A 132,406-nucleotide genomic window follows, 5' to 3' on the forward strand; every position below is an offset into this window, starting at 1 on the left:
AGGAGACTGTTGAAAACTACAGCTCATTTCTATGATCAGAATAAGCCTATGCTCATCAGTCAATAGCAGGTTTGAATGCTCTGCTTCCTTGTTAGAGTTCTCACTTTCTAAATTTTATCTAGGAAATTCCTCACTAGATTGTCCTTCCATTATTTTATAAAGACTGTTTTGAGTATTTTATCCACCACTTTTAATTACTTTCAGCAGAGGAGTTGATCCATATAGCCTGGCCTGCCACTCTCAAAAATGAGAAAGTTCTGCCCTCTCTTATGTGTTTTTTGTTTTCCCCTAAGATTTTTGCCTTTCTTTGCTATTTCACGTAGGTTCTTGGGAAGAATCTCCCCTTAAATCTTGGATGAGAAATATGACAATAGAGAAAGACAATTCACTTTCAAGATATCAAAATACTATTAATATAACAGAAAAACAAAAGAAGTATTAATATTAGCCATCTATTTTTACGTAGGGAATTATCTCAAAGCTAAGCATCTTAACACACGGTATCTTACGGTTTCTGTGGTCAGGAATCTGAGCACAGCTTAGGTTGGTCCTTGGCTTATGGTATCTCACTAGGCTGAAATCAAGATGTTGACTCAGGGTCTTCATCCTCCTCTGAAGGCTCTACTGGGGAATGACCCACTTCTAAGTTCATTCATTGGCTTTTGGCAACACGCAGTTCCTCATAGGGTATTGGAATGAGAGCCTCAGTTCCTTTCTAGCTGTTGGCAGGGGCTTCCCTCAGTTCCTTACCTCATGAGTCTCTCAAAAGTGGCAGCTCACAATATAGCCACTTACTTTATTAATAGATGAAAATCAGAGAGGCAATAGAGTTTGCTAGCAAGGCAGAAGTCACACAGTTCTTTGTAATCTAATATTGGAAATGACATTCCATCACTTTTGCCATATACCATTAGTTATAAGTAAGTCACTAAGTTCAGCCCATACTTTTGGGGAGGAGGCTACACAAAGACATGAGTATCAGGAAGTGGAGATCATTGGGCGATATTTTAGGAGGCTGACAATCCCACAAAAATAATTTCTGAATTTCCATCTGTATCTCAGCATTCAATAGCTATGTACCTATTTCAGCACATTGGCAGAAGCAAAACAATAGCAAAATGTTTACAGCACGTATCATGCGTGAAATACTTCCACTCTCAAAGCACATTCATTTGGCTATTTCTTCAGTAGGTTCATCAAATAAACCACTTTCTTTCAAGCAACTCTCAGTTATCAGTACGTCCTGCTGGGTGGGTATTGTCATCTGCAGAGTACAGTGTCAACTTTTTGTTTAAGTATTGCTTTGAACATGGAAGAGCTGCTTTGTCATCCTGTTTACAAACCTCATAGGAATGCAATTCCAAGGTCTCTTGTATGTCATGAGTTTGATTTTGACTGAAGAATGATGAAAGTGTGGCCCAACCACATTTCTGCTTATGGACAGCAATTCTATTACCTGATACTGAGCTCTAATTATTCCCGGACACACAATTAAAGGTGTGAACAAATAATAATATACTTCTAATTTCTATTTCACTCATAGCCTTTGCCATTTTTGTTCTATTATCAACAACTGATTTTTTCATGACATACATTCCATAAATTATATGCACTATGTTGTTAACGACGTGTAAGACCAAGAAATATCTCCACCAACGAATAGAAGTGTAGTGAAATTCATCATATATCAGGTAGAAAACATCTGATTGTTTCTCTATGTCCAAATGTTCAATGTATAAGATACAAAAGTAGTACATAAAATAATTTCGTGCACAGCTTAATATAACTTGGAACTTTTCAAAACATGTTTTCTAGAAAGAACTTTAAAGAATCATAGTCTTTGCAAATTTTGAAAATCCATCTTCTACTTCAAAAAATGGTTGACAGTGTTATGCAATCAATTTTACAGCTTTAAGATGTTAGCTTCACTAACTCAAAACTATAAAGAATCTTTTTAAAGTATGCTTATAAAATCTGTTGTTTTGAAGTTTGATTAGTGAGAACAAAATGTGTTTGGGGAATCTCATTTCCAACGCTTTTCTATTTTTTTTTTTTCATGCTCTTTGCACCCATTATGATGTCTGGATCAAAGATGATTTAGCACAGAAGTTGTTACACACGATTTTAGAGAGTTTCATTTCCACTTCAAGAAATTTAAGTAAGCAAAATTGTCGATCTTTTTGAAATTCATCTTCACAAATGTGAACAATTTTCAGATAACACTTTTTCTAAAAAGACACACAGCCTAAATGTAACTAACTAACTAAAAAACATCAAATACAGTCATTAAAGATTATTTTCGTTAATAATATGAATGGTAGAATACCAAACAATTCTACAAGGGAGGCTGCCTATCCCAAAAATGATCTCTGGATTTCCATGGAATCTAATCTTTGCTGTTCTGACTCATGTTATTATTGATATTTTTATAATCATTTGCCAGTTCCAAGAGGAGACAATATTCTTTCTAATGGCATTTAACTAAAGCACCCTTAATCTTCATACCAACGCTCAGTCTATTTCCTGAGTTGTATAATTATGCGGAAGTTCTCAGTAATTGTTTTTGGACCTGAAAGGCATGGTGTAATGGATGGAGTGCCCCCAGGACTGAAGCACTGGCTGATCCCAGCTGCTGTGAGTGTTGATTGCTGACAGCTGGCAGTCCAGTCTTCCCTGGTAAGGACTGCCTTCAGAGCAAGGGAGCTGCCTCACCCAAAGTCACAGCCCCTTCCTGGGTCAGCTCACATCCAAGGACTGCTCTATTAAATCAGCATTGTTTATGCTGGAGGCCATGAGCCTGTTTATGCTGGAGGCCATGAGCCTGAGGTTTTCTCCATACTTTGAGTTCCTACCTCATAAACAGCAACCTAACTCAGTAAGTAAACAAACCGAAATGTAACTTAGTAGTATACTTTTTGTAACAAATAGCAACGTTTCAGCCCATCACAAACAGCCTAGCTTCAACCAATCACAGGCAGCTAACTGATCATATTCATGCCCAAATAAGGCAAATGCCTAGCTGTAGCCAATCAGATGATTTCTCTACTTCGCTTCTGTGTCCAGCTTATACAAACTCACTGCTCTTTTGGTTCTGAGTGTTGCCCTACTCATGAATTGTTCTCTACTCAAATAAACTGTGTTTGATTTGTCTGAAGGTTTTATTTCAATAGGTCAGTGAGTGGTATAAAGGCCCAGTCCCCTTTCCCCAGTTCAGGACATCTCTTTGGAGCCATCTAGCTGCAAAGCTTCCTGTAGGATTGGCTGGGGCTTCCGTTATGACTGCATAGTAGTTCACCTTCTCCCATCGCCTAATCCTACTTCCTTCACTCCCCTACAAGGGTGAATCCTGAGAGCAGGAAATTAATAGGGGTGCTCTCAGGATTCACACTTGTGGGGGAGTTCTAACCTCTGTTTCAGAGTCAGTTTCCTGAATAATCATCTGTACCTTATAGGCTTTCACAATCACCATTATTTATTTCAGCCTCTTACTCCTGTAATCATATAATTACACACACATGTATACTTTGATAAAAATTTAACTTGGAACACACACAAGATTTTCACTCCAAGCTACATTAGAATGCTTAAATTTGAAAATGACTATTAAGATTTTTAACATTAGGAACATGATTTGTTCATATTTCCAATGTTATTGCACTAGTTAGATAGGCTGGTAACCCAATCCATCACGTATTCATCATGACTACACAAGTTCAGGGATGCCAGAAATGAACTTCAAATTGGCACTCAATGGTTCAACCTCCGAAAGACTGAGATGAGATCAAAGTCAAATAGAAAAATTTGAACAAAGATTGAGGCTGAAGCTGAATTTGAATGCAACCCAACTATGTGCATGTTTGTGTGTGTATGTATGTTTACTTAAGCATGAAGTCAAGAATGGCAAGACACACAGATAAACATGGATACTACATTGGTTTTCTAGGACTGTTGTAATAAAGTATTATAAACCAAGCATCTTAAAACAACAGAAATTATCCAGGCACGGTGTCTCATGCCTGTAATCCCAGCACTTTGAGAGACTGAGGGCAGGCAGACCACTTGAGGTCAGGCGTTTGAGACCAGCCTAGCCAACATGGTGAGATCCTGTCTCTTCTAAAAATACAAAAATTAGCCGGCTGTGGTGGCAGGTGACTGTAGTCCCAGCTACTTGGGAGGTTGAGGCAGAATTGCTTGACCCCAGGAGGTGGAGACAGCAGTGAGCCAAGATCATGCCACTGCACTCTAGCCTGGGTGACAGAGGGAGACTCCATCTCAAAACAAACAAACAAGCAAAAACAGAAATGTATTCTCTCACAGATGTGGAGGCTAGAAGCTGGAAATGAAGGTATCAGCAGGACCATGCTTCCTCTGTAGGCCCCTTGGTTTCTTGTTCTAGCTTCTGGTGGTTGCCAGCCATCCTTGGTGTTTTTTGGCTTGAAGACGCATAACTTGAATCTCTCCCTCCATCATTACATGGTCTTCTTCCCAAGTATTTTCTCTGCATCTTCAAGTACCTCTCTCCTTATCAGATTAGCAGTCATTGGATTTAGGCCCACCCTAATCCAGTATGCCCTCATTTTAACTTGATTACATCTGTAAAGGCCCTCAAAGAAGGTCACATTCACAGGTACTGAGGATTTGAATTTTAACATATATATTTGGTGGAGGGGACACAATTTAACTCACAACAGATATAACATATATCTTTGGGAGGAGAAGCACCTGGTGAATGGGTAGGAAGGGAGAGGTCAATCAAGGTAAGCAAAGAAAAAAGAAATGAGGATGGGAAAGAATGCAGTAAAAATATCTTCATAAGGATAAACTGCTCTGTTAATATAAAATTCTGTGCATGTGTATGAAGAAATTAGAATAAAGAGCTAGCTCTGTATTAATTTGTAGGCATAACATTCAATAATTCTTTTATATGGCTTATTGTGTGTCAGGCACTGTTTTAAGCACTTTCTATACATTAACTCCTTTAATCCTTATGTCTCAATCCATGATATAGATACTATTATTATTACACCCATTTTACTGATGATAAAACTGAGACATAGAGAGACATAGATAGTAAAGTGGTTGAGCCAGCATTCAAACCTGGGCAGTCTGGCTTCAGAATCTGTGCTCTTAATCACCTTGGTATATGTAGTATGACTCTGTTCTTCAGAAACTAAAACAATATATGTGTGTACAAATGCATATGTATACATTTATATTTTAGAAGACATAAAATTAAAGTATAAAGATCAAAAATAAAATCTTGGATTCTAATCAGCCCTGTCAGGGCTCACAGATGAATGAATGATAAATATTCTGGTTGGCCTATTTTGTGTCATATACCCAGATGCCCAGACTAAGTTTTTTTAGGGGGAGAAGGACGGGCATTAGTGCTCGGACATTCTTGTCAGAGTCACATGGAGTGGGTTACTTAAAGGAAAGAGAGGATCTATTACCAGAGGTAGAAGGAGATGGCAGCTGATGGACTTGCAAAAACTATAACTAGTCCTGTCTCCTTGAACTTCAGTGTAACCTTCCCTACCTTTTGCTTAGATGTAAACCAGAGCAGCTGAAGGTCCTTCACTCATCAAACAAAAATGCAAAGAGAAAGGCTATAGGGAACCCCCCCAGCAAAACATCACACTCATTATCCCATGCCCTTTGTTCAGAAAATAATTAATTGTGGAAATGACATCTGTTGCCTCCCCACTTCCCCCCACCCAGACCCAACAAAAATGAGGACCCTGTCTCTACTTCCTACAAGTCCACCAGGGGCAGGTTACCATTTGGGGTTATTTAATGGTGTGATGGGAGAATATGCTGCATTTAGTTCAGGGGCATCCAATCTTTCAGCTTCCCTGGGCCACTTTGGAAGAAGAATTGTCTTGGGCTGCACACAAACTACATTAACACTAATGATAGCTGACGAGCTTAAAAAAATTCCAAAAATCCCCAAAAACCTCAATGTTTTAAGAATGTTTATGAATGTGTGTTGGGCCACATTCAAAGCCATCCTGGGCCACATGAGGCCCATGGGCTGCAGGTTGGACCAGTTTGATTTAGATCATCTCGTGATTTTAGGCTCTGCCAGTGTGGGGATTACCCCACCTGTAGGGATTATGTGGTGCTCTAGGATTATCTTGGGTTTGGGGTTGATCCCCCCACATGGAAGGATTCTCTGGTGGTGCTATCGGATTATCTTGGTTTTAGGGTTGATCCCTCACATGGAAGGATTCTCTGCTACTTTGATGTTCCTCATGACCTGGTGCCGCCTGTTCTACAGTATCAACGTGTGAGTCCTTGACTCAGACCTAGTTCAAGGTAGGTTAAGGTGTCTTCCTGTCTACCAGTTCCTGTTTCAGGAACTTGGGATGACCTTGTGAAGGGTAGGAAGTTTCTATTTTCCTTTAGAGTGCTGTTCCAAGAGGTAATAATAGTGGAACTTGAGTTTCAGCAGTTGATGAGAATGGTGGCCCCTGTGTCTAAGAAGTATGAGAATTACAATATTGGGTAGCAGAGACTGACAAGGATGGTGATGTAGGTTGAGCATCCCTTATCCAAAATACTTGAGACAGAAAGTGTTTCAGGTTTGACTTTTTATTTTGTATTCTGGAATATTTTCATATACATAAAATCAGAGATTTGGGGGATGAGACCCAAGTCCAAACACAAAATTCATTTGTTTTCATTTCATTTATATATGCCTTCTACACATAGCCTGAAGACAATTTTATACAATATTTTTGTGCATGAAATGAAGTTTTTTGTTTGTTTGAAGACAGGGTCTCACTCTGTCAACCAGGCTGGACAGTGGCACCGTCACAGCTCACTGCAGCCTTGACTTCCTGGGCTCAAGCAATCCTCCCACCTCAGCCTCCCTAGTAGCTGGGAAAAGAGACATGCATCACCATGCTCCACTAAGTTTTAAATTTTTTATTGTAGAGATGGGAATCCCACTATGTTGCCCAGGCTGGTCTCAAATTCCTGGGCTCAAGTGATCCTCCTGCTTCAGCCTCCCAAAGGGCTGGATTACAGGCATGAGCCACTGTGCCCAGCCCCATGAAACAAGGTTTTGACTGCAATCTATCACATGAGATCAAGTGATGGATTGAAATGTTTCACTTCTGGCATCATGTCGGTGCTCAAAAAGTTTTTGATTTTGGAGCATTTCCTATTCGAGATTTTTGGATTAGGTATGCTCAACCTATACTTGTGTACCAATGTCTGATGGGAACGGTGGCCCCCTGTCTCAGGGACAGGGAGTGAAGGGAATAATGGATCCTGAGTTCTGGATATTTGTAGGAATTGCAGTAGCTGAGTCTTATGTGCTGAGAGATTTGGAGTCCTGTATTTCAGAGAATAGAGGAACCAGTGGTCCCTGTGACTTGCTAACTGATGAGAACAGAACAGAGGCCTTATGTTTCAGGAACTAATGGGAATTATGGTCACTGTTCCTGGGGACTTAAGCAAGTCCCAGCCTAATCCACAAGCCATTTATTATTCACTCATCTCTTCATTCATTCACTTAGCAAACATTTTCCTGAGCCCCTACTCTGAGCCATGCCTGGGTGGAGTGATATTGAGGACACAGAGATGACTCAGACCTAGACTGTGCCCTCAGTAAATTCCCAAAGACAGACCCAGATGTAGAAAATCACAACACAACAGGTTCAGGGCCAGGACAAGGACTGTGATGCGGTTACTGTCCTTATCTGTCTACAGGGCATCCAAGGTGAATGCAGAGTGACAGTAACTCCAGATCCCAAGTGAAAGTGAGGGGTCTGACAAAGGGTCCTTCTTAATCATACATGAATTTGTGTGCATGACGTTTAAATGTACCCAGTGTCAATCCTTAGAAACAGCATCTTTTCCCAGAGCCAGCCCACCCCAAAGAAGGAGCCAGAGAGGCCTGGGTTTGAATCTCTAGCTCTATCACATACTTTGTGAGCTTGGGCAACTCCCTACTCAGAACCACATCTTATTCAGTATTCCATCCTTACAACTGGGATAATAATAGTTTCTAATAATAAGGTTTCTGTGTAATCAATGATATAATGTATAACAAATACTCATTCCAGGAACTGGCTCCCAGTAGTCATTCAATAAAGGGTATCTGTTGTCATTATTATTATCCCATTGTTAGTAATTATCAACAAAATTTAAAGGATCTAGAAGTAAGCATTTATCGAATATCTGGGTTTAGAGGCTTAAAAGCATTGGACAAAATCACCTTAAAAATCAGCAAATTTGGGCCAGGTGCGGTGGCTCAGCCAAGGCAGAAGGATCACTTGAGGTCAGAAGTTCAAGACCAGTCCAGCCAACATGGCAAGACCCCATCTCTACAAAATATACAAAAATTAGCCAGGCCTGATGGCGCATGCCTGTAGTTCCAGCTACTTGGGAGGCTGACGTGGGAGAATGGTTTGAAGCTGGGAGGCAGAGGTTGCAGTGATCTGAGATAATGCCATTGCACTCCAGCCTGGACAATCTGTCTCAAAAATAAATAAACAAATAAGCAAATTTGAATATGCATAAACATTAGTTTCTTGACATAAAAAAACCTTCCAATCTCCCAATTAACTGAATACACTAGGAATAAATAGATGAATACAATGGAATATTATATTGCTATTAAAATGAACGAGGAGGTTCTATAAGCCTAGATATGGGAAGATCTTTGGATTTCATGTAAAAAAAAAAAATGTACAGAATACTGTGATCCTATCTGGGGACAGAAAACAGGAGGATGGTATATATGTGCATAGATGTATAAAATTCCTCTGGAAGGATACATGAGAAATTAGTGAATATATGCTATCTCCAGAGAGAACTGGGTGGCTGGAGGATAGGGAGAGGGGGAGGTGCACTGTTGAAAGCCCAGCACCATGCATCCTGAATGTTTTCCCTAAATGTCCCTGGCTCTTAATGTCCACTAAGTTCTCAGCTGCCCACAGCATCTCTCTACCCTCTTCTTCCTCCTGGTTCCCCATTGGAAGCAACTCCTGCCCCATCCGTTCCTGGGCCAGACTCAGGGAGTTGCTTTCCTACCTGCTTCCCGCCCACAGGTTCCTGTTCTCTGCCCCCATTGCCCAGCAGTCTCCAGCCATCTCCAGCTCCTCACATTCCTGCTCCACCCCTTCCTCTCTCCCCAGGTCTTAGCCGGCAAACTGCAGGGAGAGGGCCTCCTCCCCAGCCTCCACCAGTCTCTCCCCCTCCAGTCCACACAGCCTCAGCGGGGTCTGACATTCAGATATAACCCTGTCCCCGCCCCTTGCTCACAACCTTCCAGGACTCCCTGTCACCCTCAGAAGGCTAAGTTCCCAGCCTGGCCTGAAACTCCCTAAGAATCTGACCCCACCCGCTCGTCCCAGCCTCATCTCCTGTGCTCCTTGGCTCATGGCTTCGGAGGCTCTAGTCAGACTTAAGGGCTTTGTTGTCCTCCCAGCACCTCCTTGGTTTTGTGCCTTGGGCCTTTGCTTCAGCTGTGCCCTCTGCCTGGAAGGGCCTTAGTGGAGGTCATGCCACAACCACGCCTTCTCTGGAGGTCCTCTCTGCCGTCTCCAGCTGCCAGGATTCCTCCCGCTCTAGGCTCTCACAGCCTCTGGCCTCTCCCTGTGTCATACCCTGATCACCCGGAATTGGGACTGTCTGCGGCTGGCTCTGTCTCTTCCATCAGACTGTGAGCTCCATCTGCAAGGGCAGATTCAGGTCTGATTCACCTTTGAGTCCCCAGTGGGTGGGGGTGGGGGGGTGGAGAGACCAAAGCTGGTGGGGGGGAAGCTGGGAGAGCAGGAAGGGGGAGAGAGAGAAGGGCAGACCCTGACTGGTTGGGGGAGAGAGGGGAGGAGAAAGCGAGAGAGAGGAAGAACAGAGACACAGAGACAGGGAGGGAGGGAGAGAAACAGAGAAAAGGGAAGAATAAATGGGAGACACAGAAGCCCCACAGGCAGAGAAAGAGGATGGAGACCGGGAGAAGGCGAAAGGAAGGACAGATGTGCAGAGACATAAGGGAGGACAGACGGAAAGAGACAGAGAGGTAGCAAAAGCAACCAAGAATGACAGGAGCAGAGAGGAGGAGGGAAAGAGGGCGAGAGAGAGAGAGAGAGAGAGAGAGAGAGAGAGAGAGGAGGGAGGGAGAGAGGGAGCGAGAGAGCGAGAGAGCACGCACAGAGCGAGGAGGAGGAGGCGCAGGAGAGAAGAGGGAGGGAGGCCAGCGAGGGACAGGACAGGGCGGAGAGGCGGAGGGGACCTAGGGAAGCCGGGGAGGAGCGAGACTGGCCGAGGGAGGAGGGCGGGCGAGGCGGGAGCGCCGGCCGCCGCCGCCTCCCGGCCTCTTTTGTCCCTTCCCTCCTCTGCGTCAGGCTCCCCTGGCCCGGCCTCCCCCTCCCGCTCCCTCCTCCGCCCCGCTCCTCCTCCCCGGGGCTGGATGGAATTTTTTCCCCTGGACCTGGGCCAGCTCCGGGGCAGGGGGGAAGCCAGGCCGGACTGGGCTGGGCGGTGGGGAGGGGCCGGGGCGGGGGGCCCCCTGGGGAGGGGGCTGGTCCCACGGCCGCGCCGCCGGCGGGGTCTGGGGAGGGGGAGCCCCGGGCCGCAGAGCCGGGGAGGAGGCGCCGGCCGGAGGGAGTCGGGGAGAAGGGAAGGAGGATGGTGGGGACGGCGGGAGGAAGGGGAGAGGCCGCCGGGCGGCGAAGGCGGGGAGAGGATGGAGAGCGCTCGGCGGCGTTGGGGCCCGGCCTACGGGCCCGGGGCGGCGGAGAAGACCCTTCCCTGCGACGCGGGAGCCGCGGGAGCCGTGAGTCTGCGGAAAGGGAGGTTGGGGGGCTGGGGCCTGGACTCCTGGGTCCCTGAGGGAGGAGCACCCGGAGGCCTGGATTTCTGGGTTCTTGGAGGAGGAGTTGGGGGTGGGGGGGTGGGGTGGCTGGGAGCTCAGACTCCAGAATCCTTGAAGGAGGGGGCTGGGACCTGAATTCCGGGGTCCAGAAGCTGGAGAAAGCTGAGGACACCTAGATTCAAGAGGGAGGACAGAGATGGGGGCTGGGGCTGGTAGGATCCTGGCTGGAGGAGACTAGGGGCGAGCTGCCCGAGCCCTCGGGGGAGGTGGAGGAAGACTGTCTGACTTTGGAGTGCCTGCGGCAGCGGAAGAGTTAACGTCTGGCCGGAGGGGAGGGGGAGGGGCAGGGATGGGGCTGCGGGGCTTTGAGGGGTCAAGGGTGAGCCGTGCCAGTGGGAGGGGGCCGAGGAGGAGGGGGAGGTTGTCTGGGCTGCCAGACAGGCCAGGGTCAGCGGCGGGGGCAGGGGATGTCTGGAGGAGGAGAGGCCCAGCATCCATGCTCCCTCGGGGACCCGGGATTCCAGTCCCAGCCCCCTCCTCCCTCAGACCTGGGAGTACACCACCCAGTCCCCCACCCATTCCCCCACCCATTCCAAAATCCGAGCCCCCAGCCCCCTTTTTTCCAGGATCCAGGAGTCTGAGCCTTAGTCTGTTCTCTCAGACCAGGGAATCCACACTCCAGCCCCTAACTCCTTCAAAACCCCAGAGTTCAGAACCTCAGCCCCTCTTCCCAAGGAGCGCGGCCCCCAACCCTCTGCTCCTCTAGAACCCAAGCGTCCAGGCGCCGGCATCTTTCTCCCTTTGAAGCCTGCAGTTCTGGGGATCCCCAGGCCCCTCCTCCCCCGGAACCCAGGAGTCCCCACCTCCTCTTTAGCCCCAGCTGGAGTCCAGCCCTCCAGGGGTTAAGGGGGCGGGGCCAACTGGTTACCATGGTGCCAGACTGTTTGGGTCTGCTCTCTGACCCTTGGGGGCTCCCCAGGGTCCGCAGAGAGGGGGAGGGGGACCTAAGCCTGGGGGAAGTCCAGAGCCTACCCCTTCCCCAAAGCCGGCCTGTGGGCCCAGGGAGTTCGCGTTTCCACCAATGCCTTGTCCAGTGACCTTGAACAAGTCCTAACCCGTCTCTCTCCGCCTCAGTTTCCCCAAGGAAACACTGGTTGACCGGTTGGGAAGATGCTTAGGTCCCGGGAATCTTTGAGATTCTCGGCTTCCCCTCTCCCCTCACCCCCCTCCTCAGGCCCCAGGCAGCCCCGGGGCATGCTGGGAACCCAGGCCTGGGCTCCGGGCCAGGTTGGTGGGGGGGGCGGGGGCAGCCTCCTCCCTTCCCCTTCCTCCCCACCTTGGCCTGACTCTCGCCCCCGCCTGAGGGTCTGGGAGGTTGGGAAGGAGGGAAGGGGGAAGAGAGGTGGGACCATAGACCCGTCTCCGGCCCCCCGCCTCCCCCTTTCCTTCTCCGCCCCTTTCCCGCCTCTCCTCCCCCTCCTCAGCAGGTCGCTACCCCAGCCCTGGGCCCCTTCTCAAACCACCCCCACCCCACCCCCAGCTCCAGACCTGGCTGGAGCTGCGAGGGGGAGGGAGAGAGAGAAGGAGAAAGAGAGAGAAGGGAGGGAGACCCAAAGAGAGAAGGGGGAGGGGAGGAAAGAGAGAGACCTAAGAGGGAGGGAAGGAGAGAGAGAGGGAGAGAAAGGGAGAGAGATAGAGACTGAGAGAGAGCAGGAAGGAGGGAGGTGAGGGATGGAGAGAGGGAAGGGGTGGAAGGAGAGGAAGTGAGGAAAGACATCTGAAAAAAGGGGGTGGAGAAGGGTGAGAGACGAGAGAGAGACAGAGACTGAGAGGGCCAGAGAGAATGAGAGAGACAAAGAGAGGGAAGGGAGAGAAGGGGAGGATGAAAGACAGAAGGTAGACGAAAAGAAGGGGAAAGGGGGAGAGAGGGAAGAAAACAGGAGCGGGGAGAGGAGAGAGGCGATGGGGAGAGAGAGAAGCCAGCGCAGAGCCAGGGAGGGATGTCCTGATGCAGGAGGAGGCTAGGAACCAGGGAAGGTGGAAAGAAAGAGGGAGAGAGAAAAAAGGCAGGGCCAGAGAGACCTGGACTGCGAGGAAGGAACGGGAAGGTGCGGCTGGAGCAGGAGCAGCTAGAACCGGACAGTCCAGGAGGAGGGACTGGGCACGGGAGAGACCCCAGCTGGAGGGGCTCTGAGCCCAGGGGTGGGGAGGGTGGATGCTGGGTCCACCGCCCACCTCTCGCAGGCCGACTTTGGGAGCCTCTTCCCCTCTCTGAGGCTCAGCCCCCTCACCTGCCAAATGGGGATGCTAAAGGCACCTGGCTGTCTGGACTGGGAGGTGTCAGAGGACTGGTGCTCTGGGCCTGGTATGGGGTTAGCGCTGGGAGATTGTGGCTGTCATTATAAATGACCCAAAGAAGAGAGGAGAGAGGAAAGAAAGTACCCAGGGAGGCTTTGACGGTTGGCTAGCCCCTGGCCTCCTGGCCCTGGGCACGGAGTCTCTGCAGACTGACAGGAGGGTGGGTAGGAAGCAGGTGTGCCCAAAGGGCCAAATTCCAAGACAGATGAGGTTCTCTCCCAGCCGGCACCCAGGAAGCCAGGTTTTCTATCAGGCCATGCCTTCCCCAGGAGGCCTGCCTGGCCCAAGGGAGGAGAGACTGGGGGCGGGGACTCCTGGATCTCTGGGGAGAAGGGGGCTTTGGATCTGGACTCATGAGTCTGAGGGAGGAAGGGGCTGAGTACTTGGATTCCAGAAACATTTGGGGAGAAAAGGGCCAGGGGCCTGGATTCCTGGATCTCTGGTGAGGACCCTGGTGAGGACTCTGGTCTCTGGTAAGGGCTTGGACTACTGGGTTCTTTAGGGAGGAGAGGGATGAGGGCCTTGACTCCAGGGTCCCTGATGAGGAAGGGGCTGAGGGCCTGGACTCCTGGGTTCCTTGGGGAGGAGGGGCCGGGGGCCCGGACTCCTGGGTCCTGGCACCCACCCGTAGAACCGACCTTGCGGGGCCTTCGCCGCACACAAGCTCGTGTCTGTGGGTCCGTGTCGGGGGCTCACCATCGCGGCTGGGGCCTCCCCGGCCCTCCCCCCCACTCCCTGGTCCTCCTGGTCCCTGTCTGTCTGTCTGTCGGGTCTGTCCGCCTGCCGCGCCCCCCGGGCTGAGGTAGGAGGTTGTATAGTTGAGGAGGACACCCAAGGAGATCACTATACGGCCTCCTAGCTTTCCCCAGGCTGCGCCCTGCACGGGACGGGGCCCGGCAGGGACCCCCAGCCCCACTCGGGGACCGTTAGCCCCACTGGGCTGCCCCAGGGACCCTGGGAGGAGGAGCCAGGCTCTTTTCTGTCCTTGTCGCTGCATCCCCTCCTTCCCCTGAAATCTGTTTTCCTTCCCTGTCTGTCTCCGTCTCCGCTGTGTCTCTGTGACTTCTGCGTCTCTTTCACAGTGGATCCTCCGACTCCCTTTTATTCTGGCTTTCTAGGTCTCTGCCCCTCCCGATATCTCTCCGTGTCTCTGTTTCTGTCTTTTTTGGTCTTTCTGTCTCTGGTTCTCGGAATGTCTCTGTACCCATCTCTATCTCTGACCCCCACCCCAGGGCCTACCCGGGCCACCGCGTATCATATTGCCAGTCTCTGGGTCCCTGAGACCCTTTAACCTGTGAGGACATCCAGGGTCACAGGTGAGGTTCTTGGGAGCCTGGCGTCTGGCCCAACCGCACACCTGGGGAATTGCTGGCCTGACCTCTGACCCCTGACTTCTCATACGCTTCCTCCAGAGCATGACATTTGACCCCCAACTGAAACCTGACTTCTGACCCTAGACCACTGGCCCTTCCCCCACCCTGTGGTGACTTCATAAACGTTACTAGCTTCTCCCCTGGCCTTGAGACCCACACGATGGCCCTGCTGGCCCTGGCCAGTGCCGTCCTGTCTGCCCTGCTGGTCCTGGCTGTCTTCAGGGTGCCCGCCTGGGCCTGTCTCCTCTGCTTCACAACCTACTCTGAGCGCCTCCGCATCTGTCAGATGTTTGTTGGCATGCGGGGCCCCAAGCTCGAAGAGTGTGAGGAGGCCTTCACGGCCGCCTTCCGGGCTCTCTCTGACACCGAAATCAGTGAGGAGACCATCATCAGTGTCCTGGGGAAGGTGCAGAGGGAGGAACCAGAGAGGCCCAGAGGGTCAGGCTGAGGGACAGGCAGAGAGAAATAGTCAGAGGAGAAAGGCTCAAAGACCATGAGAATAACAGAGATTTAGGGACAGAGAGACACAGACAGTGGAAGACAGCAGGGCAGAGACTCAGAGGGGAGGATGGAGAGTCAGAGGGGAGGATGGAGACTCGGGAAAATGGAGAGTCAGAGAGGGGAAGATGGACACTCGGGAGGATGGAGAGTCACAGAGAGAGGGGAGGATGGATACTCAGAGAGGGGACTATGAAGAGATAGACAGGAGAGGATGGAGATTGGAGAGGGAACAGATACCCAGAGAGGGGAGGATGGAGACTCAGAGAAGGATGGAGACCCAGAAAGGGGAGGATAGAGATGAGGCAGAGACTAGGGAAGCAGGGTAGAGACTGGTCGGGGGCAGAGACTCAGGGAAGATGGAGACTCACAGAGAGGGGACGATAGAGACTTGGGAAGGACTCAGGAAGCATAGCGACTGTGGGGCAGAGAGTCAAGAGAGGGAAGGATACAGACTTGGGAGGGCAGAGACTCAGAGAGAGAATGTTCCCATTAGGGACATGGTGGTGTGGGGAGCTGCCTCCCCCAGCCCCTGCCCCCTCCCTCACCGCCAGACTATGATGAGAGAAGCCACCTGCATGACGCCTTCACCCAGATGACCCATGCCCTGCAGGAGCTGGCTGCTGCCCAGGGTGAGTGTGTGCGGATGGGGAGATGGGAGATGTGGACTTGGAGCCCCCAAGAAATGGGTATGTGTGAGGGCCCGAGGAGTCTCAGGGACGTTTAGGAGGCAGCTAGATACCCAGGTGCAGAGGAAGGAGGCCCCCAGAGTTGGGCAGTGATCTGGGAGGGGAAAGCTGGGAAGCCATTGAGCTCAGCTGCTTGTCCAAGCAAAGGCTGAAGGTAGCTCTAAGAGCCAGGGGCTGAAGGTGGTGAGGGGGAAGGGACGCTGCGGAAACTGTCTAGAGCTGGGAGGCCAGATGAGGTCCGGTAGGCATAAGTTCTGCCATGGCTGCATGGCTCACAATCTTAACTGCCTATGAAGTTCTGGGTGGGTCACTGCCCCTCTCCTGGCCTCAACTTACCCATCTGTAGAGTGGGACAATCTTCTTGCCTCCTAGGATGGCCACGGAGCTCAACAGCCGGGGAGGGCGGGGGGAAATTGGGGTGCCTGATGAGCCTGACCTTGGGGAAGGCATCTTCCTCTAGGATAGAACACACACACACTCGCGCGCACACACACACACACTCGCACACACACACACACTCGCACACACACACTCGCGCACACACACACACTCGCACACACACACATTTCTTATAAAATGATTCCACATTTTTGAGATGTGAGGCAATTAGAGGGCAGGAAAACAGGAACAGCAGAGTGGATCGCTCAGGTGACAGCAGCTAAGAGATGAGGTGTGACTGTCCTGGTGAGACAGGCACACGTGACAGCCTTGAGGTGTGTGGCCGTGCGAAGAGACCTCAGGACGGGGGGCCACACGTGGCCGATGGGCAGTAATCATGCCAGGTCACCATGGCCATGATCCCCACAGCGTGCCAGACCCTGGAACTGTGGAGGCTCAGAGTTGCAGGAGTTACAGAGCCCTGCGCTGTAGAATAAACCGGCTTCCTCTTAGATCCAGGAGCTCAGGGCTTATTCCCACACCCACAGTCGCTCCTTTTGCTTCCTGCTTTGCCCTCCAAGCGCCTTGTCAAAGATCCCGTAAGAGGGAAGATTCCCATCCACCCAGGGGGCATCCAGGGCCAGCCTGGAGAAGGTCTCAGCAGTGGCTCCCCCACCTCCACCCTAAAGGGAGATCTGAGGCCCTCAAGCTCTCCATCTGGGGTGTGCAGTATTCCAGGAAATGCGCTTTCTCCCTACTTAGCCTGCCTAGTCACAGAAGCTTTTAAAAAGATCAGGAACCTTTGGATCTGGGAGTGGAAGCCGCCTGTGGGGCCGCATGTGGGACGAACTTGGAGGGGAGAGAGAAGAGGCTGGGTGAGGGTCCAGGCCAGAGCGGAGGCCTGAGTGGGGGCTGGGGCTGTGAAGGTGGAGAAGAAGGCCCAGGGCCAGAGTTAGGTCTGCTGGGCTGTTTGGGGAAGCCTAAAGAACAGCGTCTGAGACAGGCCCTGCTCCGTGCCTGTTGGGTGGTGGGTCATCACTGAAGTAAGGAGCCTGAGAGAAAGAGCCAGGGGCAGAGGATGAGCTGGGTTAGAATGTAGTGACTTCGAGGAGTCTCAGGGACGTTTAGGAGGCAGCTAGATACCCAGGTGCAGAGTTCAGCAGAAAAAGTCAGAGTTTTGAGTCTCTTTCTTCAGGGCACTGGGGAGCTGCAGCAGGAGTGTGAACAGCGGAGAAGTAGGGGCAGCTCTGGGTGTAGAAAGAACCCTCTGGGGTCGTGTGGAAGATGGCCCAGAGGGAGAGTCTGGAGGCCGGGAGAAGCTGGTGCAATACGTTCAATGATATTTACTGAATGTGCCGGGAACAACCCTGGGAACACAGCTGTGAACAGAACTGCAAACCACCCGTCCTCGGGTTGCTTATATTGGGGCGAAGTCTGGGGAGACAGACAACAAACATAATAAAATATCTTAGTATCTTAGTATGTCAGTTGGTGATCCCTGCTGTGGAGGAAAACAGAGAAGGGGAAGAGAAAGGGGGGATAGTTTTCTTTTTTAAAATTTAATTTAATTACTTATTTATTTATTTGAGACAGAGTCTCACTCTGTCGCCCAGGCTGGACTGCAGTGGTGCGGTCTCGGCTCACTGCAAGCTCCGCCTTCCAGGTTCACGCCATTCTCCTGCCTCAGCCTCCCAAGTAGCTATCCTCATAGACAGGTGGTCCTCAAGGCCCAGCATACATCAGAATCCCCTGGGAGCTTATTTAAAATGCAGATTTCTGGACCCCACCACCTCTGACCAGCAGGTCCAAGATAGGGCCCAGAAATGGACATTTCTGTCAAGATCCCAGGCAATGCTCATGATGCGGCTCCGGGAACACTCTGAGAATTGCTGTTGTAGGCCCTTGGAATGACTTTTGTTTTTTGCTCTTGAAATGGGGGAGCTATTGGAGGACTTTACACAGAGAGACAGGATCTGACCTGGGATTTAACAAGATCTCTCTGGCAGCTATGTGGGTGCTGGACAAAGGCAGGAATTCCGACTTCCAGTGAGAAGCCTGCCCGTGGTGGCTTGGACCAGTCACAGTGGTCCGGGGGGCTCAGATGAGGTCTGAGCAGAGGGGGGTGGGCATAAGGATTTGACCGTGTGCCAGGCCTGCCCATGCATGTTAGAGGCTGTGTTTGCCATACACAGAGTCATTCATATTAAGTATCTTCCTAAAGGATATCCTCTACCGGCCCTGTGAGGCTGGGTTTTATAGTCCTGCTTATCAGATGGGAACGCTGGGGCTCTTCTGGACAAGAACAGTAGACCTGGGATATATTTGGAGATAGACTGGACCAGATGTAGGTGGGTGAGGGCAATGGAAAGAATCAAGGATGACTTTTGCGTCTCCTCCAGAGGGAGGAGCAGGGAGATGGAGGAGCTGACGTAGGCTGACTGCCTCTCGGTGATCCCAGGTTATCTTATTTGTATATATATATACATAAACCATGGAGTAGATGACCTGGTACAGACTGGATGCAGTATTAGGTGTGGAGATTATGCATGCAGCGATTAGGTATGGAGGCTCTGTAGCCTGACCACCAGGGTCAAACGTAGCCATGTGACTTTGCACCACTTCTGTAATCTCCCCACGCCTCCGTTTCCCCATCTCAAACTTGTAGATGGCAATCCTAAGTTTGCCAGCCTTCTCTAACACTCACCATGTGCCAGGAGCCATTCTACATGCTTAGCGATACCATCTCATACAATCCTTAAACGATGCCCTGAAAGAGTGGGGATGAGGAAGCTTTCATGGTTGTATGGCATCTCATCCTCCCCGAACCCTGTGATACAGACAGTGCTGTCATCCCCATTTGATGAATGAGGAGACTGAGGATCAGGAAGGTGAAGTCACTTGGCCAAGGTCACATGGGGAGGAGGGCTTGTGATTGATACTCAGATCTGAGACAGGTGTGCTCAAGATGGAAGCGCCAGGACTCAGACCCCAGATGATCTGAACCAGGGTCAGAGCTCCTGACGATATGCAGCTCCTCTGGGGGAGACTTTACAACACCCACCCATGCCTCTTTGTGGCCTGCTTGCTATAACCCAGGCCGTTTGGAACATTTCACTCCATTCATATTCCCCTGGTGGGTTATAAGCCCAACCCACCACCATGACTTACTTGGTATATCCCACATTCACCCTGCCCATGAGTCCTTTGATTTGGCCCATAGAAATTCTTTGGATGACTCCTGCAACATCCTGGCATCTCATTTGTGCACCCCAGTCTGACCACATGCTCCTGATCATCCTGCCGTATTGAGACCACACTCCTGCTCTGTGGCCAAGGAGAGACCACTAGGTCCTCATCTGAAACTCACTTCTCGGCATCAGTGCTTCCTCCCTCCAAGTGTATATCCAATGATCGTCATTTCAGCCACTCTCTTGCCAATATCCTCAGTTCCCTCCCTTTTTGTATGGCTTTAATTACAGAGGACGCTTTCCCCTGTCCTTGCAATGGGTTAAGCCCATAGGAAGTTTATCTCTCCTATATAAAGTAAGTCTTGAGGTAGGCACTTAAGGGTAGTATGGCACCTCCATTTCTTGGGGATCCAAGCTCCTTGAAGGCTTAATATCCCAGGGAATAGCCCTTGTCCTCATGGTCCTGTGTGGCTGCTAGAGCTCCAACCATCGAAACAAATTTTCAGGCAGCAGGATGGATGAGGGGAACAATAAGATGGCACCACCTTCTCTCTGTTTTTTAGAGACAGAGTCTTGCTGTATTGCCCAGGCTGGAGTACAGTGGTGCGATCATAGCTCACTACAGCCTCGAACTCCTGGGTTCAACCATCCACCCACTTCAGCTTCCTGAGTAGCTAAGACTACAGACACATGCCATCACACTTGGCTAATCTATAAAAATTTGTTTAGAGATGGTGTCTTGATATGTTGCCCAGGCTTATCTTGAACTCTTGGCCTCAAGTGATCCTGTCACCTCAGCCTCCAGAGTAGCTGGGATTCCAGGTGCGGTACTACCTCCCTTTTAAGGCCACCTCCTGTGACTCACATATAACACATCCATTTATATTCTATGGCTATAGCTTGGTCACATGACCACAACTGCAAGGCAGGCTGGGAGATGAAGCCTTTTATCTGTGTTCTGTGGATATCGATATACAGATATTTGGAGGCAATGGACAATTCCTGGGTATTGCTTTGCTAGGACCACTGTAACAAAGTACCGTAGACTGGGTGACTCGAACAACAGAAGTTTCTGCCTTCCGGAAGTCTGAGATCAAGGTTTTGGTGTCAGCAGGGTTGGTTTCTTCTAAGGCCTCTCTCTTTGGCTTGTAGATGCTTTCTTCATATGTCCCTGTGTGCATCTCTGTGTCCTAATTTCCTCTTCTCATAAGGATACCAATCATACAGCATTACGGCCCACCCTAATGACCTCATTTTGACTTAATCACCTCGTTAAGAACCAAGTACAGTCACATTCTGAGGTACTGAGAGTTAGGACTTCAACATACAAATTTGCTTGGGGGGGGGGGCACAATTTAGCCTATAAAACCCTGCCACATTTCTGATTTCCACAAACCACCACGAGATCAAGTCAGCTGTCTACTTTTTCTTATTCCACTGGAACAAGCCACAAACCCATACAGTTTGGATTTGGAGACCACTGCAGTGGTCAAAACACAAGGCCAGGCATGGTGGCCCATACCTGTAATCCCAGCACTTTGGGAGGCTGAGGTGGGCAGATCACTTGAGGTCAGGAGTTTGAGACCAGCCTGGCCAACGTGCTGAAACTCCATCTGTACTAAAAATACAAAAATTAGTTGGGCATGGTGGTGGGTGCCTGTAATTCTAGCTACTGGGGAGGCTGAGGCAGGAGAATCGCTTGAACCTGGGAGGTGGAAGTTGCAGTGAGCCAAGATCACGCCACAGTACCCCAGCCTGGGCAAAGAGCGAAACTCTATCTCAAAACAAAAACACCTAGAAAGACAAGGAAGATAAAAGAGTAAAAGATGGGTAAATACAGAAGTGAATAGAGGATGGGGACCGTGGAAGTGGCCAGTGTGTGCCCCATTTCAAGGGAATGGCTGCTACTCATCTCCAGCTATTCGCTGCCTTATGGAAATACGATCTTTGTGTTACAGCTCTTCGAACTTTGTAAAAAGATGCCAAATGTTTTATGTGACATTCCAAATTTTATATGTTGGCAACTGGTTCATTTTCTTTTAAACACTTTCCAGGCCAAATATAACACATCCCAGGGATGGATTTGGGCCATAGGCCACCAGTTGGGGTCTCTAGTTTGAGTTGGATCCTGGAATTCATTGTACAAATACTAACTGAGCACTTTTAAGACTCAGGGTCCTCTCCAGGATTCAGAGGACACAGCGCTACAGAAGAACGTGTTTATTTACTTACGAGACAGACATACGTGATCATCATCTATATATAAATATATGTAATTGCAGACGGATGAGAGCTAGGAATGAAATGATTGCAATGAGAGACAAAAACAAGGAACTTGGTTAGATCTGTGGTGATGGAAGGATGATTAGGAGAAGGAAAAATGTGTTAAAAACCGAAGCCAGCATGTGCAAAGGCCCTGAGGTGCTAGAGAATGTGGTTGTTTTCATATGAAAGGAAATGAGGCCGGGCATGGTGGATCATACCTGTAACCCCAACACTTTGGGAGGCTGAGGTGGGTGGATCACTTGAGGTCAGGAGTTCGAGACCAGCCTGTCCAACATGGTGAAACTCCATCTCTACTAAAAACACAAGTATTAGCCAGGCGTGGTGGCGCATTCCTGCAGTCCCTGCTACTCGGGAGGCTAGGGCAGGAGAATCATTTGAACTCAGGAGGCGGAGGTTGCAGTGAGCCGAGATCACGCCACTGCACTCCAGCCTGGGTGACACTGAGACATTGTCTCAAAAAAATAAAATAAAGGAAATGAAAGGTGGGCAGTAGGGATGGGACAGGGAGGGAGGGGGAACTAGGCCAAACCACGTAAGACCTAATAGGCCTTGTGGAGGAATTTTATCTCTATCCTCCCCTTCTCCCCGCAACAAAGCCACAAGCAGGTGTCCAGGAGGGCTTCCATCCTGGAGAGATTCAGGAGGCAGAAGAAAGGAGACTTAGGGACTTGTTAGCCTTCAAGTACACAAGGCGAGAGATAAGAAGAGGAGCAGAGGATATGGTAATAAGAGAGGGGTGAAGAGGGGCCGGGGAAGGGCAGATACCTGACAGCACGTCCTGTGAGCTAGGGCTGGCATGGGAAGGGCAGATACCTGACAGCACGTCCTGTGAGCTAGGGCTGGCATAGCCCTAGCCAGGCTAGATCAGAATGCAGGACCAAGGACCAAGCCCTAGGCGAAGGGCTTTACTACACAGGCCGTCCTCCCCTCCACTCTCCAGGATCCTTTGAGGTTGCCTTCCCTGATGCTGCAGAGAAAATGAAGAAGGTCATTACACAGCTTAAAGAAGGTAAAATACACTCCATCTCTCCTCTCCCAGACACAATTAGAAAACCCCACTTTTGGCCGGGCACGTTGGCTCACGCCTGTAATCCCAGCACTTTGGGAGGCTGAGGCGGGCAGATCACTTGAGGTCAGGAGTTCAAAACCAGTCTGACCAACATGGTGATACCCGTATCTACCAAAGATATAAAAATTAGCTGGGCATGGTAGCGCATGCCTGTAATCTCATCTACTCAGGAGGCTGAGGCAGGAAAATCGCTTGAACCCTGGAGGCAGGGTTGCAGTGACTGGAGATTGTGTCACTGCACTCCAGCCTGGGTGACAGAGCAAGACTCCATCTCAAAACAAAACCCACTCCTGAGACCCCCATCCGCTCCCCTTCAATCCCCTGGTCCCATCTCTTGAGCCTCAGACCTTGAGGAGGGTCTCTTACCCTGCATGGACCATTTTTGATCCAGCCCCGCCCCTTCGAAGAAGTTCCCCCTCCAACTGAGCCCCTTTCTGGGACTCCTTCTAGCCTGGCCACGCCTCTTTTAGTGGGCCACCACCTTAGCCCCGGTCTCCTGCAAGGATCGCCCAGGATCTAGCCCCGCCTCCTCGGTGGAATACACCTGGACTGCCCATCCCCCTCAGGGCCTACAGCAAACCAGTGTGGCTCCCCCTAAACCCCAAGTAGAAGGCTGGCAGCAGGCCTGGGCCTGACCTTGTAATGGAATGCTCAGGCTTGGCCCCGCCCCCAGGTTGTGACGAAAGCTTGGCCCTACCTCCTGGGAGCAATGCGTCCGGCCTTGTAACATCCGTTAGGGGAGCATCAGGCAGGGTTCTTCCCACGACTTTAAGGTAGTGATGTTTCCTCTTCCTCCACAGCCCAGGCCTGCATCCCTCCTTGCGGTAAGGACTTCATCTAAAACTTGGAATTGCGGGGTAAGGGAGGCGGTCGGAGCCGAAACCTACGACATCAAGTGGGGGAAATCGGGTGGGCTTCAAATCCTTAGGAGGCCAATAAGGCCTGGAGAAAAGGAAGTAAACCAGGTATTGCTCTAAATCCTCAGAAGGTGGGTGTGAGAGCCGAAGCAAACCAATAGGAACCCTAGAGGGCGGAGAGGCGTGAAAGTCGGCCAAGGACAGCAGGGAGGGCGAGGTCAAGATGCCACCTGGCCTATGGACCCTGGGAAGCTACACGGATCTCAAATGGGCCAAGGGCCCCGGGCTTGGGCGGGCAGGTGGCGCCTGACGCAGCGTTCCCGCCCCACAGGTCTCCAGGAGTTCGCCCGGCGTTTCCTCTGCAGCGGGTGCTACTCCAGGGTCTGCGACCTCCCTCTGGACTGCCCAGGTGAAGGGGCGGGACCTCGGGGTGCAGGAGACTAACTTGAGAAACAGGACCAGAGCACCGAGGGGCATGAGCTGGCTGGTGGCGAGCCAGACGTGGGCGGGGCCCAGCGAGTGAACCCAGCTCCGTCTTCAGTTCAGGATGTGACAGTGATTCGGGGCGACCAGGCTATGTTTTCTTGCATCGTGAACTTCCAGCTGCCAAAGGAGGAGATCACCTATTCCTGGAAGTTCGCAGGAGGAGGTGTGAGTCGGGGCGGGGCAGGCGCGAAGCGTTTAGACGGGGAGTTAGGCTTCACTAGAGGTTGGGGAGACAGCTTGCGGGGACTGGACTCCGCGAAGCTCCGTCTAGACACAGGCATCAGCAAGAGGAGGGTCCCGGGATTTAGGGGAGAGCTCGAAGATCAGAATGCAGGACCAAGGACCTGGGGCGGTGGCTTACAACTGTAATCCCAGCGCTTTTGGAGACCAAGGCGGGAGGATGGCTTGAGATCAGGAGTTCGAGACCGGCCTGTGCAACATACTAAGACCCTACCTCTACCAAAAAATTTTAAAAACAGCCGGGCGTGGTGGTGCACGCCTATAGTCCCAGACACTGGGGAGGCTGAGCGGGAAGACTGTTTAAGTCCAGGAGTTCGAGGCTGCAGTGAGCTATGATCACGCCACTGCACTGCAGCCTGGGCGCCAAAACGAGACCTTGTCTGGAAAAGAAAAAAGAATAAACACCACATACATAAATAAAAGCAGGTTCTAGGGGTAGGTTATGCGTAAGGGTTTAAGGAGTGAGGGGAAGGGGTGCGTTTACGGCAGAGGAGCAAGTAGAAGGCTCGGAGGCGGGCTGCTCAAGGCTCAGGGCCGGGACTCCACGAGGCGTGGTCTAGCTCGGGGAGCGGGGCTTGTAGGTTACTCAGTGGCAAGCCGGAGTTGAGGAGTTCAAGCCCGCGCGTCTCGCAGCTCCGGACTCAGGACTTGTCCTATTTCCGAGATATGCCGCGGGCCGAAGGATACCTGGCGCGGATCCGTCCGGCGCAGCTTACGCACCGCGGCACGTTCTCCTGCGTGATCAAGCAAGACCAGCGCCCCCTGGCCCGGCTCTACTTCTTTCTTAACGGTGGGGCGGGGCGCGGCGGCGCGAGCGAGCGGGGCGGGGCGAGGGCGGGGCGAGGGGGTGGGGCTCGTGCCTGACTGACGTGCGCGCCCCTGCAGTGACGGGCCCGCCCCCGCGGGCGGAGATAGAGTTGCAGGCCTCGTTCCGGGAAGTGCTGCGCTGGGCGCCGCGGGACGCCGAGCTGATCCAGCCCTGGAGGCCCAGCCTGGGCGAGCTGCTGGTCAGGCCCGAGGCTCTGACGCCCAGCAACCTGTTCCTGCTTGCAGCCCTCGGGGCCCTCGCATCAGCGAGTGCGACCGTGTTGGCGTGGTGAGTCCTCGGTACCCCGGCGCCCCAGCATCTAGCTCCCCGCTCTCTCAGATCCCACCGAGAAGTCTGGGTTCCCACCAACCTCCAACCCAGGAGGTCGGGCTCTCAGTCCCTCCCCTCTCAGACCCACGAGTCCAGGTCCCAGCCCCTCCTTACTCAGCCCAGGAATCCAAGTCCCCAGCTCTCTCCTCCCTTAGATCTAAGGATCCAGGTCCCCAGCCCTTCCTCCCTCAGACCCAGGAGTCCAGGCCTCCACACCTCTCCTCACTCAGACCCAGGAGTCCAGGGCCTTAGCCCCTACTCCCTCAGATCTAAGAGTCCAGGCACCCAGGTTCCTCCTCCCTGAGACCCAGAAGCCCAGGCCCCAGCCCCTCCTCCCTCAGACCCAGGAGTCCAGGCCCTTGTCCACCTTTTCGACCCTGGTGTCCAGACCTCCAGGACTTAAGTTTCTAGTCCCCAACCCCTCCTGTAACACACATACCTCTTTGTTTCCCCAGGATATTCTTTCGATGGTACTGCAGTGGCGACTAACAAAGGTATCTCTTTCCTCCTTCCCTATCCTATTTCCATTGTGAAAATAAAGAATATATTTCAACTCTGGATTGTTTCATTTCTGAAGGTGGTCACTACTAAGTCAGGTTGGAGGTGCAGCAAGCCCACACATGCCCAGATGAATATGGCCCGCATAATGACAGTTAGGCATAGCTACCGCAGTGCAAGTTAGGTGGGAACCCAGATACCCCCTCAGGTTACTGGCTGTCTCCTTGACATTTCCACCTGCAGAAGGCACCCCCAAATAGAGTCCTCCATTTTGCCTTCAGAGGCTGTTCCTGCCCAAGGCTTTCCTCCTACCAGAAAGCAACACCATCCACCTAGCAGTTCACACCAGAGACCTTGGAATCTGACTCCTCCTCCACTTCCCATTCATTTTCATTTCCAACTCTCAGACTTTTTTTTTTTTTTTTTTTTTTTTTGAGAGGGAGTCTCGCTGTGTGGCCCAGGCTGGAGTGCAGTGGCCGGATCTTAGCTCACTGCAAGCTCCGCCTCCCGGTTTCACGCCATTCTCCTGCCTCAGCCTCCCGAGTAGCTGGGACTACAGGTGCCCGCCACCTCGCCCGGCTAGTTTTTTTGTATTTTTTAGTAGAGACGGGGTTTCACCGTGTTAGCCAGGATGGTCTCGATCTCCTGACCTCGTGATCCGCCCGTCTCGGCCTCCCAAAGTGTTGGGATTACAGGCTTGAGCCACCGCGCCCGGCCACTCTCAGAGTTTTTAACTCCTAAATATCTCGTGAAGCTGCCTTCCCTGTGGTCCCAGTCACCCCCACCTCATGTCTGGATCAGTGGAGCAGCCCCCCGCCTCTCCTTGGCCTCTCCACTCTAGCCCGTTCTCTGCATACCAGCAGGACTTGTTTTGATTTATTGTATTTTATTTTATTTTATTTGGAGACAGCATCTCAGTCCAAGGCCCAGGCTGGAGTGCAGTGGTGTGATGTCAGCTGACTGCAAACTCCGCCTCCCAGGTTCAAGCAATTTTCCTGCCTCAGCCTCCCAAGTGGCTGGGATTATAGGCATGTACCACCACACCCGTCTAATTTTTGTATTTTTAGTAGAGACAGGGTTGTACCTTGTGGCCAGACTATTCTCAAACTCCTGACCTCAAGTGATCCACCCGCCTCGGCCTCCCAAAGTGCTGGGATTACAGGCATGAGCCACCGCGCCCAGCCGTTAACTCATTTTTTAATTTGGTTTTGCCTTTCCTACCTGAAAGGGAAGCTCCTTCTGAGCATGTACTCATTCTTGTTCACTGGTCTATTTCCCTTTATTAATTTGTTCATTCAGCAAATATTTATTGAGTGTTTACTATTTTGTCATGTATTTTCAAGGCACTGTAGAGATCCCAATGAAGAAATAAGAGACAAAAAGTTTGTATGGTACTCACATGAAACTTAGATTCCAGTGGACAGTAAAAGAAAACTGTTTCTCTCTCTTTTTTTTTTTTTTGTTTGAGATGGAGTCCTGATCTGCCGCCCAGGCTGGAGTGCAGTGCCACAATCTTGGCTCACTCTAGCCTTCATCCCCTGGGTTCAAGCAATTCTCATGCCTCAGCCTCCCAAATAGCTGGGAGTACAAAGGCGTATGCCAACATGCCCAGCTAATTTTTGTATTTTTAGTAGAGACAGGGTTTCGCCATGTTGGCCAGGCTTGTCTCAAACTCCTGACCTCAAGTGATTGCCTGCCTCAGCCTCCCAGAGTGCTGAGATTATAGGCGTGAGCCACCGCTCCTGGCCAGAAAACTGTTTGTCTACTCCCAACATTTCTGACACTAAATGTGTGGGATTCTACCTCCTGCCCCCATACCAACCGATTCTCCAACTCTCCCAGATACCAGTTGAGTGTCCTATAATTCATTCAATTCTAAAATAAACAACCCAGGGTTAGCGTCACACTACACAAGCTTTAAGAGCTCAGGCCCACAAGACTGACCCCACTTCAGACACCAGTCGCAAGTCCGGGGCTCCTTCAACCTGCAGCCCCCCAGCTCAGTAATTCGCTGGAATAGCTCGAATAACTCGGGAAACATACTGGTTTATTATAAAGGAGAGTATGAAGGAAATAGGTTAATAGCCAGATGAAGAGGTAGATAGGGTGAGATCCAGAAGGGTCCCAAGTGCAGAAGTTTCTGTCTCCATGGGCGTTGGGATGCAGCAGCCTATCAGTGCGTAGATGCATTCACCAGCCTGGAAGCTCTGCAAACCCCATATTTTAGGGATTGTTCTGGAGGCTACGTCATGGTCGTGATCACTTATTAACTCAGTCTCCACCCCTTTTTCCCCCCCAAGGACTGGAGGGGGCGGGTGAGGCCGAAAGCTCTTAAGCTCCCAATCATGGCCTAGTTTCGCTGGTGACCAGTGCCCATCCAGGTGACCACCAAGAGTCACTTGAGCAGAACAAACGATGCTGCTATCACCCAGGAAATTCAAGAGATTAGGAGCTGTATGTAAGATGCTTCTGTTGCCTACATCACTCCAGAAATTACGAGGGTTTAAGACTGTCAGAAACCAGGGACAGACACCAACTATGTATTTCTTATGTCACAGACCATAAATAAAACAAAATACGAAATTATATGGTAACGTGTGATGGAGAAGATAAGCAGAGAAACGGAATATGGGGCCAGGGGAAGTAGCAGTAGGATCTTTGGAGAAGCCCTCACTGAGAAAGTGACATTTGAATAAAAACTGGAAGGGGATGACTGTATGAGTCATTATGTATATTTGTGTGAAGAGTGTTCAGGTGGCCAGGCGAGGTGACTCATGCCTGTAATCCCAACATTTTGGAAGGCTGAGGCCGGTGGATCACCTGAGGTCAGGAGTTCGAGACCAGTCTGGCCAACATGGTGAAACCCTGTCTCTACTAAAAATACAAAAATTAGCCTGGCGTGCTAGCACATGCCTATAATCCCAGCTACTCAGGAGGCTGAAGCACGAGAATCGCTTGAATCCGGGAGGCGGAAGTTACAGTGAGCCCTGAGGCAGGAGTGCCAGGCACGTGGGAAGACAGCCGGGAGGACATCCAGGAGGCCAATGTAGCTGGAGCAGTGCCTTAGGAAGTGAATACACAGTGAAGTCAGAGACCATGGGGACCAGATGATGCCACTGGCTGCTGTGAAGTCTAGACTTACCTCTGTAAGAGATGAGGGTCGGCTGAGTGTGGTGGCTTACGCCTGTAATCCCAGCACTTGGGGGACTGAGGCTTGAGCTTGAGAGGTCAAGGCGCAGTGAGCCATGACTACATCACTGCAGTCCAACCTGGGCTACAAAGTGAGACCCTGACTCAGAAGGAAAAAAAAAGGGCAAGGTGCAGTGGCTCGCGCCTGTAATCCCAGCACTTTGGAAGGCTGAGGCAGGCGGGTCACTTGAGGGCAGGAGTTCGAGACCAGCCTGGCCAATGTGGTGAAACCCTGTCTCTCCTAAAAATAAAAAATTAGCCAAGCGTGGTAGCAGACGCCTGTAATCCCAGCTACTTCGGAGGCTGAGGCAGGAGAATCGCTTGAACTCGGGAGGCGGAGGTTGCAGTGAGCCGAGATCGCGCCATTGCACTCCAGCCTGGGCAAAAAGAGTGAAACTCCCATCTCAAAAAAAAAAAAAAGAGATGACGTGAGCCATGACTGCACCACTGCAGTCCAACCTGGGCTACAGAGCAAGACCCTGTCACAAAAAAAAAAAAAAAAGAAAAAAGAAAGAAAAAAAGATGAGAGTCACGGGTGGCTTTTGAGCCAAGCAAAGGCAGGTCATGATTTGATTTCCATGGCTACTATGTGTTACTGGGGCATAACACATAGAACTGGGGCAAGGTGGAAGCTGGCATCGCTGAGAGGTGCTGCAGTAATCCAGGGACGAGATGCAGCCCCGGCAAACAAGGTGGTGAGGAGCAGTGGCTCTAGATATATCTTGAAGGTAGAACCAGTGGGATTTGCTGATGGTTCAGAATGTTGGATGAGAGAGGCCAAGAATAACCACGGTGGCACTGTCCAGTAGAACCCTGTGCCATGCTGGAAATATTCTAGATCTGCACTGTCCAGTAGCACAGCACCAACCACATGTGGCCGTGAAGCATGTGAAGGTGACCTGTGCAACTAAGGAACTGAACTCATAATCTTAGGTAGCTCTTCAGGCAAGAAAGGGTGTCAAAAAAAAAAAAAAAGAAAAAAAGAAAAAAATCAACTCTGGTAGCTTTAATTACGTTAACGTTACATAGTTCCTGCTCTTTGACAACAGAATCGTAGAGGCCTGTGTGAGTATTCTTACCTGTGGATCACTCTGAACTCTTGTTTATTTGACTAAGAGTTCCTTGAGGGCAAGCTTCTTAATTGTTTCTATACTTGCAAACTAGGCAGAGTGTGTGGCATTCAATAGGTACTTGGTGAATGTTTTGGTGACTGATGAATCAAGGAATGCATGAACGGGAAAAAATGGTTTAGATTTCCATGTGGTAATGGCTAGTGATGGACAGTTACAGCTCTAGCAGTTTTTGGCCTGAGTGGCTGGGAGGATGAAGTTCTGTTTACTGAGATAGAGAGACTGTTGGAGGAGCAGGTTTCATGGGGATTAGCAGGGAGGAAGGGGAGAAGATATTAGGAGTCTGTATTGAGATGCCTATTAGGCATCCAAGTGGAAATGTCTTGGAGGCAGTTGGATATACAAGCCTGGAATTTAAGGGAGAGGTCTAGCCTGAAGGTCTGTTTGGGAGAGTCCCATCTCCATGCAAGGAGCATGAATGAAGTATTCAGAGCCATTAACACTGGAGGCACAAGGGAAGTGGGTATAGATGGATAAGAGACGAGGATGAGAGGATCCAGGAAAGAAAACAAGGTGGAGGAAAGCAAGGTAACTGTGGCTTTCTGAAAGCCAAGTAGCTGTGCACGGTGGCTCACGCCTGTAATCCCAGCACTTTTGGGAAGCTGAGGTGGGTGGATCACTTGAGGTCACGAGTTTGAGACCAGCCTGGCCAACATGGTGAAACCTGTCTCTACTAAAAATACAAAAATCAGCTGTATGTGGTGGCACATGCCTGTAGTACCAGCTACTTGGGAGGCTGAGGTAGGAGAATTGCTTGAACCTGGGAGGTAGAGGTTGCAGTGAGCTGAGTTCGCGCCACTGCATTCCAGCCTGGGTGACAGAGCAAGACTCCATCTCAAAAAAGAAAAAAAGGAAGTCAAGTAAAGAGTTTCAAGAAGGAGTGATCAACTGTGTCAGACATAGCCAAATCATGAAATAGGGCTGAGCATTGGCTATTGGTTTTAGCGACATGGATATCATTGATGAACTTGACAAAAGCAGTTTCTATGGAGAACTAGAGGAAAGCATGACCATCTGATTGGCGTGGGTTTAAGAGTTAATGGAAATCAACATCATTAGTCATTAGGGCGGCGCAAGCCAAAGCCACAATGAAATTGGCGGCGCAAGCCAAAGCCACAATGAAATGCTACTTCACACCTGCGAGGACGGCTGTAATAAAAAAAGTCAGGTAATACAAAATGTAGCAAGGGCGTAGAGAAATTAGAACCCTCATACATTGTTGGTGGGAATGTAAATGGTACAGTCCCTGTGCAAAACAGTCTGGCAGTTCCTCAAAAAAATTAAACATAGAATTAACATAAGACCCAGCAATTCCATTTCTAAGTATACACCCAAGAAAATTAAAAAGCTGTGTTCACACCAAAACTTGCACACGAATGTTCATAGTAGCATCATTCATACAGCCAAGAGGTGGAGACATCCCAAATATCCATCAACTGATAAATGCATAAACACAATGCAATATAGCCATACTGCAGAATATTATTTGGCCATAAAAAAGGAATGAATCAGTGATAAATGCAACAACATGGATGAACCTTTATATGCTAAATGAAAGAAGTCACAAAAAAAGCACATACTGCAAGATTCCATTTATATGAAATAGCCAGAATAGGTAAATCAATAAAGAGAAAGCAGATGAGCAGCTATCCAGGTCTTAGGGGGACAAAGGGGTGAGAAACGAGAAGTGAGCTGCCAATGGGGATGGGGTTCCTTTTGTGGGGTGACGAAAATGTTCTAAAATTAGATTATGGTGGTGGCTGTGCAAACCTGTAAACTTATTAAAAACCATTGGGTTGTACCCTTTTTTTTTTGAGATGGAGTCTCATTCTGTCACCTAGGCAGGAGTGCAGTGGCATGATCTCACCTCACTGCAGCCTCCGCCTCCCAGGTTCAAGTGATTGTCCTGCCTTAGCCTCCTGAGTAGCTGGGATTACAGGCACATGCCACCATGCCTGGCTAAATTTTTTTTTGTATTTTTAGTAAAGATGGGGCTTCACCATGTTGGCCATGCTGGTGTCGAACTCGTGACCTCAAGCGATCTGCCCACCTCGGCCTCCCAAAGTGCTGGGATTACAGGAGTGAGCCACCGCGCCCGGCCGAATTGCACACTTTGAACGAGTGAATTCTGTGCGAGAGAAATTGGAGACAAATATGGACAACTCTCCCAAGGAAATTTGCTATTAACAGAAATAGAGGCCGGGCGCGGTGGCTCAAGCCTGTAATCCCAGCACTTTGGGAGGCCGAGACGGGCGGATCACGAGGCCAGGAGATCGAGAGACGATCCCGGCTAACACGGTGAAACCCCGTCTCTACTAAAAAATACAAAAAAACTAGCCGGGCGAGGTGGCGGGCGCCTGTAGTCCCAGCTACTCGGGAGGCTGAGGCAGGAGAACGGCGTAAACCCGGGAGGCGGAGCTTGCAGTGAGCTGAGATCCGGCCACTGCACTCCAGCCTGGGTGACAGAGCAAGACTCCGTCTCAAAAAAAAAAAAAAAAAAAAAAAAACAGAAATAGATATGGAACAGTTGTTTCTGGGGAAACTGAGGTCAAGAGAGGGAGTCTTAAAAATGGGAGAGTAACAATATGTTCGGATGCTGATGGGAAAGGCTCCGAAGGGAAAGGAGAATTGACGGAGGATCAGGTGGAAGGAACTGCTGGAGTGAAGTCTTCGAGCAGACAAAGAGGACATAGGGTCTGGTGTCCTGATGGAAGAGGTTGGCATTGGCTTGGAGCACAGACAGGTCACCCTCAGCAACAGCAAGAAGGTGGAGTGTATGCACACAGGGGCAAGTGAGTGGGAAGACGTGGAGATGAGGACTCCGGCAAAAGTTTTCTCTTGTAACCCCTATTTTCTCAGTGAGATAGGAAGTCAGCTAAGAGGCTGGGGGAGGGGGTGCTGGAGGTTTGAAGAGAAAAGGGATGTGTTACCCTTCTGAGTAGACGGACATCATCTGCAGTACCTGACAGTGTGCGGCAGGTGGCAGGTGCTTCGTAAGAACCTGTGAATGAGTTGAGTAACCCTCACACCAACCCTGCCCCATGGGATTAATAATCCCTGTTTTCAAAAGAGGGAACCCCTGGTTCCAAGGAAGGAGAGTGTCTTGTCCAGGTTCAAACAGCTAGCACCCAGCACTGAGCCCAGCGTCCCCAATTCTCAATCATCCAGTCCCCTTAGTTCTCAAAAAAGGAGGAGACTCAGGGAAAATAAATAAAATTCTTTATTACATCCTGATCACACAGTAGAAATGGAGATTAAATAAGAACGAGGAGAAAGCAGGACCCTTTCCCCTCCGCTCCTCAAATCCCACACCCTGACCAATAAATACCCCTCCCTAGAGACCCAGAAGTCCCAGTCCCAATATAGTCCAGACTGAAGAATCTTGGGCTGCTGACCCCCTCGTTTTGCAGAGGAGGGAAACTGAGGCCCAGAGAACCACCCAGCAAGTTCGTGGCTCGGGGGCCCTGCAGGTCTCCTCTGGCCTCCCCTGAAGACCCTTGAGGCGGCTTCCGCGTGGCTGGAACTCACACCTGGACACGGTAGCCCCCGGTCCGCCGCCGGCAAAGCCTCCGCACGCCCACCCAGTACAGCGTCAACATGACCACCCAGTAGCCCACGTAGGCGCCGGCCCCCGCGGCTAAGTGGTAGGCCTCCGCTGCACGGGAAGGGCCGCTCCAGTCGGCCCTGGCCTCGTGTGCCACACTGCGGACCAGGCCCCCAAGCAGCAGCAGCGCCCAGAGCGCCAGGGGCAGCAGAGGGACGTAATTAGCGGCCAGCTTCCGCCGGCCCGAGGTGCCCCAGCCACTCTGGTTCATGGTGACCAGCGCCAGGAACTTGGCGGGCAGGAGGCCACACATGTAGAGGGGCGCGTAGAGCGACAGCAGCACCATACGCAGGCAGCCCCGCAGCCAGGCCGCAAAGGCCGCCTTGGCCAGTGCCACGCCCTGCACGCATAGCAGCACCCACAGCAGCGCCCACGGGCGGCCCGCATAGAACAGACGCAGCACCGTGGCCGCCACGAAGAAGGGGAACAGGCCGGAGACCACCGCCTCGTAGGTCATCCAGGCGTGATGCCGGTGCCACCAGAGCGCGTTGTACAGCCATTCACGGAAGTACGACTTGGACCAGCGAGTCTGCTGACTCAGCCAGCGCAGGAAGGACGAGGGTGTCTCTGAGTAGCAGCGAGACCTGGAGGTGTACCTGCATGGGCGCGAGGAATAAGGACATCATCGCATGCTCCCTGGGGCCTGGGCAGGATTCTGGAGGCAGAAGTGACCACTATGGATAGCCACTGGGGGCGAGTTTCTGAACCTCTCTAGGCCTCAGTATTCTCATGTGTAGAATAGGGTTGATAGGCCGGGCATGGTGACTCACGCCTGTAATCCCAGCACTTTGGGAGGCTGAGGCATAAGGAGTTCAAGACCAGCCTGGGCAACATAGCAAGACCCCATCTCTACTAAATAAGCAAATAAATAAATAAGCACCAATGGGCAGGATGCAATGGCTCATGCCTGTAATCCCAGCACTATGGGAGGCTGAGGTGGGGGGATCACTTGAGGCTAAGAGTTCGAGACCAGCCTAGGCAACATAGTGAGACCCCCATCTCTAACAACAAAAAAACAAAATAGCCAGGTGTGGTGATGTGTGCCTGCAGTCCCAGCTATTTCGCAGGCTGAGATGGGAGAATCACTTGAGCTCAGGAGTTTGAGGCTGCGGTGAGCCATGATCATGCCCCTGCACTCCAGCCTGAGCCTGAGCAACACAGAAAGACTCTATCATTTTTTGTTTTTTTAAGATGGAGTCTCGTTCTTGTTGCCCAGGCTGGAGTGCAATGGCACAATGTCAGCTCACTGCAACCTCCGCCTCCTGGGTTCAAGCGATTTTCCTGCCTCAGCCTCCAGAGTAGGTGGGATTACAGGTGCCCGACACCATGCCCAGCTAATTTTTTATATTTTCAGTAGGGACGGGGTTTCACTATGTTGGCTGGGCTCGAACTCCTGACCTCAGGTGATACACCGCCTCAGCCTCCCAAAATGCTGGGATTATAGGCATGAGCCACCGCGTCCGGCCTAAGAGTCCATCTGAAAAAAAAAAGGTTCTCATATGACAAGGATACTGTGAGGATTAAATGAAGATTAAACGCCAAGTGCTTAGGACCAGTAGATAGTATTTGCTTAATAAATGTTAGTTACTACTGTTTTTACTGTGACTAATACCATTACTATTGCCGTTACTAATATCATGTTGGTTACTGACACTATTACTAATACTATTACTAACATATTACTAATACTGTCATGCTTACTATTACTGGCAGTCCCTATAGTGAGGAGCAAGATGGGCGTGGTTGCTACCCAGGGTAGTCTATGTATTGGAACTTCTCAAGGGAACCATCAGGCCTCCTTCCTGTTTTGTGGCAGACATCGTTAATCAATCCCTGCACAGGTTCCAGCCAAGCCCACACAAGACTAGAATCGTGGGCATTACTTGACAGTGTCCAGTCTCCTTCCCCTGTGTCACTTGGCATCCTCAGTGGCCTCCCTGCTTCCGACCTTGCCTTCTGCAGTCTGTACCCAAAACAGCTGCCAAAGGGATCCCATTACAACATGTCACTTCTCTGCTTAAAACCCTCCCATGGCTCCCTCATCTTAGTCAGAGTCCTTAGACCTATAAGCCTTTCATGAGTGGACCCCTTGTTGACTCTCCATCCTCCTCTCCTAATACTCCCTCAGTTCCATGCTCCAGCCACACTGTTCTCAGCCTTGAGCCCCATCCTACTTCAGGCACTCCACTTAACACTTCACTCCCCACCCCAAAACTTCCTATCCATCCCCCTGCCTGGCATTATTTATCTCCATAACACATATCATGAACATACTGTATGTTCTGCTTATTTACTTCTTGTGTGTCTCCCCTACTGATGTAATCAATTGGTGTCCTATCTGCCTATTGCTGTATCCCCGCAGCTTAAACATTCTAGGCACCTAGTGAATATTTGTTGAGTGAATTAATTCATGGATTCCCTTGGATTATCCCAAGTTCCGTCTGGGTCTTTCAGTGGACCTGACTTTGCAGAAATCACTCTTCCCTGAACTTCACTTGGTCTAGATCATCCTCCCCTGAGTCTCATGGAATTACTTGTCTTCTCTTGAAGAACTTGCTAGAGTTCGGGTGCTCCTCTTCTCTCACTTGATTCTTTCTCCACGGCTCTCTCACTAGTTAGATCCCACTCTATCCATTTGTCTCTTGCCCTTCCTACTTCACTCCCCACTACCTTAGTCTCCATGGCAGAACCAACTCACCCTAACTCAATTCTAGGTGGAATTCTCTACCCTCACCTTGCCTCTCTTGGTAGAGTTCACTGCATTCCATGGTTCAATGCAAATGCCAGCCTTGTCCCTTATAGCATCTTCCCCTCTTCCCTAATATCTCACTTGGTAAAGTCCATTGGCTCAATGCAAATGGCCCCTCTGCCCATTATGGTATCTTCCTCTCTCCTCTAAAGTCTCACTTGATAGAGCCCACGGTCTGGTGAGTTACTTTGGATTTGGAGAACTCTCAGCATGCACACATGCTGGGATACTCATTGGCCTCCACACATACCCGACCACCTGGTCCCCTCAGCTTACTTGGTAGCATAACCCATGCTGAGCATGCGGTTGGTGAGGTGCCGGTCGTCCCCAAAAGTACAGTGGGTTCCCAGGAACTTCTGGTTGTACCAGGCCTCAAGAAACTGCTGCAAGAGGTTGTTCCTATATAGGCCTGGGTGAGGGGAGGTGTGAAAGAGTGTCAGTCTCTGCTGTCACCAACATCAACTCCAGTGCTGTTTCCAGCCCCAACCCCATCTCCAGTTCCAACCCCATCCTCAGTCATCATAATCTCAATCTCAGCACTATCTCCAATCCCAACTCCAGCCCCAATCCTGTCCTCAACCTCATATCCACTCCAACTTGCCTGTCATTGAACTATACCCATTGTGACTGCAAACCTGCCCACCCCAGTCTCATCACCAATCCCATATCCATTCTCAGCCCCATCCAAAACCCACTGCAACCTCAAACCTGGCTCCAACTCTGTCTTTGACTCCAAGCTTATCCCATCTTTTTCCCCAGGCCCAGCCCCAATCCCCATCCATATCCTTTCTCCAATCTCACTCCCCACACCAAACTCAGCTCGAACCCAAGCAGCATCCTCACCGCCAACTTCCAGTTTTATCCCATCCCCAGTTCCTACCCTGCTGCATCTTTGTCCCCAACCCCAGTCACATCCTCAGCCCCATCCGGCTTCCCTTCTCCCTTTCCACTCCATCCACGGCCCTCCCAATCTCTGCCGCTGCTTACCTAGAGGACCGCTGATGCAGGACACACAGTGGAAGTAGCTCTGACAAGCCCGCTCCACATTGAAGGCTACCCAGTATCGCAGGCTGCTTAGGAAGCTGACCCAGGAGTCCAGAGGGTTAAGGATCCGCACGTCCCCACCAACAGCCCCTACCCGGGGGTCCTCGTCCAGGACCTGCACGAGCTCCAGCAGTGCCATGGGGTCCAACCTTGTGTCCGAGTCGCAGACCTGTGAGGTGGAAGGGGACAGGATCAGCACAGACCCCTGCATCGGACTGATGCTTGAGAGGAGGGCACCAAGGGGTTCAATGCAGCTGGGGCACTCTGCAACCGATCTGAATGCAATTTTGAGATTTTTTTAGTCATTTTCAATGTGCAATCACAGTTTAACATGTACTCCAAGATGCACATCCTTGTATGAACATGAACAATGAGACATATACCATCTCCTCTGGTGTGTGAGTGAGACCCCGACTTGCTACTAAGCAATAGAATATGGCAGAAGTTATGGGATATAACTGCCACGATCATATTACCTAATATGGAAATGGTGAATAGGTTTTGCAATGTAATTAAGTCCCCAAATCTCTTGACTATAAGTTAATCAAAAGGAGATTATCCTGGGTGGGCCTGACCTAATCAGGAGAACCCTTTAAAAGCAGATCTAGAAGTCAGAGAGTCTCCTTGCTGGCCTTGAAGAGGCAAGCTACTGCTACCATGAGTTCTGTGGCTGCAAGAAAATGAATTCTGCCAACGAACAAATACATAAGCTTGAAAGATAACCCCAAGGCTTAAAAAAGACCCAGCTCTAGCTGATACCCTGATTGCAACCAGCTCCAGCTGATACCCTGATTGCAACCTGGTGATATCCTGAAAAAAAGGACCCAGCTGAGCTGTGCTGACTCTTGATTCATAGAAACTATGAGGTAATAAATGTGTTTTGTTCAAGTTGCCAAACATATGGTAACTTGTTATGCAGCAATGGAAAACTAATATAAAGCATTAGAATTGCTACACCAGGCCGGTTGTGTGGCTCATGCCTGTAATCCCAGCACTTTGGGAGGCCAAAGTGGGCAGATAACCTGAGGTCAGGAGTTTGAGACCAGCCTAGCCAACATGGTGAAACCGTGTCTCTACAAAAATATAAGAATTAGCTGCGCATGATGGCAGATGCCTGTATACCAGCTACTGGGGAGGCTGAGGTGGGAGAATCACTTGAACCCAGGAGGCGGAGGTTGCAGTGAACCAAGATTGAACCATTGCACTCCAGCCTGGGCAACAGAGTGAGATTCCATCTCAAAAGATTGCTACACCAAATGGGATGGATGAATGAGTACATAAATGAAATTAGTCTGAATATCGAATACATAGATAGATGGCTGAATGGATGAACAAAAGAATCTCAACACTGAAGGAGGGGAAAGGAAGGAGGGAAGAAGGAAAGAAGAAAGGGAACAAATCTCCACATTTAATAGATAAATGAATGAATAAATGAGCAAATGATCTCCATATTGGATGGATAGATGGGTGTATGAATGAGTGAGTGAAGAAAAGAATTTCTACACTGAATGAAGTAAGGAAGAACTTTTATTTATTTATTTAAGATGGAGTTTTGCTCTTGTTGCCCAGGCTGGAGTGCAATGGTGTGATCTCGGCTCACTGCAACTTCCACCTCCCAGGTTCAAACGATTCTCCTGCCTCAGCCTCCCAAGTAGTTGGGATTACAAGCATGCACCACCACGCCGGGCTAATTTTGTATTTTTGGTAGAGACAGGGTTTCCCTATGTTGGTCAGGCTGGTCTTGAACTCCCAACCTCAGATCAGCCTCCCAAAGTGCTGGGATTACAGGCATGAGCCACCACGCCTGTCCAGGAAGAACTTAATTCTATATTGAATGGATGGAAATGTGGATAGATGGATGGATGCATGAATGAATCTCTATATTGAATGAGTGGATAAATGAATGGAGGAGTGAATGAATGCGTGAAATTAAGAATCTGCCTCCAATGGGTGGATAAACAAAGGAAGAAATGACTCTATACTGAATGTATAAATGAATGAAGGAATGAATATTATCCATATTGCATGGATAGGTGGATGGATGACTGAATGAGTGAGAGTGTCTACACTGAATAAAGAAAAGAAGGACTTATTTTATTTTTTAGATGGAGTCTCGCTCTTGTCGCCCAGGCTGCAGTGCAATGGCACGATCTCAGCTCACTGCAAGCTCCACCTCCCAGTTCAAGAGATTCTCCTGCCTCAGCCTCCCGAGTAGCTGGGATTACAGGCACTCGCCACCACGCCCAGTTAATTTTTGTATTTTTAGTAGAGACAGGGTTTCAAGGGTTGGCCAAGCTAGTCTAGGACTCCTGAGCTCAGGTGATCCGCCCACCTCAGCCTCCCAAAGTGCCCGGCTAGAAAGACTTAATTTTACATTGAATGGATGGATAACTGAATCATTGGATGAATGGATGAATGAACGAATGAATCTATTGAATGGATGGATACATGAATGGATGAGTCAAGAATAAATGAAATTGTCTCTTCCTGGAATGCGTAGGTGAATGAAGAAAGGAAAGAATGCCTCTACATTGAATGGGTAAATGAACGAAGAAATGAACGAATGATCTCCATATTGGATAAAGGGATAGATGGACGGATGGATGGATGAGTGAAGGAAAGAATCTCTCCACTGCATAGATGAATGAATAAAGAAAGGGAGAGAGTCACTCAAATCTGTACACTGAAGGAAAGACCCCAGGAAAGTGGGATCCGGGTGTTCGAGTCACGAGTGGGCTGAGGGCGCCTCTACTCACCTGCACGTAGTCCACCGAGTCTCCGAGCGCCTTGAAGGCGGTGTACATGACCTCGCGCTTGCCGCCCCAGCGCTGCGCCACGCACACGCACCTGCGAGTCCTCACCAGCGCCTCCACCGCCAGCCGCCCGGGATCCTCCGCCTCCACCTCCCGGTAGGCTCCGGCGCCCACCGCGCCCGCCGCGGGTTCCCAGGGCTGGTGGTAGTTGCCATCCCACACGTACGTGGCTGGGTCCTCGTCGGCGAAGACCTCGCGGAACATGTCTACCATGTAGAGGTCCTCGGGGCGGTTGCCGTCCACCACCATGAGGACGCGCAGCCGCGCTCGCGGGTACAGCAGGGCGCGGGCGGACACCAGGCACTGGCGCAGGTACGCGGGGTCCTCCTGGTAGGCGGAAATGGTCAGCGCCACGCTGCGCGCCGTGGCTGCATCCAGGCGCCCCCGTGCCGCCGCGCGCCGCGCCGCCGCCGCCACCCGCCGATGCTCCAGGTACGCGAAGAGGCTCTGCGCCAACAGGTGCGCCGAGAGGAAGGCCCCGTAGAGGCCGAAGGCCAGGAGGCCGTAGCGATCGGAGGCCAGCGGCACCCCGGCGGCGTAGGCCCAGGTCATGAGGCCCAGGATGAGCAGGGCGAAGGCGATGGTCAGCACCCTCCGGGCCAGGCCGGAGCAGCGGCGGGCTGCAGGAGTGGGCTTGGGCGCGTCCTGCTGGGAGCGAGAGTGGAAAGGAAGGGGCATGAGTCCCGAGGGCCTCCTCTGAGAGAAGATTACAAAATCCCTTCCTTGCTTCCCTCGTTCCTTTCCCCTTCCCCTCCCCTCCCTTCCCCTTCCCTTTCCTCCCTCTCTCCCTTCCTCCTTCCTTCCTTCTCTTTTTCTCTCTCTCTCTGTCTCTCTCTCTCTCTCTCTCTCTTGCTCTCGCTCTCCCTTTCTCTCTCTCTCTCCTTTTGTGTTTTTTTTTTTTTTTCTTTTGAGACAGGGTCTCATTCCAGCCTAGTGGCACAGTCTGGGCCTACTTCAGCCTCAGCTTCCCAAACTCAGGCTCAGCCTCCTACCTCAGCCTCCCTAATAGCTGGGACTACAAAGCGTGCGCCACAACTCCTGGCTAATTTTTAAATTTTTGGTAGACACGGGGGTCTCCCTACCTTACCTAGGCTGGTCTGGAACCCCTGGGCTTAAGTGACATGGCTGCCCCGGCCTCCCTAAGTGCTGGGATTACAGGGATGAGCTACCTTGCCGGACCCAGAATCATTTTCATTAACGAAAATAATTGGGGCAAATAGCTATCTAGGCTTCATGCTGATTAGATTCCTTCTTTTCATTATTATTTATTTATTTTTATAGACAGCGTCTTGCTCTGTCGCCCAGGCTGGGGTGCAGTGGCAGCATCACAGCTCACTGTAGCTTCTAACTTCTAGGCTCTGGTGATCCTCTCACCTCAGCCTCCCAAGTAGCTAGGACCACAAGGCTGGAGTCACAATGCCTTACTAATTTAAAAAAAAAAAAAAAATTTAGAGGAGGAGTCTCACTATGCTGCCCAGGCCCCAGTCTCCCAAAGTACTATGAATACAGGCATGAGCCACCAAGCCCAGCCTGATTTTGTTCCTTCCAATACAATTTTTTTCCACGTTTTGAAATCTCTTAAATCCGTGAGGATGATTGCATGCAATGGAGTGTCACAATTTAATTACCAGGGCGTTTCCCTCCTCTTTCTTAGTGGCACATACAGTGAGGATTTATCTTCCAATTAAAGGTTTCTTAGGGTTGAGACAGTAATAATAATAACATGTACTAAAAAACCAAAATGCTATGTACCAGTCCCTGCTCTAAGCCTTTAAGATAAACGAATTTATTTTAATCCTTACAACAGCGCTATAAAGTAGGTACTGTTATTATTATCCCCATTCTACAGATGAGGCAGCTGAGTCACACAGAGGTTCAGCATCCTGCCCAAGGTCATCCCTGGAAAGCAGAGGAGCCTGGATTTGAACCTTAGGAATTGAATCGCTAAACCTCAACCTTTAGCCCTCGGCAGAGCCCTGGGGGACAGATAGTGCTCGCTGCCACCATACAGGTGGCCAAACTGAGGACTGATTGGCCAGAAGGAGTGACTTGCACAGGGTCAGCAGCCCACGGTGGAGGACTCTTCTTTCTGACTTTCCAGAGGCATAGCCTCGTTCTGCTTTTCCACTGCCCAGCTCCCCAGCAGAACAGGTGCCCCAGTAAATGTTGCTGGAAGAGCCCAGAATCAGAGGAAAGAGTACTTTCCGTGTGCCAGACACTACTGTACAGCAACCTTTATATATATATAGTTTTAAAAAATTGAGACAGGGGGCCGGACACTGTGGCTCACACCTGTAATCCCAGCAGTTTGGGAGGCCGAGGCAGGTGGATCACCTGAGGTCAGGAGTTGAAGATTAGCCTGGCTAACATGGTGAAACCAAAATACAAAAATTAGCCAGGCTTGGTGGCACATGACTGTAGTCCCAGCTACTCAGGAGGCTAAGGCAGGAGAATTGCTTGAACCCCTGAGGTGGAGGTTACAGTGAGCTAAGACGGCGCCACTGCACTTCAGCCTGGGTGACAGTGCAAGACTACATCTCGAAATAATAATAATAATAATAATAATAATAATAATAATAATTGAGACAGGATCTTGCTGTGTTGCTCAGGCTGGTCTTGAACTCCCAGGCTCGAGCGATCCTCCTGCCTTGGCCCCCTAAAGTGCTGGGATTATAGGCGTGAGCTACTGCACCCGGTGTCTACAACAACCTTATAGGGCAGGTACCTCTACTATCTTCTGTTACAGATAAGGAAACTGAGACACTGAGAGGCAAATACTTTTACCCAAGGTCACTCAGGTAATAAGCAGTGTTAGAAATAAAACTCAGGCAGTCTGGCTCTGGCATCCCCTCTACACTAAACTGCCTCCTACGCCACCAGTTCCTGCCTCATAGGCTTACTGTGGGTTATTTAAATGCGTCATTAAGATATAGATCTTTGTGTCCAGTACAGGTGTCACCAGCTACATGTATCTACCAAGCACTTGAAATGCAGCCAGTATCACCGAGGAACTGAGTTTAAAATTTTATTTTAATTTTAATTCATTTAAATTTTAAAAACTCTTACTTGATTCAGTTATTAGAAAACTTTTAAATATGTTTGGAACAAGTTGCATCTATGATGCTCCTTTTGTAACTGTAAATTTTATAAAATCTAAACACAGATTAGGTATTTCCAATGAAAAGGTAGCATCTAAGTGAGAAGCGCAATAAACACACTGGATTTTGAAGCCCAAGTCTGGGGAAAAGAAAGTGAAATAGCTCATTAACATTTATGTATTGATTACATATTGAAATTACCATATCTCATACGTAGCAGGAGTCGGCATGCTAAGACCTGCTACAGCTTGCAGGCTAAGAATTTTTTTTGATATTTTTAGATGGTTTTTTTTTTTTTTTTTTTTTTTTTTTTTTTGAGACGGAGGCTCGCTCTGTCGCCCAGACTGGAGTGCAGTGGCCGGATCTCAGCTCACTGCAAGCTCCGCCTCCCGGGTTCACGCCATTCTCCTGCCTCAGCCTCCCGAGTAGCTGGGACTACAGGCGCCCGCCACCTCGCCCGGCTAGTTTTTTTGTATTTTGTAGTAGAGACGGGGTTTCACCGTGTTAGCCAGGATGGTCTCGATCTCCTGACCTCGTGATCCGCCCGTCTCGGCCTCCCAAAGTGCTGGGATTACAGGCTTGAGCCACCGCGCCCGGCCTTTAGATGGTTTTTAAAAGCCAAAAGAAGAATAATAGTTTGTGGAGCATGAAAAATATGAAATTCAAATTTCAGTGTCCTTAAAGGAAGCTTTATTTGCACACAACCGCATTCATTGGTTATACATCATCTGTGGCTGATTCTCCATTTACAACATGGAAGTTGAGTACTTTCAAAAGAGACCAGATGACCCCCAAGAGCCTCAAATATTTAATATTGGGCCCTTTATCAAAAAAAAATGTGCTGGCCCCTGACACACTGGGTTAAATAAAAATATATTATTAAAATTAACTTCACCTATTTGTTTTTACTTTTTGAAATGTGGCCACAAGAACATTTTAAATTAGATATTGTGGTTTTTGTTACATTTCTAGAGGAGAAAGCTGAGGTACAGCTTTTAAACTGTCAACATTAAACATTATTCTTTCTTCTCGAATCCCCCTTCTCTCTTCCTTTGCCTCAAACCTGGCCTTGCCTGAGTTCCTAAGGATGGCCCAATTCATGCTAGGGATCCAGAGAGTTGATTCTAGAAACACAGATGAACACACGTGTAGACACGCCCCCCCACACGTGAACTCACACGTGATGAGTGACACACAGAATGAAATTACTTGTGTTCTACAGGATGACCCCAGACACCCACTTAGGCCAAACACAGCGACCCCGTGACCTCCACTGACGGCCACACAGGTGAACCTGCAGGCACACACCCCTCCGCAGGCAAAAGCAACACCAGCAAGGGGATGCCCACGTGGCCGCAAACACACAGAGCCCCAACTGAGAGTCTGGGGCAATGGGACACACAGGGAAGATTTCAAGAGAAATAGTAGGTGACTGTCAAGCTGATACTGAACCAGATGAAATTGCTGTTCTTCCAAGTTTTGAGTGGCTCAGTATCGGTGATTTCATTTGGTTCAACTTAATAGCTATTGAACGCATGAAACAGAAATCCATTCCCACGTGCCACAGGCAAATCCAACTCTCTTTCTTACTCAGTCTCTTTCACTTGCTCACTGTCTCACTCCCTCTTTCTGTCTGCCTCCCAGGGAACATAGACATACACAAATTTATAGCAAGATACACAGATACAGAAATACAGACATGGCACATCTCACCTACATGTACTTGGGATGGCCGCCCACACAGGGCAATGTATACACAGACCTGCACACTCAGCCTCACATGCTCACTGTCCCCTACACACATATGGTCACTGTCACGCACATGGATACACACATGAAATCATGTGCACACAGTTCCCCAACACTCGTGGTCACACATATGGCAGTAGTTTCCCCCACATGGCTGTATACACACACACACACACACACACACACACACACACAACCTGTGTCATCGCAGTGGGTCTGGCCGGGCACTCTCTTCTCTCCTGCTTGCTCTCCCAGCCTCTCTGTGGCCAGAGAGCTGCAGGGGGGTCATTTGAAGACCAGCACAGGCGGGGGCGGGAGCAAGTGCTGACGTCAGTCAGGCTAAGCTGGGCCAGGGGCTCTGAGGTCACGGCCGGGCAACTCCACCCGCTTCCCGCTATTACTCCCACCCCGCTCAGCCAGACGGGCCTCCCTTCCCAGGCCCCCATGTCTACCCGCGCCCCTCCTCTAGTCCTCTCTGCCATCGCTCCCCCTCCTCTCCCAGCGTCTCTCCTCTATGTCTTCTTCTCTCTTCCTCCCCACTCTTGTCCCTTGTCTCCCCTGATTTTTCTGTTCCACCTTGCTTGCATTTTGGGGGTTCCCCTCATCCCCTATCCCTGTATTTCCCTCCGTCCCTTTCTTTCTCCCCAATCCACTATTTATCCTCATCTCTTTCTTGGTACCCTTATCTCTCTCCCCATTACCACATTTCTCCAAGTTTCTGTCTTTCTCTCCATCTCTTTCTTCCTCTCCACTTCTCTTGCCTCCTGTCACCCTCATTTGTTTCTCTTCTTACTTTAAAGCTCTCCCCACCTCCCCCTTCTCACTTTCCCCAGTCACCCCCGCCCTGCCTCTCCCGCAGCCGCCTCTCCTGTCCCCAGAATCCATCTCTGGGTTGGGCCCCCCAGGGACATGTCTCAGCAACTGGTAGATGGAACGAAACACACACACGTGCGTGCTGTGGGTGTGCCTGTGTGTGCGCTGGCCCAAGGCACGGCTGCCTGGAATCGGAGCTGTGAGTGAACGTCTGTCTATTCGGTGCCTAACTGACGTGGGTCTGCGTGTGTGCACCAGGGCCTGGGGTGGAGGGCTGGAGCACTGGGGTTTGTATCCCCAGGGACTCAGGGATGAACACAGAGAGTTGTCGGTCAGCTGCCCCTGGGGATCCAGCCGGGGTCTGTCAGTGCTTTCACCCATCAGGGAAACTGAGTCAGAGGAAGGGTGGAAAAGAGATGCGGGACCTGGGGTGCCCAGACCCGAGCCCCTCAGGACCAGAAGATCTGTGATAAATGTCTGTTTCCATGCCCTTCTTTCTATGAATTTTTAAAAAATTATCTGTATCTAATTCTGTTCTTCTCTTTCCTTCTCTTACTGCGAACTATTGATGTCTCACTTTCTGCCTTGGTAGCTGCCTCTTTTTCTCCCTGCCTATGACTCGGATGACCTTTGGTGTCTGGCAGGGTCCAGCTCCAGGACAGGCTGAAAGACTTGGAGCAGCAGAGAGAAATTCCCCCGTCCTCTCTCTTTGTCTGCCTCTCCCCGAGTCTCTGTTGTTTTGTATCTGTCTCCCCATCTCTGTTTCTCGGTCCATCTATCTGGGTCTCTGCCTCTGTGTATTCCTGTCTGTTTCTCCTCCTCATCTCCCCTCACAACCATTGTCTCTCTGTTTTTACCCAGGAGTGTCTGTCCCTTTGCATTTCTGAGGTCTCCCTGACTTTCCTCTTGTGTGGCTCTCCCTCTTTCTGAGTGACTTTCTCACTGTGTGTCCGTGTGTGTGTCTCTTTCTCTCTGTCTCTCTTTCTCCTTCTATCTCCCTCTCTATCTCTGTCTCTATCCTCCCTCCATCTCTCTGCATCCCCATCTCTTTTCTTTTTTTTTTTTTTGAGATGGAGTCTCACTCTGTCACCCAGGCTGGAGCGCAGTGGCATGATCTCGGCTCACTGCAACCTCCGCCTCCCGTGTTCAAGCTATTCTCCTTCCTCAGCCTCCCGAGTAGCTGGAACTACAAGCATGCACCACCACACCCGTATGTTTTTAGTAAAGATGGGGTTTCACTATGTTGGCCAGGCTGGTCTCGAACTCCTGACCTCAAGTGATCCATCTGCCTTGGCCTTCCAAAGTGTTGGGATTACCGGCGTGAGCCACCACACCTATCTCTTTGTGAGACTCTATCTCTGTATGTGTTTCTCTCTCTCTCTCATTCACTGTTTCTCTCCATTTCTCTGTGCATCTTCGTCTCTCCCTGCAGTTCCATCTCTTCCAGCCTGTCCCGGAGCTCTCCCCTGCCGGACACCAAATCCGCACACCCTGGGCTTTTCCCGAGGAGGATGCGCCAGGCCAAGCCTCTGCCTGGGCCTGGCTGTCAGGGAGAAGGTGCATTCCCAAGGACCCCGAACGCCCCGCCCACCCACCAGGGCGGGCCGGGCTGTGTCTGACGCTGTTGCTGGGAGCCGGGCCGCCTGGTGTCTGGCTGTGTCAGGATGATGGATCCTCAGATGATCTGAGGCCAGCCCAGAGCAGAAGGGGAGGGTGAGTCCTCCGCCCAGTGGGAGGGGGCAGCACAGGCCCTTCCCCAGAAGTGGGGCATTTGGCTGCCCAGCCCCCACCCCGCCCTGCTCGGGTGGAGCAGCTGTATAAAACCAGATGTTTCTAAAACCAGAGTGCAGATGAGGAAGGATAACCAGGGCTTTAATTCTCAAAGCTTCCCTCCTCTGAAACCCAAGAGTCCAGGTTCCCAGCCCCTCCTCCTTCAGACCCGGGAGTCCAGACCCCAGCCCCTCCTCCCTCAGACCCAGGGGCCCAGGCCCCCAGCCCCTCCTCCCTCAGACCCAGGAGCCCAGGCCCCCAGACCCTCTTCCCTCAGACCCAGGACTCCAGACCCCCAGCCCCACCTCCCTCAGACCCAGGAGTCCAGGCCCCAGCCCCTCCTCCCTCAGACCCAGGAGCCCAGACCCCCAGCCCCTCCTCCCTCAGACCCAGGAGTCCAGGCCCCCAGCCCCTCCTCCCTCAGACCCAGGAGTCCAGACCCCCAGTCCCTCCTTCCTCAGACCCAGGAGTCCCAGGCCCCCAGTCCCTCCTCCCTCAGACCCAGGAGTCCCAGGCCCCCAGTCCCTCCTTCCTCAGACCCAGGAGTCCAGACCCCCAGCCCCTCCTCCCTCAGACCCAGGAGTCTAGGCCCCCAGCCCCTCCTCCCTCAGACCCAAGAGTCCAGGCCCCCAGCCCCTCCTGCCTCAGACCCAGGAGTCCAGGCCCGCAGGCCCTCCTCCCTCAGACCTAGGAGTCCAGGCCCCCAGCCCCTCCTCCCTCAGACCCAGGAGTCTCAACTCCCAGCTTCCTTCTCCCTTGGACCTACATGTCCAGACCCTAGAATTTCTTGCAGGAAGAGATGACCAAGGCTGGAAGCAGCCCAGACAAGTGCTGAAAGACAGGGAGCAGTGAAGCTGGAAACTCCCACAGGAGGCCGGGGCTGGTGGTGGAGAGACAGGTAGGGACCCCACACCCCTCACTAACACCCGTGGCTCCTGGAAACCCCCGCTCCTGTGGTGGCTGTTCTCCAGTTCCTGCCCTGGGTCCACAGTGGCCTTCCCAGCATTTCAGCCATCATCAGGAAACCTCAGGGTACAGCTTACAGAATACCTGGACGGAAGGAGCACAGGGTGGGAGAGGTAAGGCAAAAATGGAGCAAAGGCAGAGCAGAAAACATTCATTCATTTTAGGGACATCTCCTGAGCCCTGGTGGACGGGGCTGGGCTGGGCGATGCCGGGCACACAGAGATGACTCAGCCCTGGGCCCTGCCCTTGGGGAGATGCCAATCTGGTGGAGAAGACAGCTGTGTAAACAGAGGGCCACAAAACAGTGCAAGGATGCACCAACCCAGCCCAAGAGTCAGGGAGGGCTTCCTGGAGGAGGCGATGCTGGCTGATGAGGAGTTAGCCATGGTCAGGGTGGGGGTGGAAGGTGGGGCTAGAAAGGGGCATCCAAGGCAAGAAATGGTGTGACCAGTCAAAAAAGTAAGGGCAGATTGATGCTGTGAAGCACAGTGGGTGAAACAAGGGTGTGGGGGGTTGAGGGTCCCTAGTGAGGTCCACCCATTTGGGTTTAAAAAAATTTTTTTGGCCAGGCACAGTGGCTCATGCCTGTAATCCCAGCACTTTGGGAGGCCAAGGCAGGCAGATCACTTGAGGTCAGGAGTTTGAGACCAGCCTGTCCCAAATGGTGAAACCCCATCTATACTAAAAATACAAAAGTTAGTCGGGTGTGGTGGCATGCACCTGTAATCCCAGCTACTCAGGAGACTGAGGTGGGAGAGTCACTTGAACGAGAGGCGGAGGTTGTAGTGAGCCAATATTGCACCACTGCACTCCGGCCTCCCATCTCAAAAAAAAATTTTTTTTAACTAAGTAACAATTATACATATTTATGATATACAGCATGACATTTGCTATATATATAATCGATTGTGAAATGGCTAAGTCAAGCATGCAACATATTTAACGCATGCAACATGTTGGGTTTTGAATGCAGGAGTCAGAGGCTAGGACTGCTCTGGTGGCACTGGGGAGCCATGGAAGGGCTGTGAGCAAGGGAGGGGCAGGATCAGCTCTTGGTCTGAGCAAGGGCTAAACTGGAGGGAGAGACAGGGGCTCTGGGCCAGGATGAGTCGCTGGGTGGTGGGGTTGCATCAGAGATCCCTGGGGCTTTTCCAGGGTAGAGAGGAAGTGTGAGTAAGGTTGGGCAGAGGTGCAGGACCCCGAGGATCCAGGACCAAGAAGACTGGGAGATGGACACAGACATGGCGGGCTAACTTGCCAAACCCCTAACCTCAGCTAGTTCTGGTTACAGGTGCTCTTCCCTTTGCTCCATCTCAGGCAGGTACCTCCTGGGGAACCAGTGAGGGCAAGGGGCCCCTGGGCAGTAACCTGAAGAGATCCTTGTTTTATTAAATGCTTGAATCCAGGTAGACGGTTTCTTTGCTAGGTGTCCTGGGTTGGGAAGGGAAATGCACATTGCGGGGATCTAGATAACTAGAGACGGAGGAGAAAAGGAGGTAGGGAGAGGGAGGAAAGACAGAAGCTGGCTCCCGCGACCATCTATTCAACAGCAAAACCTGCCCTACCCCTGGATTCCTGACCCACTTTACTCTCCTCTGCTTTCTCTTTTTCTTTTTCCCCATAGCATTGATCCCCTTCCTATATAACGTGTAACTTGCATAAGGTACGTTTAGTATCGTTTTTGTACAATGTGTGTCTTCCTGGTTCGAATGCAAGCTCTAGACAGGCAGCTGTCTTTATCTGATTTGTTCATGGCTCATTCCTCAGCGCCTGGACCTGTGTCTAGTACCTGGTAGGTGCTCAACAAATATGTGTTGAACAAATGTGTGAGGTCGGGATAGAAAGTCAGATTGGTGGATGGAGAGGGGAAAGAAAAAGGAGAGCAGCCAGGCACGGTGGCTCACGCCTGTAATCACAGCACTTTGGGAGGCCAAGGCAGGTGGATCACTTGAGGTCAGGAGTTCGAGACTAGCCTGGCCAACATGGTGAAGCCCCGTCTCTACTAAAAATACAAAAATTAGGCAGGCGTGGTGGTGCACGCCTGCAGTCCCAGCTACTCAGGAGGCTGAGGCAGGAGAATCGCTTGAACCCAGGAGGTGGAGTTTGCAGTGAGCCGAGATCACGCCACTGCACTCCAGCCTAGGCAACAAAGTGACTCTGGGGGAAAAAAAAATGAAGAGGAAGGGAGGAGGGGAAGGAGAGATGAGGGAAGAAGGAGGAAGGAGAGGAGGAGGGAGGGAAAGAGAGGAGGAGGGAGGGAAAGAGAGAAGGAGGGGGAGGAAGGTCAGAAGAGGAGGATAATGGAGGAAGGAGAGAGAGAAGGAAGGATAGGGAAGAGGGGGAGGAGAGAAGTTGGGGAGAGAGGGCCCAGCAGCTGGGACCCCCACCCCACCCCTACATAATAGTTCTATGGGCACCACTCAGAGTGGCCCGTCCTGGGAGGATGCGTTGAGGAGCTCCGGGGAGATGGGACCTTAGACAAAAAAGACTCCAGCATCAGCACAGACCCCAAGTCTGGAAAGAGACTGCCTCTGGACTTCCAGGAACTCAGAGCCCTGGATGGGCTAGAGTTAGACGGAACCTTTCCTCCCCCACACACATATTCTGGGAAACCCCTAGGCTTCCATGATTCCGCTGAAATCCAGGGAGGGAGGGAGCCTAGCCAGCAATGATGACTGTACATCTACCTTCTGCCTCTAGCCAGTGCCTCTGTGAGAAACTGTAGAACTTCCAGAGCTGGGAGGAGGGAGAGAAAGGCCTGGAGGAGGAGGGCCCTGCCTGTATCCAGTGGAAGGCACTTTCTACCCCGGCACCCACCACCTCTCCTGCCCCTTTCCCTGGAGAGAAATAGAGACAGTAAGAGCCCAACAGAGGGAGAGGGAGGGAGGCGCTTCCTTTTGCAAAAGCTGTTTATCCTCTCCAGGGAAGCAAGACAGGAGGAGACTCATTTTCCAAATAGGGAAACTGAGGTAAAAGAAGAGTCGTTTCCTGGGACAAGTGATACAGCACACAGGCAGCGTGGCTGGGTAACAGAAAACAGGCATTAGGCATTAAATCACTAGACTATACCCTGCCAGTCACAGAGGAAGGAGGAACTAGGGGCTTAGACTAAGATCTGAGAGCCTGGATTCCTGGGTCTGAGGGAGGAGTGGCTGGGGTCTGAACTCCCTGGTCTGAGGAAGGAGGGGCTGGACCTGGACTCCCAGGACTAAGGGAGGAGGGGCTGGACCTGGACTTCTGGATCTGAGGGAGGATGGACTGGGGCCCTAGACTCTGCATGCGGGGCTTAAAACCTAGATGACGGTGCAACAAACCACCATCGCACATGTATACCCACGTAACAGACCTGCACATTCTGCCCATGCATCCCAGAACTTAAAGTAAAAATTGATTTGATGCATTTTAGGGAGAAAGGAGTTACAGGCAAAGTCGTAAATCAATACATGGAAGACATACATTGGTTTGGCCTGAAAATGCAGGATATCTTGAAGAGGAGCGGGCTTACAGGTTACAGATGGATTCAGGGATTCTTTGGTTCGCAGTTGGTTAAAGGAGTAAGGGTCTGCTTAAAACCTGGAGTCTGCAAAAAAGAATGTTTTACGATAAGGATGCAGTGTAGCAAGATTGATGGCCCTTAGAAGTGACTTAACACTTGCCTTAGGTCTTGTATGTAATTTGGTATGTTATCATCACAAAGAGTGTTTTGTCAATCTTATTTTACCTATAATGCTGGTCTTCTGTCGTTCCTAAACTCCAAAAGGGAAGGGATATAAGAAGGCGTGTCCCACCCGCCTTCAAGTCACGGCCAGGAACTCAGTTTTTAGGTTTCTCTGGGATCCCTTTGGCTAAGAAAGGGTCTTGTTGAGTCAGTGTGGTGGTGGTAAGGTAGTCGGAGGGAGGGCCTTAGGATTTTATTTTTATTTTATAGCATGATTGATTAAATCATTGGCCACTGGTGGTTAGTCAATCTCCAGCCCCTCTCCCCTCTTGGAATTTGGGGCATGAGGCTAAAAATTCCACTGGGATCACAGGGTTCGTCTCTCTGGCAACCATCCCAGATCTGCCCAGATCTGCCTCGTTAGTATAAACTCAGGTGTGACTGATAGGGGCTAATTATGAATAACAAAATATGCTTTTCTCACCTCCTCACTCAGGAAGTTACGAGAATTTTAGGAGCTCTGTGCTGGAAATTAGGGGCAGAAAACAAATATATATTTATTTATTTTTAGACAAGTTTTCACTGTGTGGTCCAGGCTGGAATGCAGTGGTGCAGTCACTGTTCACTGCAGCCTCGACCTCCTTGGGGATTAAGATTTCAACAATGAAGTTGAGGGGACCCGAACACTTATTCCATCACAGTTAGTGACCTGTTCTTGGCATGGAGCCATTTCATTCCTCTGAGCCTCTCTTTTTTCATCTGTAAAATGGGACTGTCTCAAGTTGTCCTTCATAGGAGAGCCCTCAAGGTTAAGAGAGAGAGAGTCTGTCTGGCACATTGGAATATGAGGTGAGTTTAGCCATTCCTGAAAGAGTAGAGGCTGAAGGTCTCCAAGACTAACGCAGGTGGTAACAGGAGGATGCTTCCCTGGATACACCACCCCTTCACCCTCCCTGGATACCCCACCTCTCCTCTGAGGAGTAAGCCAGGTTGGAGCTGGGAGGAGCCCACACTCTGTCATGAGACACCCCTGGGTTCCAAGGCAGGCAGCCTTGTGCAAGCTACCTCCTGACTCTGAGCCTCCCCCTCCACCTTAGCCACCTGCAGACAAGGAGAACCCTTCCCCATGTTGATGCAGGGAGTAGAACTCTGTTTGGCATCCACTTAATCCCTGGGCCCCAGCTTCCTAGTCACTCAAGCTTGGGGCGAATAGACCCTCTAACCTGGGCCATAGCAGAAAGCTCCAAACAGTTTGGTGAGCAGCCACACTGTGCAACACAGAGAGTGTGTCATCAAAGGGGCACGCCTGTGGGCTCCAGATAGAGGACACAGAGCTGCAGAAGTCCAGTGGCCCCTTTCTGTGAGCTGGGCTGCAGGCACCCGCAGTCCAGAGGCTCAAAACCACAATGCTGTCATTCCCAGTGAATGCTGTAAGACGAAGAGGCAGTAACGCGGCCGTGGTTTCCCATGAGGGGATTACTTGAGAGGATGTCCTAACCCCCAGAAGCTGTGACCGTAACATTATTTGGAAAGAGGGGTTTTGCAAATATTGTAAAGTTAAGAATTTCAAGATTTGAGCATATCCTAGATTTAAGGTCGGCCCCAAACGCCATGGCAGGTGTTTATGAGTGAGGCAGAGGAAGGTAGACGCCAAACACAGAGAAGAAGGTGATGTGAAGACGGGGGCAGAGATTGCAGTAGTGATGCACCCACAAGCCAAATGTATTAGTTTTCTAAGGCTTCTGTAATAACAAACTACATCTGTCCCTCGGTGTCCTTGGTTCCACATGCAGTGGGGTTGATGGGTGACCCCCAAAAGATACATCTAAGCCCTAACCTGCGGAACCTAAGGATGTGACCTTATTTGGATACAGGGTTTTAAGAGCTTTTGCAGGTGTCATGAAGTTAAGGATTTTGAGATGAGATCTGGCTTTTCAATCCTGATACCATCCTGGCCAACACCCTTCTGGTCCTTGTGATAATTTCCATTTTCCAAATGTTGAGAGAGAACACAGAGATGAAGGAAGCTGCCCCAAAGCACATGAGACACGGCCTCTGCTATCAGCTCTTGTCATCGTATGTTCAATCATTCTGCAAAACTGGTCCATGGACTCCAAAGCATCCACATCATCTGTGTGCATTTGCTAAACATGATGACTACTGGTCTTCACTGTCATTTCTTCAGATTTTGTGAGCTCAGGGCTGTGGAAATGATTTAAACAAACACCCCAGGTAATTCTTACATACAGTTTGAGAACCATCTGATTAGGAGGGGGAAAAAAACGCCTCCCAAAGTGAAATAATAAGACTGAATGCCTGTAATCCCAGCACTTTGGGAGGCAGAGGTGGGAGCCCCAGGGGGTTCGAGAGCAGCCTGGCAACACGGTGAGACCTTGTCACTACAAAAAATTTTAAAATTAGCTGGATGCGGTGGCGTACGCTTACGGTTCCAGTTGCTTGAAGGGCTGAGGTGGGAGGATCACTTGAGCCCAGGAGATCGAGGTGGCAGTGAGCTATGATTGTACCACTGCACTGCAGCCTGGGTGACAGAGGGAGACCCTGCATCAAAAAGATAAAGAAAGTGATGCAGAGACATAGGCGGAGATTGGAGTGATGTATCACAAGCTAAGTGTACTAGTTTTCTAGACTTCTGTAATAAAAAATACAGCTGCCCCTCAGTATTCTCTGGGGATTGCTTCCAAGACCCTGTGGATACTAAAATGCACAGATGAGTTCAAGACACTTCCATAAAATGGTGCAGTATTTGCACATAACCTATGCACATCCTCCCATAGACTTTATTTTTATTTATTTATTATTATTATTTGTTTCAGATGGAGTCTTGCTGTGTCACTCAGGCTGGAGTGCAGTGGCGCAATCTCAGCTCTGTCCGCCGGGTTCAAGCGATTCTCCTGCCTCAGTCTCCTGAGAAGCTGGGATTACAGGCACCCGCCACCATACCCGGTTATTTTTTGTGTTTTTAGTAGAGATGGGATTTTGCTATGTTGGCCAGGCTGGTCTCAAACTCCTGACCTCAAGTGATCTGCCTGCCTCGGCCTCCCAAAGTGCTCCCATATACTTTAAACCATCTCTAGCTTACTTATGATACCTAATACAAAGTGAATGAGAGGTAGTTGTTTTTTTTTTAAATTTGTATTATTTTTTATTACTTTTTTCAAATATTTTCTATTCGTGATTGGTTGAATCCTTACACGTAGAAACCACAAGTATAAAGGGCCGGCTGTGACACAAACTCAGATTAAACAACAGAAATTTACTCTCTCAAAGTTTTGCCAGCTAGAAGTCCAGGATCAGGATGTTCCAGCAGGCTTGGTTTCTTCTGAGAGTTGTGAGACGGAATCTATTCTATGCCTCTTGCCTAGATTCTGGTGCTTTTTTTTTTCTTTCTTTCTTTGAGACAGGTTCTTTCTGTGCTGCGCAAGATGGAGTATAGTCGGCTCACCGCCCACTAGCCTCTGAGCCAGTGAACTGACCCACTCGCAATCAGCTCTTTGCAACTTCTGCCTCTCAGTCATTAGCCGACCTCCCATCTCAGTCTCCCAAATAGCTGGGACTACAGGTGCAGGCCACCATGCTCAGCTAATTAACATTTTTTTTTTTTGGTAGAGATGAAGTCTCATTACATTGCAGGCTAGCCTTGAACTGCTGGGCTCGAGCAATCTTCCCGCCTCAGCCTCCCAAGTAGCTGGGACTACAGGTGGGAGACACCTCACCTGGTTAGCTTGTTTTTTATTTTTATTTTTATTTATTTATTTATTTTTGAGAGGAAGTCTCGCTCTGTCGCCCAGGCTGGAGTACAGTGGCTCAATCTTGGCTCACTGTAACCTCCACTTCCCGGATTCAAGCCATTCTCCTGCCTCAGCCTCCTGAGTAGCTGAGATTACAGGCACACGCCACCACACCCAGCTAATTTTTGTATTTTTAGTAGAGACTTTCTCCATGTTGACCAGGCTGGTCTCGAACTCCTGACCTCTGTTGATCGGCCTGTCTCAGCCTCCCAAAGTGCTGGGAGTACAGGCGTGAGCCACAGTGCCCAGCCTATTTTTATTTTTTAGACAGGGTGTTGGTCTGTCACCCAGGCTGGAGTACAGTGGTGTGATCATAGCTTACCACAACCTGGAACTCCTGGGCTCAAGTGATCCTCCTGCCTCAGCCTCCCAAGTAGCTGGGACCATAGGTGTGCACCACCACACCCTGCTCACTTTTTAATATTTTGTAAGGATGGGATCTTGCTATGTTGCCCAGGTTGGCCTCAAACTCCTGGGCTCAAGCAATCCTCCTACCTCAGCCTCCCAAAGTGCTGAGATTACAAGCATGAGCCACTGTGCTTGACTGCTTCTGGTGCCTGACAATGACAATCTTTGGTGATTTGCTGACAGTCTGTGGCGTTCCTTGGCTTGTGGAAGCATCACTGCCACCTCTGCCTCCCTCATCACATGGTGTTCTTCCCATGTGTGCGTCTGCGTCCAAATTTCCCTTTTTCGTAAGGACACCAGTCATGTTGGACTATGGGTCCACCCTAGTCCAGTATGACCTCATCTTAACTTAAATAATTACATCTGCCATGATCCAGTATCCAAATAAGGACATGTTCCGAGGGGCTGAGGGTTAGGACTTCAATGTAGGAATGGAGGCTGTGGGGAGGACAAAATTACATCCTTAACACCAAGGAATGTTAAGGGTGGCAGCCGCCACCGGGAGCTAGGAGAGAGGCGTGGAAGGGAGTCTCCCCCAGAGCCTCCAAAAGGAGCCAACCCTGCCGATGCTTTAATTTCAGACTTCTGGCCTCCAGTACTGTGAGACAGTCCATTTCTGTGGTTTGAAGTCACTTGGTTTGTGGTAATGAGTTACAGCACCCTAACAAACTAACAAGCCAGCCCAGTGCAGGGCACATGTGGAGCGTATGATGAACAAGCTCCCACTCTGTGCCCTGGGGAGGCTCATGCATGCTCTTCTAAGGTACATACGATCGAGCGGATCACTAGGGGAGCATTTCCTCTCCCCTAACCCTAACCCCAGGTGCAGGGACTTCAGAGTAATGCCTACTAAATGACCCCCTACCTCTGTTGCTTGACAAAGGGAGGTGCAAGGGGGAAAAAAGAGTGTGAGGATGGGAGAGGGTGGGTCATACAGGAAGTGTCACGTCACTGTGGTTGCAGAGGACAGAGGAAACAACCCTGTCTCCAGCAGGTGGAAATGGTCATAATGTTAATGGTGGCCATGATGTATATGTTTTTATTTTATTTTACTTTGAGACAGGGTCTTGCTCTTACTGCCCAGGCTAGAGTTCATTGGCATGATCATGACTCACTGCAGCCTCGACCTCCCAGGCCCAGCCTCGATCCTCCTGCCTCAGCCTCCTGAGTCGCTGGGACTACAAGTGTGCGCCACCAATCCTGACTGCTTTTTGTGTTTTTTATTTTTTTATTTCTGTAGAGACACGGCTTCACCATGTTGCCCAGGCTGGTCTGGAACTCCTGGGCTCAAGTGATCTGCCTGCTTTGGCCTGAAGTGTTGGGGTTACAGGCATGAGCCACTGTGCCTGGCCAGCCGTGATACAGATGCTCAGCTCTGTGCTTCCTGTCTCATCTTCATGAGCTCCAGCCAAAAGATTCCCTCAGGTAGCTATTACTGCTCCCATGTTAAAAAAGAGAAAATTGACATTCAAAGAGGGAAATGACTTGTCTGAGATCACACAAGTAGTGACAGCTGGGATCTGAACACGACTACATTGTGATGTGCCGATAAATGTTTAACAACTGGCTCTCCAAAGGGAAAAATGTATGTCTGTGTGTAAACACATATGTTTACAATAAATTTTGTAATTGTACTGATTATAAAGGATATGTACCACACACTTTACAAAGAATAATAATATAATCGAAAATTCTCTTTTTTGTAAATACCACACAATTATAACTTCAGGGTGACTTGCTATTTCTTGCAAAATCCAGTACCAGTTTTTATTTTTTGGGGGCTGGAGTCTCGCTCTGTTGCCCAGGCAACTTGTTAGGATGGTCTCTATTCTTAATGCCTAAATTCTACAAGAGGGATTTTTTTCCCCCATAGAGGCACCATTCAGGGTGAGCTGGATATTGTTAGGATTTGGGAGCCAACAGGGGCTATCATTTATTCTTGTTCTTTGACCCCATCATAGGCCATTGCCTCTTCTCTGTTTGCTGGTTCATGCAAGACCAGGAGCTCCCCCAGTAAGTGATCTGAAGGGTAATACCCATCCCCCGCAAGTCATGTCTCTCCCCATCCTCTTGCTCAGCCTCAGTCACAGGAACCACCCTGTGGTTGATTCATCCTGACGATTATTTGAGGTAGCTTAGGAATGGATGGTTGAGTTGTGAGTTGTCGAACTCAGTCAAACTGGCTCAAGTTAAACCTGCTTGCTGGAAGAACACAAGGGAATTTAAAGGAAGCCAACTACAGACAGTGTGTCTAGACCTTAGAGGAACCAGAACATTATCTGGTAGCTTCTCTCCCCGCCACCCTTGCAATCTAGGGCTGCATCATCTCTCACTTCCTCTCTGTTCAAATCCTCTGCTCCGTTCTCTCTCTGTGACTCTTTCTAGCAAATGATCCAGCTGGAGGGTGTTCTGGAGATTCTGCAAATTTGCAGTTGGTGTCAGAAGCGAGGGTGGTCTCGGACGGAGGCGGTGCCCCTAACTTTGTAGCAGGGCCCTATTTTACTGCACTCTCCTTCTGGGCCTCAGTTTCTCCATGTGTCAACATAGGAAGAACTCGCTGACTTCCTGGAGTTGGTGACCTAAGGGGTTCCTGGATTTGCAAGTATCCTGGTTAATTATAAAAGAGGTACAGAAGCAAAAAGTTTAGTTAAACCATCCTTTATTGAAGCCTTTTGTATGCAGGGGGAAGGCAAGGATAACACAATGCCCTCCAGAAGCTCTGGGGTCAGTGGTATAGGTTAAATAAATGCATTGGATGCTGATGAGTAAAGCTTGCAGAGCTTCATGGGGGGTGTGCAGAAAAAACCATCATGGGAGTCCAGAGATGAGCTAGATTCCCAAGGACCACATCATGTCATCAAAACTCAGGAATCTCCCCTTGCACTGGAATGAAATCAGCCCTCATCACCCAGCTCCTCACCCAAAGACAGGTTCTGCTGTAGGTTAACTTTGGATGCTCCAGGCCACTCCTTCATCTCTCTTCTTTCCATTCATTCTCCTTTTCTCTTCTGTTTCTTGTTTATAATAAAATGATGGCTGGGCGCGGTGGCTCATGCCTGTAATCCCAACACTCTGGGAGGCTGAGGTGGGCAGGTCATCTGAGGTAGGGAGTTTGAGACCAGCCTGACCAACATGGAGAAACTCTGTCTCTACTAAAAATACAAAATGAGTCGGGTGTGATGCATGCCTGTAATCCCAGCTACTCTGGAGGCTGAGGCAGGCGAATCGCTTTAACCCTGTAGGTGGAGGTTGCAGGGAACCGAGATCACGCCATTGCACTCTAACTTGGGCAACAAGAGTGAAACTCTGTCTTAAAATAAAATAAAATTAAATTAAAAAGATGTCTGTAATGGTAATTAAATGATTGCTTCAAGAGCTGGCAACAGAAATCTTCTTGATGGGGTGCTGTGGCTCACACCTGTAGTCCCAGCAGTTTGGGAGGCCGAGGCAGGCGGATCACAAGGTCAGGAATTCAAAACCAGCCTGGCCAATATGGCAAAACCCTGTCTCTACTAAAAATACAAAAAATTTAGCTGGGCATGGTGGCGAGTGCCTGTAGTCCCAGCTACCCTGGAGGCTAAGGCAGGAGAATCACTTGAACCCAGGAGGCAGAGGTTGCAGTGAGCTGAGATCGTGCCACTGCACTCCAGCCTGGGTGACAGAGTGATACTCTGCCTCAAAAAAAAAAAAGAGCTGGCACCAGAAATCTTCTTAAGGAGGATGCTATTATTGATAAATGACTTGAGTTGGGAAAGGAGACCTGAGGGATAGAGTCAGAGTCAAGAGTAGGATGGCTAAATTTCTCCGCGTTTAAAAAAAAAAAAAAAAAAAGCAGAAATCTGAAGGTGAGGAGATAGGAGGGAGGGTGGACTTTTAAAAGGATGTCTTAAGTTCAACGGAAAGCTTTCATGTTTGTCTGTTGCTGGCCAGTTGCCTATTCTCACATTGCCAAGCTTCTTTCTGTAAAGCGTGTTTCATATTTAAATACCTTGTGCAGGTAGCTTTTCAGGAAATTGAGGGAAATGTCTTGAGTTCCTCTCTGGGTTAATTTCATTCAGGGCAGCAACCACCAGACATTGTATGAATTGGACTAACTCAGTTGAAGCAAGACTTAGAGCCACAGGTAAAAACATAGGCTCTGGGGGCCCTCCCTTGTGGGGAGGACAATCTGTTTCCCAAAATTTATGATGTAAAAGATTAGGCAATCAGGTAGACCTCAAGGGGATGAGGGGTCTCCAACTGACATCTCCATAACTTTATATTTTTACTGAGTTGTTGATCAATAAAGGCTGAGGACTTTATATAAAGTATCTTCTTTTTTTTTTTTGAGCCGGAGTCTCACTCTGTCACCCAGGCTGGAGTGCAGTGGCGTTTTCTTGGCTCACTACAGCCTCTGCCTTCCGGGTTCAAGTGATTTTCCTGCCTCAGTCTCCTGAATAGCTGGGATTACAGGAGCCTGCCACTACGCCCAGCTAATTTTTGTATTTTTAGTAGAGACAGGGTTTCACCATGTTGGCCAGGCTGTTCTTGAACTCCTGACCTCTGGTGATCTGCCTGCCTCGGCCTCCCAAAGTGCTGGGATTACAGGTGTGAGCCACAGGACTTGGCATATATGAAGTATTTTCTTGTATATCTTGCCTGATTTTAGCCATACTCTTTCACACTTCTCCCTCCTCCTTCATTTACCTAGGATGACTACATAATTTATTTTTCATAGCAGGGCACTTTTCAGAATGGAAGTGGACACTACTCAGCATTATGCCAGAATGAGGGTATCGTTCACTACTCATAATTCAGGACTAATCATAATGGGTATATTCGGGTTCATTTCAGGCAAACTAGGATGCAGATGACAGCTTCTTCCTATCATTTCCCATCCTGATCACCCAAAGCTGAGGTCCAAAATCAAAAAAGAAGTCAATAATAAACTCATATCTATTTATTCTCCCGAAATCAGGGGACATAAAGGCTTTTTTTTCTGATGAGTGGGTAACCCTAAAATAAGCAGGAAATGCCTGTGGCTCAGCCTAACCCAAGGTGAGACAAAGCTGGAGCTGGGAGCTCGAAAGTGTCCCCAGCTCCCTCCTCACTTCGCCTGTAACTGCACCTCTGCAGAAGGTAAAGTAGAATTGGTAGCTGTGTCACTGGTTTGGGCTGAGTCCTCGGTTAGGGCCCTCTCCAGACTGGTGGGCAGAGAGTGGATCAGCCTCTCCCGGAAGTCCTGGCCCATGAAGACATAGAGCATCGGGTTGAGGCAGCTGTTGAAGAAGGCCAGGGCACTTGTCACATCCACTGCAATTCTAAGTTCTTTGGACAGGCCTTGTAATATGTTATGGAGTCTGACTGTGGCTATGAAGGCCACCACCTGATATGGGAACCAGCAGAGAAAAAAGGCAGCTACGACAAAGGAAAGGACCCGCAAGGGACGACTGGACTTAATTAAGCCTTGCTTGTGGATCTCGGTGGCAATAAGCCCATAACTGACAACGACGATGGACATGGGCACGCTGAAGCCAATGATGAACCGGATGATGCCTCTCACCGTCAACATGGCAATGGTCACCTTCAGCTTCTCCACAGGGTCATTGGTCCAGGGTGAAAAGTCAAAAGTGCAGGCTACTGTCCCTGGCCCGAGTTTACCAGGTACTGTAGTCACACGAATGATAACTGGCAATGTGAGGAGCAGAGCCATCACCCAGGGCCCGATGATCACCTTCTTGGCCAGGCTCACGGTGCGGTGGTTCTGGGTCCAGACTGGATGCAGGACACAAATACAGCGGTCCAGAGCAATGAGGGCGATCAGGAAGACACTTCCAAACAAATTGATATCCACTATGCTAAAGATGAATTTGCACAGGAACCAACCGAAAGGCCAATGTCCTCTCATGACCTTCACGACCACTAAGAACGGCAAAGTGGAGGTGAAACAGAAGTCAGCCACAGCCAGGTTCAGGTAACTGATGGTGGTGACTGTGTGTCTCATCCGGAATCCAGCCACCCAGATCACAAGCCCGTTGCCCAGGACCCCGAGGACAAAGGTGACTGCAAATACCAGATAAGTGAAGATATCCAGGAAGAGATAGCCAGCAGCTATAGCAGGTGGCCCTCCAGAGATGTTCGTGGGGAGAGAGGAATTTGTCTCCATTTTGTCCACTCCTGAAATAGTGCAGTCATGGTCATTCCTCAGTTATGATCCTCCGCACCATTTCCCCATCCCCTCATTTCTGCCCCTGCCAGTTTTCCCACTGATAGCTTTCTCACCTTCCCCTAGAGCTCCCACAACAGCTGGAACATCTTCATCACTGTCCCTTACACATGTCCACATGTATACATTGGCAATCTTTTATTGTACCTGTTAGGCAAGATTACATCTTTTCTTTCTTTCTTTCTTTCTCTTTCCTTTCTTTCTTTCTTTCTTTCTTTCTTTCTTTCTTTCTTTCTTTCTTTCTTTCTTTCTTTCTTTCTTTCTTCTTTTTTTCTTTCTTTCCTTCTTTCTTTTTCTTTTTTTTTTTTTGTGATGGAATATTGCTCTGTCATCCAGGCTGGAGTGCAGTGGCATGATCTCTCACTGCAACCTCTGCCTCCTGGGTTCAAGCGATTCTCCTGCCTCAGTGTCCCGAGTAGCTGGGACTACAGGTGTGCACCACCCCACACCCGGCTAATTTTTGTATATTTAGTAGGAGTGGGGTTTTGCCATGTTGGCCAGGCTGGTCTTGAACTGCCGACCTCAGGTGATCCACCTGTCGCAGCCTCCCAAAGTGCCGGGATTATAGACCTGAGCCACCGTGCGTGGCCAAGATTGCATCTTATGACACATCCTCATAATTGCTAACCTGCGAGCCCCTACCAGGGAGATTAAATGGCTAAGGAAATAGGGTCCTTGACCTCCAAGAGGAGAATATGGGGCCAAAGATGTACAGAGAAAACATGTATTCAAACAAAAATGTTCATAGAGACACTCCTCACTATAGCCAAAAGGTAGAAACAACCCAGATGTCCATCAACAGATGAATAGATAAACAAAATGTGGTTTATCCATCCAATGGAATATTATTCAGCCATAAGAAAGAATGAAGCACTGATATACGCTACAATGTGGATGAACCTTGAAAACATGACGCTAAACAAAAGAGGGCTGGGTGTGGTGGCTCACGCCTGTCATCCCAGAGCTTTGGGAAGCTGAGGTAGGAGGATTGCTTGAGCTCAGGAGTTCATGATCAGCCTGAGTCACATAGCAAGATCCTCATCTCTACAAAACAAAAAAATTAAATCAAATTAAATTAGCTGGATGTGGTGGCACACACCTGTAGTCCTAGCTACTCAGGAGGGTGAGATGGGAGGCTCATTTGAGCCCAGGAATTCAAGGTTAACAGTGTGCTATGATTGAGCCACTGCACTCCAGCCTGGGCAACAAAGCGAGACCCTGTCTCTAAAATGAAAGAAAAAAGAAAGGAAGGAAAGAAGGAGGAAAGGAAAGAAAGAAGGAAGGAAGGAGAGAAGGAAGGAAGACAACACCAGTCACATATTGTATGATTCCACTTGCATGAAATATCCAGAGTAGCCAAACTCACAGAGACGGAATGTGGATTAGTGATTGCCAGGGACTAGGGAAAGTAGGAGGTGGGGAATTACTGCTTAATGCTTATGCAGTTTTTGTTTGTGTGATAAAAAAGTTCTGGAACTAGATAATGGTTATGGTTGCAGCATGCTGTAAATGTACTTAATGCCATTGAATTGTACATTTAAATGATTAACTTTTTTGTTGTTGTTTGAGATGTGGTCTTGTTCTGTCGCCCAGGCTAGAGTGCAGTGGTGCAATCTTGGCTGACTGCAACCTCCACCTCCCGTATTTAAGTGATTCTCCTGCCTCAGGCTCCTGAGTAGCTGGAATTACAGGCACTTGCCACCATGCCTGGTTAATTTTTATATTTTTGTAGAGATGGGTTTTCACCATGTTGGTCAGCCTAGTCTCAAACTCCTTGACCTCAGGTGATCTGCCCACCTTGGCCTGCCAAAGTGCTGAGATTATAGGGGTGAGCCACTGTGCCCAGCCTAAAATGGTTAACTTTTTGTTATGTGTATTTTACCATCAATTTAATAAAGAAAAAATAACAATGTATGATATCAGAAAATCAGTGGGTGACAGCTACAGTGACCTAGTGTCACACAAACGTGGACTAAGACTTTCTCTCACCCATGACTCTGCATAAGAACTATAAGATATGCAACTTCTTGGCCGGGCCCAGTGGCTCACGCCTGTAATCTCAGTACTTTGGGAGGCTAAGGTGGGCGGATCACAAGGTCAGCAGTTCGAGACCAGCCTGGCCAACATGGTGAAGCCCCGTCTCTACTAAAAATACAAAAATTAGCCAGGCATGGCGGCGGGCGCTTGTAGTCCCAGTTACTCCGGAGGCTGAGGCAGGAGAATCACTTGAACCTGGGAGGTGGAGATTGCAGTGAGCAGAGATTGCGCCATTGCACTCTAGCCTGGGTGACACAGCGAGACTCCGTTTCAAAAAAAAAAAAGATATGCAATTTCTCCACTCCAAATTCTGCTCCCTCTCTCTCTTTAAGGTCATGAAATCTCCCTTTCCTCTCTCATCGTGGGAGGCAAGGCATAGTATTTGGTTAGTTTTCCAAGATAGGCCAAATGGATCCGTGAATGATAATAAACGATGGATAATCAAGTATTATATCCAATGGATTCTGTGCTACAAGAAGTCAGAACAACAGACTCCGTTTCCACTCTTGTCTCTGCGGTTACCTTGGCCAGATGGATGGGAGGTGCTTCTCCATCCATTGGATGGGCTCAGCACTCTTGGGGATGCAGAAGACCGTGATAGAAATAATAGTCCAAATATGTATTGGGTATGACATTTCATTAGATCAGGTATGCAAAGTGCATGTCAGGTTCTTGCCAAGAGCTGGTCTTCTCTTTTTTTTTTTTTTTTTTTTTTTTTTTGAGATGGAGTCTCTCTCTATCACCCAGGCTGGAGTGCAGTGGCATGATCTCAACTCACTGCAACCTCCGCCTCCCAGGTTCAAGCGATTCTCCTGTCTCAGCCTCTTGAGTAGCTGGGATTACAGGTGCATGCCACCATGCCTGGCTAATTTTTTTAAAATTGTATTTTAGTAGACATGTCATTTCATCATGCTGCCCAGGCTGGTCTCAAACTCCAGAGCTCAGGCAATCCACCTGCCTCAGCCTCCCAAAGTGCTAGGATTACAGGTGTGAGCCACTGTGCCCGGCCTGATCTTCTCTTCTAATGCTTGGAGGAGGCTTCCTCCAAAGTGTTACTATAAGGGTCACTTTCTTTATGGTACCCATTTTTCAGATGAGGAAAGTGAGACTTAGAGCATTTCAGTTAATTCCTTAAAGTCAACCGAAAACCCAGGCTGTCAAATTCCAGCAAAAGTCTCTTTCTGCCTCTGCCTTGCCACGCTACCGGCACAGAAGAGCTGCCTAATACACTAGTCACTCACCACATGTGGTTTTTAAGCACGCGAAATGTGGTTAGTCCAATTGGAGATGGGCTGCAGGAATAAAATACCCATCAGATTTCCAAGACTTAGTATGAAAAAAATATTGTGACCATCTCATTAATAGTTTTTATATTGACTACATGTTAAAATGATAATAATTTGGCTATGTAAGTTTACCTCAGATATTTTATTAAAATTAAGGTCACTTGTTTCTCTCCATCTTTTTAAACTGCCTACTTGACACTTTGAAATTACGTATTTGGCTCACATTTCTAATGAACTTTGATACTCTACAATCTCAGAAATAACTCAGACATGTCTCCCTCCCCTACCACCCATCTAACCACCAAAATACCCTGAGGACTGTTTGTCTTCAAGAATCTCTAAGGCAACCAGTTCAGAAGATTGTTGCAATGAATGAGGAAGATTCTGCAATAATGAGCCGGAACATACCAGAGAGGAAAACCTGTGCAATTTTGTCCAATTATGGTTCAAGGGAGAAATCCTGTGATTTGCAATGAACACAGACCATGGTGGCCGCCGTCGATGAAGCACTTTATACTTGTCAATCATTGTACCGCATCCTCAACTTTCTTGCCTCTGATCTCAACAAGCACAGCATTGATTACACATCATCATCACTGCGTGACAGAAGAGGAAACTAGGAGCTTGGTGAGAAATGACCAGCCAATGTCTGCAAATTCACGAGAGGGCAGGGCTGTATTCTGCCGCTGGGTCCCACGCACCACGCAGAACCAGTGTCTTCATGTGGAGACTCATCACTGATCTGAAAGGTGACTGCTTCTGTGTCACACTCATTTCCCCATGGCCCATCATCATCATTAGGGCTCTTTTGCTTTCTCCTGAAAGCTTCAAACCAAACATCCTTTCCCACCCCGACTCATGCCCTTAAACTGATGCTCTTGCCTCCCTCCTCCACCAGATTCTCCTCCTGCCGGCTCCTGCATCACTGTTCTCTGCCTTCACCTCAGTGACCAGAAAACAACTGTTCCCATCCAAGAACAACCCTCTACTGGTCCCGCAAAACTCATTCCCCCGTTTACTCAAGAACTTCCCTCCTTCGCTTATCCCCTCTCTCCCCTGCAGCGTCATACTGTCTCTATATTCCATTATTCCCATCAGGACCCCAGTAAAGTCTAAAGCCTATTTGTTTATTTATTTATTTGAGATGGAGTCTCACTCTGTCACCCAGGCTGGAGTGCAGTGGGGCAATCTGAGCTCACTGCAACCTCCAGCTCCCATATTCAAGCAATTCTCCTGCCTCAGCCTCCCAAGTAGCTTGAATTACAGATGGCTACCACCACACTGTGCTAATTTTTGTATTTTTAATAGAGGTAAGGTTTCAACATGTTGGCCAGGCTGGTCTTGAACTCCTCACCTCAAGTTGTCCACCTGTCTTGGCCTCCCAAAGTGCTGGGATTACAGGCATGAGCCACCGTGCCCGGCCTGTCTAGAACCTCTTTAAAAAAATTATTCTTCAGCTCCACATCCTTCTTCAACCAAAGAGTCTATTGTGTTCACCAGTGTATTAAGTGTGTCTATGCCAAGCAACCCAGTCCCCCAGAATTTGTTTCTTACCCGGACTGTCCACCAGCTGTGGTTTTGCTCTGGGTAGTTCTAGGTCTGGGTCTTCTGGGGAGAGTGACTCAGGCTCTAATGATCTCAGCAAAACATACCCCAAGGAACAGGAGGAGGAGGGGTAAAGGAACTGAAATCAGCTGGGTAAGAGGAAATAGGAAATCAGAACTTCTGATGACCCCAAGAGTACATCAATATACTGTCTGCTTTAATGGCATTAGGACAGTGGGCTGGGTCTGTTCAGAAACTCATGTACCTGACTGTATTTCTCAAACTCAGTCCCTGTGGGATGCAGAGGTTCAATGCTCTCAACATCAAGGGCCAAGAAATCCAGGTGTCCAGGCCCCTGCTCCCTCCAAGGGTCAAGGTAAAGAAAGGAGCAAGTACTGTGGTGAGAGGAATCAGAGGGAAGCAATGAAAGGCAGAGAAGGAGTCGTGAGGGATGGAGACCGGAAACACAGACAGAGGTAAGGGAGGCAGGGAAGTTGAGACAGTTGGCAGGACAGCGCGTCCACACCCATGCACACCATCAAGATTAACCCCATAATCCTCTGATCTTGTGGAAGCTCATTTGTAGTCTTCTATTGCAAAGAAATAACTGTTTTTCTGAAATATTAAGCATCATTCCAAGGGTATCAGAGTGATATGGAGAAATACGGTAAGGCAGTCACAGAACCAGAGATAACGACACTGATTCTAAAAGCATTATTACCAAGACCTTGTTTCATTAAGGCTGTTTTGTTTTGTTTTTTTCTTTTAGAGATGGTATCCTGCTATGTTGCCAAGGCATGTTTCAGACGCCTGGGTTTAGTGATCCTCCTGCCTCAGCCTCCCCAAATGCTGGCTTGAGCCAGGCTGTTTTTAATACTAAGAAATTTACAATTTACAATTACACCTCACAATGGCTTAAACTGGGGGTGTCCAATCTTTTGCATTCCCTGACCCACACTGTCTCCCATCACTCCCAGATGGGACTATCTAGTTGCAGGAAAACAAGCTCAGGGCTCCCAGGGATTCTACACCATTGTGAGTTGTGTAATTATTCGTTGAATATTACAATGTAATAATAATAATAGAAATAAACTCTACAATAAATGCAATGTGCTTTAAACATCCTGAAACCATCCACCCTGCCACCCCCCAGTCTGTGGAAAAATTGTTATGAGACTGGCCCCTGGTGCCAAAAAGGTTGGAGACTGCTGCACTCCAGCATCCCACACAAGGAGAATGGGGATAAGATGGAGAATCACTGAACATCTTTAATCAGAAGGGTGATATGTTCATTTGTACCCTATAAACATTTGTGTTTGTATTTTATAAACATTTTCTTGGGATCATAACAACAGATGCGTTTTAGAAGGTTCCCAAGGTATGAAGGGTAACACATGAAGACGTATCTAGGAGTCACATGGAAGCCAGCATTTTGTAAGGGGATTAAAATAAAGGGAATGGCAGAGGACATCTTTATGCATGGAGGAGAAGGGCCCAGATATCAAGAGAAAACAAGAGACAAGGAACTCCACAGAGAGTAATTGCCAGAAACATTTGTAGGTCTTTTGAAGTCTGACTGTTCTTCCTAAAACGGGGCTTCTGGGATACCCCTGCCTGTTTCCCATGAGCCCTCTTTTCTAAAACACAAGTAGATTTTTTTCCTTGCTACAGAATGGCCCATGATTAGCACACTAGGTTGGGCAAAAACAGAACCAAGTGTATGTTCAAAGGTGACTATGGTGAAGAAAAAAAGGAAAGTCAAAATGGACTTCCACTTCTGTGTTTGCGTAAGGCTAAAAGGGAAGATGCCTTAGGGTTGACTGGATGCGGATGTTGCTGTCTGTGCTGCAAAAGTCCCTGACCCTTCTGGTAACTGAAACGGCCTCGACGAGCAGTACAACCTCCCTGTAAAGCACTGGACTGAGGTGGTGAAGCTAGATTGCCTGGACTAGAATCCCAGGAACACTGTTCACTAGCTCCAGACAAGCCAGCCAATCTGGGGGTCTGAAACATTTCCCCCAACTTTTTTTTTTTTTTTGAGACAGAGTCTCACTGTATCGCCCAGGCTGGAGTACAGTGGTGTGATCTTGGCTCACTGCAGCTTTGCCTCTTAGGTTCAAGCGATTTCCCTGCCTCAGCCTCTCCAGTAGCTGGGATTACAGGTGCCTGCCGCCACTCCTGGCTAATTTTTGTAATTTTTAAGTAGAGATGCGGTTTTGCCATGTTGACCAGGCTGGTCCTGAACTCCTGACCTCAAACAATCGATCGCCTTGGCCTCCCAAAGTGCTGGGATTACAGGAGGAAACCACTGCAATGGGCCACAAACATTTCCTATAATGGGCCAGAGAGTCAATATATTTCGTTTGGCAGGCCATGGGGTCTCCATCACAACTCCTTGGCTCTGCTGTTGTAGCCTGAAAACAGCCACAAGCAAAGTTGTAAACGATGAGCATGACTATGTGTCGATAAAACTTTATTTAAAACACTACAATTGATTTCATATAAGTTTTACATGGCACAAAATACCCTTCATTTGATTTTCTTTAGCTGGTAAGAAACATTAAAGCCATTCTTGGCTCTCAGGCCATAAAAAAACAAGTGGTGGACTAGATTTGACCCCTGGTTTAACTGCACTGAGTCCCAGTCACTTCACCTGTGAATTGAGAGCAATGATACTTACAGAGGTGTTTTCTGGAGCAGAACAAATAAGATCAGTGATACAAAGCACTTGGCATGAATTCCAGTGCAATAGATATTATTGATATCTTAGTAATTACATAAACCTCTCTTTCTGCTGTTTCACATTCTCTGTGGTGAACCCATCCATGCTTAAAACTTGAACCACACCTCAGCTAACATTCACCAGATCCCTGTCTCTAGCTCAGACCTACCCTTGATGTCCAGACACATCATTTTGTGTTCCTGTTTCCTTTCAAACTCATCTCCAGCCTTTGTTCTCCTCACCTTCTCCCACAACTCCAAGGACTACATTGTGTCACACTCCCCTTCAAATTCTTAGGTTGAAGCCCTAACCCCATGATATGGTTTGGTTGTGTCCCCACCCAGATCTCATCTTGAATTGTAGCTCCCGTAATTCCCACATGATGTGGGAGGAACTAGGTGGGAGATAATTGTTTCATGGGGGCAGTTTTCCCCCATAATGTTCTCATGGTAGTGAATATGGCTCACGAGATCCGACGATTTTATAAGGGGTTTCTCCTTTCACTCGGCTCTCATTCTCTTTTGCCTGCTGCCATGTAAGACGTCCCTTTGTTCTTCCTTTGCCTTCCGCCATGATTGTGAGGCCTCCCCAGCCATGTGGAACAGTGAGTCCATTAAACCTCTTCCCTTTATAAATTACCCAGTTTCAGGTATGCCATTATTAGCAGCATGAGAACTGACTAATACACCCCAGCACATCAGAATGTGACTGTATTTGGGGATACAACCTTTAAAGAGGTAGTTAGCTGAAACTGAGGTCATTAGGGTGTGCCCCAACTCAATATGACTGACATCCTTATGAAAAGAGGAGATCCAGACACAGACAGGCACAGAGGGAAAACTAGGTGAAAACATGAGGAGGAGGCGGTATCTACAAGCCAAGGAGAGAGGACTCAGGAGGAATCAACCCTGCTGACACCTTGATCTTATACTTCCAGCTGATAAAACTGTAAGAAAATATATTTCTATTGTTTTAGCCACCCAGTCAATGGTATTTTGTTATGGCAGCTCTAGCAAACTAAACATTCTGCTTCTTTTCATTGATTCTCATCTCAATGACAGCCCCCAAATCCACACAGTTACCTTGCTGCAACGGTTCTGAAGAAAATGGCCACAATATTCTTGGACACTCCCTCCACTGAGAGGAGGACAGGCATATTCTATCCCCTCTGCCCTGGAACCTGGGCAGGGTTGGGACTACTTTGACCGAAGAATATGGTAGAAATGACTCCACATAGCTTTCAAGGCTAGGTCAAGAAAGGCTAGGAAGCATCTTCCAGTTCTCCTGGGACACGTGTTCTGGAGGAAGGCAGCCATTGTGTAGGGACTCTGATTCTCCTGAGACCACCATGCTGGAGAGGCTGCCTGTAGGCACTTGGGGCAATCCCAGCCTAGTTCAGCATTTGAGTCATCCCAACTCAGGCATCTGACATGTGAATGAAGGAGCTCCAGATGACTTCAGTACCCAGTCTTCTAGTCACCCCCAAACCTTTGAGTTTTGGGTGGCAGAGACAAGCATCTCCTCTGTGCCTTATCCTAATTCCCAACCCACATAATCCATGAACATAATGAAATGGTTGTTTTACATGCTATGATTTGGGTGGTTATACAGCAATCATGAATTATGAATGTGGGCTTCATAAAGACCCTTCATGCTTCCTCATTCTCCAGAACCATTTGGTCTCCAAGCACAGTATACCAAGCCTGGAAATCGCTCCCTAAACTACCCCTCCTCTCTAGCACACTACTCCAGCACAGGCAACTATTCGACAAGTTCACCTTGATCTCTGGCAACTTCTTACCCTTTAAGATCTCTGCCTCCAACTGGGAACATTCTCAGAGCCATCCCTTTGCAGGAGGACTCTAGAACAATGTTTTTTGGAAGCATACATCTGACTAGTCACTCTCCTCTTTTCATAAGCTTTTCGTGTTCTTAAAGAGAAATTCCAAGTTCTTTTTGTAGCATTCAAGACCATCCAAGAAATTGCCTCTGCAATCCTCTACAAACTTAATGCTCATTGCTGTCTCTCTCATCATCTATGCTCCAGTAACCAAAAGTAACCTGCTTTTTTGTGACCCCTTTCCTGGGTGTTTTTACTCCCTTCTGACTAGAATGCATTATTTTTTCTCCTTTATCTGAGTCTTTAACACTCAGCCTAGATGTTCCCTCCTCCGGATATTGACTCTAGATCCGTGAATCTGAGTTAGTTGTTCCTTTTTAGGGGATCCCACAAGGAGCCAGGCATCTGCCTATCACTACATACTCCCACCCTATTGTAACTAAGCACTGCATTCTCACCCCTCTATTCAGGTGGTCCGCAGAGCCCATGCCTGATTGATCTCTATGTCTCCAGCAGCCAGCAAGGAAGCACCTCTTTAGAGACCTGCACCTATACAATACCTACCACCTCCTATTTCTTGATATGTGAACTCCATTGAGAGCAAATGAGTAACTGTAGGTAATGCGCCGCCTTCTTTTCTTTTTTTTGGACGGAGTCTCGCTCTGTCGCCCAGGCTGGATTTCAATCTCGGCTCACTGTAACCTCTGCCTCCCGGGTTCAAGTGATTCTGCCGCCCCAGCCTCCCAAGTAGTTGGGATTACAGGTGCCTACCACCATGCCCAGCTAACTTTTTTTTTGTATTTTTAGTAGAGGTGGGGTTTCACCATGTTGGCCAGGATGGTTTTGAACTCCTGACCTCAAGTGATCCACCCACCTCGGCCTCCCAAAGTGCTAGGATTACAGGTGACAGCCACAGCGCCCGGCCAGTAATGTGCCTTCTTTAGTTCTGTGAGCCATTCTAACAAATATCAAAACAGAGGAAGGGGTTATAAACATCCCCCCACCCCCGATTTACAGCCAGTCAGTCAGAAGTACAGGTGGCCACCTGGGACTTGAATTGGTGTCTGAAGTGAGGACAGTCTTGGGAGAGTAAACCCTTTAACTTGTGGGATCTGACACTAACTCCAGGTGGACAGCGTCAGAGCTGAATTGAATTGTGAGATACCCAGTGGCGTCCCCAGAGAATTGGAGAATTGCTTGATATGGAACAGACCCACACATTTGATGTCAGAAGGACTGCATAAGTCGAGAATTGAGTTTGACTTAACTATCATATTTGGGCTTTAATACATGGCTGAAACTCTTCTCACTTCAGTAATTGTTTCTTTCATTTTTGTGAAACTGAAGAAGGAAGGGCTGGACATTCAGGTTCCTTGACCCTTGACATTTGGAAGCATTAACTCTAGTCTCTCACAGAAAGCTAGAGATGAAGGAACATTCAGACACATAGGTTTCCAAGAAGATTCCACTAACAACATACCCAAGGTGTCTTCTGAAAATTATAAGATATCCTGAGTTTCTGTTAGGGGATTGGTTCCAGCTCCATTGTCCCTCCCCCGTCATTCAGTAGTCTCTGTAAAAGCCCTTAGAGCTTGTGTTACTCCACAGGAAGCCAAGAAACACACAGGAAGAGGAGCTTAGCTGCTGGTAAGTTGGGGACTGACAATTTAAAATTTATCGTTGGAACTCCTGTTCTCTGGCAAACACCTCCTAAATTCTAGAGCAGTGCTGTTAATGGAGTATCCACTTGCCGCAGGCAACTTTTGAGTGCTTATGTTTCTATCTTGATCTGAAATGTGCTTAGGTGTGAAATATACTTAGTGCAGTTTAATCACTAGTATGATCAAAATAATACAACTTATCTCGTTAATAACTTTAATTTTGGTTACATGTTCCAATGTTTTTTTTTATAGGTGGGGTTAAATGAAACATATTATTATAATTAATTTCCCCCAGTGATTTTATTTTTTTAATATGGCTACTAGAAAGTTGTAAGTCACGTGTGTGGCTAGCATTTAGGGCTTGCATTACCCCGTCTCTACTAAAAATACAGAAAACGACAACAACAAAAAATAGCCGGGCGTAGTGGTGGGAGCCTGTAATCCCAGCTACTCAGGAGGCTGAGGCAGGAGAATCGCTTGAATCCAGGAGGCGGAGGTTGCAGTGAGCCAAGACTGCGCCATTGCACTTCAGCCTGGGCGAGAAGAGTGAAACTCTACCTCAAAGATAAATAAATAAACATGTGAAGGAGCCAGGTGTGAGAAGCTTAAGAGGAAGAGCACGGTAGGCAGAAGGAACAGAGAAGGCAGAAGCCCTGAGATGACAATGAGTCACATGTTCAAGGAATCAGAGTCTGCTGTGGGTGGAGCACAGTGTGCCCCATGAGAGTGCAGAGATGAGATCTGAGGGATGCACAGGGCAGGTCCAGGGGTGCTTGAGGGAACTTAAGATAAGGGTAAGTTAGAAGTTTGGAAGCCATTGGAAGGTGTTGAAAATAACATCACAGGCCGGGCGCGGTGGCTCAAGCCTGTAATCCCAGCACTTTGGGAGGCCCAGACGGGCGCATCACGAGGTCAGGAGATCGAGACCATCCTGGCTAACATGGTGAAACCCCGTCTCTACTAAAAAACACAAAAAACTAGCCAGGCGAGGTGGCGGCGCCTGTAGTCCCAGCTACTTGGGAGGCTGAGGCAGGAGAATGGCCTAAACCTGGGAGGCAGAGCTTGCAGTGAGCTGAGATCCGGCCACTGCACTCCAGCCTGGGCGACAGAGCGAGACTCCATCTCAAAAAAAAAGAAAAAATAACATCACCATTTTATTGGACTTTTTTTTTTTTTTGAGACAGAGTCTGCTCTGTCGTCCAGGCTGAAGTGCAGTAGTGCAATCTCGGCTCACTACAAACTCTGCCTCTCAGGGTCAAGCGATTCTCCTGCCTCAGCCTCCCGAGTACCTGGGATTACAGGCTCCCACCATCACGCCCAGCTACTTTTTGTATTTTTAGTAGAGATGGGGTTTCATCATGTTGGGGTTTCATCATGTTGGGTAGGTTGGTTTCGAACCCCTGACCTCAGGTGATCCACCCACCTTGGCCTCCCAAAGTTCTGGGAGGCATGTCACCATGCTGGCCCTTATTGGGCGTTTTTTTGTTTTTTTTTTTTCTTTTTGAGACAGAGTTTTGCTCTTTTTGCCCAAGCTAGAGTGCAATGGCGCAATCTGGGCTCACTGCAATCTCCGCCTCCCTTGTGCAAGCGATTCTCCTGCCTCAGCCTCCAAGCAGCTGGAATTACAGGCATGTGCTACCACGCCTGGTTACTTTTGTATTTTTAGTAGAGATGGGGTTTCTTCATGTTGGCCAGGTTGGTCTCGAACTCCCGACCTCCGGTGACCCGCCTGCCTCGAACTCCCAAAGTGCTGGGATTACAGGAGTGAGCCACTGTGCCTGGCCCTTTCTGAACTTTTAAAAAGCTCATTTGGTTTTCTTCTGGAGATTGGATTGTAGGGCAGGGAAAAGCAGGACCAGGAACAAGCTATTTGCAAAGTTGGTGCAAACATTCCTGCCTGACAGGACCATGGACACAGGTTGTGGAGATGGAGATGGCTCTGGTTGTGCATTCAGCAGGTTCTGCAGATAGAATTAATAGGACTTGGATGGCATTGTGGTGAGAGAAAGGAAAATGAAAGATAAGTTCTAGTTTGGAAGCTTTAACAACTGAATGTTTAAACTCAAATAGACACAAAATATTGGAAGAGTGGCAGGTTTGGGAGGATGAGACAATCAACTGTTTGGTTGAGCCACGTTAGGTTTGGAGTGTCTATGGGACTCCCGTGGGGAGAGGTTATATCAGACTGGAGCACCAGAGAGAAGCCAAGGCTGATAATTTAGATGAAAAGACAGCATGATATTTTAAGCCCTGAAACTGGATAATATCACCTGTAGAAAGACTATATAGAGATAAAAGAGGTGGGGAACAAGTAAAAGCTGCAGGATACTCCTAAATTTAGAGTCAAACTTAGAGCAGAAAATACTAGCAAAGGGGACTGAAAAGAGATGGCCAACTGAGATTTAAAGGCAAGTGAAAGTGTGTTGTGTGTACATTTATCATCTCATGGCACAGGAAAAACGTGATTTAAGGAGAAGGAAGAGATCCAATGGGTTCTATATCACGAAGATATTGAGATAAGAACCAAGATGGATTTGCAGCCACTGCATTTGCAGCCTTGAGGTCATAAGCATCCTCAGGAAAATGCACCATGGGTCAGTGCTAAGGACTGGAGTCAATACAGACTGGATTCAGGAGAAAAAGTGAAGCAAGGAGTCTAAGGGAGCAAACACAGACAACTCCTTCCAAAATCTGGCTGCAAATTCTTTTCACAGAAAGAATTCTCTTAGGAGAAATAGGGTTAACACCGGAGAGGAATATAGTCCAAGGATCTTTTTGGTTGTTTGCCGAGACCAGCTTGGTCGGGGAGATCCTAACCCAGCAGCGCTAGAGGAATTAAAGACACACACACAGAAGTATAGAGGTGTGAAGTAGGGAATCAGGGGTCTCACAGCCTTCAGAGCTGAGAGCCCCGAGCAGAGATTTACTCACATATTTATTAACAGCAAACCAGTCATTAGCATTGTTTCTATAGATACTAAATTAACTAAAAGTATCCCTTATGGGAAACGAAGGGATGGGCTGAATTAAATGAATAGGTTGGGCTAGTTAACTGCAGCAGGAACACCCCGTTAAGACACAGTTCGCTCATGCTAATTGTTTGTGGCTTAAGAATGCCTTAAACGGTTTTCCGCCCTACGGGGGCCAGGTGTTCCTTGTCCTCATTCCCATAAACCCACAACTTTCCAGCTTGGGCATTAGGGCCATTATGGACATGCCATAGTGCTGCAGAGATTTTGTTTATGGCCAGTTTTTGGGGGGGGCTTGCTCCCAACAGTTGTTTTTTGGGGGTGGTTTTTATTTTGTTTTTGTTTTGTTTTGTTTTATTTGTTTGTTTGTTTTTGAGACAGACTCACTGTCGCCCATGCTGGAGGGCAGTGGTGCGATCTCAGCTCACTGCAACTTCCACCTTCAAGGGTTCAAGAGGTCTTCCTGCCTCAGCCTCCCAAATAGCTGGGATTACAAGTGTGCGCCACCACACCCGGCTAATTTTTGTATTTTTAGTAGAGATGGGATTTCACCATGTTGGCCAGTCTGGTCTCAAACTCCTGGCCTCAAGTGATCCACTCGCCTCAACCTCCCTAAATGGTGGGATCACAGGTGTGAGCCACTGCACCCAGCCAAGAATAGTTTCTTTTTATAGGGAGGGGATAGGATAATGTTTATGTCATAATGAGAATGATCTAGTAGAAATAAAATCTTGAGGGTTTGGTTTTGGCAGAAAATGGAAAGGACAAATGCAGGGGGAAGGTTTGTGGGAAGGTGAGAGGGCATCCCCGGCCCATGTAGGGAGGGAAATTATTGGAAAGAACAAGAAGTCTTTATTCACAGTGACAGGGGCAGGTAGACTGAGGGTCAGGGGAGAAAAGGTTGAAAATTTCACATCTAGTTATTACCATTTTCTCATTATGTCAGTCAACGGCATCTGCTGGGAGTGGGAAAAACTCAGTAAATGAGGTATTTTTTGGAGAAAGCAGGACTGAAATAATTAAGGTGTGGGATAGCAAGCGCACTGGAGAAGTAGAGTAACCTAATGAGGAACTGCTGAGTTTTCATTTGACATCTATGGTCATAAATTCAATTGCAACCCTCAATAATCGTGCAAGTCACTTCCCCTCTCTGAGCTGTACTTTCCTACATATTATGCAAGGACGGCACTTGTCCCAAAGCAAGGATGTTGTAATCAGAGATGATAAAATATACAGTGACTGGCACATATTAAGGACTCACCAAATAGTAGCCCTCATAATCAGTACAGGTATCACCTGTGGTTCACGGTTCTTCTCCTTATGTTACAACTAGGGTGGACCCAAAACTTTGCAATTTTTGCCTTGTTAATCTGTCCCCACCTGTCATTTCATAATCATCCTTCCTTGTTGTATCAACATTTTTTGTTGTTGTTGTTTTGAGACGGAGTCTCGCTCTTTTGCCCAGGCTGGAGTACAGTGGCACAATCTGGGCTCACTGCAACCTCTACCTCCCGGACTCAAGTGATTCTCCTGCCTCAGCCCCCCAAGTAGCTGGGATTATAGGCACCCGCCACCATGCCCAGCTAATTTTCATATTTTTAGTAGAGACAGGGTTTCACCATGTTGGCCAGGCTGGTTTCGAACTCGTGACCTCAAGTGATCCACCTGGGTTGGCCTCCCAAAGTGCTAGGATTACAGGTGTGAGCCACCACGCCCAGCCTGTATCAACATTTTAAAATGAATTTGAGACTATGGATAGATCATGTCTTCTAAGTGCCTCATAGAATGTTTGGAGGGTGGATAGAGAAAATCTGAGTCTGTTGAGGAACTATGGGGTGGAAAAGGGTTAACAGCACAATTCTGTTGTAATCAATCTGGCTGAGCTCCAATTCTGGCTCTACCTCTTTCTACCTGGGAACGTTGAACAATTAACATAGCCCATCTAAGCCCATCTTAACTTCCTTGTCTGTACAATGGTTATACTAATTATTAGGTTGCTGCAAAAGTAATTGCTGTTTTTGCTATTATTTTCAATGGCAAAAGCCGCAGTTACTTTTGCACCAACCTAATATCACTAAGATTAGTCAATATTCACCGTGTCTCAGGGTGTGCTCAGTGCTTACAAATATTAACACAGCCCATCCACACATCCTGTGAGAGGCGTCGTTAGGGCTAAAGGAGCTCTTGGCATGTGGGTAATGTTCATACGTAGAAGCAACTATTGCTCTGAGCATCGTTCTTGTCCTGACCTTGAGCTTCATAATGGATTGAGCCCCAGGACACAGCACACAGCCTGGTGAGGGCCAAGAGTTCCCATTTGTCATAGATGTACTCAGTCTAGCCTAAAAGATTTCCATGTCTATTCTCACTTAATCTTCACCCGAAAGTTAGACTTCACCATAAAATTGTCCTCGTTCTGCAGAGCAGAAAACTGAGGCTTAAAGAGATATCACTAAGAACTCATAGTGAGGAGACATCACAGATGAGATTAGAAGAGAGATCTAGCTGACTCCAGAGTCCAGTATTTTTTTTTTTTTAAGACAGAGTCTCGCTGTGTCTCCCAGGCTGGAGTGCAGTGGCACGGCTCACTGCAACCTCCGCCTCCCGGGTTCAAGCGATTCTCCTGCCTCAGCCTCCCAAGTAGCTGGGACTACAGGCGCGAGCCACCAGGCCCGGCTAATTTTTTGTATTTTCAGTAGAGACGGGGCTTCACCATATTGCCCAGGGTGGTCTGGAACTCCTGATCTCAGGCAATCCGCCCTCCTTGGCCTCCCAAAGTGTTGGGGTTACTGGCGTGAGCCACTGCACCCGGCCGAGCCCAGTATTCTTTATAACAGTGACTCTCAGTTGGGGGTGACTTTGCCTCTGAGGAGACCTTTGACAATGTTTACGGAACCTGTTGATTGTCATTTCTGGAGAAGGAGTTGCTACTGGTATCTGTGGATAGAGGCCAGGGGTGCTGCTAAACATCCTACTGTGTCCAGAACGGTCCGCCACAACAAAGAATTACCCAGACCCACATGTCAATGGTGCCAAGGTTGAGAAACCCTGAGCTACATTAAATAATGTCCCATGGAAGAAGACCTCAGTGAAACTCACTGATAATAGCAGGAGGAAAAGAAGGAAATCAGTGAAAGGAAGAAGGCTAAAAATCATCAGACTGGGGCATAGCCCTATCCTAGTAATCTTGGGGGACCCCTTTCAAAGGCAGGACTTTCGTATGCAAAGGCAGTGGCTCTGGAATTGTTCATCTTGGTTTCCATATCTTGCTGCCTCCACTGACTGGCTGGGCATGATGCTGAAAAACTACAGGAGTCCCCAGGCCACGAATTCCCTCGGATGTGACGGCTGTTTCACAATGTTATGAGCATTAGATATGAACAAGTGCTAGGGAATTGCTATTCCCTTAAAGATGCTGAATAGCCCAGTCTGAGATGATTCTCAAATTCTCATGGCCATAATAAATCATCCTGACTTTTACACAAACAGATTCTAGAGTGAGATTTATGGATATAATTGTTTTTCATTTTCATTGTAAGTTCAGGGGTTTATGTGCAGGTTTGTTATATAGGTAAACTGGTATCCTGGTGGTTTATTGTACAGATTATTTCATCACTGAGGTATTAAGCCTAATACCCACTACTTATTCTTCCTGATCCTGTCCCTCTTCCCACCCTCCACCTTCTGGTAGGCCCCAGTGTTTTCCTCTTTGCGTCCATGTGTTCTCATCATTTAACTCTCATTTATAAGTGAGAACATGTGGTATTTGGTTTTCTGTTCCTGTATTAGTTTGCTAAGGATAATGAATACAATTTTAACAGGCAGCCTGGATGTTTCTGGTAAAGCCCACAGACCACAGCATAAGAAAATGTGCTCAAGTGGGCTGGGCGCGGTGGCTCACGCCTGTAATCCCAGCACTTTGGGAGGCCGAGGCGGGCAGATCACGAGGTCAGGAGATCGAGACCATCCTGGCTAACACGGTGAAACCCCGTCTCTACTAAAAAAAAAATATACAAAAAATTAGCCGGGCATGGTGGCGGGCACCTGTAGTCCCAGCTACTCAGGAGGCTGAGGCAGGAGAATGGCATGAACCCAGGAGGCGGAGCTTGTAGTGAGCCGAGATCCTGCCACTGCACTCCAGACTGGGCCACAGAGCAAGACTCTGTTTCAAGGAAAAAAAAAAAAAAAAAAAAAAAAACAAGAAAATGTGCTCAAGTGGCATGGGACTTTGTGTTGAATTGGATACAAAAATTACAGATGTGACCCAGACCAGAGGCAGGCACTACATGTTTTGGATTTTTGTTCTTAAAAGAAAAAAAAAAAACAACAAAACCTGATCTGAGAAGTTCTGCAGGTTATATTCTTACAATGTTATTGTCCACAATTCAGTCACATGTCCACTGCTAAAGCAATCCCTTGCAAAGTAAAAGGAATTCTCGTTAGTGCTAATTAAACTAGTCAAGATTTACTCCCAACATGGAGAAAGGACACCTTCTCTTCAGGGTGAGTAACTAAACACACGATTGTGGTTTTTTGGGCAGAGAAGAATGGGGAACAGTTGCTGGGTGGGCAACCAGCAATATCTGTCAAGAGTAAGGGTTTGGAAGTCAGACCAAGCTGAACTGAAGTCCTTAATCTATTATCTACTACCTAAGTGACCTTCAACACATTTCACAATTGCCCTGAGCTTTAATTTCTTCTAATGAAAACTAGAAGTAATGAATATTACACAGCTATTACGTAAGCCAAACTGGATCCCATATGTAGTAATTAACACAATGCATAGTCTCTATTACAAGTATTAATATGGCTTATTATTCTCATAGTCTGTATCCCACAGACACCAAAGCTATACAAATAGGTACTGATTATTTGCATTCCAAACAGAGATGAGCTCCACATCAAGCAGGGACAGGAAAAAGCAGAGGCTAGAAAGTAGAGATAGAACTCTCTTTGCTGACTTCCTCTAGTGCAGAATCCTCACGATATAACATACTACTACATATTACCGGTGACTTCTCAAGATTCTCTTCAACAATAACCTCAAGCCAAACCCTTCAACTTTATCTTGAGTACTAGCGAAGCAATAGGTCAAGGGTTCTCACATCTGTGAGGGTCAGGAGTTGGGAGACTAGAAGAACCTGGGGCTGAAAGAGGTTGCAGAGCTTGCCAGCATGTTTGCATTGAGTGATGGAAGACACAGATGTGAACCTTCTGACTCTGAGTCTTATGCCTTCCTCACAATGCTGAGGCTGCCTATGCTCGATTTTCCATTGTCCGTACAACATAAGATCAGTATTTTTGCTGGTGGACAGAGCCTTGTAATCCTCTTGGTGAAGTGATCAGCCCGATAAGTGAAGTGCATATTGATAATGATGGGAATATGGAGGACTATCCCTTCCCAAAGGAGCATCCAAGAGAATGCCAATTCCATAGCACCATTGTCAACAAGGCTTAGTAGATAGAGTGGGTCTCCTGGCAGGAGTGGGAGATTTAGTGGAAGTTGATGTGAGCTATAAATACAGATGCTGTAAGATGGTTCCACAGCTGAGAAATGGCCATTGTTGGAATGTTTCAGGTGCGGGCAAGATGGAAACCAACCTCTCCACTCCTCTGAATGAGCATGAAGAAGCGTCCTATGAGTCTGCTGGCTACACTGTTCTGCAGATCCTCCCATTGGTGGTGCTTGGGGTCACCTTTGTCCTCGGGGTCCTGGGCAATGGGCTTGTGATCTGGGTGGCTGGATTCCGGATGACACGCACAGTCACCACCATCTGTTACCTGAACCTGGCCCTGGCTGACTTTTCTTTCACGGCCACATTACCATTCCTCATTGTCTCTATGGCCATGGGAGAAAAATGGCCTTTTGGCTGGTTCCTGTGTAAGTTAATTCACATCGTGGTGGACATCAACCTCTTTGGAAGTGTCTTCTTGATTGGTTTCATTGCACTGGACCGCTGCATTTGTGTCCTGCATCCAGTCTGGGCCCAGAACCACCGCACCGTGAGTCTGGCCATGAAGGTGATCATCGGACCTTGGATTCTTGCCCTAGTCCTTACCTTGCCAGTTTTCCTCTTTTTGACTACAGTAACTACTCCAAATGGGGACACGTACTGTACTTTCAACTTTGCATCCTGGGGTGACACCCCTGAGAAGAGGAAGAATGTAGCCATTACCATGCTGACAGCCAGAGGGATTATCCGGTTTGTCATTGGCTTTAGCATGCCGATGTCCATTGTTGCCATCTGCTATGGGCTCATTGCAGCCAAGATCCACAAAAAGGGCATGATTAAATCCAGCCGTCCCTTACGGGTCCTCACTGCTGTGGTGGCTTCTTTCTTCATTTGTTGGTTCCCCTTTCAACTGGTTGCCCTTCTGAGCACCGTTTGGCTCAAAGAGATATTGTTCGAGGGCAAGTACAAAATCATTAATATCCTGGTTAACCCAACGAGCTCCCTCGCCTTCTTCAACAGCTGCCTCAACCCCATGCTGTATGTCTTTGTGGGCCAGGACTTCCGAGAGAGACTGATCCACTCCCTGCCCACCAGTCTGGAGAGGGCCCTGTCTGAGGACTCAGCCCCAACCAATGACACGGCTGCCAGTTCTGCTTCACCTCCTGCAGAGACTGAGTTACAGGCAATGTGAGGATGGGGTCAGGGTTATTTTGAGTTCTGTTGATCCTACCCTAATGCCAGTTCCAGCTTGATCTACCTTTGAGTCATATTGAGGCATTCAAGGATGCACAGTTCAAGTATTTATTCAGGAAAAATGCTTTTGTGTCCCCGATTTGGGGCTAAGAAATAGACAGTCAGGCTACTATAATATTAGTGTTATTTTTGGTTTTTTTGACTTCTGCCTATACCCAGGTAAGTGGAGGTGGGAAAGAGAAGAGAAAGAGTGGTGGGGATTTGTAAGACTTAGATGAGATAGCTCATAATAAGGGGAAGACTTTAAAGTACAAAGTAGAATGTTTGCTGTAGGTTTTTTTTATAGCTGTTTTAAAAAATCAGACTATGGAAGTTTTCTTCTATTTTTAGTTTGCTAAGAGTTTTCTGTTTCTTTGTCTTACATCATGAATGGACGTTGCATTTTATCAAATGCATTTTCTACATGTATTAAGTTGGTCATATTCTTCTTCTTCTTTTATGTAAATCATCATAAATAATGTTCATTAAGTTCTGAATGTTAAACTACTCTTGAATTCCTGGAATAAACCACACTTAGTCCTGATATACTTTAAATATTTATATCTCACAAGAGTTGGTTAGAATTTCTGTGTTTATGTTTATATAAAAATGGTTCTGTTATTTCACTTTTTCTACTATCCTTGCTAAGTTTTACATCAAACTTGTAATGGTCTCTTAAAAGGAATTGAGAAGTAATTCCTCTGATTCTGTTTTCTGATGTTATGTCTTCATTAAATATTCAGAAAAACTCACCAGTGAAGCCAACTTGGTCTTGTGTTTTCTTTCTGGGAAGATTTTTAATAACAGGTTTGTTTTCTTTAACAGTCATTAGACTCTTCTGGTTTTTTGTTTTTTCCTATCTGTCAGTTTTGGTAAACTGTGAGTTTTAAGGAATTTGGCCATTTCATTCAAACTGTCAAACTCATCAGCATGAAATAGTATAATAACTGTTTAAAAGTTATAAAACAGTATGAAACTTGGCCGGGCGCGGTGGCTCATGCCTGTAATCCCAGCACTTTGGGAGGCTGAGGCAGGCGGATCACCTGAGGTCAGGAGTTCGAGACCAGCCTGGCCACCATGGTAAAACCCCGGTTCTACTTAAAATACAAAAATTAGCCAGGCATGGTGGTACACACCTGTAATTCCAGCTACTTGGGAGGCTGAGGCAGGAGAATTGTTTAAACCCGGGAGGTGGAGGTTGCAGTGAGCCAAGATCATGCCATTGCACTCCAGCCTGGGGAACAAGAGTGAGACTTTGTCTGAAAAAAAAAAAAAGCATGAAACTTGAAATGCTTTCTTTTATTTATTTATTGATTTCTGATTTTTGTTCTTCTTCTTCTTGTTATTATCCTAGAGCACAGCCTTTGGAGGTATGATTTCTTTTAAACAATGAAAATGTAAGCTCTCTGAAGTCAGGGATTTTGGTGTGTATGGTTTGCTGATTGAACCTCATCCTCTATGTGTAAAATACTGTCTGATACGTAATAGACATTCATTAAATATTCATTGAATAAATGAATCAATAAACAATAGTATCACCTAGGTGTCAAGTGAGAGCTTTTCATATCAAATCAAAATTATCTCCAATCCTCATTACACGAACCAGACCATGTCCAGTAAACACCCATCCTCAAGCACACAATATTTAGAAATTCTCATGTGGTTTACTTTTTTATGAATTTCTGGTTTTGAGCTTCTGCTTTAAGGAAAGTACCGTGGCTAACTGTTGCCTCATGCCTTTGTTTTGAAATAAATCAACCCACAAGAGTACTCAGCCCTTTACTTTGCTTTCAGGAAATAACCACTTAGAAATGGTCCTTCAGTGCGGAACATACCTTCCGGATGCGCTAACAAAAGACACAACTCTATGCGAATATGAGGCAGTCCTGTTATCAGCGCCCTCACTCACTCCACTGTTTTTACTCAGTCACATTTCCTCTCGTTTTCCCTCCTGTTTCCATTAAAGTTATTTGCATTTCCAACATTTCCAAAGCAGAGTTTACTTAGTTCATTTGCATTCTTTTTTTTTTTTTGAGACGGAGTCTCGCTCTGTCGCCCAGGCTGGAGTGCAGTGGCCGGATCTCGGCTCACTGCAAGCTCCGCCTCCCGGGTTCACGCCATTCTCCTGCCTCAGCCTCCCGAGTAGCTGGGACTACAGGCGCCTGCCACCTCGCCCGGCTAGTTTTTTGTATTTTTTAGTAGAGATGGGGTTTCACCGTTTTAGCCAGGATGGTCTCGATCTCCTGACCTTGTAATGCGTCCGTCTCGGCCTCCCAAAGTGCTAGGATTACAGGCTTGAGCCACCGCGCCCGGCTTTCATTTGCATTCTTGACTCCTATAAATGCTTTCCAGTTCCTAAGAAAAGTATACCCTTTAATGCCCAACTAAGTTGTGGCCAAAGAAAATAAGGAACAAGGAGAAAATGCAAGAAGGAAAAACCAGGAACCAAGCACAGCCTATGACCTTGAGACAGGAGAATTAGGGCTTCTGGATTGGCTAATTAACAGCCTTCCTCCACTGCCAGGAGAGAGGAGTCTTACTTTCCTTCCTACTGGCCTTGGTTAATTGCAGTGGAACAGGGCCTGCTGCATCCTCCCCATTTTTCTTTTCTTCACTGGAAGTTGTCACTGTGGATTCTCAGTTCCCATTGCACCCTTGAATATTGGGGTCTTCAGAAGCTGAGGATTCTTGGTGTTTATGGGACATTCGCCACCAATAAACATTTCTAGACTTGCTTGAATCTGGAAGTCCAAAATAAAACTCTGGGGATAGTGCCCATAGGAAGAACAAGAGCACTTTTTCTGTTTGGGGAGAAGAGTGTAGAGAATGTTGAGTACCCAAAGGTGTAAGCTCCCCTGGAGACTGCCAGCTGCCTACCCAATATTCTTCCCCCTACTTTATTAACAAATGTGGGCAGCAATTCATTTAGCTAAAATAATCATTTTCTCAGTCATCCTTCCAGTCAGATGTGGGTAAATTCCAAGCAATAAGATACAAAAATAGTATCATATTAGTACATAAGGGGCTGCCTCATTATTTTATTAGCAGAGTGTTTATTGATTGATTGGTTGATTGATTGAGACAGGGTTTCACTCTGTCACCTAGGCTGGAGTGACGGCTCATTGCAGCCTTGACTTCCCAGGCTTAGGTGGTTCTCCCACCTCAGCCTCTTGAGTAGCTGAGATTGCAGGCTTGTGCCACCATCCCCAGCTAATTTTTGTATTTTTTGTAAAGACAGGGTTTCACCAAGTCACCCAGGCTGGTCTTGAACTCCTGAGCTCAAGCAATCCTCCCGCCTTGCCCTCCTAAAGTGCTAGGATTATAGGCATGAGCCACCGTGCCTGGCCTAGAGTTTATTTTTTAGGGCAATTTTAGCTTCACAGCAAATTGGGAAGAAAATACAGAGATTTCCCATAAACCCACTGCCTCCACGCATGCACAACTCCTCTCATTATCAACATCCCCCACCAGAGTAATACATTTCTCACAGTTGCTAGACCTACATAGATACATCATTAATCCAAAGCCCACAGTTTCCATTAGGGTTCATTCTTGGTGTTTTACATTCAGTGGGTGATATGGTTAGGCTTTCCATCCCCACCCAGATCTCATCTTGAATTGTAATCCTCATCATCCCCACGTGTCAAAGAAGACACCAGGTGGAGGTAATTGAATTACTGGGGCAGTTTCATGATGGTCTTGTGGTAGTGACTGAGTTCTCATGAGATCTTGATGGTTTTATAAGGGGCTCTTCCCCCTTCACTGGGCAATTCTGCTTCCTGCTGTCTTGTGAAGAAGGTGGCTTCTTTCCCCTTCGCCTTCTGCCATGATTGCAAGTTTCCTGAGGGCCTCCCCAGCCATGCTGAACTCTGAGTCAATTAAACCTCTTTCCTTTCTCAATTACCCAGTCTCAGGCAGTTCTTTATAGCAGTATGAAAACAGACTAATACAGTGGGTTTGGACAAATGTATAATGACCTGTATTCACCATTGCAGTACCATACAGACTCATTTCATTGCCCTAAAAATCCTCTGTGCTCTGCCTATTCACCCCTCCCTCCTCCCCATCCCCGGGAAACCACTGATATTTTCTTTGTGTTTATAGTTTTTTCCTGTTCCCGGATGTCATATAGTAGAAATCATGCATTATGTAGCCTTTTACGATTGGCATCTCTCATTTAGTTAGGATGCATTTGGTTTCCTCCATATCTTTTCATAGACTGATAGCTCATTTCTTTTTAGAATTGAATAATGTCCACTCTCTGGATGAACCATCATTTATATATCCATTCACCTACTGAAAAACATCTTGGTTGCTTCCCAGTTGGGCAATTATAAATAAAGATGCTATAAACATCCACATGCAGGTTTTTATGTGGACAGAAGTTTATAATTTGTTTGGATAAATACCAAAGAACATGACTGCTGGATTGTATGGTAAGCCTATGTTTAGTTGCATGGGAAACTGCCAAACGCTCTTCCAAGGTGGCTGTATCATTTTGCCTTCCCATCAATAATGAATGAGGATGTTTCATGTCTTTGCCAGCATTTGGTTTTGTCAGTGTTCTGGATTTTCGCCATTTCTAATAGGTAGAAATGGCCAAAGATAGGTAGAAATGGCGAATAATAGGTAGATTTTGGCCAAAGATACTAGGGTGGTATCTCATTGTTTTAACTTGCATTTCCCTGATGATATGTGATGTGGATCACCCTCTCATATGTTAACCTGGCATCTGTAATATCTTCTTTCTTGAGGTGCCTGTGAAGGGCTTGGCCCATTTTTACAATGGGCTTTCTGTGTTCTTATTGTTGAGTTTTAGGGGTTCTTTGCATATTTCGGATAACAGTCTTTCATCTGATATGACTTTTGCAATACTCCCACACAGAGCAGATTTTTTTTTTTTTTTTTTTTGAGACAGTCTTACTCTGTCACCCACACTGGAATGCAGTGGCACCATCACAGCTCACAGCAGCCTCAATCTCATGAACTCAAGTGATCCCCCCACTTCTTCCTCCCAAGTAGCTAGGACTACAGGTGTGCACCACTATGCCCAGCTAATCATTTATTTTCTGTAGAGATGGGGGTCTCACTTTGTCACCCAGGCTGGTCTCAAATTCCTGGGCTCAAGCTATCCTCCCACCTCAGCCTCCCAAAGTGCTGGGATTACAGGTGTGAGCCACCATGCCCGGCCAGAAATTTTCGATTTTAGTAAGAATTGCCCTCTTGATTCTTTCTTTCATGAATTATGCCTTTTGTTTTGTAATTACAAAGTCATTGTCAAACCAAATGTCATCTAGATTTTCTCCTATGTTATCTTCTAGGTGTTTTATAGTTTTGTCTTTTACATTTAGGTCTTTGATCCATTTTAAGTTAATTTTAGCAAAGCACATGAGGTCTGTTTCTAAATTTACTTTTTTGCACATGGATGTCTAGTCATTCCAGAACCGTTTGTTGAAAAGACTATCTTTTCTCCACTGAATTGCCTTTGCTCCTTTGATAAAGATCACTTGACGATATTAATGTGAGTCTATTTCTGGGCTCTCTATTCAGTTCCATTGATCTATTTGTCTGTTCTTTTGCCTGTAGTACACTGTCTTGATTACTGTAGCTTTACAGTATGTCTTGAAATCAGATGGTGTCAGTCCTCCAACTTTGCTCTTCTTGTCCAATATTATGTTGGCTATACTGGTTCAATATTATGTTGGCTATACTGGGTATTTTTCCAGGGAAATGCAAGTTAAAACGATGAGATACCACCCTACTCCTATTAGAAATGGCCAAAATCCAGAACACTGACAACTTTAGAATCAGTTTGTTATATTCACAAAACAAATTGTTGGAATTTTTATTGGGATTGTATTGAATCCAAAGCTTGGCATCCTGACAATCTTGAATCTTCCTAGTCCTGTACATGGAATATCTCTCAATTTCTTCAGTTCTTCTATAATTTCTTTCATCAAACTGTTGTAGTTTTTCTCATATAGATCTTGTACATATTTTGTCAGATTTGTACTCAGTGTTTCATTTCTGAGGGAGAGAATGTAAATAGTATTGTGCTTTTAATTTCAGATTCCATTTGCTCATTGCTGGTACCTAGGAAAGTTATATATATATATATATATATATATATAGAGTACTCTGCAACCCTGCTATAATCACTTATTACTTCCAGGAATGTTTGTTGTCCATTCTTTTGGATTTTCTGCATAGATGATCATGTCGGTTTGGAACAAAATAGGTTTTTTTTTCTTCCTTTCCAATACGCATACCTTTTTAGTTTGTTTCTAATTGAATTAGCTAAGACTTCAGCAATGCTGAAAACCAATGTGAGAGAAGACACCCTTGCCTTCTTCCTGTCCTTAGTGGAAAAGCTTCAAGTTTCCCACTGTTAAGTATAATGTTAGCTGTAGGATTCTTTTGTAGGCATTATTTATCAAATTGAGGAAGTTTCTCTTTATTCCCAGATTACTGAGCATTTTTAAAAATTATGAATGGGTGTTGAATTTTGTCAAATACTTTTTCTGCCTCTACTGATATAACTATGTAGTTTTCTCATTAGTCTGTTGATGTAATTGATTATATTAATTAATGTTTGAAATTTGAACTAGACTTGCATACCTGGCATGAATAATTTTTATACTTTGTTTTATACCTTAGACTATAATAGTTTAGACATTTTCGGGTTTGATTTGCTAATAGGTTTTTGAGAATTTTTGCATCTATGTTCATGAGAGTTATTGGTCTGTAGTTTTGTTTTCTTGTAATGTCTTTAAATGGATTTGGTTATTGGGGTGATTATGGATTTATCGTGAGTTAGAAAGTGTTCCTTCTGTCTCTATATTCTCAAAGATCCTCATTCTTTTTAATTTTTGCATTGTATTTTATTGGATGAATGTAACAAAATTTAATCTGACCTGTCACATATGAATGAACATTAAAATTGCTTTTGATCTTTTGCTCATTACCAAAAAAATGCTATAATGAATACCTGTGCACACACACATTCCTTTGCACGACTGTGGGTTTGTCTGTAGAAAAAAAATTAAAATAGTTTGTAACCTAAGTGTCTATCAATAGATGAATGAACAAAAAAATATGGTTCATATACATAATGGAGTACTATTCTGCCATGAAAAATAATGAGACTCTGTCATTTGCAACAACGTAGATGGAACTGGAGGTCATTATGTTAAGTGAAATGGATCAGGCACAGAAAGACAAACTTTGCATGCTCTCACTTATTTGTGGGAGCTAAAAATCAAAACATTTGAACTCATGGATATAGAGAATAGAAGGATGGTTACCAGAAATTGTGAGGGTAGCAGGGGTCGAGGGAGAGGTGGGGATGGTTAATGGGTACAAAAAGAATAGAAAGAACGAATGAGACCTAGTATTCAACGGCAATGGCACAATAGAGTGAATATAGTCAGTAATAATTTAATTGTATATATATTTAAAACTAAAGGAGCATAATTGGATTCTTTATAATCCAAAAGATAAGTATTTGAGGGAATGGATACCCCATTTTCCATGATGTGATTATTACACATTGCACGTCTGATATCAAAGTACCTCATGTACCCCGTAAATATATGCAACTATTATGTACCCACAAAAATTAAAAATTAAAAAAAGTAATAACTAAAAAAAAGTTTGTAATTTAATTGATTTCTCTGCTTTTATCTACTATCAGAGCTATAAAGCCCATTGCCACATCTTAGGAAGACAATTTTTCTGAAAAACGAATAGTGATCTATTTCTTGACATGAGTGGGAGTACATAAGCATTTTGTTTTACACAAATATATTAATCTTCACGTTTATCTTTTTCTCATTGTGTGTGTGGGGGGTGGGGGGTTGTTACAGTCCACATTTTAAAAGCTAAGAGAAATAAGTCAGCTATATGCAGCGGCTCATGTCTGTAATCCCAGCACTTTGGGAGGCCGAGATGGGAGAATTGCTTGAGCCCAGGAGTTCGAGACCAGCCTGGGAAACATAGTGAGACCTCGTCTCTACTGAAAATACAAAAATTACCTGGGCGTGGTGGTGCGTGCCTGTAGTTCCAGCTGAGGGGCTGGGGCTGAGGTGGGAGGATCGCTTGAACCCGGGAGGCGAAGGCTGCAATGACTGTGCCACTGCACTCCAGCCTGGGTGACACAGCGAGACCTTGTCTCAAAAGAAAAAAAGGAAAAAATGAAAACTAAGTTAATCGAATTCTGGTCCCCTTTTCTTTATACCGGTAAAGTTTCATAGCTCCTGAAATTAGGCTGCTTGAAGCAGGACACCATTCATAAAGGTGCTGCAATTCTCTAAATTCATACCTGCTAGGACAGGGAGAACTCAGGGTCAAAGGCAGCAGGAGGAAGCCATCCCCGGCATGACTGACCCCGGTCTCCACTGCTCGTGAAAACGAACTCATTAGAAATCGAGCTCCATCTTGTGGCAGCTAAAAGAAAAAACAAGGAAATGCAAGTCTTGCTTCACTCTCACTTCCAAGACCGCACTGGGAGATAACCCTTGGAAAGCTTGATTATTTCTGGGCTAGCTCACGCAGAATAAATTTCTAAGCACATCTGTACAAGTAACTTTGTTTTTTCAATACAAGAAGTCCCCTTCATTCCAAAATGTACAATCCAGAGACGGTGGAGGCTGGAGATCTCTCCTGTATCTCATCCCATTCTGAGTTACCAGTGCCATTAGACAAAAGAAAATCGATGTAAATGCTTCATGCCCTTAAGATGCTGGGGAAGGTTCAACTGTGATTCCATTCTATCTTTCTCTCTCATACCTCCTTCAGCTCCAAACACCATCTAGCTAACTGCTTCCCAAATGTTGACCTACACTGATGCTGTTTCATCAGAATCAATTGGGGAGGTGTTTTTTGTTTGTTTGTTTTAGTATGGGTTAGGTCACTGCAACATCAAAGCATCTTGATTTATAAAGTTTGGAGCAGAATGCAATAATCTGTATTTAATCACAGATTAACTTTGTTCCCTTTATGTAGTCCCTGGTAAACTGTAATGTGCAATCAGATTCCCCTGTTTGTTTTGTTTTGTTTTGTTTTGTTTTTGAGTCAGGGTCTTGCTCTGTCGTCAAGGCTGGAGTGCAGTGGTGTGATCATGGCTCACTGCAGCCTCAACCTCCCTAGCTCAAGCAATCCTCCCACCTCTGTCTCCCGAGTAGCTGGGACCACAGGCACACACCACCACGCGGGGCTTATTTCTCCTTTTTTTTTTTTTTTTTTTTTTCTTTTTTTGTAGAGACAGGGTTTCGCCAGTTTGCCCAGGCTGATCTTGAACTCCTGAACTCAAGTGATCTGCCTGCCTCAGCCTCCCAAAGTGCTGGGATTACAGGTGTGAGCCACTGTGCCCAGCAATGATTCCCTTACTTTCTAGCAGTTGAATAAATGCTCTCTTAACTAGAGGACATAATAAGAACTAATATTAGACCATGAGAATTAGAACTAATGTTATTAGTACCTAATAAGTACTAATTATTTTTATTTATCTATGGAAACTGTGTAATTATGAACTGTGTTCTGAAATGCCAATAATGTCTGCTTATTTTCTCATTGAAATAATAAGGCTTTATATTTTGCTCCATTTAAAAACTGTCATATTACTTTTATCACTTCTGTACTTTCTATTAAAAATCACATATTCTGAGAAAAAACAGAGGAATGATAAAACATTAACTAAAATAAATGAGTAGGGTATTGAGAGGAAGAGATGGAGGTGGTCTCTCTCTCTCTCGCTACTGTATCATTAAATTTTATTTCATTATTGCCATATATATATATATATTTTCTAATCTAACTAAAAAAAAAAACTCCTTGTAGAACACACCTCCTCCTGAACGTTACAATCAATCTCTGCTCTCCTTGACAGCAAATTCAAGGGCCACTTCCACTTCAGTTCTCTACTTCCTCATTTCACATTTTCACAACAACCCATTCTATATGGGTTTGTTTCCTGATTACTGCACTGGGACTACTCTTACTATGGACAACAGTGACATCTGTTGCCATGTTACCGCACTGCAGGTTCAGACATTCGGAGCTTGGCTCAGACTCCAACGGGGCAGTGGGTGGGGGTGGGTGGGGGGGAAATCTACCATCGGTCAGGTAACAGTGGAATCTTAAGCTCCTAAGCATATACGACTCAGTTGACCAGTCCTTTCATCTGTAAATATATAATGTTCCTGGCGACATCACACGTGTTTGGTTTTCATCCCACCTCAGTCACTTCTCTTTCTCGATTTCTTTGACTGGTTCTTTTCTGACTTTTAAATATTGGTGTAGCTGAGGGCTCAATTCTAGACCCCTCATCTATTTGTGTCAATGCAGTCAGCCTAGGTAATGTGTTCCTGTAACTTGAAATCCCACCTGTCCATTGATGACCCCTCCCAAATCTCCATCATAATCCACAACCTCTTCTCAGAAGAAGTCCTGACTGGTATCTACCTCCCTTCTCTACATCTCAACTTGAAAATCTAACTGAAGTATTTTATGTGGCATGACCAAAACAGAACTATCAATCTGATTCTTCCAAAAAAACTGATTGCTATGTTTTCCACATCATTTCCAAATTTAGAAAAAGCTACCACCTTCTACCTAATATCTTAAGTACCAAATATGAGTTATTCCTGATTCTTTTACTGTCATCCATCACCAAATCACATTGATTCTATGTCAGAAACATCGACCAAATCCGTGTGTTTCTTTTCTGTGCACTGCTATCACATGACTCCAATCCACCTCCATCTGGACGACTGCAATAGTCTCCTAAATTCCTCTTTCTGCTTCCACTCTTGCTTCATAACAATCCATCTTTACAAACCTTTTTCATAGTGTAAGTATCATCATGCTCCTCCCCTGATTAACACCCTCTAATAGCTTTCTATTACACTAATAAAACAAACATTTAAAACCTCTCTCTAGGAAAGCCTCATATGATCTGGTTCTTGCGTATTCTGATCTTCTCTCATGTCACGTTTCTTCTCACTTATTATGATGTAACTACACTAGTAATATTTTTATTTCTCTTTTTTTTTTTGGTTTTTTTTTTTTTTAGATGGAGTCTCACTCTGTCGCTCGGGCTGGAGTGCAGTGGAAAGATCTTGGCTCACTGCAACCTCTGCCGCCCAGTTTCAAGCAATTCTCCTGCCTCAGCCTCCCGAGTAGCTGGGATTACAGGCGCCTGCCACTGGTCCAGCTAATTTTTGTATTTTCAGTAGAGATGGGGTTTCACCATCTTGACCAGGCTGGTTTTGAACTCCTGACCTTGTGATCCCCCTGCTTCAGCATCCCAAAGTGCTGGAATTACAGGCGTGGGCCACTGCGCCCTACTTTTATTTCTCAAACACACAAAACTTACTCTTGTCTCACAATCTTTGTACTAACCACTCCTCTGACTGGAGTATTTCTTCCCTTGAACTTCTGAAACCACCTTTGCAAAATTATGACTGAGACAGTGAAAGAGATCTATCTAATTTAATCAACTCCACCTTGCTTCTAACCTCCGAGCTGTACTTGTTCATTTCTGGGTGTAGGCTGAACTAACTTTGGGAAAAACTTAGTTTGTAGTTTAAAACAAAGATGATAACAGCCCATTCCCAAAGCAGACCTCCTTCTTGCCTGGGGACTAGATTGCCTTGTAGGACTAACATTAGCCGCAAGATTAGAAATTATGGTTAGGAGTCATGCAGCTGGAAGCTACAAGATTCTGACCCTCCCTAAACTGCTCCTAAGATCAGTGTTGGAGATATTTTGCAGACCCCACACTGGATGGATCAGCGGGCACCATCCAGACGGATAAACTGGCTCATCTGATCTTGTGGCCTCCACCCAGGAACTGACTAACCGCAAGAAGACAGTTTCAATTCCCTGTGATTTCGTCTCTGACCCAACCAATCAACACTCTTGACTCCCCAGTTTCCCCTTACCCACGAAGTTCTTCCTAAAAACTCTGCTTTCTGAATGCTTGGGGAGGCTGATTTGAGTAATAATGAAACTCCAGTCTCCTGCACAGCTGGCTCTGCATGACTTACTCTTTCTCTATTGCAATTTCCCCGCCTTGATAAATTGACTCTGTCTAGGCAGCGGGCAAGGTGAACCCACTGGGTGGTTACACTTCACATTAGCAGTTCATGTAATGCTGATTTCAGCTTACATGTCACCTCCTCAAGATATTGTTTTCCGAGCCTCTAAGATAAAGTAGCCTCTCAGGCACTCTCCATTCTAGTCCATGAAACTATATTTATTCTCTTGATAATCTTCATTGCTGCCTTCTGTCAATCACAAAATTACCCTTTTCCCTCAATCTTTACAATCACTGATGTGAGTGCCTTTGTATCTCTCACTCTCTGTCTCTTCATCTACTGAAACAGCCTCTGCATTCACCTGCTATTCTGTGAAAGGGAGAGTAGATTTCCATCAAATGATGTCTGCACCAGTTCTGGTAGAGCTTGGTAAGTCTAAGTTAGAAATTTGGAAACCACTGGAGAATGAAGAGCAGGGTAACGTCATGATTTGATATGTTTAAAAATTTTTTTTTTTACTGACTCTGAAGCTGAATAGCAACTTTCAAAAGAATAAGCATTTTCCATTTTAATTAAGTCCAATTTATACTTTTTTCTTCTATGGATTGTGTTTTTGGTGTCATATCTATGAACTCTCTGCTTAGCCTTAAGTCTTCACTATTTCTTCTATGTTTTCTTCTAAAAAGTTTGTAGTTTTGCATTTAATATTTAATCTGTAATCCACTTTGGATTAGCTTTTATAAAGGAGGTAAAACTTAGGTTGAGGGCTTTTTTGGTTTTTTTTTTCCAGACGGAGTTTCACTCTTGTTGCCCAGGCTGGAATGCAATGGCACAATCTAGACTCACCACAACCTCCACCTCCCAAGTTCAAGTGATTCTCCTGCCTCAGCCTCCCAAGTAGCTGGGATTACAGGCACCCATCACCATACCTGGCTAATTTTTTTGTATTTTTAGTAGAGACGGTGTTTCTCCATGTTGGTCAGGTTGGTCTTGAACTTCCAACCTTGGGTGATCTGCCCGCCTCGGCCTCCCAAAGTGCTGGGATTACAGGTGTGAGCCATCAGGTTGAGGGTTTTTTTAAAAAAAGGAATTGATAAGGGAGCCTTCTGCAATGACAGGAGGATTCCTGCCAGTGAGAAAAAGCTGTGCCGTGATGACTCCACCATGGTTTGAGGGAGAAAACCCATGATTTACAACGAACAATAAACACAGCGGATACCGCTTTTTTGAACTCCTTCTTTGTGGCAATCACTGGATCACACTCTCATCATTCTCGCCTCTGATCTCAACAGTGTTGACTCTACCTCATCCTCATTGTGGGACAGGAGAGGACACTAGGCCTTTGAGAGGGGAGGGGACCAGCCCAAGTCTGCAGTTCTTGAGAAGGTGGAGCTTAATTCTAGCCAAGGGTTCCATGCACCATGGAGGACCTGTCTCTTCATGTGGAGACTCATCCCTGCTCTGAAAGGTGACCACTTCCACATTACACCCATTTTCCCATTACCCGTAATAATCATTGGGGCCCTTCTGTTTTTCTTTTCAAAGCTGTGAAACTCCTCACTGATCCCCACTCATGCTCTCAAGCTGACGCCTCTGCCTCCTACTTCACCAGATTTAGCCTCCTGCCGGTTCCTGCACCACTGTTCTCTGCCTTCACTTTGATATTGAGAAACAAGTGTTCCTTCCCAGGGGTTCCTCTACTGGTTGCAAAACTCACATCCTCGTTTACTTAAGAACTTCCCTTCTTTACTTGCTCCCTGTGTCTCCTGCAGTATCAATACTTTATCTATATTCTATCATTCCTATTAGCACTCTGATACTCTCTGGAATCTCTTACATGTTGTCACTTATAAGTGGGAGTTGAACAATGAGAACACATGGACACAGGGAGGGGAATATCATACCCCAGAGCCTGTCAGGGCTGGGGGGCTAGGGGAGGGATAGCATTAGGAGAAATACCTAATGCAGATGACGGGTTGATGGGTGCAGCAAACCACCATGGCACGTGTATACCTGTGAAACAATCCTGCATGTTCTGCACATGTACCCTAGACCTTAAAGTAAAAAAGAAAATAAAAGAAAAAAAATTTTTCTTCCACTTCACATTCTTCTTCTACTCACTCCGAAGAGTCTATTGTACTCCAAAGGGTCTATTAAGTATGCCCTTAACAAGCTCCCCATCCCCAGAGATATGTTCTTCATCTGGCTTTTATTTTCCACCAGCTGGGTCCTTGCTCTGGGAAGTTCTAGGTCCCGGTTCCAGGAGACAGTGACTGTCATGTAATTTTCACAGCAGAAGTTACCCCAAGGGACAGGAGGAGTAAGAGAACTAAAACCAGTTGGGAAACAGGAAACAGAAACCAGAGCTCCTTCCGATTTTTAATAGCCCTGAGAACACACCAGTATACTACTTGTTTTAATAGCATTTGTGGGTTGGGGTGGGCCCATTTAGAAACTAAAGTACCTGATTCTGTTTCTCAACCTCAGTCTTTGTGGGATGCAGAGGTTCAACCCTCTCAACATAAAGAGCCAAGGAATCTGGGTGTCCAGGCCCCTTCTCCCTTCAACGGTCAAGGTAAGGAGAGGAGCAAGTGCTGTGATGATGTCAGAGGCACTGGAACCAGAGCAACTCCATCTTGAATAGGAGCTGGGTAAATGAGGCTGAGACCCACTGGGCTGCATTCCCAGACAGTTAAGGCATTCTAAGTCACAGGAAGAGATAGGAGGTCATAAAGACCTTGCTGATAAAACAGGTTGCAGTAAAGAAGCCAACCAAATCCCACCAAAACCAAGATGGTGATGAGAGTGACCTCTGGTCATCCTCACTGCTACACCCCCACCAGCACCATGACAGGTTGCCATGGAAACATCAGGAAGTTACCCTATATGGTCTAAAAAGGGGAGGCATGAATAATCCACCCCTTGTTTTGCATATCATCAAGAAATAACCATAAAATGGGCAACTAGCAGCCCTCAGGGCTACTTTGTCTATGGAGTAGCCATGCTTTATTCTTTTACTTTCTTAATAAACTTGTTTTCACTTTATTCTATGGAGTCATGCTGAATTCTTCCTTGCGCGAGATCCAAGAATCCTCTCTTGGGGTCTGGATCAGGACCCCCTTCTGGTAACAGTGAGAAGAATCAGAGGGAAACATCTGGGAAGGTGAGAAGGATGGAGACCAAAACCACAGAGAGATTGAAGGGAGGCAGAGAAGTTGACAGGACAGAGCATCCACACCCAGGCACGTTGCCAAGATTAACCCCATAATTTTTGGTTCTATTGGAAGCTCATTTGTAGGTTTCCAGTGCAAAGAGGTGGTGGGCTTTCTGAAATACTAGGTTCTATCCAAGGATATCAGAGTGGTATAAAGAGAAATGGGAAGCAGAGGCAGAAATAAAGTAGTCATCCTAAAAAGCATTATTCCCAAGGCTTTGTGTCATTAAGGCTGTTTACAATTTTAAGTAGTTTAAAATTTAAAATTGCATCTAACAATGACTTAAACCAAAGACAGCATTTATGGTTTACTTTCCAAAGATTTTGCAAGTGAGTAGTACTCAGTTACGTTCTGTCTGAATAATATCATTAAAAAAAGTTTATTTTAATCTTTTCACTTTTTCATCACTAGTTTGGCGTTTTTGTTTGTTTGTTTGTTTGTTTTATTTCCTGGAAATTGCTACCTCACAGCCCCAAGATAGCTCCTGACCTCACAATACAACATCTCATGCCAGGAAGATAGGGATGAAATGAAAAAATACTGAAGATTTAGATCTGAGGTGAGATATGTTCAGATGTATTTTATAAAAATTTATTTTTGGGTCCTAATAACCAGAAACATTTTAGAAGTTCCCCAAGGAAGGAAGGGTAAGAAGTATAGATGTGTCTAAGAGGCACAAGGAAACCAAAGTATTGTGTGTGTGTGTGGTGGTTGGGAGGGGAAATTAAAATAAGGGAAATGGCAGAGGACACCATTACGCACAAAGGAGAAGGACCCAGATGTCAAGGGAAAAAAAGAGACAAAGGACCCCACAGAGACTAATTACCAAACACATTTGCAAGTCTTTTGAAGTCTGATTGTTCTCCCTAAAACTGGGCTCCTGGATGCCTCTGCAAAACATAAGTGGCTGGGCATGGTGACTCACACCTGTAATCCCAGCACTTTAGGAGGTCGAGGTGGGTGGATCACCTGAGGTCAGGAGTTCAAGACCAGCCTGGCCAACACGGCGAAACCCCGTCTCTACTAAAAATACAAAAATGAGCCAAGCATGGTGGCTCATGCCTGTAATCCCAGCTAGTAAGGAGGCTGAGGCAGGAGAATCACCTGAACCGGGGAGGTAGAAGTTGCAGTGAGCTGAGATCACGCCACTGCATTCCAACCTGGTTGACAGATCGAGACTCCTTTTCAAAACACAAACAAACAAACAAAAATACCAACAAAAAACCCAAAACATAAGTAGGTTTTCTTTCTTGCTACCAAATGGCCCATGATTAACAAAAACACCTAGAGGCAAGTCAACAGAAGAAGAGTCTTAAAATGAACTTTCACTCCGATGGGGCAAAACTCCATTACCAATCTGAGTAAGGCTGAAGACGAAGTGGCCTGGGGTTGACCTGAGTGGGGAAAATTTCTGCCTGTACAGCAAAAATCCCTGACTCTTTTGGCAACAGCAAAGTCTGAAACAAACTCTGTGAGTAGCAGAGACTCTCAGTAAATGACAGGGCTGCCATGGTGAAGCTAGATTGGCTGGACTGGAATCCTAGGCCTACTGTTCATGAGCTCTGTGCATGGACAGGCCAGTTAACCCTGGGGTCCCAAACACTTCCTGTAAAGGGCCAGTTAGTCAATATATTACTTTCGGCAGGCCATAGGGTCTCTATCACAGCTCCTTGGCTCTGCTGTTACAGCATCAGTACAGTTACAGGCAATGCATAAATGATGAGCACTGCTGTGTGCCAATAAAACTTTATTTAAATCACTATAAATGAATTTTATATAATTTGTACATGTCTCTAAACACTCTTCATTTGCTTTTCTTCAGCCAGTATGAGATGTAAAATCCATTCATGGCTCTCAGGCCACGCAGAAACAGGTGTTGGGCCAGATTTGACCCCTGATTTAACAGGAGTGAATAAGTCTCCATCACTTCACCGGAAATGCGAGTAAAGGTATTTACACAGGTCTTTTCTGGAGCAAAACAAATAAGATCGGTGATACAAAGCACTTAACATTAGTTCCAGTGGAATAAATGTTACGAATATCTTAGTAATAACAAAAACTTCCTTATTTCCTGTTTCACATTCTCTCTGGTGAACCTATCCATGCTGAAGCAACACCTCAGCTAACATTCCCCAGATCCCCGTCTCTAGCTCAGACCTGCCCCTGATGTCCAGACATATCATTTTGAGCCATCTCTCCCTTCAGGCTCATCTTCAGCATTTGGTCTCATCATCTCTTCTCACACCTCTGTGTCATAGATGAAATTGTGACTCCCAGAAAATTCTTATGTTGAAGCTCTAACCCTCGGCACCTCAGAATGTGACTATATTTGGAGACAGGACGTTTAAAGAGGTAATAATCAAAGCTGAGGTCATTAGGGTAAACTCTCATTCTTTATGACCTGTGTCTTTATAAAACATGGAAATTAGGACACAGACAGGCACAGAGGGAAGACCACATGAAGACATGAGGAGAAGGCGGCATTTGCAAACCAAGGAGAGAGGACTCAGGAGGAACCAACCCTGCTGACACCTTGATCTTGAAATTCCAGCTGCTAAAACTTTGAGAAGACATACTGCTATCATTTTAGCCCCCTAATTAATGGCATTTTGTTATGGCCACTCTAGCGAACCAAACACTGCTTCTCCTCATAAGTTTTCATCTCAGCGATGGCCCCCAAATCCATGCAGTTACCTTGGTGCAGTGGTTTTAAAGAAAATGGCCACAAGAGTATTTGACATTTCTCCCACTGAAAGGAGGGGTCTATGCCCTCTTTTCTTGAACCTGGGTAAGGTTGGAACTACTTTGATCAATAAAATGTGGTAGAAATAATATCACATAACTTTCAAGCCTAGGTCAAAAAGGCCATGTAGATTTTTCTGGTTCTCCTGGGACATGTGCTCTGGAGGAAGGCAGCCATCATGCAGGAAATAGGATTCCCCTAAGACCGCCATGCTAAAGAGGACGCATGTAGTCCCAGCCTAGTTCCGCATTTGAGTCATTCCAACCCAGGTGTCTGACATGTGAATGAGGACCTCCAGATGACTCCAGTCTCAGCCTTGTAGTCACACCAAAAACTTGGAGTCATTGGTGGTAGAGACAAGTGTCACTTCTGTGCCTTATCCTAATCCCCAACACACATAATCCATAAGTGTAATAAAGCAGTTGTATATCACTACGTTTTGGGGTGGTGTCTTAATTCATTTAGCCTTCTTTTACAAAGTACCTTACACTGGGTGATTCATACACAGCATAAATGGATTGCCCACAGCTCTGCAGTCCGGAAAGTCCAAGATCAAGACATCAGTAGGTCTGGTGTCTAGAGAGGACTTGCTCTCTACTTCAAAGATGTTACCTTCTCCCCACATCCTCACATGGTAGAAAGGGTGGAAGGGGCTAAATAGCTCCCTCTTTTATAAGGATACTAATCCCATTCATGAGGTCAGTTCCCTCACGACCTCACGACTTTCCACAGACCCTTTCTCTTAATGCCATTACATTGGGGATTAGGATTTTAACATATGAACTTAGGGAAATCACAAATATTAAGATCATATCATTCTTCTCTTGTACCTCCCAAATTCATGTCCTTTCACATACAAAATGCATTCATTCCATGCTAGTAGCCCTCAAAGTCTTAAGTCATTTTACCATCAACCCAAAAGTCTGAAGTCCAGAGTCTCATCTAAGGATCGTCTCAATCAGACATTGGTGAGACTCAAAGCATGATTCATCCTGAGGCTAATTCCTCTGCAGCTGTAAGCCTATTAAATCAGACAATTATGTGCTTTCAAAAATACAGTGGTGGGACAGTCATAGGATTGACATTCCCGTATCAGAAAGGAGAAATAGGAAGGAAGAAAGGGGAACCAGATCCTGAGGAAGTCCAAAACAATATGGCAAATACCACATTTGAAGGCCTCAGTGTAATGTTCTTTGACTCCAGGTTCTGCTTTTTGGACACACTGGAGCTGGGGTTGGGCCACCACAGCTCTGGGCAGCACCACCATCATGCCTTTGCTGGGTGTAGCTGATGCAGCAGCTCTCAGGGGTTGAAGTCAGGTGCTGCAGCTCCCCAAGGGTGGTATTGCACACAGGTGGCTACACAGTTCTGAGGTCTCAGGGGCAGCCTCGCCCCCAGGGTTCCACTGGACATTGCCTTAGCGGAGGCACTCTGTGGTGGCCACATCCCCACTGCTGTACTGGGCATTCTCTTTTTTTTTTTTTTTTTTTTTTTGAGGCGGAGTCTCGCTCTGTCGCCCAGGCTGGAGTGCAGTGGCCGGATCTCAGCTCACTGCAAGCTCCGCCTCCCGGGTTCCCGCCATTCTCCTGCCTCAGCCTCCCGAGTAGCTGGGACTACAGGCGCCGCCACCACGCCTGGCTAATTTTTTTTGTATTTTTAGTGGAGACGGGGTTTCATTGTGTTAGCCAGGATGGTCTCGATCTCCTGACCTCGTGATCCACCCGTCTCGGCCTCCCAAAGTGCTGGGATTACAGGCTTGAGCCACCGCGCCCGGCCTGGGCATTCTCTTAATGCCATCATACTGGGGGAAGGACTCTCTTGGAGAGACAGAGAGTCTCTGGAGACCCCCTCTGGGTCTCCACCCTGGAGACAGCCCTCTGAGTTGCATGCCTGTGACTCCAGGTAGTGCCTTCCTTCAAAATCTAAGGGGAGGCAGCCACAATCCCGCAGCTCATGCACTCTGTGCCCTGGTGGAGATGACACCACACAGATGTAGCCCTGGCTTACAGCCTGTGCCATCCAGAGAAGTGGCCTGAGCTGCATGCTGGCATACTTAAGTCAAAGCTTGGAAGGCCAAGGAGTGCTATACTGGAATATGGGGAACTCAATCTTGAAATTGTTTGCCGCCAAAACCTTGAAATTGTTTGCATTCCGTGCTTGTGATGGGCAGGGAAGACGTGAAGATCTCTGAGATGCCTTCAGAGTCATTCTTCCATTATCTTGGTGAGTATCATCTGGCTTCTATCCATACTCATCTCCATATCAAATGTTCACTTACCCACACCATTGGTGTTCTCCCGTGAACATATTTTTGCACTTTTTTTTTTTTTTGAGACGGAGTCTCATTGTGTCACCCAGCCTGGAGTGCAGTGGTGCCATCTCGGCTCACTGCAAGATCTGCCTCCCGGGTTCCTGCCATTCTCCTGCCTCAGCCTCCCGAGTAGCTGGGACTACAGGCACCTACCACCACGCCCAGCTAATATTTTGTATTTTTAGTAGAGATGGAGTTTCACCATGTTAGCCACGATGGTCTCAATCTCCTGACCTTGTGATCTGCCCGCCTTGGCCTCCCAAAGTGCTGGGATTACAGGCATGAGCCACTGCACCCAGCCCTATTTCTGCACTTTTTACAGGCTGAGAATTTTCCAAATCTTTAGGTTCTACTTCCCTTTTGATTATAATTGCCTTTTTTTTTTTCTTTGAGATGGAGTCTTACTCTGTGACCCAGGCTGGGGTGCACAGTGGTATGATCTCGGCTCACTGCAACCTCTGCCTCCCAGGTTCAAGAAATTCTCTTGCCTCAGCCTCCTGAGTAGCTGGGATTACATGCGTCCGCCACCACACCTGGCTCATTTTTGTATTTTTAGTAGAGACAGGGTTTCACTATGTTGGCCAGGTTGGTCTCGATCTCCTGACCTCATGATCCACCTGCCTTGGCCTCCCAAAGTGCTGGAATTACAGGCATGAGCCAGTGTGCCTGGCCTATAATTGCCATTTTTTATGTAACTCTTTTCCTGCATTTTACTACAAGCTGTCAGGAGAAGCCATGCCACACCCTCAATGCTCTGCTTAGATGTATCTTCCACCAAACATCTTATTTCATCACTCAGAAGTTCTACCTTCCACAAAGCACAAGGACACAGACACAATTCAGCCAAGTTCTTTGCCACTTTATAATGAGGTTGTCCTTTCTTATAGTTTCCAATAATGTTTCTCATTTTCATCTGAGATCTCATCAGAATGACCTACGCCTTCTACATTTCTACCAATGCTCTGATCATTGCAATCTTCTTCTGAGCCTGTAGCAGAATCGCCCTCAATGTTACATTCATGGAAACGCAGAGTTTTTTCTAGCACTCACATACAAACTCTTCCAGCCTCTGATATTACCCAGTTCCACAGCCATCTCCACATGTTTAGGTCTTTCTAATTATAATACCTCTACTTCTCGGTACAAATTAGTCTTTTAGCCCATTTGAGCTGCTAAAACAAAATCTATAAGGGTAAGTTATGATCAACATAAATTTATTACTCACAGTACTGGAGGATAGGAAAACCAACATTAAGGCTGGGCACAGTGGCTCATGCCACCATAATCTCAGCACTTTGGGATTGCTTGAGAACAGGAGTTTGAGACCAGCCTGTGCAACATGGCAAAATCCCATCTTTACTAGGATAAAAAAAAATAGCCAGGTGTGGTGGCACATGCCTGTAATCCCAGCTACTTAACAGGCCGAGGCAGGAGAATCCCTTGAACTCAGGAGGCGGAGGTTGCAGTGAGCCGAGACTGCACCACTGCACTCCAGCCTGGGTGACAAAGCAAGACTCTCTCAAGAAAAAAGAAAAGAAAGAAGAAAGAAGAGGGAAAAAGAAAGAAAGAGAGAAAGAGAGAAAGAAAGAAAGAAAGAGAAAGAAAGAGAGAAAGAGAGAAAGAGAGAAAAAGAGAAAGAAAGAAGGAAAGAAAGAAGGAAAGAAAGAAAGAAAGAAAGAAAAAGAAAGAAAGAAAACAAAGAAAGAAAGAAAGAAAGAAAGAAAGAAAGAAAGAAAGAAAGAAAGAAAGAAAGAAAGAAAGAAAGAAAGAAAGAGAGAGAGAGAAAGAAAGAAAGAAAGAGAAAAACCAAGGTTAGGGCACCAACAGATTCCATGTCTGATGAGGGCCAATTACTCATAGATAGCGCCTTCCATATGTCCTCATATGGTGGAAGAGACAGACAAACTCCCTCAAGGCTTTCTTATAAAGGCACTAATCCTATTTTTGAGGGTGCAACCATCACGCTCTAATCCTCCCTATGGTCCCGCCTTTTAATACTATAACCTAGGGGGTTACGATTTCCCATACAAAGCCAGGGAGGGGAGAAGCAACCATTCAGACCGTAGCAGATGCAGCAATAGTAAATTTAGGAATGTGGAATTTATAAAGAGCACTCATTCTTCCCCATTCCCCATAGCCGTCCACTCTCCGAGGCTGCTCTACTAAGCCTGGACAATCTCTCTCTAAGCTACGCCTCCTCTTGATCACACTATTCCTGCCCTGGGTAACTCTTCAAGAACCCTACCTTGATCTCTGGCAACATTCTCCATTCTAACATCTCTGTCTCCAATTAGAAACGTTCTCAAAGCCATCCCTTTGCAGGACTACAGAACAATATTTTTCAGAAGCACACACCTGACAAGTCACTTTCCTGCTTAAATGGCTTTTCATGTATTTATGAAGAGATTCCAAGTCCTTCTTGTAGCATTCAAGACCCTCCAATAGATGGCCTCTGCCACTTGGTACACACAGTGTTTATTGCTGTCTGCCTCACCATCTATGCTCCAATAACCACAGGTAACCTGCTATTTCTTGACCCTTTTCTGTGTGCTTTCACTCTCCTCTGACTGGAATGTATTTTTTTTCTTTTTCTTTATCTGAGTCTTTAAGACTCATCCCGGATGTTAGCTGCATTGCACTTGGAAGTGACCCTGGACCCTTTCAGTCCCAGTTAGTTGTTCCTTTTGGGAAATCTCATAATGAACCAGGTATCTGTCTATCACTGTATACCCCCACTCTACTGTGACTGCTTAGGGAAATAGCAGAGGACACCATTGTGCACAAAGGCTGCATAAGACTATGCTTAGTCATAGCAGAGTGACTCTCTCATCTCTTTACCTGGGTAGTTGGCATCTCCAGGGTAGAGCACATGTCTGTTTAAGCTCTATGTCTGCAGGAGCCAGCAAGGGAGCAACTCTTCAGAGGCCTCACCCGTGCAATACCCACCACCCTTTAGTATACTGATAAGTACATTTCATTTTAATCAGGTGGCAGGTAGCAATGTGCCACTGTCCTAGGAAATCAATCATGATTGGCCTAAGCCAATATGAGCAACTTCTTTATCTTTATTTATTTATTTATTTTTTTGAGATAAGGTTTTGCTCATTACCCAGGCTCGAGGGCAGTGGCATCATTATGGCTCACTGCAGCCTCCACCTCCCTGACAAAGCAATCCTCCTACTTCAGCCTCCTGAGTAGCTGGAATTACAGGAGCACACCACCACACCCAGCCAATATATATATATATTTTTAGATATGGGGTCTCACTATGTTGCCCAGGCTGGTCTTGAACTCCTGAGCTCAAGCAATCCTCCCGCCTCGGCCTCCCAAAATGCTGGGACTACAGGTGTGAGCCACTGTCCCTGACCTTTATTTTTATGTATTGGTATTTTTGTTATTTCTTGGCCATTGATTGGTCTAGAGATGGCATGCTCTGGCAATGAAAGACAAGAAGAGGTCCTGAAGAGACTCTAGACTAGGTTTCCCTTTGTGGTAAAATGAAAGAAGCATGTGAATGAGTCACATTTTCTGCTTGTCTCATGCTTCTGGCTCAGGGGGGCCTGTTGATGTGATGTCCAGAACAGTGGCAGCCATTCTGTGGTCACTTTCAAGAAGGCCCTGGAAGAAAACCAATATGATGATGGAGTGGAAGGGTGACATTAAACTCAATTTTTGTTCAGACTCCAGATCTATCTCCTTCCAAAACTTTTTTTAATAATAAATTTCTCCATGGCTTATGTGCTTCATTGGTTTACTCTACCTTATCATTGAAAACATCCAGTGAATCAGAGAGAAACTAGAAAATAGTTGACTCTTGTTTTGTGGCTTTCTACTGTTTTTCATGGTTCTATTCCTTGGGCTTGAGAACAACATTCTGATGGTGTTTAAAAACTCAGAAAGAGTCCATCTCCTCAGATCAGTGGTCCATAGAGCATCTCCCTAAGAGCAGAAGGTTAGGGGTTTAATCTCGGCAATGGTGTGGGATGAAAGGTGTCTCTCATTCACCTCCCTTACCTCCCTCCATGCTCCTAGTTACTGCTTCTTTTTGTAAATCCGAGGTGTAAAATACCTCAAAGCTATTTGATTTTGTCACAGATTTCTGGTACGGGGCTCTTAAAACCCTTGGAATTCCCTGAGTGATAGGAGTGTTTTTTTGTTATTCGTAAAGAGCCCCTTTTGATCACAGCTGAGTTATGCTAAGGAGATGATGGCCTTTGGATGGGACTGGTCACCAGTAAGACCAAAGGATTAGAGGGCTAGGGCCATTGGCCCCACCTACTGACCTCCAGGAAGGGGAGGCAGGGACTGGAGATAGAGTTCTATAAAAACTCTTGAATAGTGAGATTTGATGAGTTTCCACATTGGTGAACACTTAGGGGTGCTGGGAGAATGGCTGCCTGGAGAGAGCAAGGAAGCTCCATGTGCCACCCAACCCCTCTCCTGCCACATACCTGCCATATGCTTCTTTCCAATGGATTATTCCTGAGGTGTATTCTTTATATAAAGCAGCAAACGTAAACAAAGTGCTTTCCTGAGTTCTATGTGCCATTCTAGCAATTTATTGGTGTCATTGGAACACCCAGTTTATAGCCTGTCAGGCAGAAGTACAAGTGGTCACCTGGGACTTGCAACGGACGTCTGATGTGAGAACAGTTTGTGGGAGTGAGCCCTTTAACTCTTGAGATCTGATGATAAATCCAGGTAGACAGAATCAGAACTGAATTTTTAATTGCAGGTGGCCCAGTTGGTGTCCCCAGAGAATTGGAGAATTTCTTGGTGCGGAGAAAAACTACATTTGGTCAGAAGGATTGTGAAAGTAGAGAATCGAGTTTTTGTTTAACCATGCATCTTTGATATTTATTGTTGTCCTCTCATTCTTCTCACCTTGGTAATTGTTTCTTTCATTTTCCTGAATCTCTGAAAAGAAAGGGCCTGGACTCTCAGATTCCTTGGCCTTTCATATTTGGAAGGATGGACTCCGGTCTCCCACAGAGGGCTGGAGGTGAAGGAACATTCAGACACATAAGTTTCTAAGCGAAATGGTCTGACAACATCTCCAAGGTGTCTTCTGGGAAGGGTAAGAAACCCCGCGTTTGTGTCAGGGTTGATTCCAGCTCCATTGTCCCTGTGTCCTTCAACCTACGTCTCTGCTGAAACCTGTTCTATAAAAACAGGAAGTAAGTGGTTTGGACTGACCTACTGCACTAGGTTCTACAGAGCAAACCAAATGGAGTCAGTCATACTAAAACTCCACATCACCAAACCAAAACTAATTTGTTTACCTGAACTTTTGAGAAATCAGGAGAGAGAGAAAATGGACAAATTCCTAAAACAGGCCAGTTTCAGTGGGCATGAAAATGAAGTTCTCTCTGCTTTCATCTTCACCAAACAAAAAAAAAGTAATCTGTGGTAACTTGACTTCAATCAATCAGTTGTTCCTTATTGCTGTCTCTCTATTCCTGCCGCACAGAAAAATGCAACGTCCAAATGACGAATCAATTTTTTGTTCTTGTTTCTGCTTTCTTTAGCCCTCCTGTCCCTATAAAACCAACTTTCTCGGCTCTAACCATCAAAATATTCGTGTTATTTTATAGCATGAAAGGCTGTCTGATTCTATTATTACAAAGCCAATTAAGATCTTAAAACCAAACGTGTAACTTCATCTTTTGACAAGTCCTTAGAGCCTGAGTTGCTCCACAAGAATCCAGGAACTGGGCACAGGAAAAGGATCTCAGCTGGTGGTAAGTTGGGGTCTGAAAATTTTAAAGTTATTGTTGAAATGCCTGCTATATGACAGAGCCCTTCTAACGCTGGAGTAGTGCAGTCCAGTGAAGAATCCACTTCTCACACATGGCTATTGATCTCCTGCTGTTCCTAGTCTGACCTGAGTTGTGCTGTATGGATAAAAATGCACATAGTATGCTTGAAGAGTTAGTGTGAAAACAATGTTAACTATTTCATTAACAATGTTTAATTTGGTTACATGTTTCAGTAATATTCTTTTTGTTTGTTTGTTTGTTTTTTGAGACAGAGTCTTGCACTGTCGCCCAGGCTGGAGTGCAGTGGTGCAATCTCAACTCACTGCAACCTCTGCCTTCTGGGTTCAAGCGATTCTCCTGCCTCAGCCTCCCAAGCAGCTGGGATTGCAGGCACTTGACACCATGCCCTGCTAATTTTTTGTATTTTTATTAGAGACGGGGTTTCAATATGCTGGCCAGGCTGGTCTTGAACTTCTGACCTTGTGATCTGCCCGCCTTGGTCTCCCAAAGTGCTGGGATTACAGGTGTGAGCCACCGTGCGTGGCCAATTCTTTATCATGTATGTAATTAAATAAAATGTATTACTAAAATAATTTCCCCAAAGGTGTTTTACTTTTAAAAAAAAATAATGGCTACAAAAAAGTTGTAAGTCCCATATGTGGCTAAAGTTAACATATTTCTATTGGACAGTGTTAGTCTAAAGATGTAGCACTGGATGATCTTGGCAGTCCTGTGGATCTTACGTACTAGTGTGGAGGGTATTTAAGAGAGAAAATAAATGAACAACAAATAAAGGAGATAAGTACCTGGTGAGACAGGCTGCACCTGGGCATTCTGCTTTGCAGAGTGGGTCAGGCGGGATCTCTCTGAAACAATATTTGACCTGAAATATGAATATTCAGAATGAGCCAGGTGCGGGAAGCTCAAGACGAAGAGCACAGTAGTCAGAAGGAACAGAGAAAGCAGAGGCCCTGAGATGACAATGAGCTGCAAGTTCAAGGAACGAGAGCCCAGTGGGTGGAGCCCAGTGAGAGAGTGCAGAGATGAGGTTTGAGGGATGCACAGGGCACATGTGGCAGTGAATAAGGGAACCTAAGATAAGGGTAACTTAGAAGTCTGGAAGCCGTCGGAAGGTATGGAGAATAACGTCACCATCTTATTGGACCTTTTTAAAGCTCATTTGGTTTCTGTCTGGAGAATGGATCTTAGGGGAGGGGGCAGCAGGACCAGGAAAAAGCTATTTGCAAGGTTTGCGCAAATATCCAAGCCTGACAGGGCCATGGAGATGGCAATAGTTCTGGCTGGGCATTCAGCATGTTCTGTAGATAGAATGCATAAGACGTGGATGGCGTTGGGTGGTGAGGAAAAGAGAAATAAAAGGTGAGTTCTAAATCTGGAGCTTTAACAACTGAATGTTTAATCTCCAAATAGATACAGAATATTGGAAGAGTGGCAGGTTTGGGAGGCAGGGAACATCAACAGTTTGGTAAAACCATGTGAGGTTTGGAGTGTCTATGGGACTCCCATGGAGAGAGGTTTTATCAGACTTGAGTGCCAGTGAGAGGCCACGGCTGATAATTTAGATGAAAAGACACACAATGGTTTAATCCCAGAGACTGGATGATATCATTTATAGAATGTGAGATGCCCCAACATTTGGAGTCAAATTTAGAATAGAAAACACCAGTAAATTGGACTGAAAAGAGGAAGTGAATTGAGCTGTAGAGAAGACCAAGAGTGTATTGTGTGTACATATCTCTTGGATATATTGCATGGCATAGGAAAAATGTGTTTGAAAAGGGAGAAAGTGATCCAATGGGTCCTGTGTCACTGGGATATCGGGATAAAAACTGAGAAGAACTCACTGGAGTTGTCAGCCTGGGGGTCATAAGCATTCTTGGGAAAACGCATTAGGTGGAGTGCTAAGGACAGAAGTCAATATGGAGTGGATTAAGGAGAACAGCTGAGGCGAGGAAGAAAAAGGAGGAATTAGAGACATTATCTTTGGATGTTTGGCTGAAAATTCCCCTGACAGAGAGGTCATTTGGCTGAATAGGGTTGAAGCTGGAAAGAAATATGGTTCAAAGGAGGTTTCTCTTCAAAGAGAAGGGGGTGTGATTATGTGATAGAATGATCTAGTAGAAATACAATTTTCAATTTTTTTTTGGTATAAAAAACGGTCTTTTGTCCCTCACCACATCCCACCCCAATCTAAGTCTTAACTTTCTCATCTGTACAATGGCTGTACGAATTAGAACTAACATTAATCGATATTCACTGTGTCTCAGGATGTGCTCAGTGCTTACACATATTAACACATCCCATCCGCAGAGCCTATGAGAGGAGTTGTGAGGGTTACGGGAGAAGCTCTTGGTGTGTGGATTAATGTTCATAAGTAGAAGCTACTATTGCTATGAGCATCGTTCTTGTCCCAACCCTGAGCTTCATAGTGCAGGGTTCGGGATTGCACCCCACAACCCATCACACAGCCTGGTGAGGGCTAAGGGTTCTAATTTGTTATAGATTTACAGATCTATCCTAGACGATTTCCATGTCTATTCTTTTTTTTTTTTTTTTTGAGATGGAGTCTCTCTCTGTTGCCAAGCTGGAGTGCAGTACTGCAATCTCAATCTCAGCTCACTGCAACCTCCGCCTCCCAGGTTCAAGCGATTCCCCTGCCTCAGCCTCCTGTCCATGTCTATTGTTATTTAATCCTCCCCTGAAAATCAGTCTTCATCAAAAAACCATTTCAGTTCTGCAGAGGGGAAAACAGGGTCTCAAAGAGATGTCACTGATCAAGAATTTACACTGTCGAGGTGTCAGAGATAAGATTATAGTAGAGATTTAACTGACTCCAGAGCCTGGTACTCTTTACACGGTCACAGTGATACTCAACTGGCAGGGGGAGGGGGTGGGGAGGTATTTTGCCTCCCAAGGGATCTTTGATAATGTCTTTTGGTTCTCACTCCTGAATGAGGAGTTGCTACTGGCATCTATGGATAGAGGCCAGGGGTGCCGCTAAACATCCTACTGTGTACAGACCAGTCCACTGCAACAAAGAATTAACCAGCCCTAAATGCCATTGGTGCCAAGGTTGAGAAAACCTGAGCTACAGTAAACAATGTCCCTTGGAAGGCCTCAGTGAAAGTGACTGGTAATGACAGGAAAAAAAGGAGGAAATGCGTAAAAGAAGTAGGAGAAAAAATTTATTATATGAGGGCAGGACCCTATCCTGGTAATTTTGGGAGAACGCCTTTCAGTGGCAGCGCTTGAGCTTGCAAAGGTAGTGGCTCTGGGCTTGTTCAGTCTGGTTTTCAAATTTTGCTGCCTGCACTGATTGGCTGGGCATGATGCTGAAAAAACTACAGAAGTCCCTGGGGCAAGGATTCTCCCTGGTAACAAAGGGATAATCATGGCTACCTCACCGTGTTATTATGAGTATTAGATGTAAACAAGTGCTAGATAATTGCTATAATTCTCAAAGAGGTTAAATAGCCCACGGTGGGAAGATTCTCAAATTTTCACAATCATAGAAAATCACCGTAGGTTGGCTGGGCACGGTGGCTCACACCGGTAATCCCAGTACTTTGGGAGGCCGAGGAGTTCGAGACCAGCCTGGCCAACATGGTGAAACCTCAGCTCTACTAAAAATACAAAAAGTTAGCCGGGCATGATGGTGGTCGCCTGTAATTCCAGCTACTGGGGAGACTGAGGCAGAAGAATTACTTGAACCCAGGAGGCAAAGGTTGCAGTGAGCCGAGATTCACGACTGCACTCCAGCCTGGGCGACAGAGGAAAAAAGGGAACCATTACAGACATTTGCCCCTGAACTTGAAGTGTGCCACACCCCACTCCCACTGCCAGTTGCCACCCCCGTCAGCTCTCTTCCTGCCTGTTCTCTTGCTCCTCTGAGTGTGGCCTCTAGATGTCTCATGTACCTCCCAGGGTCTGTGAATACTAAAACCTCTCAAACTTTAACACTGTGGGGGCATCATTGAAGCTGTGCCCACAATCTGACCAGCGATGTGAGGTTGCCCGAACGAGACCTGGGCAGGTGGATCCCCTCCTGATGTTCTTTTGTCCTGGCTTCTGGTGGCTGCTGAGGACGGTCACTACCAGCTGAGTTGATAGAGAAACTTGAAGAGCTTCATTTAATACCACTGGCATACTAGGCAGGCTTTTGGCTGTGTCTTAGACACAATCCCAATGTCTGTGTTTGTGGATGACTCACACACTTCCTGCCCAGTCGGTCTGGGATGGCACTACTGCTTGCTGGTGCTTGATTTTGCTGCTTCGTGCAGCTTAGTACTGCTGTCCTCAGCTGTTACCTTGGAGATTCTCCAGAAATTCCAGTGGCTGTGGACGGCTCTCCGAGGCTTCGGGCTCTCCAGCAGCTGCTGGAGGGCAGATCCTATCGTAATGAGGGTGTTTCCCTGTGGGACATCAGACACCCTTTCTGGGATCAGGCCCCTGACAGGGGTGCCACTAATGGAGGGTATGTTGCCCCTTGAGCCATACCTGTTTATCTGGTGACCTAGGGCCTCCGTAGTGGTCCAGCCTGTATTGGCTCTAAGTTGCAAAGTACTGGCCTCTGGCCAGAGAGAGCTGGTCAGGATGGTGAGCTGGCCACCTGGTAGCTGTGGCTCTATCCTCAGCTCTACCTCCATCTTGCTGACGATAGGGCCATGGGCCACCAGGCTCCTGGGGAGCAGCGATTCCCCCATAGTGAGGTTGAAGAGGATGACAGAATGCTGGCTTCACTGTGTCAGTGAAGGGGAGGTGGGTGAAAGGATCCAATCGCCTAACTCTAACCTGTGACAGGGCAACCGCACCTGAGTGTCCAGGACACCTTGCGAGAACAGGTGCTGCTGAGGCCAGCGCCTCCTTGGTTGCTGCATTCCTTGGTGCTATCACTTCTCATTCTCCCAGCCCCTCAGAGGTCGATCAGGTCACCCTGGAAAGAGAAGCAGCTGCCTACAAGGCCGGTGCAAGCGGAACTCATTGTTCGGTTTTGAAGAGAAAGTGAGGTTAAAGAAAGACACTCGAAGAGAGAGAGAGCATCTCAACAGCAAATGCAGGCATTTACGTCTAGCATAAACCTGCAGCGGTGCCAGTGCCCACCACTGCTTACAGGCTTTGGCAATTACAGGCCTGGGTGGGGGAGGTCTGGAAGTGGGGCATGGCCTGTTGCCTGGGAAAATGTTGATAACATGTTCCCATGATGAGGCGGTTTGGCACTTGTTCCTGCAGAATGTGATAGTGAAATGCCTTGGGCCTTTGCCCGGCCGGGTATGATAAGGATGTTCTTCTGCCTCGTGGTCAGGTGGTTAGGAGGATGTTTCTCATGGCCCGAAATCCCGTGGAATGTTTCACTTTGATCAAAGTCTGCAAAATGGTGGCGGGCTTACAAAGTGGTACAGTTTGGACTAACTGTCATTACCATTATTTTTTTCCTTTTTTGATAACAATGTGTAAAGTGAAAAGAGCAGAGTGCTACTCCATACCACTGGGATCTTGTCCAGTAAACATCCGGAGAGTGAGGATAGGAAATAAAAAGTGTATAAATATTAGATGCCTAGAAATGCAAGCCATTTTAAAGATTTTACAGAAAATAGAAAAAAAGAGAGGAGAGGGACTCATTGTCTTGTAATGGGGTCCTTCCCAGAGAGAGTTGACTATTTAGTGGCACCGGGCCCTTTTCCTCCTTCCCCTTTTTCTCTTATCAACCAGGGCAGAAACTAAGAATTTTGGCTTCAAATGGCTAAAAGACTGATGGGGGAAAAAAGAAAATAGAAAAAAATAACAGAGAGACTGATGCTCTAGGCAGCTACAAGTCCAAGAAAAAAGAGAGAAACTTTTAACTTTAAGTGCTGAGCCAAAACCAGGTCTAGCAAACATAATGCTGGCCCTAGATTACTTACTAATTTATGAAGAAAATTCTAGATATGGGGGTGACAAAAGGAAATTAAATCCATTATATAGGCATATATTTTAATGTAAATATATAATAAATTATGTATACATAATATATAACCAAATTGAAACAGTTTTATAATTTGATTTGACTAGAAAGTCAAAATCCATATATTAATTTTTGTAGTAAAAGTTTATGTAAAAAAAAGACAAAAAGGACACTGATTGGCTTTTGTTCCTCTACAATATAGGTTCTAACTTAACTTTTAACATTAGTGGCCAGGTGCGGTGGCTCACGCCCGTAATCCCGGCAGTCGGGGAGGCCGAGGTGGGCAGATGACCTGAGGTCAGAAGTTCAAGATCAGCCTGGCCAACATGGTGAAAACCCATCTCTACTAAAAGTTACAGAAATTAGTCGGGCGTGATGCCAGGTGCCTGTAATCCCAGCTACTCGGGAGGCTGAGGCAGGAGAATTGCTTGAACCTGGGAGGTGGAGGTTGCAGTGAGCCGAGATTGTGCTACTACACTCCAGCCGCATGAATTGACAAAAATTTATGGACTTAATAGTGGGACTCAACTTATAGTAGTACATCGGGATCCCATTAAATTTACTTACTCTACCCCCATAATCTTGAGAAGCTAACTAAAATTTTGAAAAATGAGTAGACCTCACTTTATCTGTAGTGTCACCTAAATTTCCCAAAGCCATACAGTCATTGCTCTAAAATATTCCATGTTGCATGTAGACTCTGTGACACAATTAATAACAAATTAAAATTAAAGTAAGCTTTTGGCACTTACAAATTAGCTTGATCAAATGGGGCCCCTTAGTCCCACAGTTAAGATAATTTATTACAGCCCAACAGAAGTTGAAACAGCACCTTCAAGGATTAAAATGTATTATACAAAACCTGATTAATAAAAGCGTGATTATCGACACCACATCTCCATTTAGCAACCCAAAAGTTCTTCCTGTTCCCAAATCTAAAAAAAAGAATTTCCTAAAAATGCCTTATGATGGATGACTACAGCAGATGGGCTGTTGAGGGCTGCCTCAACCCCTCAGCCCAGACCAGTGACAGAGCTACAAACACTGCTTCACTTCCTGCAGAGGTGGAGTTACAGGCAATGTGAGGAGGGGGTCAGGGATATTTTTTAGCTCTTTCTCATCCTACCCTCATGCCAGTTCCAGCTTCATCTACCCTTCAGTCATATTAAGCCATTCAAGGATGAGTGATCAAGTTTTTAATCAGGAAAAAACACTTCTGTGCCACCTGATTTGAGAGTAAGAAATAGAAAATGAGGCTATTGTGAGTGTCATTTCTAATTTCTGGACCTCAGCCTGTACCCTGGGGTAACTGGAAGTGCAAAAAAACTACAAGAAAACAGAAAGAGTGGTTGGGGTTTGTCAGGCTTAGATGAGATCGTTTACATTAAAGGGAAAACTTAATTACTTTACCCTTAAGTATAATGTTTGCTGTCACCTTTTTGTATGTTTCTCTTTTTAATCAGATTATTGAAGGTGTCTTCTATCCTCACTTTTTAAGAGTTTTCTTCTTCTATTGCTTAAATTATGAATGGATGTTAAATTTTTTTAAATGTAATTTCTGCCAATATTAACATGATTATTTTTATTCTTTCATTTTCATCATTACAAATTAGGTTGATGAATTCTTCAATGTTATACTACCCTTGCGTTTCTGAAATGAATCACGCTTGCTCATGATATATCTTAGATACTTGTAATTGATCTTCTAGATTTGTTTAGAATTTCTGTATTTATGTTTATGTAAAGATGATTCTGTTATTTCACTTTTCTCTACTGTCCTTGTTAGGTTTTACATCCACTCCTAATGGTCTCCTGAATGGAGTTGGAAAATGATTTTCTGATTCTCTTCTGTAGTATTATATCTTTTTTAACACTGTTACACTTAAACTTTTTTTTTTTAATTTTCAAAAAAAAATTTCTTTTGAGACAGTGTCTCACTCTGTCACCTAGGATGGAGTGCAGTGGCGTGATCTTGGCTCACTGCAACTTCCGGCTCCTGGGTTCAAACGATTCTCATGCCTCAGCCTCCCGAGTCGCTGGGACTACAGGCATGTGCCACTATGCCTGGCTAATTTTTAGTAGAGATGGAGTTTCACTATGTTGGCCAGCCTGGTCTCAAACTCCTGCCCTCAAGTGATCTGCCCGCCTCGGCCTCCCAAAGTGCTGGGATTACAGGCGTGAGCCACCGCACCTTGCTTCAAAATTTATAAAAAGTGTTTATTACAAATACTTTTTAAAAACATTTACATGAAGCCAACTGGGTCTTGGGTTTTCTTTCTGGGAAGGATTTTAAATATAGGTTTAATTTCTTTAACAATTATTACATTGTTCAGTTTTCTGTTTCATATCTTTCACTTTTGGTAAACTATTATTTTCAAGAAATTTGGCCATTTCATCCCAACTATGAAGTTTATTGGCATGAAGTGGGATAACAACTGTATACAAACTTCACATCGTTCCTTTCATATAATAAGAATGTAAGCTATCTGAGGGCAAAGATTGTGGTCTGTATTGCTTACAGATGGATCCTCACCCCCTATGTGTAAAATAGTGTCTGACATGTGGTAGGCACTCAATAAATACTGAATTAATGAATCAATAAATAGTAGTGTCACCTAGATATTTAGGTGAGAAACATTTGATGTCTAAAATTATCTCCAGCCCTCATAACATGAACCAAGTCATGTCTAGTAAATTCTCATCCTCATGTGCACAATATTTATAAATTCCCAGGTGGCTTCCATTTTCATGAACACCTTAAATTTTGAGTTTCCGCTTCAATAGAGTACTCTCGCTAACCACTGCCTAATGACTTTGTATTTAAATCAACCAGCTCATAACTCAGCCCTTTACCTTGCTTTCTCCACGTAAACACTCAGAAATTGTCATTTTTGTATTGTGTAACATACTTTCCTGATGCACTGGCAAAAGACACCACTCAACAAGAAGATCAAGGAGTCCTGTTATCAATGTCCTCTCTCACTCCACTGCTTTACTCACTCATTTTTCTCCTGTCTTCCCTAGAGTTCTGTGCATTTCCAAGGCAGAGCAGTTTGCCCATTTCGTTCACACTTTTGACTCCTATAAATGCTTTTAATTTCAAAAAAAAAAAAAAGTATATTCTTTAATGCCCAACTAAGTTGTGGCCATAGAAAATGAGGAACAATGAAAAAAAATGCAAGAGAGAAAGTCAGGAGCCATGAAGGACAGTGTGTGACTTCTAGATAAGAGAGCCAGGGCTTCCAGATGGGCTAATTAAGAGACTTCCTCCACTATCAGGACAGGAGATTCTTACTATTCCTTCCCACTGGCCTTGGTTAATTGCAGTAGAACAGTGCCTGCTGCATCTCCCCGTTTTTCTTTTCCTCATTAGGAGTTTCCATTGTGGATTCACAATTCTCATTGCATCGTGGTATATTGGGGCTTTGAATCTGAGTATTCTTTTAAGTTATGGGACAGTTATCACAAAGAAACTTCAACATAAAACGTTGGGGATATCATCCTTGGGAAGGATGGCTCTACTTCTTCTATTTGGGAGAAGAGTGTAAAGGGATCTTGAGTACCCGAAGGCATAATTCTGGCCAAGACTGACAGCTGCCTACCCAACATTCATCACTCTTCTTCACTGCAGTGAATGCTTATAAGGGTCTGTTGCCTCGGCATCCAGTCTGAAAACAAGCTTAATTTTCTCATATGAGGCTCAGGATTCAGTCACCCTTGACACAGTTTCCAGTTCTACACCACAGTCATGAGTCCAAGGAAAAAAAAAAAGAAGAACTTTAAGTACTGAGCAGAATCCAGTTCTAGGAAACATAATCCTAGCCCTAGAATACTTAGTGATTTATGAACAAACTTCTAATGGGAGGGTGATAAAAGGAAATTCAATACATCATATGTATATATGTATATATTTTCATGTAAATATATGACAAATAGGTGGATTATGTACATTTAATATATAACCGCATCAAAATAAAGTTTTACAATTTGATTTGTTTGGGAATTCAAAATTCATATATTAATTTTTATACCAAAAAATCTATATAACAAAAAGATAAAAATGCACTGATTTGATTTTGTGCCTTTACAACATAGGCACTAACTTAACTTCAACAACAGCAAAAATGCTCAAATTGACAAAAATTTATGGACTTTACATTGGGGCTCAAATTATACATGAGGATCTGTTGAGCACTCGATTATCTCGCTGTTCGGGGTGCCACTATGTAACCTGCCATGATCCCTGGTGGACTGAACAAAGGGGGGTGAATGTGGGAATAAAAGACAAGAGACAAAATAGTATATTTGGAAGAAGGGGTCAGGGGGCACCTTGCCTCTAGTGGACAAGGGCCCTGAACTTTACACAGCCCTCCATATTTATTAGTCAAAAGAGATAGTGAGAAAGGGGGTGGGAGAAGAGGTCAGCTGGTTGGTCCAGAGTAGGCTTACAAGACTACATTCTCTAGATGTCCCAGTAGATAACTTCAAAGAGCTTGGCGCCAGGAAGCAACTGCCCTCTGCAAACCTTCTGGCGGCAGGAGCAGTTGTGAGTCTGCTCACATCCTGTATTCATGATAAACAGTTTGCTCTTTCATCATATAGCCTCCAGTGGAATGCTGAGTTGGTCACGTCCCAGGGGCCTTCAGCTCCCTGCATATCTCCCTTTCTGGGTGGTTCTCATACTCCAATTGGCGGTCCATCCAATTTTACAGACTATAAACAGAAGATAGAGATAAAACAACATAATTCCAAGAACTACATATAAGATGTTACTGTGGTACTTTAGATAGGTCCAAGGGTTGAGGCTCTCCAGGCCTTCCTGGAATTCAGTCCAGTCTTCTAAAGAAGGCTGAAATTCTTGAGTTTGCCTATTTAAATCAAGAATTTTGTTTTGTAATTCACCAATATCAAAGGTGAGGTTGGATGTGAAAGCTCCCTGCAAATGGGCTTTCACGAGGTCCCATGGATACTCACTTCGGTTGTATTCTAAGTTGGTTACACAAATATGAGCGTGATTAAAATGATGACGCAATTGCTGCTGCAACTGCAAGCTTTGTACTTGTTCCCCTAACCACAGAACCGTGGATTTCAACATTGCCACTTCAGTTTGTAACTCAGTGTTAACTTTATTCTGAAGTAGCCACGCTTGTCTGTACGTGTCCAGTTCTCTACGTGCTGAGCCATTTGAACAGAATTATGCAAAGCTACAGAGGACATCACAACAGAAGTTATTAGTGTGACCAAGGAAATGATAACAAAAATTATTATGCTTAAGGCTCTATAGGCACAATGAGTAAGCTGAGTTAGAAGAAGTTTCACAAAATGCAAAGCAGGTGTGGCAGCCCACGGCTTCGACAGATGAACAGGAATCCATAGCCCAGGGATGCGACCTAAAATGATCAATGTAGAGATACTATGTGTTCGCAATGTGCTATGATTAATGCAATGATACAACTGGCAAGCTTTACAGGTCAACTGGTTATTGTTTACCTGGAACTGGTCGTTCTTAGCTGCCAAAAAGACATAAGTATTAAAAACACAAACTGCAAACTGGTGATATTCTTTACAAATGTAACATTAAGACTGTGTCGTGACTCCAGTCGGCCTTCTCTCCATCTCTGCACTCAGGCTCAGCTGACTCATGGCTCGTACCAGAGGGACTGGGCCCATGGTTGGCCACCTTGGGTCCCTCCAGTCTCCCATTCCATGGTCGCACGCACCTTGAGGGCACCCACACAGCTTGTCCATCTCCTGTAAAACACAAGCATATCCTCTTCCCCATGTCAGTAAATCCACCGGGCCTTTCCATTGTTCTTCTGGGGATTTCCATAACATTTTTGGATAAACTTTCCTCTTTTCCTCTAACAGTTGCCAATGTCTTTCTGCTGGAGTCTTACCATCCGTACCGGGAGTCAAAAATTTTAAAGTAAGGCTAAATGTAGTTTTGATTGAGGTCGTAGTTGGCCTCCTATACCCCATTTTTGTCTTTTCAACATGCAGTGTAATGTTTGATGTGCCTGCTCTATAATGCCTTGTCCTCTAGGATTATAAGGAATTCCGGTTTTATTGGTTAGAGCCCAAAGCTGTAGGAAATTTTGAAAAGCATGACTAGTATAAGTGGGTCCATTGTCAGTTTTTAATTGTTTAGGTATCCCCACATGAGCAAATGATGACAATGTCACTGTGCATGACCAGCTGTCTCACCTGTTTGGCATGCAGCATGCAGCATATGAGAATAAGTGAAACAAATTAAGCAGTTCTGGGTCTAGTGTACTTTCAACTGTAGCAGTTTCTATGCGACTGGCTACATTTACAACATAAGCTGAAGAAGAAGAATCTCCTTGCAGGGTTTGGTAAAGATGTATAAGTTGATAGGTAGCAATACCTAACATCGGGCGTAGCCAATTAATATCTCCTAATAATTGTTGAAAATCATGTAAAGTCTGCAACCTGTCTTTATGGTTGACAATGTTGATCGTAGCCTGCCATGGTCCCTGGTGGAGTGAACGAAGGGGGCGAGTGTGGGAATAAAGGCAAGAGATAAAAGAGTATATTTGGAAGAAGGGGTCAGGGGGCAGCTTGCCTCTAGTGGACAAGGGCCCTGAGCTTTACACAGCCCTCCGTATTTATTAGGCAAAAGAGATAGTGAGAATTGCGGGGCGGGGGGGGGGGGGGGGGGGGGGGTGTTGTTGGCCAGCAGCTTGATTCACAGCAGGCTTGCAAGACTGCATTCTTAAAACAATAGGCGCTAGATTTCTCAATAGATAACTCTCAATAGATAACTTCAAGGAGCCAGGGAGTGAGGCCCTCCGCAGACCTTTTGGTGGCAGGGCAGTGTGAGTTTGCCCACATCCTGCATTCATGATAAACAGTTTGCTGTTTGATCACATAGCCTCCAGCGGAATGCTGAGTTGCTCACATCCCACGGGCCTTCGTCTCCCTGCAGTTGATAGGATCTGAAGCTGTGAGCTGTAAAACCTCGCAGCTGACTGCAATTAGCTCTGAGCGTTGAGCTGAAACCCGAGATCATTATTGTTTGAGTATGTTTTGGTCCATAGATAGCGGCATGACCTTTGGAAGAGCCATCAGTACAACAAGTGTGCCCACCTGGTATAGGTTTGTGATGAGTAATAACAGGAAGAATGAAAGAATGGATTTTATTAAATGTAAAATTTTGTCTGAGGGTAATGGTTATCTATAGCACCCATGAAGTCTGCGAACGCAGTTTGCCAGGCAGTCTTTATTTCCCAAGCTGCAGCTTGTTGCTGGGAGTCTAAAGGAACAATAATTTTGTCAGGATCATATCCCGTAAGCATTTTTGACCTATGCCTGCCCATAGTTACAATTTGTGTAATTAAAGATAAACTTGCAAGGTTTTGACTGTTTGATTAGATAGAAGGAACCATTCTATCACTGTTACAGACTTGTCTATGAACTGGCCCAAAAGTCCTGTTGGAGAGTGGGGGGTAGGAAGAATAAACAAAAGCAAAGGTTTTTGTGGTTGTAGCCATGAGGCATATCTCTGTTGTAACATTTGCTCTACAAGCTGTAATTCGGCTTCTGCCTCTTTAGTTAGTTGCTGCCGGGAATTGAAGGAAGAATCTCCTTGCAGGGTTTGGTAAAGATGTGTAAGTTGATAGGTAGCAATACCTAACATCCGGCGTGGCCAATTAATATCTCCTAATAATTGCTGAAAATCATTTAAAGTCTGTAACCTGTCTTTACGGAGAACTACTTTCTGAGTTGGTACACTTCTCTCTGTAACAACCGTTCCTAAATATTGGTCTGGGGAAGTTGTTTGTACCTTTTCTGGAGCTATTTTGAGATTCCATTTAGTCAGAGCCTGCTTCGTTTCTCTGAATAACTGATGTAGGTTTTGATCTGTAGGAGCGGCCAAAAGAATATCATCCATAAAATGAATGACATAAGCGGTAGGAAACATATTCCGAGGCTCCTTGAATGCCTGTCCTACAAAATGCTGACATAGTGTAGGCCTGTTAAGCATGCCTTGGGGTAAAACTCTCCATTGATAATGGGAAACAGGTTCTCTTTGGTTAATAGAAGGCACAGAGAAGGCAAAACAGGCTTATTCTTCTCGTGTAAGGGTGTAGTAAAGAAACAATGCTTAAGATCTATTATACAAGAGGCCAGTCTCTTGGAATAGCCGCTGGAGATGGTAAAACTTTTTGTAAGGCACCCATCAGTTTTACGTGTACATGAATAGCTCTTAAATCATGTAGTAGTCGCCATCTTCCGGACTTTTTTGGAATAACAAACACTGGAGAATTCCAGGGTTATGTGTCTGGCATCCCATTGTTCTTTTACTAGCTGCTGAAGTTGCATCAGGTTCTCCTGAGATACGGGCCATTGATTCACCCATACAGGTTTTTCACTGAGCCATTCTAATGGTAAAGGCAGTGGCGGAGGAGAAATATCAATGACCCTCATCAGAAATCCTGACATCCTATCCCTTTTCTCTCTGTTTTTCCATTACTGATACTGGGTTAGGATTTCCTTGAAGAAATTTTCCTAAACATTTTCCCCTCTGATAGCCCATGTTCTTCAACATTTTAAATCCGGGGTTATGCAAGTTTTCATTTTTAAGTCTCCTATCCCATGCTGTAAGTCAGTCTCAACCCCATAAATCGATAGCTATATTTGCAACATAAGACTGAAAAGTACATGACTGTCCATCCAGACCAAGACAAGGTAAAATCTCAGCGCTCTGTTGAACACTTTCAGCTGTTCCTACTCCCACTAAGGATGGAGAAGTTAATTGCAAAGGCCAGGATGGGGGCCAATTGTCTTTAGATATTACTGACACATCAGCTTCCTTATCCATAAGACCATAAAATTTCTTTCCTTTAATTTGTACTACATAGGTGGGTCTATTAGAGGCTATGGGTTGGGACAGATAGATTTCCCATGTAGTTGTGCTCCCAAACCCTTTATTTCCTCATTTCTCCTTTCATGGAGAAGGGTGTGATTTGCAGAGAATAAGCAATAATTGAGCAATATATTCTCCCAGCTCAAAACCCCAAAGATTTTGTGACATTAAAACTACTTGAATTTCTCCATAATCAGAGTCAACAACTTCTGGGACTACAGTAATGCCCTGTAAGTTAAGGCAGCTTTTGCCTAAAATTAGTTCCACATATCCTGCTGGTACAGGTCCCCAAATACCAGTGGGAACTTAGATGGGTTTGTCTGCCCCAACTAACATTACCCATTCTCTGACTGGGAGATCTAATCCTTCACTCCTGGTGTTCCTGGGGTGAGGGAATCAATGTGCCTCTGGGAACCCATGCCTGAAACGGGGTTGAGGTCTGGACTGGGAATGCCCTCATTGTTTGTGGGGCCTGGGTCCAGGCCCCTGTCTCATTTCCCAGCAGGGGGGTGCCATTCTGATGAAATTTTGGGTGGCACTGATTAGCCCAGTTATTTCCTCTGTTACAGCAAGGACAAAGCCCTGGCGTTTCTTCCGCTGGGTGGGGCACTGCATTGTAAGGTCCTTTCTTTCCTGAGATCTGGTGGCATTCCTTTATAAGATGCCCAGGTTTTCCACAATTATAACATTTTCCCATTTTAGGGTTTGACCTTTGGCTCCTTTTAGATTTGTCAATTGCTAAATTAGCCACTGCTTGCATTAATATTGCAAAGTGATGAAGCTCAGTTCCTACATCTTGACAAGCTCTGAGAAAATTTCCCAAGTTTTTTATACACCTCACCAGTGCCAGTGCATGTTTACAATCCGTGTCTGCATTCTCAAAAGCTAGAGTTAAGGTTAGCATTTCTGCAGCCGTGGTATGAGGAATCTGATGCTTCACTGCCTCTTGTGATCTTGCAAGAAATTGCACATAGGGTTCCTGTGACCCTTGCATGATTTGTAAAAAGGATTGTACTGGGACTCCCTCTTCAGGAACTGTGGCCCAGGCGCATTCAACAGCCTGTGCACACTGCTGATAAGCAGCATCTGGGAGTGCCATTTGACTTCCCAGGTCTGAATAAGCGCCATTACCTAATAGCATATCCTCTGTAATGTCTCTGTTCAGCAACACGGTTCTGTTTAGCCTGGTCTGCACACATTTCTTGCCAATTTAAATTCCATGTCAGATATGCATTAGTGGACAATCAAGTGTGCACCAAGTGTCTCACATCAAAGGGTGAAAGACGCATAGCACCAAACACAGATTCTAGCAATCCTAAGGTGAATGGGCTCTGTATGCCATTATTTACCACTCTGCTTTTAATTCCTTCAACAACTTAAACTCCAGTGGGGTGTGTTCATGAATAACCTGCTGTGGATTGTTTGGATCAGGCCTTATGGAAATAGGAAAAACACAAGATCCTAAGGGCTCTTCAGCTATGGCAGCAGAGCATAAAATTCTTTGTATTGGGGTCTCTATTTCTGCTACCAAAGGAGGCGGTACACATGTTTCTGCAACTGGAGGAGGCGGTATAGGCCAATTTTTATCCTCCCTCTCCTGTTTTTTATTTTCAATTGGAGCTGTGAGTGGGACAACAGATTCAGATTTTTAGATTCAGCCTGCTGTCCCGCAGAATAATAAAGAGATAATGGCACAAGTACAGTATGAACTAAACTCCAAGTGGATAAAACAGAATAATCAATTTTAAGACCTTTTTGATGAGCTTGTTTTAATCCTTCTCCTGCTCTGTCCCAATTTTCCACATCAAGAGTGCCTGCCTGTGGAAACCATCGGTTATGTGTAATAATCTCCTGCAGCAGCTTAGTTAATGTCTGAGAACTAACCTGAGCACCAGTTTGTTTCAACAAAACTTTAAGCAACTGCACATAATGTTTTTTTCAGTAGACAAAATCTGCCCCATGTTACCCTGATTCAGAAAACTTCCCATTCCCAGTACTTCTTTAAGGCACTGCTCCCAGTACCTCTTTAGGGCACTGACCTTATATCCACTGCCGGCCGACTCATCCTGGGGTCCCCGTTTCCCCTGTTCCAGGAGATCTTCTTCATTCATGTCCTCATAGTCCCGTGTTCAGACTGTAGCCTGTTTGAGTGCCACCTGTAGAGCACCCAATTCTGGGGCTGTTCGGGACACCACCATGTAATGTGCCACAATCCCTGGTGGACTGAACAAAGGGGGATGAACACGAGAATAAAAGACAAGAGACAAAAGAGTACATCTGGAAGAAGGAGTCAGGGGGCACCTTGCCTCTAGTGGACAAGGGCCCTGAGCTTTACATAGCCCTCCATATTTATTAGTCAAAAGAGATAGTGAGAAGGGGGGTGGAAGAAGGGGTCAGCTGCTCAGTCCAAAGTAGGCTTGCAAGACTGCATTCTCTAGATGTCCCAGTAGACAACCTCAAGGAGCTCGGCACCAGGAAGCGATGGCCCTCAGCAAACCTTCTGGTAGCAGCAGTAATCGTGAGTTTGCCCACATCCTGCATTCGTGTGCTGTTTGATCATATAGCCTCCAGTGGAATGCTGAGTTGGTCATATCCCATGGGGTCTTTGGCTCCCTGCAAGGATCCCGCTAAATGTACTCACTCTGCCCCTATTGTCTTGAGAAGGCAACTATATATAAAATTTTGAAAAATGAGTATACCTCACTTTAACTACAGCCTTGCCTAAATTACCCATAGTCATACCTATTGTTCTAAAATAGCCTATGTTGGAGGTACGTTGCTCTAAAATAGAACATGTTGGAGGTAGAGCAGACATAATAAATAATACATTAAAATTAAAGTAAGTTGTTTGCACTTAGAGATTGGCTTGATAAAATCAGATCACTTAGTCCCCCAGTTAAGATAGTTAATACGGCCCAATGTAGGGTGAAACATGGCCTTCAATAATTAAAATTTGTTACACAAAACATGATTAATAAAAGAGTGACTATCCATACTGCATCTCCATTTAACAGTCCAAAGTGCTTCTTGTTCCCATATCTGGAAAAAAAAAATCATAAAGAATGTCTTATGATGGACGACTACAGCATTAAGGCTGTAGTCCCATCTATCAGGGCCCCCATATCTAACATCTAATATTATTAAAAATTGCTAATACTATTCAATCAAGAACTGGTAAACATTTTGCTCTAATTCATTTGGCTAGCATGTTCTGTTAAGTGCTTATTTCTACAGACCCTCAGCTACAGTTGCCTCCACCTCTGAAGAAACACAATACACCTTTCCAGGCCACCTAGGGGTACCCTCATAGCTTTGTCATCACACACAAGCTTTGCAGACAAGAGCTTAATGACATCCACAATCTCCATGAGCACACATACAGCATTACGTTGAGGACATCCTCCTCCAAGAAGATTCACTTGATACACACATTATGGTCATTTAGACTAATCTGTCTCTTAGTCCATTCAAGGTACTATAACAACATTTATTATGCTGGATAATTTGTAAACAACATAAAGTTAGGCCAGGCATGGTGGCTCATGCCTGTAATTGTTGCAGGAAGTCAGGGACCCTGAACGGAGGCACCGGCTGAAACCATGGCAGAAGAACATAAATTGTGAAGATTTCATGGACATTTATTAAAGTTCCCCAAATTAATACTTTTATAATTTCTTACACCTGTTTTTACTGCAATCTCTGAACATAAATTGTGAAGATTTCATGGACACTTATCATTTCCCCAGTCAATACTCTTGTGATTTCCTGTGCCTGTCTTTACTTTAATCTCTTAATCCCATCATCTTCGTAAGCTGAGGATGAATGTCGTCTCAGGACCCTGTGATGATTGCATTAACTGCACAAATTGTTTGTAGAGCATGTGTATTTGAACAATATGAAATCTGGGCACCTTAAGAACAGGATAACAGTGATTTCAGGGAACAAGGGGGATAACCTTAAAGTCTGGCTGCCTGTGGGCTGGGCAAAACAGAGCCATATTTCTCTTCTTTCAAAAGCAAATAGGAGATATATCACTGAGTTCTTTTTCTCAGCAAGGAACATCCCTGAGAAAGAGAATGCGTTCCTAAGGGGAGGCCTCTGAAATGGCTGCTTTGGGAATGTCTGTCTTTTACAGTTGCAGATGAGGGATGAAATAAGCCCCGGTCTCCTGTAGCGTTCCCAGGCCTATTAGGATGAGGAAATTCTCGCCTAATAAATTTTGGTCAGACCAGTTGTCTGCTCTCAAACCCTGTCTCCCGATAAGATGTTATCAATGACAATGCATGCCCGAAACTTCATTAGCAATTTTAATTTTGCCCCAGTCCTATGATCTCGCCCTGCCTCCATTTGCCTTGTGATATTTTATTAATTTGTGAAGCATGTGATCTCTGTGACCCACACTCTATTCATACACTCCCTCCCCTTTTGAAAATCACTAATAAAAACTTGCTGGTTTTGTGGCTTGCGGGGCATCATGGAACCTGCCAACATGTGATGTCTCCCCTGGGCACCCAGCTTTAAAATTTCTCTCTTTTGTATTCTTTTCCTTTATTTCTCAGACTGGCTGACACTTAGGGAAATAAAAAAGAACCTACATGAATTATCGGGGGCAGGTTCCCCTGATATGTAATCTCAGCACTTTGAGAGGCTGAGGTGGGTGAATCACCTGAGGTTACAAGTTTGAGATCAGCCTGGCTAACATGGTGAAACTCCGTCTCTACCAAAAAATATAAAAATTAGCAGGACATGGTGGTGCACCTGTAGTTCTAGCTACTGGGGAGGCTGAGGTAAGGGAATTGGTTGAACCCTGGAGATGGAGGTTGCAATGGACTGAGATCATGCCACTGCACTCCAGCATGGGTGATAGAGTGATGCTCTGACTCAACACACACACACACACACACACACACACACACACACACACACCCCATAAATTTATTGATCACAGTTCTGGGGGGTGTAAAGTCCAAGATCAAGGTGCTAGCAGATTCAACATCTGGTGAGGGCCATTACTCACAGACAGTGCTTTCTATCAGTCCTCACAAGGTAAAAGGGAAAGACAAGTGCCTATAAGACTCTTATAAGGCACTCATCCTACTTATGAGGGCAGAACAATCATAATCTAAAACCCCCACCTTTTAATACCATCACCTTGGAGATTAGAATTTCCCATACTAACATTTGTTTCTCCCCTCTGTATATTGGGGGAAGCTCCATACTGGTTTGAAGCTCCATCTATGCTCCATACTGGGGAGGGGAGAAACAAACATTCACATCATAGCAGATGAGTTACAATAAAGCAATCACAACTTAAGGAATGTGGGATTTATAAAGAGCACTCATTCTTCCTCACTCTCCATAGCCATCCAGTCTTCAAGGCTCATCTACTAAGCCTGGACAATCTCTCCCTAAACCACACCTCTTCTGTGTCACACTATTTCTCCCTGAGTAAGTCTTCAACAAGTTCACCTTGATCTCCAGCAACATTCTCCACTCTACAGCCTCTGCCTCTAATCAGAAACATTCTCAAAGCCATCCCTTTGCAGGACTCTAGAGCAATATTTTTCTGAAGTACACACCTGATAAGTGAGTCCCTTTCCTACTTATGTGACTTTTTGTGTCCTTAAAGAGAATTCCAAGTTTTTCTTGTAGATTCAAGATGCTCCAAGAGATGGCCTCTGCTTCTTGCTTGCACACTCAATGTGTATTGCTGTCTGCCTGTCTGCCTCCATCTATGCTCTAACAACAAAAGATAGCCTGCTATGTCTTATCTTTTTTCCTGTGTGCTTTCACTCCCTTCTGCCTAGATTGAATTATTTTTTTCTCCTTTACCCAGGCCTTTAAACTCAGCTCAGGTGTTACCTGCTCCAGGAAGTAATCCTAGACCCTGTCAGTCTGAGTTAGTTGTTCCTTTTGGGGGATCCCATAATGAACCAGGCATCTGTCTATCATTATATACCCCAAGTCTACCATGACCCAAGCACTGCACTCTCATCTCTCTATCCGGGTGATCGGCATCTCCAGGGCAGAGCCCATGTCTGGTTGATCTCTATGTCTCCAGCAGCTGGCAAGGAAGTACCTCTTCAGAGACCTGCATCAACATAATACCTGCCACCCCTCATTACCTGATAAGTAAATTCCATTCTAATCAGGTGGCAATGTACCACTATGCTGGAAGATCCACTATGATTGGCTTAAGCCAATATGAGCAACCTCATTTTTATTTTTAATTTTTGCCTAGGGAATGATCTAAAGGAAGACAAGATGTTTTCCTCTTTTTTTTTTTTTTTTCCCACAGAGTCTTGCTCTGTTGCCTCGGTTGGAGTGCAGTGGTGTGATCTTGGCTCACTGCAAGCTCCACCTCCTGGGTTCACTGCAAGCTCCACCTCCTGGGTTCACACCATTCTCCCACCTCAGCCTCCTGAATAGCTGGGACTAGAGGTGCCTACCACCAAGCCCGGCTAATTTTGCTTTTGTATTTTTAGTAGAGACGGGGTTTTACCGTGTTAGCCAGGATGGTCTCAATCTCCTGATCTCATGATCTGCCTGACTTGGCCTCCCAAAGTGCTGGGATTACAGGCATGAGCCACTGCACCTGGCCAATGTTTTCCTCCTTTATAAAATGAGACAGGCATGTGAATGAAGTCAGTTTTTCTGTTTGTCTTTATTCTTCTTGCTCAGGAGGGCCCGTTGATGTGATGTCCAGAACAGTGGCAGCCATTCTGTGGTCATTTTCAAGAAGGCCCTGGAAGAATGCCAATAGGATGGTGAAGCAAAGGGCTTAAATGAAACCCAGTTCTTATTTAGACTCAGATTCTATCACCTTGCAAAACTTTTTGTAATAATAAATTCCTTTTTGGTTTATGTGCTTCATATGTTTACTATACTTGATCACTGAAAACATCCTTTTGGTATAGTGATTGGGGGAGAAAAGAGAAAATAGTTGACTCTTGTTTTCTGCCTCTCCACTTGTCTTCACGGTTGTGGTGCTTCAGCTGGAGAACAATGTCTTGATGTTACTTAAAATCTCAGAAAGGGCCCATCTCCTCAGATTTAGACCTTTAACTCTTCTCAGATTAAGATATTTGAACTAAATTTGTTGTAATTTTGTCTATTAACTAATCCTTAGAGCTATGTTGCATGTCCAACAAATTATCTCCCTCTGGAGCAGAAGGTTAAGAGGTTAATCTTGGTAATGATATTGGATAAAGGGTACTCTCTCATGCATCTGCCTCACCTCTCAAGGTTTTTTGTTTGTTTTGTTTTTGTTTTGAGACAGTTTCTAGTTCTGTCACCCAGGCTGAAGTGCAGTGGTATGATCTCGGCTCATTGCAACCTCCATCTCCTGGGTTCAAGTGATTCTCCTGCTTGGTCTCCTGAGCAGCTGGGACTACAGGCATGTGCCATCATGCCGGGCTAATTTTTTTATTTTTAGTAGAGATGGGTTTCCACCATGTTGGCCAGGCTGGTCTTGAACTCCTGACTCAGGTGATCTGCCCACCTCAGCCTTGCAAAGTGTGGGGATTACAGGCATGAGCCACCAGACCCAGCCTAAAAATCACTTTTTTTGGTTTGTTTGTTTGGTTTGTTTTGAGATAGAGTCTCGCTCTGCCCCACAGGCTTGAGTGCAGTGGCACAATCTCAGCCCACTGCAACCTCCACCTCCTGGGTTCAAGCGATTCTCCTGCCTCAGCCTCCAAAGTAGCTGGGACTACAGCCACCTGCCACCATGCCTGGCTAATTTTTGTATTTTTAGTAGAGGCAGGGTTTCACCTTGTTGCCCAGGTTGGTCTTGAACTCCCGACTTCAAATGATCTACCTACCTCGGCCTCCCAAAGTTCTGGGAATGCAGGC

The 132,406-nt window shown here is 46.5% G+C and overlaps 4 protein-coding genes and 1 long non-coding RNA gene across 13 annotated transcripts; 2 read left to right on the forward strand and 3 right to left on the reverse strand.

Annotated features, from left to right (window-relative positions):
- Positions 1-10,626: 10,626 nt before the first annotated feature.
- Positions 10,627-25,944, forward strand: LOC105497096 (sperm acrosome associated 6). Of its 3 annotated transcripts, none has more exons than XM_071087637.1 (9): positions 11,271-14,933; positions 15,612-15,689; positions 22,539-22,607; positions 23,468-23,491; positions 23,856-23,933; positions 24,066-24,173; positions 24,915-25,040; positions 25,136-25,346; positions 25,844-25,944. In XM_071087637.1, the coding sequence occupies exons 1-9, from the start codon at positions 14,720-14,722 to the stop codon at positions 25,875-25,877; spliced, it is 942 nt and encodes a 313-aa protein (XP_070943738.1). In that variant the 5' UTR covers positions 11,271-14,719; the 3' UTR covers positions 25,878-25,944. The 3 variants fall into 3 exon arrangements, with proteins under 3 accessions (XP_024653430.1, XP_070943738.1, XP_011766140.1); XM_011767838.3 differs by having other exon boundaries at positions 11,273-14,933; positions 24,066-24,175; positions 24,884-25,040; XM_024797662.2 differs by lacking the exons at positions 11,271-14,933; positions 15,612-15,689 and adding an exon at positions 10,627-10,789 and having other exon boundaries at positions 24,066-24,175; positions 24,884-25,040.
- LOC139360445 (uncharacterized) lies at positions 20,211-23,861 on the reverse strand. Of its 4 annotated transcripts, none has more exons than XR_011617846.1 (4): positions 23,365-23,861; positions 21,018-22,565; positions 20,835-20,925; positions 20,211-20,512 (listed from the first exon to the last, which is right to left on the reverse strand). It is a non-coding gene; the product is annotated as an uncharacterized lncRNA (long non-coding RNA). The 4 variants fall into 4 exon arrangements; XR_011617848.1 differs by having other exon boundaries at positions 20,211-20,515; XR_011617849.1 differs by lacking the exon at positions 20,211-20,512 and having other exon boundaries at positions 20,736-20,925; positions 21,796-22,565.
- A 7,463-nt stretch (positions 25,945-33,407) lies between the features above and the next one.
- LOC105497093 (hyaluronan synthase 1) lies at positions 33,408-41,064 on the reverse strand. Its single transcript, XM_024797660.2, has 4 exons — positions 40,359-41,064; positions 37,546-37,771; positions 36,835-36,967; positions 33,408-34,405 (listed from the first exon to the last, which is right to left on the reverse strand). The coding sequence occupies exons 1-4, from the start codon at positions 40,965-40,967 to the stop codon at positions 33,730-33,732; spliced, it is 1,644 nt and encodes a 547-aa protein (XP_024653428.2). The 5' UTR covers positions 40,968-41,064; the 3' UTR covers positions 33,408-33,729.
- Positions 41,065-48,321: 7,257 nt separating this feature from the next.
- LOC105497095 (formyl peptide receptor 2) lies at positions 48,322-84,397 on the forward strand. 2 transcript variants are annotated; one of them, XM_011767837.2, is made up of 2 exons: positions 48,322-48,743; positions 82,530-84,397. In XM_011767837.2, exon 2 carries the CDS (start codon positions 82,541-82,543, stop codon positions 83,594-83,596), a length of 1,056 nt encoding a protein of 351 aa, XP_011766139.2. In that variant the 5' UTR covers positions 48,322-48,743; positions 82,530-82,540; the 3' UTR covers positions 83,597-84,397. The 2 variants fall into 2 exon arrangements, with proteins under 2 accessions (XP_011766139.2, XP_011766138.2); XM_011767836.2 differs by lacking the exon at positions 48,322-48,743 and adding an exon at positions 73,823-73,968.
- Positions 48,743-67,936, reverse strand: LOC105497094 (formyl peptide receptor 1). Of its 3 annotated transcripts, none has more exons than XR_011617851.1 (3): positions 67,769-67,936; positions 52,268-52,391; positions 48,743-48,895 (listed from the first exon to the last, which is right to left on the reverse strand). XR_011617851.1 is itself a non-coding variant. In XM_011767834.2 (3 exons), the coding sequence occupies exon 3, from the start codon at positions 62,829-62,831 to the stop codon at positions 61,773-61,775; it is 1,059 nt and encodes a 352-aa protein (XP_011766136.2). In that variant the 5' UTR covers positions 62,832-62,842; positions 66,623-66,810; positions 67,769-67,851; the 3' UTR covers positions 59,017-61,772. The 3 variants fall into 3 exon arrangements, 2 of the variants coding, with proteins under 2 accessions (XP_011766136.2, XP_011766135.2); XM_011767834.2 differs by lacking the exons at positions 48,743-48,895; positions 52,268-52,391 and adding exons at positions 59,017-62,842; positions 66,623-66,810 and having other exon boundaries at positions 67,769-67,851; XM_011767833.2 differs by lacking the exons at positions 48,743-48,895; positions 52,268-52,391 and adding an exon at positions 59,017-62,842 and having other exon boundaries at positions 67,769-67,833.
- Positions 84,398-132,406: the final 48,009 nt, after the last annotated feature.

Source organism: Macaca nemestrina, chromosome 20 (genome assembly GCF_043159975.1).
Source record: "Macaca nemestrina isolate mMacNem1 chromosome 20, mMacNem.hap1, whole genome shotgun sequence".
Lineage (NCBI taxonomy): Eukaryota > Metazoa > Chordata > Mammalia > Primates > Cercopithecidae > Macaca > Macaca nemestrina.

Coding starts and splice junctions, on each gene's coding strand:
- LOC105497096 (XM_011767838.3), top strand. CDS start 14,720: ATGGCCCTGCTGGCCCTGGCCAGTGCCGTCCTGTCTGCCCTGCTGGTC. Junction 14,934..15,611: donor TCTCTCTGACACCGAAATCA/GTGAGGAGACCA, acceptor CCTCACCGCCAG/ACTATGATGAGAGAAGCCAC. Junction 25,041..25,135: donor GCTCTACTTCTTTCTTAACG/GTGGGGCGGGGC, acceptor GCGCCCCTGCAG/TGACGGGCCCGCCCCCGCGG.
- LOC105497093 (XM_024797660.2), bottom strand. CDS start 40,967: ATGACCTGGGCCTACGCCGCCGGGGTGCCGCTGGCCTCCGATCGCTAC. Junction 36,968..37,545: donor CTGCATCAGCGGTCCTCTAG/GTAAGCAGCGGC, acceptor CCCCTCACCCAG/GCCTATATAGGAACAACCTC. Junction 34,406..36,834: donor AGCATGGGTTATGCTACCAA/GTAAGCTGAGGG, acceptor GCGCCCATGCAG/GTACACCTCCAGGTCTCGCT.
- LOC105497094 (XM_011767834.2), bottom strand. CDS start 62,831: ATGGAGACAAATTCCTCTCTCCCCACGAACATCTCTGGAGGGCCACCT.
- LOC105497095 (XM_011767837.2), top strand. CDS start 82,541: ATGGAAACCAACCTCTCCACTCCTCTGAATGAGCATGAAGAAGCGTCC.